Below are 144179 nucleotides of genomic sequence, written 5' to 3'. Positions count from 1 at the left end.
TTGGAATCAAATGCTTCAAGAGCTGATCCCTATAAATCAAGTACATAGATCACATTACGGTCAGAATTTAAAAGTAAAATGAAAAAAAGGACAAAAAAACCCATTTAGCATGTGGTTTAGCATCAAATGAGTTTAGCACAAACTCATTAATATATATATATATATATATATAACCTTGGTTCCATTCGCAGGTAGATCATAGATCAACCACCAATGGGGTAAAATTCTGAGGTCAAGACTTTCGCCGTCGCGCCTATGCTGGGCTTTGGCTTAAGTAATTCTTGTTTGATTAAATTTCACAATTTATCCCCTACTGTTTGGTGCACTGAAATCTATTGTCAAACAACCGAGGCATAGAAAGTAAGGTCGTAGCTCTAGATCATAGGGTTTTATTGTTGTTGTAACTTGCAATTAATGGGAAAAAATCACAATCACATTAGAAACGGTTGAAGGCATACATGTATACATTATGTTTACACTTTAAAGTGATAATTTCCTACTAAAATTCTAATATATGATACAAAAGGGCAGCCTTTAATTTTGCTCCCAATACATCACTAAGCCATGCCTGCGTATGTCAAATCGACCTCTTTCACTTTCTTACTAATATTATATTTCCATGCCTCTCTCTCTATTTGGTAGATTTTTTTTTCTATAAACTTGAGTAAGGCCCTGTTTGGAAGCTGTCAGTATGTGGCAGGAATGGAAATTTTTGTGTGTATATTGTTGGGGTTAAAACGGATGTACTGGGTCTCCCCACGAGTGTGAATTGATGGAAACAATATGACGATGACACTGGTAGAAAAATAAACCAAAACAAACCAGTAGCGAAAATAAAAACAGCACACAACGATTTACGTGGTTCTCTCTCAACTGAGGTACGTCCACAGCGACCAATAGGTCAACAACTTTTACTATCTTCAAACAAAGATTACAGAGTGGCCAAAAGGCATAAGCCTTACAAATACACAAGGTGTAACGAAATGAACAAGAGGATATACCTCACTGAGGAACAAAGAACGAATGATCTGAAGAATCAGCTTGACAAAGTTGTCCTGAAAGAAGTATCGTAGCACTTCTTGCTTTTTGTTCCCTCCGCACCTTTTGGGTGCCCTAAAAGTGTTTCTCACACTCTCTCCCTAATGTTCTGCCTTTTTTGCTCTCTTCCGCTGCTTTTGTTCTCTCATCCATCCCCTAAATAGAGGACGAGACTCGCATTAAATGTGGAAGACTAAACGTCCTGCATAACTTACGATGTGCCTGAAGCGCCTTATCACAAATCGCTATCCAGTGATAACCACAATTCGTCATCCAGCTGAAGCACATAACGTTAACCACAAATCGCTATGCAGCTGAAGGCACTCACCACAAATTGCCATCGACAACTCGCTGAACCTCAAACTCTGAACAACTAAAGCATCATTCAGCTGACAGAACTTCTACAAATCACTATCCAACGAATACTCCAAATCGTCCTCGAAAAGATCAAGCATCGTGCTTAGAATTCTGCAGCGATACTGAATGTGCATCGAACCAATGGATCCCACAAAGGAGGAAACCCCAACAATTCTCCCCCTTCCCGACTTATGTGGAAGCTTCTTCCATTCCTGCTAGGAATCGACACTTCTCATGCTTGTCCTTGGTCAGCATATCTGATGTATTGTCATCAGTATGCACTTTCTTTAGTTGCAGCAATTTTTTATTCAAGACATATCGAATCCAGTGGTATCAAACATTAATATGTTTCGATCTTGAATGAAACGAGAAATTCTTACTCAAATGAATAGCACTTTGACTATCACAATGAAGAACATACTCTTCTTGCTTCAAGCCCAACTCTTGCAAGAATTTCTTCACCCACAACAATTCTTTACTGGCTTCTATAATGGCAATGAACTCAACTTCTATAGTGGAGAGAGCTAGACATTTCTGTAATTTTGACTGCCATACAACTGCTCCCCTGCAAAAGTAATCAAATACCCAGAAGTAGACTTTCTACTATCTACATCACCAGCCATATCAGAATCTGTGAATCTATCAAGAATGGGTTCACCCTTTCCAAAACACAGACTCATCTTTAATGTGCCCTGAAGATACCTTAGAATCCATTTCACTGCTGCCCAATGTTCTTTCCCTGAATTTGACAGAAATCGACTAACAACTCCAACAGCATGAGCTATGTCTGGTCGAGTACAGACCATAGCATACATCAACGAACCTACTGCCGAAGCATAGGGAATTTTCTGCATCTTTGTTCCTTCTTCATCATTTGTAGGACATTGTCTTGAGCTAAGTTTGAAATGGCCTGCAAGTGGACAATTAACAGGCTTTGCTTTGTCCATGTTGAACCTCTCAAGAACCTTTCTGATATACTTTTCTTAAGATAACCATATCATCTCATGTGATCTGTCATGAACGATTCTCATCCCAAGAATCTGCTTTGCTGGACCTAAATCCTTCATGGCAAATGTCTCACTTAGCTCCAACTTTAACTTGCTAATCTTGCTGATGTCTTGGCTCACAATCAGTATATCATCCATATAAAGCAAGAGAATGATAAAATTACCATCTGGAAATTTCTTCACAAACACACAATGGTCTGTGGAGGTTCTTGAGTATCCATGCTCATTCATAAAGAAATCAAATTTCTTATACCACTGCCTTGGTCTTGCTTCAATCCATACAAGCTCTTCTTCAACTTGCAAACTAGGTGCTTTTTACCCTTGTCAATGAAACTCTCAGGTTGCTCCATATAAATTTCTTCTTCCAAGTCACCATATAGAAATGCAGTCTTCACATCAAGCTGTTCAACTTCCAAATTCATGCTTGCAGCTATATCGAGCACAGTTCAGATGGAGGGCATCTTCACAAGTGGTGAGAAGATCTCATCAAAGTCAACTCTTTTCTTCTGAGCAAAACCTTTCACAACAAGACGTGCCTTGTATCTAGGTTGAGAGTTGTTTTCATCAGTCTTCTACTTGAAGACCCATTTGTTCTTTAACACCTTCTTCCCTTTAGTTGTCTTTACCAGATCAAAGGTGTGATTCGCATGCAATGAATCCATTTCTTCTTTCATTGCCTTAAACCACTCAGACTTGTTTTCATCCTCCAAAACTTCTTCAAAAGTTTCTGGCTCACCTTGATCTGTAATCATCACATACTCATTTGATGAGTATTTTCTGGATGACTGTTTTTCTCTAGTGGATCTCCTTATCGGAGTCTGAGGAAGTGACTCTTGGGGTGTTGGCTCCCCCTCAATTTCTGACTCAACACTTCCTTCCTTTGCATCATTGCGAGGAGGTGGAATCTCCTCCACGAAATCATGAACAGTCGGCGCATCTAGGGGATCTAAATCAATAAGATCACCTGTACTGGACTCTGATGGCTCAGACCCACCAATGTCTTCAATGGTCTAATCTTCCAATAAGACAACATCTTGACTTCTGACCTCCTTTTTATCAATAGGGTCATACAGTCTGTAGCCAAATTCTTCATGTCCATAGCCAATGAATATGCATTGCTTGACTTTTGGATCAAGCTTGGACCTCTCTTCCTTCGGAATGTGAATAAATGTTCTACAGCCGAACACTCTTAAGTGTCCATAGAAAGGTTCTTTTCCTATCCAAACTTTCTCTGGAACATCTCCCTTCAAGGGAATAAAAGGAGACAAGTTGATAAGATCAATTGTTGTCCTCATTGTCTCACCCCAGAAAGATCTTGGCAATTTAGAGTATGACAGCAAACATCTGACTCTCTTAAGAATGATGTGCTTCATCCTCTCAGCAACCCCATTCTGTTGAGGTGTCATCCTTATAGTTCTTTCATGCTTGATGCCATGATTGATGTAATACTGATTAAATGGCCCAATGTATTTGCCACCATTATCCGAGCGAACACACTTCAACTGCCTGCCAGTTTCTTATTTAGCCATGGCCTGAAAGTGCTTGAATACATCTAGAACTTGGTCTTTAGTCCTCAGTGTATAAGCCCAGACTTTCCTAGAGTGATCATCAATGAAAGTCATAAAGTACAATGCACCACCAAGTGTCTTGACCTTTAAAGGTCCACACACATCAGAATGTACAAGATTTAGAACATGAGATTTTCTAGATGCAATGCATCTATGGAAAGAAACTCTATTTTGTTTACCATGGAAGCAATGAACACAAGGTTCCAAAGATGTACCTACTGCACCTGTCAGGAACTCTTTCTTAACTACGACTTGCAGCCCCTTCTTGCTTATATGCCCAAGCCTTCTATGCCATAATTTTGTGGACGAGCCAGTCTCCACAACATTCACAACACTCTTCCAGATCTTCGCTTACAAAGTGTAAAGGGAACGAGCCTTTGTTCCTCTGGCTATCACCAATGAGCCTTTGGTTAGCTTCCACCTTCCATCACTTTAGGTGTTGTTATAGCCCTCATCATCTAACTTTCCAACAGAGATCAGATTCAGTCGGATGTCTGGTACATGCCTCACATTTTTCAGCAACAACTTACAGCCAACACTTGTTTTCAAGCAAATGTTGTCCATGCCAACAATCTTTGACACATCTTAATTTCCCATTCAGACATTACCGAAATCACCTTGCGAGTAGGAAGTGAAGAAATCAACCCGTGAGGTAACATGAAATGAAGCTCCAGAGTCAATCACCCAATCGGTCTCCTGATCGATCAAATTTATGCTAGTGCCATCACAGACAACCATGAGCTCTCCATCTGTGACTGTGGCACCTTATTTTTCTTCTGAGCTCTTCTCTCTGTTCTACTCCTTAAGCTTGAGCTTCCTGCACTGTCGCTTCATATGCCCCTTCTTGTGGCAATAATAATACTCGACGTCTTTCTTTGAGGTCGAGTGTGAGTGGCCTCTGGATTTGCCATGGTAGTGCAAAGCCCTGCTCTTACTTCTGCTTCTCCCCCTGTTTTCAATCACAAGCGCCTTTGAGGTAGAAGGACCTAATGACTTTCTCCTGGACTCTTCATTCAACAGACTGCTGGTAACTTGGCTCATCGTTACCATTCCATCAGGTGCAAAGTTACTGACTGTGACCACCAAGGTTTCCCAACTCTCAGGAAGGGAAATAAGAGCAACAAAGTTTGTAACTCATCATCAAAAGTGATTTTCATTGTGGCCAACTGATTTACAATGCTTTTGATCTCATTCAAATGCTCTGCAATAGAGCCGCCCTCTTTATACTTGAGGTTCACAAGCTTTCGAAATAGAAAGGCCTTATTCACTGCTGCCTTTCTATCATAAAGGCTCTCTAGTTTGGTTCAAAGACCATGCGTCAAAGTTTCTATGGATACATGATGAAAGACACTATCATCTATCCATTGTCGAATGAAACTGATCGCCTTTCGGTCTAGTTTTTTTTATTCGACATCTTTTATCTCTTCTTGTTTGCCTCTCACACCGTCTATGGGTCCATCCAAATCTTTATAACCCAAGAGGTCTTCTATTTTAGTTTTCTATGCCATCCAGTTTGTGCCATTCAAACTGATCATACGCCCAATGTTATTCTCCATGACTTCACACACAAATATACTAACCAAATCTCTGATACCATATGTTGGGGTTAAAATGGACGTACCGGGTCTCCCCACAAGTGTGAATTGATGAAAACAATACGATGATGATAGTGGTAGAAAAATAAACCAAAACAAACTAGCTGCGAAAATAAAAATAGCACACAAGGATTTACGTGGTTCCCTCTCAACTGAGGTATGTCCACGACGACCAATAGGTCAACAACTTCCACTATCTTCAAACAAAGATTACAAAGTGGCCAAAAGGCATAAGCCTTACAAACACACAAGGTGTAACGAAATGAACAAGAGGATATGCCTCACTGAGGAACAAAGAACGAATGATTTGAAGAACTAGCTTGACGAAGCTGTCTTGAAAGAAGTGTCGCAACACTTCTTGTTTTTTTTTTCCTCCGCACCCTTTCGGTGCCCTAAAAGTGTTTCTCACACTCTCTCCCTAATATTCTGCCTTTTTTGCTCTCTCCCATTGCTTTTGCTCTCTCATCCATCCCTAAATAGAAGACAAGACTCACATTAAATGCGGAAGACTAAATATCTTGCATAACTTACGATGCACCTTATCACAAATCGCTATCCAGCGATACCACAAATCGCTATCCAACGATAACCACAAATCGTCATCCGACTGAAACACATAACGCTAACCACAAATCGCTATGCAACTGAAGGCACTCACCACAAATCGTCATCGACAACTCGCTGAACCTCAAACTCTGAACAGTTGAATAGTCATTTAGCTGAGAGGACTTCTACAAATCGCTATCCATCAAATACTCCAAATCATCTTCGAAAAGATCAAGCATCGTGCTTGAAATTCTGCAGTGATACTGAATGTGCATCGAACCAATGGATCCCACAAAGGAGGGAAACCCAACATATATCTCATCAAAGGGTGTTATTCTATAATATCTGCCCAACAGGTCTCCCGCTAACTCGAGTGAGCATTCAAATATTTGTCCCACATTCGTTCGTGAAGGTACTCTTAATGGATTGAATGCCATATCAACTGGTGTCCCATTTTGCAAATAAGACATATCCGGTCTAGGCAATTTTTTTGAAATGAAACCTTTTTTCCTATGACTTCTGACTACTTTATCGCCCACTTTGATTTTACGGGAGATTTACCACTTCCACATGTGCATCTGTTTGGAATGCAACTAAAAAGTTGGAAATAATACTGAAAGAACGTTAGGAAGGTTGTTGAAGCAGTCACCTGTGTGAGATCTGGTGTAGTATTTGGTAACTACCACCTCATGTAAGTGGGATGTAAAATGTGGAATTGGACGTGTCAAATACCATCTCACTTGCATCATTTCTTACAACTCCATCCATCACCAACAATTCTGGTGTTGGTATTCCCACTCTGGCTACTTCTGACAACTAGTTTCCAAACATCGCCTAAATCTATGAAACCCATCCATTTGGATGGGCAAAATTTCATGTTTATGCATCCGCACAAATATACGTGTGGTGTTGTAGTTTCAGTTTGGGTTACAAACTCTGTAGTGCATGTACAAGAGAGAGAGAAAGAGAGAGAACATTCACCATTCAACATTACCAAAATACATCCAACAGAATATTGGATGGGAGAGACAAAAGAGAAACATAACAGCAAAACAGCCACAATCTAGATGGCGATTGTACATAGTTCAGAGTACAAGCCGATCAGCCCCTCCCCCCTACTATGTAATTTAAGAGCCAGATACACATCAGACATGACCCATTGTCGAAGCCTTCCGAAATCGAATTTGATGCCCCTGAAGAAGATGTCGTTTCTTTCAGTCCATATGACCCACCATGCTGAAAGCAACCAAACCCGCCACAGTAATCTCCATTTTTTTTGTGTCGTACAATCCTGGGACCAAGCAAGAGGTCCCGAATAACGGAGCACGAACGAGTTTGAACAAGTGGCGCACCCCAAGTTTGAAAAAATAAGTCTAGAATGACCGGGCAGAGCCAAAATAGGTGAGTCGTGTCCTCTACAACCTTCTCGTAAAGAACACACATGCTTGGAAATTGAATCCCCCGTTTCCTGACATTAATTTGGGTTTGAACACGATCCAGAGCCACAAGTCACGCCAAAGCTTTTGCCCTTGGAGCTGGCCCCTTACCCCACATACAATCACTGGGAAACCAGTTCATCCCGGATGGCAACAAGGAATGGTAAACTTGCTTAATGGAGAACCTATCTCCGCTCGCCATGGCCCAGTGAAGCCATGTCATGCCATGGACAGGCCTAAAATCTCTGCCACTGAAGGATCGAAGTGTCTTCCGCCACTCTAGCCAGAGGGACGAATGACACACTGAACTGGGCGTGGAAAGAAGGGATTCATGTAGACTACCATATTTTTGCCTAACAATCATAGCCCAAGAAGATTGAGATGTGGAAGCTTCCCAAGCCCACTTCAAGACTAAAACGATGCTCCTCTTTCTCATAGTTGGAATCTCTAAGCCACCTTGGTGCCTCGGAAGCACGATCTGTTGACAAGAAACAAGCAGGTACTTTTTGTGCGACACATTCCCAGACCAAAGGAAGTGCGAAAGCAATCGGGTCTTCAGTTTATGGTTGGATTCTTTTGTCATTATATTCACCGATGGCATTCTTATCTACTCTGAGAGCGTGGAGGAGCACTGAGAGCATCTGTGGATTGTGTTGCAGACACTGAGAGAACATCAACTTTATGTTAAGTTCTTGAAGTGTGAGTTTTGGCTCCACAGGGTGATGTTTCTCAGCCACGTGATCTCTAAGAAGGGCATTGAGGTCGATCCAGCCAAGGTGGAGGCAATGTTGTCTTGGAAGCAACCAAAGACAATTTTAGAGATCAAGAGTTTCTTGGGATTGGTGAGCTACTACTGTCAATTCATTGAGAACTTCTCTCGTATAGCGGCTCCAATGACTCGACTTTTATAGAAGAAGATAAAGTTGGTTTGGTCACCTCGATGTGAGGAGAGCTTTCAGAAGCTGAAGAGGAGGTTGACCACGGCCCCAATATTAACTTTACCTTTTGGGACAGGTAGATTCATTGTGTACAATGATGCTTCAGGGACCGGACTGGACTGTGTCTTGATGCAGCACAGAAAGGTGATCGCGTATGCTTCTCGACAACTAAAGGTGCATGAGAAGAATTACCCCACGTATGACTTGGAGTTAGCGGCAATTGTCTTTGCACTGAAGATCTTGTGTCACTACATGTATGCGAAATAGTTTGAGGTCCTCTCTGATCATAAGAGCCTCAAGTACATATTCACACAATGTGATTTTAATTTGAGGCAACACAAGTGTTTGGAGTTCCTGAAGGACTACAAGTTCTCCATCACCTACCACCCTGGTAAGGCAAATGTAGTGGCAGACACGCTTGACAGAAGGCTTTAGTCATGATACTTAGCTTAATAGGGCATATTTGGGATATGATCAAAGAGTTTGTGAGATGACAACCATTTGCAGATGATTCTGGATGCATCCTTTATGCGGGGATGCAGGCGTAACCTAAGATTATAGACCACATTGAGGAGCTTCAGTCAATCGATCTAGAGTTTAAGAGGTTGTGCATGAGTGCCCAGAAGCATGATGCATAGTTTTGTCGTGAGGAGGATGAAACCATCATGTTCAAAGACAGATGGTGGGTTCCAAAGGCACTGCAGGAGGAGCTGATGAGTGAGGCATACCGGTCGAGGTATTTTGTTCACCCAAGTTCTACTAAGATGTTCAAGGACCTCCAACGGATGTATTGGTGGAACAAGATAAAGCAGGACATAGCAGAGTTTGTGTCTCGGTGTCTACCTACCAGTAGGTGAAGATCAAGCATTAGAGACCTGGTGGACTTCCTCAGTCATTAAACATTCCAGAGTGAAAGTGGGATGACAACTTAATGGACTTCATCATAGGGTTGCCGTGGACCCATTGTCAACACGATGCCATCTAGGTGATAGTGAACATGTTAACGAAGAGTGCCCACTTTCTACCGATCAGGATCAGTCAAAGCTTGGAGAGTCTAGCAGACCTCTATGTGGATGAGATAGTCTGGCTTCACGGGGTGCCACATTCGATCATGTCAGATCGATACCCTCATTTTATGTCTCGTTTTTGGCACCAGTTGTAGAAGACCCTTGGTGCCACATTGAAGTTCAACATGACTTTTCACCCACAAACTGATGGTCAGACAAAGCGCATGATACAAACACTAGAGGATATGCTTAGAGCATGCGCGTTAGATTGGGCAGGAGAGTGAGATAGGTTGTAAAGCTTGTAGAGTTTTCATACAACAATAGTTACCCTGCCAGCATTGGTATGGCCTCATACGAAGCTCTGTATGGCAGACCATGTAGATCCCCAGTGTGCTGAAATAAGGTTGGAGTGAGAGCAGTGGAGTCACCAGAGGCCATCAAGCACTACTCAGACCAGGTACGGTTGATCCGACAGAGGTTGGTCGCAGCACAAAGCAGGCAGAAGAGCTATGCCAATCAGCGGCGTAGGAAGCTCAACTTTGCCATGGGTGACCACGTGTTTGTACAGATCTCGCCCACGAAGAGTGTCTTCCGGTTCGGGAAGAAGGGGAAGTTGAGTCCTCAATATGTTGGACCCTTAGAGATCCTTGAGAGTGTTGGGTAGACCGCATACCGTGTGACACTTCTCCCTTAGTTTTCTTAGATTCATAATGTCTTTCACGTCTCGATCTTGAAGAAGTATGTGACTGACCCCTCACATGTGATCCACTATGAGGCGGTTGATGTACAACCTGACTTGATGACATAGGAGAAGCTGATGAAATCTGTGGATCGCCAGGAGAGGACACTGCACAGTAGGACGATTCTATTCGTGAAGGTGTGTTGGCAACATCACAGATTGGACGAGTGCACTTGAGAGCCCAAGGTCGATATGCGTGAGCACTACCCACACCTATTCAGTACGTTCTAATTTTGTGAATGAAATTCTTTTAAGAAGGTATGGATGTAATATCGTGTGTTTTTACACAGTCAAATTCAAAGATTTTGGTTATGTTGCAGAAAATTGATAAATCCTTAATTTTAGGTGGTGTCAATTGAGTTTGGGTTTGGCTCAAGTCTCATTGACAAGACCTGAACGAGCTAAACAAGATATGATAAAAACTTTTATTTTTTACCTTTAAAATCAAGTAAAATTTAAGCAAAATTTGAGTTAAATTCATGTGAAAATCGGAGGCAAAATTCAAGTTATACATCATTGGATGCACCTTGAAATATTGAATTCAATGATATTTTATTTTCCTGAATTCGAACTATAGTTCGCCCAAAAATTACATTTTTTTAAAAAGTGCCCATCTCGATAGGATCGGGTTCGGGTTGGATCGGACTAGATCCGATCCGCATGATCCAAGTTAATATAGATCTAGACTCAGTCGAAGACCTATATTAATTAGGATCTGATTCAATTCAAGATCCATATGAATATTGAATATGGATTTGGATCTTGGATCCAAATTCAGATCCAAAATCTAGGTCCAACGAAATCAAAGCTTTAAATTTAGTATAAAGGTTTAATTTAAGAAAATTTAAGGTTAAAAAGACTCCTAGAGGGATAAGACACCCTCTAGATTTTTTTAATAATTAATAATTAATAATTATTAATTAATTAATTAATTATGAAAAATTAATTAATTTGAAATTTCAGTTAGATATGGTAGTTACCAAATAGTGGGGTCTCTATAAGAGCCCCTTTGGTTGCTTTAAAAAAAAAGTAAGTAATTAGAAAGAGGAAGGAGTTGGAAAAGTCAACAAAAAAAATCTAGAAAGATTAGGAAAGGAGGTTGGAGATAGAATCCCATATGGAAAATTCTATCTCCTGTCCATGTGAGGAAGCCCTAGAGGGGCGTCACCCTCTAGAGGCCCCCTCTGATATAAAACTTGAAAAAGAAAGAAAGAAGAAACAAAGAGAGAGAGAGAGAGAGAAACCGTGGGAGAGAAAGAAAGAGAAGAAAAAATAAGAAGAAAAGAAGGAGAAGAAGGCACTTTTTCTCTCCGATCATTCGATCTTTCTCCTGGTCTCTTTTGAGCTTCAAAAAAAGGTACAGGCTTCCTTCTTGATTCAAATGCAGAGAAATAGCACAGATGAGGTTTATGTAATGTTTTTGGTGGAATGAAAAAAGAAGAAAAAAACGAGAATATGATTTTACTAGGTATATATATATAGAGAGAGATTGATAGATAACATTACATTAGTTTTATATATATATATATATATATATATATGGTTATAATATATATATATATATATATATATTATAACCATCCATAAATTTTATTCTTTTAGCCTATGCATGCTGTTTCGATTTTCGGTGCATATAGTTAGATTTGTTCCACTGTTCACAAGGATAAATCTGTCCTACCATGTGTATGGACAAATGTGGATAGATCTGCCTATTGTAATGGTGGACAGATCTGACAAGCCTCATAAACGTACAAATTTCGTCCGGATCTACGGATGTCAATGATTGTTTTTTTTTTTTTTGGCCTGTTTTGCGATAGATTTTCAGCATGTTACATAACTAGATTTTTGGTCTGTTACATGATTAAGATATTGGTCTATTATATGGCTGGTTCTTGGTCTGTACATGATCAGTTCTCGGCCTGTGGCATGATAAGTGTTCAGACTGGTCATATAACATACTAATATAATTGTTTAATGCATTATATAAGACTGTTCATGTTTTACATTATGTCACCAAAACCCAAATTTCGTAAATTATGGTTTTAGGATTGATTTTCAAATTTATTTCATTTTTTTTATGAACTGTGAACAACCTAGCTGACAAAAGTCGGCTGAGCAGTTTCTCTAGTACACAGGCCCATCCAAGTGTTGTTAGCTGAGCAGGGTTCAAAAAATAATACGAGACACTAATATGCCCAACCAACTGCAGTCGACTAAATATAATTCAAACACTTCTGTGCCCAACCAACTACAGTTGGCTGATCATATTTTATAATCTGTCATGCCCAGCCAACTGTAGTCGGCTGAGCAGTTTCTAAGTCTGTCAAGCCCAACTGACTGTAGTCAGCTGAGCAGATCTCATGTGTTACACTCCAGCTGACTGCAGTCAGCTGGGATAGACTCAAACAAAAAAAATGATGAAATGGAGCTGATGTCAGTGGGTTTTAGCCCAGTCGATTATCATCGTCTAGGACCCATATCCAACTTTGTTTGATGCTGCCATTTAGGCCAGCATCAAAACAACCTTTAAAGTTTCATCTTGAACTCTAAGTTAAGATCAGGTATGCTGCCACTGTTAGATTGAATATGGCTTGTTTTGTTGCTGCCACATGAACTGTAGTAAGTCTGATTTTTTTTGGCCTATTATATAGTTGATTTTTTGCATGTACATTACCAAATTCTTGGCCTGATATATGACATATTTTCAGCCTGTCATATAGCCAATTTATGGCCTGTTACATAATAAAAATTTCAACCTATTATATAGTCAGTTTATAGCCTGTTTCATAACAAAAATTTCAGCCTGTCATATAGTTGATTTTCAGCTGGTTACATGACAAATTATCGGACTGGTTAAATACATAATCATGTGACTGTTCATGTATGTCATGATAAGACTGTTCATGCTTTATAAAACGTTACATAATGTGTGCTTCTATATGACTGTTATGCACACTTTTACAGGATTGTCATGCCTTATGAATATTACTAAAAATATGTTATGTGACTGATTATGCATGCTTTTATGTGACTGTTCTTGTATCAAAAAATGTCACAAAATTTTTATATGGTTGTGTCGTAAAGAGACACCACATACGTGGAGAAATTAATATGAGACTGCATATCGTTATCGGTTGAGGCTGTGATGGTTTTGCCTAAGCCTAACCGATTGCCAATGAGGTCTTAGTGTTATGCCGTGTATGATTAACATACCTTCGGGCTCAGTATGTTTTGATTGGTAACCCGAGCATACTCGAATTTGGTAAAGATGTGGTTGTTTACATATGCTCATGAACTTGAGTTTTGTGTTGGCTTAAATATGCATATAGTGAACACGTGAATTCTGAAATTACATTGTTGTTGCATCAGCATGATCATGTGTACGGCTGTATATTATGCATGAGATGAATCATGAAAATAAAAATGTATATTGAAAGCATGTGTTCATATGCATATGTAAATTGTTTATTCATGCACATTCGTATTGTGTGTGAATGAATGTGCATTTGTGAACATGTTTGGATAATTATGTGATCACATGTTCACTTTGCATAAGATGCACCAGTGGTCAGATGTGATCCACTGTAGGCCATGTGGACCATGAGCAGGTGTTGCTCTAAGTTTATTCTATGCATTGCAAAAATCCATTTGAAACTATTGATTTCTGAATTAATTGCACTGTTAAATTTTGTAACGGGCCAAGGTCACATGTTGTATTTTGCATGTTGATTTGTAAAATAAATCTTTTGAAAAGAATGTCTTTTGATAAAAGATAAAAAAGATAAAATAGTGTAATTAATGTTTCTTCTTGAATGTTCCTTTTACATTATGGGAATCCTAGATGGCGGTTTTGGAGAACCGTAAGGATACTAAAACTCTGTGTGCGATTGTGCTCCTAAATATGATATGGTGGTTCACCTCTCAGCCACGATTTAGGGAGTTTCTGTCACTTTGCCTGAGGGTGGTGTGCAGACATAGTTATTATTGGTATACCAAGAAAGTGATATCAGTAGATGTTGATTTTCCTGGTGTTCCGACATTAAATGTTGATTTCTAATGTTCTGATGTATGACATTGATTTTTGATATCGGTCGAGGGCCAAATCTGAAACCCATTAATAAAACACAAATTATGTGTTAAGCTATAACTAGGATATCTTGAACTTCGGGAATTGTTGTGCCCATTTTTTCATATCCGCAGGTTTTAATGAAAAGTGAAACTAAAATTGTGTACATTTAATAGCGACATGCATACAAAAGAAAACTCTGACAAGAATTTAATAAGCTATTCATGCATGTGCATTGATATCATGCATATTTACTATTCTGAAATTAGTTTATGCACCTTTACCTATTTTCATTTCATGTGAGATATTGTTGTTGCATGCTAATTGTTATTAAATGCATGATTGGTTGTTTGGATTATGAGATAGTTGTAGTCATGTTCCTCTAAAAATGTTATATGAATTGATTTATACTTCTCTTGCCTATTTGTATCTTTAGAAAAATTCGTACAAAGGATCTTTAATTTTGACCCTGTGCTCTTTATGTTTTTCATAGGTCCTGAAGCCCAATGATGAGGACATCTACTATATGGGGCTTATGAGGCTTCATGACTACTTTCTGATATTTTGTTTGGGACAGTGTGGCTCTATAATTAAGGACATTTATTTGATTATGTTCTTAAACTTTAATTATTGATGAATAAAGTTAATTAGTCGATTGTTGGGTTAATGTAAGATCCCTTGTGGTTTGGATTGTGTTATATCTGTAAGGCTCTGGATCTCTGGGTAGAGTTTCCACAATTATAAAAAAAAAATCCACTTTTCAATAGGGATGAGTTTGGTTTGTTACAGATCTCTGGATTGAAGTCAAATTCGACAGATGCCAAATCCTTTTTTTTAGAAAGGCAAGATGGGGTTAGGCATAACCCCACCAGTTATTGTTTAATGTACCACTAAGGTTTTTAACCTGCAACATCCCACCACAAGGAGACGTACACTGATAGCTCTTACCAACCACACCGAGCCCCATTGGTAACTCATGCCAAATCCTCCAATTACTAAAATGAGAGATCTCAAATCCGTGGATCTAAAATCTTCAAAACTGCCAAAAATGCAAGGCTTTTTGGCAAGGGGGTCAAGCTAAAAATCCTTTGAGGATCCCAATTTCATAAGATGTTAGAGCAGTATTTCAAAGAATGGCTAAGTGCCATGGCTATTTGACACAGGCAAACACATGACAACATTTCACGTGGGGTCTAAACTTTGTAGTTGTGGGCCCCATGCAATGCTGTCGTGTGATTGGCTAGTGTCATATAGTCATGGTTGTTAGCTGCTCCTTTAATCTCAAACTCAAAGAGACTTGTGCACACTTACATATTTTTATTAGTTTTTTTACACCTAATGGTGGGTTTGACCGATTAGATTGTGCCTTGCTGGTGACTGATTAGATCTTGGTACTAGCCCTTGTGTGTGGATGTAGAATTATTATGGACCAGCAACTCGAAAAATGATTTTGTGGATGTGCAATCATGTTAAGGGGGTGTTTGATTCACCGAAGAATCTCTTGGAGGGACACCACACTCCCTGCTGAGGTGTTGTCCCGCATTTGATTCACCTATCATGTGTGTTATGTGCTCAATTTAATTGAGGGGATGCAAAAGTCCAAAACATTTGTCTCTCACTCAAGATTCTTATATCCAGAACATTTGTCGCTTTGCTTGTTCGACCGACAAATGTTCTACATGGGAAACACTTTTTAAGAGTGCATTGATGCCAATATGTTTTAAGAGGGGCAGAAAGGGAGATAATAAAAGTATGAAAATTATCATAAGTATTGTACGACAAAAATGATGCATTTCACGAAAAACCTTATAATTTTCAAAAATTTGTTTGATGTCCAAAATTGCAAATATCTGTCATTAAAAAGACCATTTTAACCTTTGCATGAGTGGTTTTCTTTCAGATATGCAAATTTTCCCCCAAATATGTTCCCAAGTATTGCATCAAAGATTTATGACAGACCTTATCACTGATTTTTTACCTAAAAAATAAATGATTTCAAAAACACACACAAAAGAACAAAGAAATTAGACATAAATACCATTTCAACGATACCTAATTCGCTGAAAAATTGTGAACAAATGTTGAGATACAACCCTTACAACATTTCTAAACAGGAGATGAAAAGGCACGACTGTGGTTATCCTTATTATTCTATGCTAATGACCACCTGCAGTAGAAATCTGAAAAAACAACAAAAGGGACAAAGACAAATCGAGGCATTAACTTTCCAATACCATAAAGATCACCTTAATCTAATGAGTGGTTGGGGAGAAATATCCTTTGAAAGATAGACTGTTTGGTTATTCTAGTCTGCAGAACATGTTTTTGTTTCAGTTTTAGAACTCAAAAACGAGAATCCTAAAGGGGTTTTTAGTTGTTACACAAAACAAGAAAGTTACATGCATGTATCTCATTTTCAACAACTATAAAAATGTAAATTTTCAACATCATATCAGAGAGATACATATCAGAGAACAAAGACTGTCATGCAAAAAATATGCAAATTTTCTTTAAAATATGTGAATTTTCTCCCAAATATATGAATTTCCTCCTAAATATGTGATTTTCTCCTACATATGTGAATTTTTTTCTAAATATGTGTCAAAGTATTGCATTTAAGATATGTGTTAGAATTTGCCATTAATTTTTTACTTAGAAAATGAAGGATTTTTGAAAAATACATAAAAAAACAAAGAAACTTGACAAAACACATTTTCAACGATTCCTAATTCGCTAAAAAACAATGAACAAGCATTGAGAAACAACCCTGACATGATTCCTAAAATAAGAGAAGAATAGGTGTGATTGTGTTTATCCATATTATTCTATATTATTTTCTGCCCACCTGCATCAAAAATCCAAAAAAATAATAAAAAGAAAAGAGACAGATTGAGGCCTTAGCTTTCCAACACCACCAAGATCACCTTAATCTGATGAAAGGTTGGAGAAAAATATCCACTAGAAGATAGATTGTTTGGTTGTTTCAGTCTGCAGAATATATTTCTGTTCTGATTTTGAAACTGAGAAAGGGGAACCCTAAAGGGCTTTTCGGTTCTGACTTAAAACAGAAAAGTTACAGTCTTGTGTTTCCGCTTTCCAACTATTATAAAAATATAGGTTTTCAACTTCGGATATGAGAAATAAAGATTTGAGAACAAAAATTATTCTGCAAAAAATATGTGAATATGCGAATTTCATCCTAAATATGTAAATTTCCTTCTAAACATATGAATTTCCTCTTATATATATGATATTTTTCTCTTAAATATACAAATTTCCTTCTAAATATATAAATTTTCTTCCAAATATATGCATTTTTTCTCAAATATACAAATTGTTTTCCAAATATGTGAATTTTCTCTTAAATATGTGATTTCTCCTAAATATTTGAGAAGAAAATCATATATTTAAGCAAAAAATCGCATATTTGAAAGAAACCCACATATTTATGAAGAAATTCACATATTTAGGAGGAAAATCATATATTTGAGAGGACATTCACATATTTGGTAGGAAATTTGCATATTTAGGAAGAAATTCATATATTTGAGAGAAAAAATAAATATTTAGGAGAAAATTTATATATTTGGAAAAAAAATTGCATATATAAGAGAAAATTCACATATTTAAGAGAAATTTCTCATATTTAAGAAGAAATTCACATATTTAGGAGAATATTTTCATATTTGAGAGAAAAAAATACATATATAGGAGAAAATTCACATGTTTAAGAGAAATTTGCATATTCACGTATTTTCTGCAAAACCATTTTTTTTTCATATCTGTATCTCTCTGATCTAATAATGAAAACCTATATTTTTATAGTCGTTAGAAGAAGATATAGGCCTGTAACTTTCCTGTTCTTATTAAGAACTGAAAACCCTTCTAAGGTTTATGTTTTTGAGTTTAAAAAATAGAACAGAAATATGCCCTACAAACTAGAATAATTGAACAATCTATCTTTCAAAGAATGTTTCTTCCCCACCACTAATCTGATCAAGCTGATCTTAGTGGCATTAAAAAGCGAACAGCATGATCTCTCTGCACTTTTTATTATTTTTTTAGATTTTTGGCACGTGGCTAGAAAATAGCATAGAATAATCAGGATAGGCACAATCACATTTGTTCATCTTTTATTTTAAAAATGTTATCAGGGTTGTATCCCTGCATCCGTTTATCATTTTCTAGCAAATCAAGTATCGTTGGTAATGTATTTATGCCTAGTTTGTTTGTTCTTCTTTATATTTTTTCATAATCTTTCATTTTTTGGGTAAAAAATAAGTGGTAAAGTCTGTAGCAAATCTTGGATGCAATACTTAGACACATATTTAAGAGAAAATTTAAATATTTGAGAGAAAAATCACATATTCAGGAGGAATTTTGCATATTTAAGAGGAAGATCGTGTATTTAGGAGAAAATTCGCATATTCGCATATTTACAAATTTTTGTTGAACATTCATTGTTCTCAGATATGTATCTCTCTGATTCAACGTTGAAAACATATATTTTTAAGTTGTTGGAAAGTTAAGATACATGTCAATAAGTTTTCTATTTTGAGTCAGAACTGAAAACCCCTCTAAGGTTCTCGTTGGAGTTACAAAATTGGAAACGAAACATGCTTTGTAGACTGGAACAACCAAATAGTCTAACTTTTAAAGGATGTTTCTCTCCAACCACTCATTAGATCATGGTAACCTTGGTGGCATTGGAAATATAACACCTCGATATGCCTCTATTCTTTTTATTATGTTTTTGGGTTTCTAGTATAAATGGCTAAAAAATAGTATAGAATAATTGGGATAGGAATAACCATGCTTGTTCAGCTCTTGTTTTAAGAATGTTGTCAGGGTTGTATCTCGTTCGTAGTTTTTCTGCAAATCAGGTATCGTTGAAAAGGTATTTTTGTGTAGTTTCTTTATCCTTTTATTTAGTTTTATGGAATATGGTGCACACCGACAATAAGTCAGTTCGTGATCAAGACATCAAAATAAAATTCTATTGTAAAAGCAGTCAAAGTGAAATTTTATGGAATATGACAATGACTGATACTACTAGAATTTGACTTAGTAGGTCACTAAATTTGAAAAAACTGATTAACAGAGAAAACACAGAAAACAAAAATATCTTTCCAACGAATCAATAATTGTAATTTTTTGATATCGGGGTGCCATGATATGGTATGAATAACCGGTCTGAATGATGCACCAGAAATACAGTCACTCGAATGACTGTACTCTTTGTTCAGATCTATTTTTGGTGACTGCAAATACAAAATCTGTCAGCGGACTGAACACTGGAAATATAGGAGAGTTCATTAGATTTTCAACAAATCTAAGTAAGCACAAAATAGACCTATATCTACGAAGATACACTCTGATTATCAGGACTGGGTCAGACAAACCAAAATGCATAAACACACATCAAGCACAAATGCACAAGTTTTGATTTTCGATTTTAATTTTTTGGTGGTTAAAATTTGACCTGCACAAAAAATATACTTCCAATGGTGATTTATCAAATTTTCAACTGCCCTTTCTCTGAAACCCAACTCCGGTTAGACAATGCTCAACTCAAACACGAAAGATAATCAACCACACAAGCTTTCAAGAAAATAACTTAACAAATCTGTATTCATTCAAAAGACATGCATGTTTCAAATATGGTGCAACACAATCCAACTCTAACAATGAGATGACAGATTTAAGAAGCAATAACAACATCCACAACACAAATTTAATAGAGCAATTGGGTTTTAGCCAAACTGATGGAGACAAAAATTGGCCAGTTCAAGCCACAAACATGCTTCTTCAATCCTAGTGGTCACAAGATAAGAAGTGTAATCTAAAATTGCCACCAAGGAACACATGCAACATTATGGGTCACGAACAGTAGCAGAGATGCACTTAAAACAACAATGGTGGATGCCCTTCATGTCCATCACGATACCATGAGGATGGAAGGCATCCTACTCGGTTCCTCCAAGCTCGAATACTCCAAGTTTGGCTCAAAACACAAAAATTGCCATTCTTTCTCCAAGTTTCTTCTCAAAACTTTTGCAAAATTCTTCAAATTGTTGTACATATATTGTATTTGAATCGTTATACCAGATAATGTCCTTAAGTGATTTACACAATGACATCTATGTCGGAGACAACGATTTACCTTTGCTACAAATAACAGTCCAACTTATTGACGTGTTTAGTAAATTAATTTTTATTTCAACCTAGAGAGATTTACATAATTTGTCTGTTATATGTTCAAACCACAAACTCATCATTTATAAAGGAAATGTCACTTCGTCTATTCTTTACTGACGAAGCAAAGCGAAGCGACACCCTCCTAAACTTGTGCGACCTGTCATTCATTTATAAAGGAAACATCGTTTCACATACCGCTCATTTTAAAAAAGCACACACAAATAAATTGCATTGCACATTAATTAAAAAACATCATTTCATTTGCCTTTTGCAAAAATGAATTATAATTGATTGCAAGTCAATCAATATCAAGCAACAATATGCCTTTGTTTGTCTTTCTCAATGAAATCGATTTGTATTTATGAAGTTACCTCGATTTGTATCGCTGAAGTTACCTCAATTTATACTTTACTAAGTCTAAACATTGTGTCGATTTGTTTGTTGTTTTTCTTTTCTGCCTTTTATGAATCAGTCATTTTGTAAATCGCGATAGGACATATCATTCATATAGACAAAGCTCGTAAAGGCAAATCGTAATAGGATATTCAAATGGATTTGGTGGGATGAGATGTATTTGATTGTCAGATGGGTTTAGGTAGGGGAGTGATTGGATTGGGTTGGATGTGAGACCTATTTAGCTCTCATCAAATTTAAACCCAATCTAAACTATTATATATAGAGAGAGATACAAATTTACATATATATATTTTAATTAAATTTATTTGGGTCTCAAATGAACCCAAAAGTTATTATATTTAAGTATGATCCATTTGGAATTTAGATAGATCAAAAACTTATTATATTTTAGTAAAATTCACAGTACACTAAAATGATTCATTTAGATCATAAGTGAATCCAATTCTTTTTTTCTTAAGTAGGAGTTATTTGGACCTCGAATTGAATTCAGATTTAAACAAATTCATTTTACCTTCATGAAAACCATTTAGGTCTCAGGTAGATCCAAAAGCCTTATTTACTTACTGGAATCCAATTGGATCTCCAAATGGGTCTAAATGTTAATATACATAATGAGATCAAATTGAGACTTTAAGTAGATTCGATATCTTATTTTCTTAGTAGGATCCAATTTGGTCTCTAAATGGATCTAAAATACTTTTACATTAGATTAGATTTATTTGGGTCTTAAACGGATCCAAATCTCTTATAGGTCCAGTCCAAACCCTGATCTGAGTCTAAACTATTTCCATATCCATGATGGTCATGTATTGTATCTAAGCCAAACCATTGATTATGATGTATTATAACTAAATACTCATATTTTTTGTAAATGAATGTGGTTGTAAATCACATCGATTTGTAGTTATGAAGTTACCGCGACAATGATATGTCTTTGTGAACGAAATCAATTTGTATTTATAAAGTTACATTGATTTGTATCATTGAAGTTAACTCGATTTGTTCTTTACTAAGTCTAAACATCGTCTCGATTTGTTTATTATTTTTCTTTTTTTACCTTTTATGAATCAGTCATTGTGTAAATCGCGATATGACGTGTCGTTCACTTAGACAAAGCTCGTAAAGGCAAACCCAATCTAAACTATATATATATATATATATATATATATATATATATATATATATATATATATATATACACATTTACATATATATTTTTTAATTAAATTTATTTGGGTATCAAAGAAACCCAAATTTTTTTTATTTAAGATGATCCATTTGAAATATAGATAGATCCAAAACTTAAACCCTAAACCCTAAACCCCAAACCCCAAACCCTAAATCCTAAACTACAAACCCTAAAACCTAAAACCCTAAACCATAAAACACTAAACACCAAACCCTAAACCCTAGACCCTAAACCCTAAACCTTAAATTCTAAAACCCTAAACCCTTAAAACACAAAAACCTAAACCCTAATCGTGATAGGGCATATCATTCTTATAGACAAAGCTCGTAAACACAAATCACGATAGGACAAATCATTTTTGCTTTATGTTCATGGGTGTACAGATCGTGATAGAACACTTCTTCTATAAAAAATAAATCGCGATCTCTTATAGAACTGATTGCAAGCCAATCGGTATCAAGCAAATCGCGATAACATGTAGCCTTTATACGTACAAATCCTTTCAGCCTTTTATCATTTTTTGTGTAAATCACGATAGGAAGAAAGGTCGTAAAAGTAAATCATAATTTCTGTAGTACACAACGCTAAATGCTTCTTCAATTTTTTTTTATGAAGGCCGAACATTACAACAATTTATTCAGTAGCACTTGTGTGTTGAACTTATTAAAAAAAGAATTATATATTTATAGAATGTCACATTACAAAAAAGAATTATAGAATTACAACAAAGAATTATAGAATTACAATAAATAATTATCGGGATACAAAAATCACATAATGTTTATTCAGTAGCACTTGACGACTCAGATGGACTATGATATACAAATCGCCTCTTTCTTTTCCTTGGTGGACTCTCTTTTCTGGGTGGCCTCTTGGTTTCCTCGAACTTATTCAAACCACTGGTAATCATCTCTACCAGTGTACCATATTGTGATCGCATTTATCTCTCCAAATTCTGCACCTACTTCCGTAACTCCTTATTCTCTCTCTCCAACATCTCTAACCTTGTGACAGAGACTACCTTCTTTTTTGTGAGTTGTGTTTGCTCCTCACCGTGTACTACAACTGAGGGAATCGTTGTTGTAGGCAGAGGGACACGATGAACATTTTTTCTATGCTGGGAGATGACATGTTGGGGGATGGGAGGGATGCATGGGTTCCCAATATTTTCACGTTGCTTCTTCTCAATCTCCAGATTTTGATGCATGGGTTCCTAATATTTTTTAAAAAGTTGAGGTCATATTGTCGTTCTTTATAATCATATGCTATGTTACAAACACCTCATTTGTTCCAGCTATCCAATTGTTTCCTAAAGCGTTCGTGCTAATTCTCGTTCCTGACCCCACCACTATTCATCTTCCTTCTCACTTCCACAAGCTGCTTTGGGGTAGACTGTCCCAAGCCAGCTTACAGGAGAACTTGACTACCATGCTGCAACTTGGCTTCAGATTTGCTAAATAGCCAAATATTGCAGCCAGACAGTCTCGCAGCCTCAGCAATAACCTCTTGGTCCTCGTCCTCCCCATCTTCATACAGTCTCCACACAACCAGTACATTGGAGATTATGGTTTAGGTATAGGCATAATTATTCATGCTAATGAATGCTAAATATTAAAATGATTTATAATAACGAGTGCTAAATATATTACAACGATTGTTGCTAATGAATGTTTTGTATTAAAATGATTTACACTAATGAATGCTACATATTACAACAATTTACAATAATGAATGTTAAAATGATACCGCTTTGTACTAACGAAGACAAAATCATTCAACGATCATTACTTAAGAATGCTAAAGATTATAACGATTTACACTAATAAAAGTTAAATGCTAAAGCGATAACGATTTATACTAAGGAATACAAAATCCTGCAACGATCATTACTTAATAATGTTAAACATTAGAACGATTTATACTAATGAATGCTAAATGCTAATACGATAATGATTTGTACTAACGAAGACAAAATCCTACAGCGATGATTACTTAAAAATGCTAAACATTTCAAAGATTTACACTAATAAAAGTTAAATGCTAAAGCAACAACGATTTGTACTAAGGAATACAAAATCTTATAAGCAATCATTACTTTAGAATGTTAAACATTAGAACGATTTATACTAATGAATGCTAAATGCTAATGCGATAATGATTTGTACTAACGAAGACAAATTCTTGCAGCGATGATTACTTAAGAATGCTAAACATTTCAACAATTTATACTAATGAATGATAAATGCTGAAACGATTATAAACGATTTTAAACCATTTACCTCATTTAATTGCAGACCATCTAAAATGAACTTAGCATTATCCTCCTTGACATGTATTGTAGCCTATCGGTCGATCTTGGAAAAACCATAAATCGCAGGGCCACACTGAGGACAAAAGGCGACAATATGCTCTCATGCTCAGGCCTACAAAAATAATATATTAGTAAGACTATAACCTTCAACGACATTAGTCTATAACTACCAAATATGTAATAAATAATTACCTTAACAAATGGCTAAAACCCTTCGACGGTTTTTGTACCCTTACTCACACGGTAAAGTTGACTGCATAAGAATGCAAGAATAGTAGCACCCCATGCATAGTTGTCTACTTCATCGAAGTCTTTCAAGAACTGCAGCCACATGTAACTTAACCTCGAACCAGACAAATCCGAAAATAGAGTAAGTCCAAAAAAATAAAGAAGGAAGCTGCGCAACTCTTGGTCAGCTCTTTCAGATGCACATGTAGCAGACCGGCCTTCCCATTTATTACGAAAAGAAGAAACTTTCATTAATGTGAAATTGCTTTCACCAAAAATACATTGACCCCAATCCTCCATCGACATTCCTAGAAGGGTCGTGCACTTGTCCCTTGCATTATAGTTTGAATCTCATGCTAGGACAACAATTCTATGGCACTTAAGACCCGTAATTTGTGGCACATCTTCTAGGGTCAAGGTGATCTCAAAAGAATCAAACTGAAATGTGTTCATCTTATGATTTCACTTATTGACCGGGTGGGTCATAGTGTTCCAACACGAGAAAGCCACTGAAGTGCATATTTCATAATTGATCATTCTGATATTCACTCAGATGTCCATATTACGACAGAACTGCAGGCCACTGACACCGCCCTTTGAGCTTTTCACCTGGCGCTCTACTTATCTTCTGACCTCTGTGTAGCACAAAATAACATATTATTTGTATCAAATCAAAATTACTCTCATTTGTACTTTTACATGTCGCTATACACAGTAATTCCTATATATAATAATCGTTGCACACTCGCTATCACTGTAATCATATACACAATAATCAATATCAAAGTAATCGCTATACGTACTAATTGCTATACATAGGTCACAATAATCACTATACATAGTAATCACTATCACAGTAATCACTGTACATAATAATACCTATCAAAATAAATCATTACGTAATCGCTATATGTTACATATAAACAGATTCAGATATCCTTCAAATTTGGATATTTATCAGATTTGATTGCAAAATCAGAATCGAATTATACTCGAATAGTTTTAGCTTATCAAATGCAACTGAACAATCAAATTTGGTCGGATATAGGATCAAAAATATGATTCACTGAGTGGCAGTTGTGCCAGAGAATGATGTTAAGGCACTTTATGCATTTGAGAAAGGAGGTGAGACGGCCATTGTATTTGCATTGAAAACTGGATTTAGCAACTACCACCTCATAAAATGGTAGATGCCAAATCCAGAAATGGACTGCTGCCACTTTGTCAAATGCATAAACTCCCTCCAACTACCAGTTCCCATATGGAGACTTATTTCACATTCTTAAGATCGAAATATCATCAAGAGGGCATTTATTGCATCCCCACCCAAGGGAAGCCACTTCTTGAAGGGACGCATGAGAAAAAGTCCTTTCCCATGGGGGGAAGGTGTGAACCAGTGTTGTCGATATTGGCCTGAATGTCGATGCACCAGAAAATACTGACCTGAATTGGCTATTTTTTAATAAAATGTAAAAAATAGATTAAAATTAATTTTTTATATTATTTTAATGGCTTTAACATGTGTCACGTTCTGATTGACACAATATTTTTTAATTATTTTTTGGCCAATTCAGAATAATTCACTTGAGAATGGATATTGGAGGATTCACCTGAATCATTGGGCCAAACGATACAAGTCCGATTCCGATACAGACAACAGTGGTGTGAACCCATTTTGACAGGAAAGATGCTTGTTTGCCTTTATTATGTAAACACCACCACATGTTTTCCATGGAGATGTTTGTTTCACCTCCCTTAGTAAAAGTTCTCTTTCCTACGAAAGAGTGTCTCTTTAATCCCCTCCCGAAAAGAAAGCAATATCCATGCTTGAACAAAGAAGAGAGTGCGAATAGGCCAAGGGATTAAGCATTCTATTATTTCATCACAATTCCAGCAATGAACATTGCATACACAAATATGATCATGGAAAATATTTAGGTGTATGCATGGCTGATCAGACCGACAAAAGGAGAAGGAAAAAAAAAAACACCCAATATAACCCAAAAAAGGCGAAAAACTCACATCAGCAAAATCATATCAAAACACGAGCCATTCTGCTATGTTCTTCTAGTCTTCAATCAAAGACAAACTGGAAAGGGTTTTCCTACAAACAAAACAGAGAATTCTTTTGACGAAGACTGCACAGAGCAAGAAATGTAAGGCCACACAACTTGCTTCCAAAACCAAATCAACCATCAATTGCAGTTACGATCCCGTTACTGCTGCACTAATCTCCACACACGAATGCATGCATCTTCACCAGAGCTTACAACAGTGCAATCATCATTGAAAACTAATCCATAAACACCTCCCAAGTGAGCACCCTTTATGGTTATATGACTTGAAGCTGGCTTATCAACTTCATATATAATTATGCTTGTGTCTAGAGATCCCGTAGCAACCATTGTGCTATCAGGAGACCAAGCCACACAATTTATACAGGCAAACCTAGCTTGGGTAATTGATTTGTAGTACCAGTTGGAGTCACACTATCTCAACCGGGCCATATTCAGGCAAACCTAGCTTGACTAATAAAAAAAAATTAACTCAATCCTAGTGAGGATTAATCTATTATGAGAGATCATCCCATGTGATTAATGAGTTGGGACATCAACCTGTTGTAGTTGGAATATTCATTTTCTCTTTTTTATTTCATTGAGTCAAATTGAAATGACAAAAATTGACACAGAATTAGAGCAGCCATGACGAAGTGATCTATTAATCTCATCTTCATGCTTTTTCCTCTAATCTTCTAACCTCTTTCTTCTCTATGGATTTAATATTTTTCAGAAGATTTCTTTGTTTTGAATGTTAAATTTTAAAACACTTACTGGAATCATAGGCATATCTGACTGTTAGCTTTGAACAAATCTGGAATCTAACTTGTTTTTTGGTCCCATAGGCTTGGGTGAAGGGGATAAATGGATTGGTACGTGGAAATGGTAGCTCTATCTCAGCTGGTGGTGTGGTTGGCTGGAACCAAATAATCAAATCTTCAAGGGAGTACGACCTTGCAAAGGGGGGTGATTGAATTGGTAATTAAGTTTATGGTTCAAATCAAGCTTGCAAAGGGGTCAAGCTGAGGTTCTAGACTGACTTATGGTCCAGGGATGTAACTCTTGCTGAAAGATATCCACCGTTTTTTCACATAAACAGAGATAACAGCATACTTGTAAGTGAATGTTGGAAAGGAAGAGCTAGTTAGTTCACTGAATTCAGAAGGAATTTCAAGGAGCAAGAGGTAGAAGATTGGTTTTGGTTATGGCTATTGGATTTTTAGGCCCATGGAAAATTTCCGACAGCGAGAATTCCTTATATGGAAATGTGACGGATGTGTTATGTTCTCTATAGCTTCATTTAGCCATGCTTTTGGCTGTAAAGATGTAGACCACTTTCCAAATGACACCGTCCAGGGTTTCCATCCCTCTCCTACAGCCAAGATATTTGTGTGGCTCTTAGCACTTGATAAGGTTAATAACCAGTGCAAATTGAAAGACAAAAGTTTCCAGCTTGCAAGTACTTGCTACTTCTGTTTCGATGAGAACGAAACAATTGAGCATTTGTTTTGGTTTTATCCAGCATTTCAGTGGTTGTTCAAACAAGCTTTGGATTGTGCCAATAAAATGGCCAGATGGGGATTTAGCTTGGATTGGTCGGAATAGGACTGGTGGTTAAGAATCTTAATTTGATCTATTCTGTAAGCTTGTTGAAAGATTTCTTATCCCCTGGCTTAAATTATTTCTCTTAGACAAAAAAAAAGGATTTACATGGTTTGCAAAGTGTTATAATGTGCATCTCCCTCGCATACTGTTTGTAGACTCTGTACATACACCAATTCTTGTTTTCTTTTTGTTATGTGTGTGTGCTTGTGTTCAAGGATTGATACACACACACACACACACACACACACACACACACACACACACACACATACACACACATATATATATATATATATATATATATATATATATATATAGAGAGAGAGAGAGAGAGAGAGAGAGAGATGGTACCTCTCGAGTGACATGGTCCCATACAACAGCTTCTCGATTGAGATCACCAGAAATAAACATAGAGGCATCTGGGGAGAAACGAATGGCGTTAATAGCACCACGATGCTTCTCAAGGACTGACTCTTCAGTGAGAGTGTCCCCATTGACAGAATAGACGTGGAGTTTCCCATCTTGGCCACCAACAATGGCCTCACTTCCATCAGGTGAAATTGCAGATGCCGTCACAGCAAACCCAAGATTCAGAGTTGACAACACTTTGGATCCACGAAGCATGATTACTTCAGAATCAGTTGAAAGCAATGCCAGCTCGGGCTTATCAAGTGCAATATTTAAGTCCTTTGGTTGTGCACCAATATCAATTTGTTCTTCATCACCACACTGATTAGCATGCAGCGGAATTCTCCTTACCTGTAAAATTTTGGGAAAAGGATCATCTCTTGTAGCAAAAGCAAGTTGAACATATTGTACATAGCTACAGTTGTTGTACAGTCAGCAAAATATAAGCCCCACAGCAGGATATCATCAATTGGAATTTGGCAGGTAGATTAAGAAATTGTTCCTTATTAAAGGAATATGCTATTCATCAGACTTGGTGAGCAATACTACCGTGTATTGAACTTTTATAATTGGCTGGAAAGCTTTCCAGACAAGAATATATGGACTATCTCTGATATTTACTATCCAAACATCAAAGAAGAGGACCAAATATTTGGAGAACACCTGATAAAATCATCAAATTGGACTAGGACAATATAACTTAAAAACGAGGAGAAAATCTCCAACCGAATAGCCTTTGGAAATCTTTCACATATTATTGCCATTAGACATACTAGCGAGCACAGACATGCTCCCAGTCTATGTCATAGGGACTCACCAAAGAGGCCTCTGCACCCACGTCGACGCGACGCGGGTGTGGCACCCAATTCGGTCAACCCGCACCCAAGGTTATCATTGTCCAAAATGGACTTGGTTAACTTTGTCCATTAAAAAAAGGGACAGGGCTCGATAATGGGTAACGGTACCTCGAGCACCCCCCTCCCCCCCCCCAATTAAAAAAAAAAGGGGTACCTCGAGAAGGGGTAAAGAGGGATGGGGCTTGAGAATGGGGTACCACGAGAAAGGGTAAAGGGGTGGTGTTAAAATATATATATATATATATATATATATATATATATATACCCTCCCGCACCCCCACACCCAAGTTCTTTTAAAGTGCAGCATCGCCGCCCCCGCATCTGCACCCGTACCTATGTGACATAGCTCCCAGTTTATCCAATACATATATGCACATGTATGAATACAAATTGTAGTTAGTTGCCTGTTTATAGAGAGCGTGAGAGAGGTTGACTATACCATGCACGTGCGAAAATCAAATTCCACTTGTACAACTTACATAATGAATAACAAATAGTGTCAACTGTCACATACAAATCAATTCCTTATGCTGTGAACATTGGATCAAGAGAATTTCTGCTCATGACATTTTATATGTCAAAATTACAACTGGCACGGTAACAATGTCAGAACCAAACAATATCCATAGTGCTATGATTAGGCCAATGAAGCACTGCTCGTCATATTATATCATTACATGGCAAGGTGTACCTTTCAAAAGGTATATGTGTAATTAGGTTAACCTAAAGTTAGACATAACATACAAGAGAGTTGACTGCGACATCACCCACCATATGAGGCACTTTACAGCCCTGTGGTACCTCCTGTTATCTCTTCTCTATTCTTCGTCTTCACCACATGAACATAAAGTTGAATTACTTGCTTAAAAGATGTAGTACTGCTCATTTCAAGCATGGGCGTGAACAAATCTCAATTCATTTTTTATTTCTTCTCAAGGAGTATTGAAAATGATATTACTTGCATATTTTGGTCAAACTATTTCAATGGAATATTATATAGAATTTCAAAGGCTATTTAAGTTTCTAATTCAAGAATTTGACATCAAGAAATTGGTCTCATTTACGTACCTCTTAGAGATTGAAGTTACAAGAACAACAAAGAGTATATTTATCTTTTAGAGAGAATATGTTGGAAGATACTGTTATTAGTCAGTTTGGAGCCTTGTGAATTAACTAACATATGTGTTATCCGATTAGCCTGATTAATCAATTCATGCACAATGAAATGATACTGAGATGGGCCATGAATATTCAAAAAATTGAAGGCTACTCATCAAAAAGGAATCTTCTATGCCAATTCCTTTGAAGTACAAAATAGATGACCTGCATGTATGTGCATAAAAGAACCGCCTCTGGTTTTATTTTCTTTGAGAGTGAATTCCGTACCATTGAATAGAAAAGAGACAAATGATCATAAGCTTAAATGTTGAAGCCACATTATAAAGCCATGTCTTTTGGGCCATTTGAAAAGAATTCATGTAAAAGCAATATTACAAAAGGCAGAGATTCAGGTGAAACTTCTAGGAAGCTTTATGGTGATAAATAATATCTATGAAAAGAAGCAACCATATATTGGTGACCTGCCACTTTAATAAGAAAGAGTTGCATTCAAGATGTTTAGCACTTCAAAATTTCTGAACAGAATTGCAAATTCTCCAAGAGAGTTCAAGGCTTGACTTCATAAATCAATTCGATAGATATCTTTGCAACACCTCAAGATGGAGCATTGTTGCCTATCTCAATTAGGGGTGGCAATCGGGTCGGGTTGGCAGGTCGACCCGGCGGGTTGGCTGGTCAGCATACCTCAACCCGACCCGTTTATTAAACGGGTCGGCTGTGGCAAACACGAACCCGACCCGTTTATTAAACGGGTAACCCGACACGACCCGCCAACCCGTTTATAAACGGGTTGGGTCGGGTAAACGGATTGGCAGGTTAGCAGGTTGACCCGCCCGCCTAACCCGTTTATTAAACGGGTCAGCTGGGTTGGCATACCCCTAACACGAACCCGACCCGTTTAATAAACGGGTTAGGCGTGAAAAGATACTGTCATTTAGTATAAAGTCTGGATCTCAGGATCCAGACCCAATTCCTTTCATTTTAAACACATGCTCATTAATGTTTCATTAATGACATGCTATAATTTTATCATAACATGTAATGGGTATTTTCGTACCCTAGCTATTGTATCTGTGTGTATTTAATCAGAGAAGCAAAAATGAATACCCTGATTAGGGATTTTTGCTGCAGCCTCGTTCTCTCTCCCCATGCTGTGTTGTTGCTTGTAGATGAAGAAAGGAACCCATGATTTCTATCATGGTATCAGAGCAGCAGGTTCAATATTGAAGATCGGTTCCTTCTATGACTGATTTGTCTCCTTCTAAGGTACCTGTTTTCTCATTTTTCCTATCGATTTCTCTTGTATTTAAATCTGCAGTCTGGACTGAAATCTCTTCTTCGTACTCTCCTCTTTCTTTTTGCTCTTTTGAAATACATCATTAATCTGCTTATTGTCTTCTTCAAGTACCTCCTTTTGATTCCCCTTTTTTATTTAAGCCAACGTGTTTCTCTTATTTCCAAAATCCAAAACTGAAATTTGGTCACGTTGGCATATTTCCTCCTTCTTTCATTCCCTGTTGTTCTTCTGTCATATCTACTACTTCTTTCACATTGCTGCACGTGATCTTACCCATCCATAAGCAAAATAATCAAGCAAGATCAATTTTTTTGATCTATGTGTGATTACAAGAGTTGAAAAGGATCACTCCAAACTCATTTGCATATTGACGTCAGATCAGATTGTGATCTGCACGCCCAGATCTATCTTGATTGAAATAATTTCATCTTCGAATTCATTTTCATCTCTGTTTTGCCTGTTTTCTGTTCCTGTTCCTCTAGAATTCATACCACAAGAAGAAAAGAATGGTGAGAAAGATCTTTCTATTACCTATGTTAGAAATCCTGAGTATGTATCCTGGATGAAGTGAGATCAGGCGTTGGTTGCCTATATCACTTCTACATTGTCACAAGAAGTGCTTGTGGCAATTCCAGATGACTGCTCTGTTAAAATGTAAAATTGTGCAAATGTTTCATATTTACTGACAAAAATGATAAACTTTCTCCTCGTGTGATTCCCTGTGCCTTTTTAGGATATGCTGAAAACCAGAAAGGTTATAGATGTTTTGACTTCAAAAATAATAAACTATATGTGTCTAGAAATGTTTCCTTTCTTGAAAAGGAGAGCTTCTTTGATTTTAGAAAATTAAAAGACGTCACTGAGTACTCCTTTTTGCTAGATCTAATATCAACATCTGATGAATATGACCTTGATTGTAACTTTGATGATGATCAAAGAATTATTGATCTTAATGTTGAAAATGAAGAAGTTCATAGAGATACTAGTATTCAACATTCCAGGCGACAAAAGTCTAATCCTCCATGTGCACTTGAAAAATATTCTAACATTCCAACTAGACAATCATCCCGAATCTCGAGGCCTCCAGGAAAGTTTATATCAGTGGCGGAGCCAGGGGTGGGCATGGGTGGGCGGCCGCCCACCCTAAAATTTGAAATCGAGTCGACTCATGACTCGGAAAACCGAGTCGAATCGGGACTCGTGAAACCGAGTCGACCGAGACCCGGGCTCTCGATGAGTCTAGAGCCTGCCAAAAGAGGCGAGGGGTAAAACCCTAGCCAGTTTTCTAAAGCTCTGCCCCTCCGTTCCAGCGTTCCCCTTCAGTCACAGGCAAGACGGCAACCCCATTCGCCGGCAACCCTTGTGCTCTGCAGTGCCGCCGGCCTCCCTTCGGTGAACCCGCGGTGGCGGTGCCCCCCTCCGAGCTTCTCCCTCTCGGCTGCAATCTCCGGCGACGCGAGGCACCGGTGTCGCAGTCAGTCGGACCTTTGCCAATCTATGGCAACCATCGCTAGCAGTTTGAAGAAGACCCTCTTATCTCCTAAATTTGAGGGTGGGTTTTGTTCATGTTCAGTGGCTCTAGTGATACAGTATCCAGTTATCCATTCTACAGGAGCAATACAGGCCAATCCTTCAATTTGGTTCTTGATCCTTTCTTTTTGGGGCACAACTGAACGTGGGTCTAGTTTCTTTCCTCCTTTTTGGGCGCAACCTCATTGGAAGAGTCAATCTTGCTATCCTTTCTTGGTCATCGTGCGTGCATAGGACTCTCCTTTTGTGCCTGCTGCTAAAACAAGGTATGGATGTCTATCAATGTAACGAAGGCAACGGATAACGTATCTTTATCTACCAGATAGTTGGTGAGTGAATTGCTTGTTCTCGATTGTCTAGGATTCTTGTAGTGAGTAACTGTGGCCATTGACAGATTTTAATAATTGGGCGTCTGTATTTTTTGTCTAACAGGCATTTTTATACTCTTTTTGCTTGAATTCTGCATATGGTGCATGTTGGTCATCATCGGTGTCATAAAAAATGTATTCATTTTTTAGCTTAAAGCTTTTTCGGGGTTCTACGGCCAATCTTGGTGGTCAGAGGCGGAGCTGGGGGGGGCGGGGGCAGGAATGGGCTGTAGCCCAGTCCTGCCTCTCGAAACAGTTAATTTTTTTTTTTTTTAAAAGCCCAGTCCTAGCCCAGCTCAGCCCTGACTGCAGCAAATAGTTTGATTTGTCCATATAAAATAGATTTTTATTAATAATTGTAGCCATTTTTTATTTTATCTCAATTTTTGTTTTCGGGGGCGCTGCCCCCGAGCCCCCGACTATCACGCCATTTTTTTTTTTGCTACACCCCTGTTTGCCCATCCCCCACGTCAATCCTAGCTACGCCACTGGTTTGTATCATACGAGTCTTTCTCACCCACATATAGGGCAGTTATTGCATTAATTCACTCATATGAAGAACCATCCACATATTTTCAAGCAAAAACTGATATCAAATGGATAGAAGCCATGAAAACTGAATTAGATGCACTTGAAAAGGCTTCTACATGGAATATTCAAGATCTTCTTTCAGGGAAGAAAACTATAGGATGTCGATGGGTTTATAAAATTAAAACCAAGAGTGATGGTACTCTTGAAAGATATAAAGCCCGTTTAGTAGCCAAAGGTTATGCCCAAGAATATGGGATTGATTATGAAGAAACCTTTGCTCCGATGGCTCGTATGACTACTGTCCGAACCTTAATTGCCTTAGCTTCTATCAAAAAATGGTCTATTTTTCAAATGGATGTCAAAAATGTTTTTTTAAATGGAAAGCTAGTTGAAGAAGTATACATGGAACCCCCTTCTGGTCTAAGTATTCCTAAGGGTAAACTCCTTCGCTTAGAAAAAACTCTTTACGGACTTAAACAAGCACCAAAAGCTTGGTATGATAGGTTTAGTCGTGTTATGATTGATATTGGTTTTCAATTCTGTTTAACTGACACTGCTTTGTTTATTAAGAATTCTGATGCAGGGATCATTGTGCTTCTTCTCTATGTGGATGATATGATCATCACCGGAAGCGATAAACAGGGAGTTGAAACAATCAAAACACTTCTTAAATCTCATTTTGAAATGACTGATTTGGGCTTGTTGAGATACTTTTTAGGCATTGAAGTTGCTTATTCTCCTAGAGGATATTTATTATCTCAGACTAAATTTGCTTTTGATATTGTTTTCAGGTCTGGTATTACTGATGATAAGAAAGTTGACACTCCAGAAGTTGTTAATGTTAAAATGAAGATTGATGAGGGAGAACTTCTTGCAGACCCTACTCCTTATAGACAGCTTGTCGGGGCACTTTCCTATCTATCCATTACCAGACCAGATATAGCACATGCTGTTCATACAGCAAGTCAATTTCAACATGCTCCTACTTCTGTTCATATGGGAGCAGTCATGCGTATTATCATATATATCAAGTCCTCTCTTTCACAAGGACTTTTCTTATCTTCCTCCTCTTCTCTTGATTTAATTGCATATACTGATGCTGATTGGGGAGGTGATCCCAATAACAGACACTCAACCACTGGCTTTTGTGTCTTTTTAGGGGAATCATTGATCTCGTGGAGGTGTAAAAAGCAGCAGAAGGTATCTCTCTCATCCACCGAAGCTGAATACAGAGCCATGGCAACCATGACCATGGAAGTAGTTTGGCTCCGACGACTGCTTGCTGACATGGGAGCTGAAGCAACAAAGGCTTCACAAATGTGTTGTGACAACAAAAGTGCGATCTACATTGCCAGTAACAGAACATTCCACGAACGCACCAAACACATCGAAATGGATTGTCACTACGTCAGAGAGGAATATCTACACGGGATAATTGATCTGCCATATGTCACTTCAGAATATCAGTTAGCAGACTTCTTTACAAAGCCTCCCGCTGATTGTAGAGAGTGCAACGATGGACCCAAGAAATTGACAGGAAGTCGGATATTGGGCAGTTGAAGATCCTTGCAGCAGCCGATTGGAGAAGAAGGTCAGCATTGAGTAAGACCAGAGCGCACTTACTCTCGTTCAGGCAAAGGTCTGAAATTGCAGCAAAGACTTTAATAATGAAGTACAACCTAGACATTTGATTAACATTCGCATGTCCAAATATTAAAGTATCGTCTGCATATTGAATTGTGTGACCAACAAAACCATGAATGCCCAAGGATTCCAAGAAGCCTGTTTCTTCTGCCCTTTTCATGAGAATAGGTAAACCATCTACCGCGATATTAAAAATGATAGGTGCTAGAGGACAACCCTGTCGTACACCTCTAGCCAACTTGAATTCTTCCCCTCTCATTCCATTGATGCAAACTGATGATACGGATTTTGTGACCAACTCCTTAACCCATGCTATAAATCGGCTGCCAAGCCCCATATTTGTTAGAGATTCAATCAAAAAATCCCATGCCATTCTGTCATAAGTCTTGTGAAAATCCAATTTTAGCATGAAGTGCGGTGATCCAGTCGACTGTAAAGAGTGAAGAAGCTCAGTTGCACAAATAAAGGATCCTTGCAAACTTCGATCTGGAATAAAAGCACCCTGGTTCGAACAAAACAAGTTGATCAATGACAGCGCGCAACCGATTAGCCAACACCTTAGATATAATGCGATACAGAGCACCCATCACCGAAATCGGCCTAAAGTTGGATATGTCTGATGCCCCTTGCCTCTTAGAAATCAAAGAGATGACTGCCACATGATATGGTTTAGACAGCCTCGCATTACGATAGAATTCATCGAACAAGTGGAGCAGGTCAGTTTTTACAGTTGACCAAAATGCTTTAAAGAAGTCAATGTGAAAACCATTAAGGCCTGGTGCCTTCCATCCCGATAGTTCGCTAATAGCATTCGAAATCTCCACTTCAGTGAATCTAACCTGCAAAGAAACAAATTGGTTTGCCGCCAACTGCTTAGAGCCCATATCGCCGATGACCCCCCTGACGCCTAAGTCGGCCGAATACAACCTGGAGAAATAAGAAGTAATAGCTGGCAGGCAATTATGCGGACCAAACTGGCATCCATCGATCTCGATCGAGAGTATACAGTTCTTACTGTATTTATTTGATGCGTTCATATGAAAAAATTGTGTATTATCATCGCTATTAGCCAACCATGCAACTCTAGCCCTCAACTTCCATCTAAGCTCATCTCGTGCTCTCCATTCTGCAACGAGAGTAGAGAGTACGACGATACGCTCCTGCAATTGAAGCACTTGACCCTTCGGTACACCAACAAGATCGACCTGACGTTGGGCCAAATCGGAGAGCTCAGCTTCCCACTGGCCGATGAACCTAAACTTGTTCAGGTTATTAAAACTTAGCCATTCCTTAATACGTTTCCGAAGACGAAGAAGCTTAACATGGATGCGGATGGCCACCCAAGATCCCGTAGCAGGTTGAGCCCACGATTGACCTACCAACTGCTGAAAGTCTGGCACCCGAAGCCACCATTCCTCAAAGAAGAACCTACGACATGCCTTGAAGCCTGCACCCCACGAAACAGTCATTTGTCCATGATCGGACATGGTCCGTGGCAACAGACAAGCAGTGACATCCGGAACTGCGTGAAATAGTTCTGGGGAGAGAAAAACGCGATCAAGTATCCGCAAGCAAGGGCGAGACCTCATATTTGACCACGAGAATTGCTCCCCTACAAGAGAGAGAGAGAGAGAGATCTAAAATGGTTTACAATTTAAGTACTTGATTGCCAAATTATTCGAGATCTAAAATGGTTTACAATTTAAGTATTTGATTGCCAAATTATTCTAATGGCTGGTTGACATGGTGAGTTGATTCACTTTCTGGGAAGCATATTGATTTTGTCAGTTATCAAGTTTGAACTGAAAAGTTTACTTCAACGATAGGGTCGCGAGATCGAAACTCAGAGGAATTGACAGGGGCCTGCACAAGATTTGAATTGCTTATCCGGTTCGGGCGTCAGGTGTACGGGGGACATAAAAACAATGAAAATATCAGATACAATATAATTGCACCAACATTAAGCACCTCATCACCCTCCATCTTGAGGACAGCCTGTCAGTTGTGGGGCCCAGGGCCTGATGGAGGGCAGTCAAGTGCATAATGCACAAATTTTGTGCCATGTGATTGCACCCGATCAGAATCCACAAAATAGGGTGGTTGTGTCTTAATCTTTGAGAGTCTTATATCGTAGTGGGCCGAGCCCATTAAGCGACCTGGTCTTCGATACGGGTTTTCTTGTCATTAAAAAATAAAGTTTAGATTAAAATATTGTTAAATTGTAAAATAGATGCCGTCATTATCCTAAAGAATTAAACATTAAAATTTTTTAAATATTTTCTAAATAGTCACTTTTTGAGCGCACAATGGTGAAATTTGTCCTTAGCGACCTGTTCCAGCACACAGAGACAAGGTCCTACCCCAGAACTACCCAACAATTAAGCGCACACTCTATCCTACTGAGAAAGTGGAAACTCACTATGACACTTTAGTGATTGGATGTCATCCAAGAAAGTTTGCTCACAAAAAAACTAGGACCGTTTTATGGCACAATATTTGCTACCCCTCGTGGGTAAGGAACCCCTCAGTGAAAAACTGTAATATTTTTATTATTTTTTGCACATTTGACACGATCTACATGTTTAGTTTAGTAGAAAAGGACCTTTGAAACATGTTATTATAACATGCATGTGAGATTTTTTTAGGGTTAAAAAATCAACGGCCTACAATGTACCTTCAAAAAATAATATTTTTACATAAAAAAATATGATCTAAGTGTTCATTCTTACGAATTCGACCATGTTGAATACATTTGCTCAAACCAACCTTCTCCTGTGAGTTCCAATTAGAGGGTCAAATGCTTTCCCCATCTTATATTGCCCTTCGTAATGATGCATCTACTCATTCAGGAATCATGTCAGCCTTTTACATTAATGTTAGATCGTGGTTGTTTTTACTTTAAGCTTACGACATTGTATGTAAGGGTGTCAATAGGTCGGCTTTGGTTCGACCTAGGTGGAACCAAACTTGGATCAGATTTTTGGGTAGGATACTGGGTCTAGACCCAGGTCTAATCGAGCCTACTATAAGATAAATCATACCTAGATCCAATAAGAACTACATGAACCAGACCCAGATCATACCTGATAAAATAATAATTTTTTATCATTTTTACATTAAAAATTTATGGTCTTAATCAAAGCTTGAGTCAAGCTTGGGTCTGGTATAAAATTTCACAAACTATACTCGGGTCCATATATTAATCGGTTCTTCAAGTCGGGACATGAGTCTTAATCGGGTATTCTTTTTTGTCACCAAACCCGAACCCTATAGGGTTTGGTCGAAGTAAACCCAACCCGTTGACACCCCTAATTATATAGAGTCAAACATATTACTTTTCCCTAACAATTATGAGGGTGTGCTTGAGTGCCGAGATCTTGTAATATCGTGTATTAAATTTAGAGATATTTGAGGTTTTGGCTAAGTGCCATAAAAAAATCGATAAATCCTCGATTTTAGGTAGCGTCAATTGAGTTTGGGTTTGACCCATGGGTCATTGATAAGACCTAAATGAGCCAAACAAGATATGATAAAAACTTTTATTTTTGACCTTTAAAATCAAGCAAAATTTGAGCAAAATTCAGGTTAAATTCAAGTTATACATCATTAGATATACCTCAAAATGTTGAATTCAACTATATTTTATTTTTCTGAACTCAGGCTATGGTCTGCTCGAAAATCATATTTTTTAAAAAAGGGTCTGTCTCGATGGGACCGGGTCCAGATTGGATCAAACTGAATCCAATCTGTATGATCCAAGTTAATATGGATCTGAACTCAATCCAAAACCCATATTAATTAGGATCTGATCCAGTTCAAGATCCATATAAATATTGGATATGAATTTGCATCTTGGATCTGGACCCAGATCTAAAATCTAGGTCCAACGAAATTAAAGCTTTCAATTCGGTATAAAGGTTTAATTTAAGGAAATTTAAGGTTAAAAAGACTCCAAGGTGGATAAGGCACTCTATGAAATTTTCTAGATATTTATTAATTATTAATTATTAATTAATTCCAAATTTTAGTTATATATGGTAGTTACCAAATAGTGAAGTCTCTAAAAGAGTCCCTTTGATTGCTTTAAAAAAAAATTATTTTTCAATAGGGATGAGTTGGGGTCGCTACAGGTTTGGTATCAGAGTCGACCATAAAATATTATATTTTAATCATTTTTGTGTACCAGAATTTTCTTTTGATAATCAAGCCATGTCCAAATTTTATCAGAAAGTCATGACTTGTATTCTAGAGCAGTCTCCATCACTAGTAAGGGCTACCTGGTATTTTTTTTTGCTAATATCAATTTATTTAAATTTCATATGATAGACTGTGAGAATGGCTTAATTTAATTCCTTTTTATGTGAATTAGGAATTTGATGTGAATATGCAATTATGATTGTTGAGGGGATCAATCCTAAGGGGGTAGGTTTGATAAGGGTGCAAATTTTTTAACTATTTTTCATGTTTTAGATGTATACCCGCTCCCGAGCTTTGACTTCTGGTGCTCCCGCTGATTGACAGGAGCAAAAGGACTTCATGTTGAATGCCCTGAACACCTTGACAACGATAGTGACCACATACGTCCAGGCACAGGTGGCGCAACAGATCATGTGTGTCTATCTTGCCGAGGTCACTCCAAACCCCACCGTGGTGATGTTCAAGAAGTTTCTTAGGTTGAATCTCCAACCTTCTCAGTGAAGGCCGACCCAGAGGCAGCTGAGAGTTGGGTTGAGGAGACTAAAAGGGCGTTTTGTATCCTGCCTGTGCCTGAGGATAGGCAGACTAATTTTGGCATGTTCCAATTGAAGGGTGATGCCAAGAAATTGTGGGACACCCTGTGATGAGTGAAATACGACAGAGTGGAGGTAATTCCTTGAGTGACTTTCAATGAGAATTTCTTAGATGCTTAGTTCCCTGCTTATGCACGAGAATGTATGTAGCAATATTTTTTTGGGTTTGTTCAGGGGAACATGAGTTTGGTGAACTATACCACCAAATTCAGGAGTTTGGAGCTCTACTACTTGAACCTTTTTACTAATGATAAGGCAAGGGCAACGAAGTATGTTCGTGGGCTGAAAGACGGACTCCAGGTTCGTGTGATGACGAGTTGTCCTACTATATTCAGTGATGTGATCAAGTCTGCATCCATCTTGAATGAGGAGTGGAAGAGGTTCAAGGATGAATCACAGAAGAGTGGGGGGTAACCAGGGCATCACCAGTGGCGAAGCGAGGAAGAACCCACCTGTGGGTGGCAGGGGGTAAGGTAAAGAGGCAGAGGACACAACAAGGGCATCAGAAGGGTCGACCCCAACAGAGGAAGCAATAGGGGAAGACTTTGTTCATGTGTCAAAGGTGCAACAAGAGTCATCATTAGGGCTCTTGTCCACTCTTTAAGGGAGTCTGCTACTAGTGCCAACAGCCCGAACATATCGTTATCTATTGTCCGAACAAGGCAACGACTCATGGAGGACAACAATAGTAGCAACATAGGCCTCAACAATAGGCGCAACAGAGGACCAACAGGAGAGTGTACGCTGCAACAACTGCCACACAGGGTAATCAAAATGACCTGCTCGAAGGTATTTTCGTAGTCTTTGAACACTATGCTCGTGTGATGTTTGATTTGGGTGCTACCCATTCTTTATATCCTCCTCCTTTGCGAGTTTGCTTGATCTTGTTACATCTAGCCTCGAGAAGGCTTTTTACGTGATGTCTCCGATGGGTATATCTTCTTCTTGCGAAAAATATTTTCCTACAGTCTGAGTGATCATCGAGGGGCATGAGTTGTTTGCTGACCTGATCATACTGAACATGACTTTCTATGATGTCATTTTGGGTATAGACTGGTTGTCTAAATACAATGCTACTCTTTAGTGTTGGAGAAATGAGGTTCCGTTAGAGCGCCCTGATTTGTCTGTATTGGTGTTTTAGGCGATTTGATCAACGAGCGAGGTGAAGATTGTCTCGACATTGAAGATCTCCAAGTACCATAAGCAAGGTTGTATGGTGTTCTTGGCCAGTGTGTCTGCGACAGACAGTTAGGTGACACATTTGGAGCAGTTGAACGCGGTTCATGAGTTTTTGAACGTCTTTCCCGAGGACTTGTCAGGTTTGCTACCTCACAGGAAGATCAAGTTCTCAATCGAGCTAATGCCTGGCATGACACCAGTTTCCTGAATACCGTATCACATGGCACTTGCAGAGCTGGTTGAGTTGAAGAAGGAGTTGGTTCTGTAAGATAGATCTTTGTTTCGGGTACCATCAGTTGTGAATCAGGGCAGAGGATGTTCTAAAGACCACATTCAGGTCCAGATACGGGGACTATAAGTTTTTGGTGATGTCTTTTAGACTTACCAATGCCCCTACAACATTCATGGACCTGATGAATCGGGTCTTCAGTTTATGGTTGGATTCTTTTGTCATTATATTCACCGATGGCATTCTTATCTACTCTGAGAGCGTGGAGGAGCACTGAGAGCATCTGTGGATTGTGTTGCAGACACTCAGAGAACATCAACTTTATGTTAAGTTCTTGAAGTGTGAGTTTTGGCTCCACAGGGTGATGTTTCTCAGCCACGTGATCTCTAAGAAGGGCATTGAGGTCGATCCAGCCAAGGTGGAGGCAATGTTGTCTTGGAAGCAACCGAAGACAATTTTAGAGATCAAGAGTTTCTTGGGATTGGTGAGCTACTACTGTCAATTCATTGAGAACTTCTCTCGTATAGTGGCTCCAATGACTCGACTTTTATAGAAGAAGATAAAGTTGGTTTGGTCACCTCGATGTGAGGAGAGCTTTCAGAAGCTGAAGAGGAGGTTGACCACGGCCCCAATATTAACTTTACCTTTTGGGACAGGTAGATTCATTGTGTACAATGATGCTTCAGGGACCGGACTGGACTGTGTCTTGATGCAGCACAGAAAGGTGATCACGTACGCTTCTTGACCACTAAAGGTGCATGAGAAGAATTACCCCATGTATGACTTGGAGTTAGCGGCAATTGTCTTTGCACTGAAGATCTTGTGTCACTACATGTATGCGAAATAGTTTGAGATCCTCTCTGATCATAAGAGCCTCAAGTACATATTCACACAATGTGATTTTAATTTGAGGCAACACAAGTGTTTGGAGTTCCTGAAGGACTACAAGTTCTCCATCACCTACCACCCTGGTAAGGCAAATGTAGTGGCAGACACGCTTAGCAGAAGGCTTTAGTCATGATACTTAGCTTAATAGGGCATATTTGGGATATGATCAAAGAGTTTGTGAGATGACAACCATTTGCAGATGATTCTGGATGCATCCTTTATGCGGGGATGCAGGCGTAACCTAAGATTATAGACCACATTGAGGAGCTTCAGTCAATCGATCTAGAGTTTGAGAGGTTGTGCATGAGTGCCCATAAGCATGATGCATAGTTTTGTCGTGAGGAGGATGAAACCATCATGTTCAAAGACAGATGGTGGGTTCCAAAGGCACTGCAGGAGGAGCTGATGAGTGAGGCATACCGGTCGAGGTATTTTGTTCACCCAAGTTCTACTAAGATGTTCAAGGACCTCCAACGGATGTATTGGTGGAACAAGATAAAGCAGGACGTAGCAGAGTTTGTGTCTCGGTGTCTACCTACCAGTAGGTGAAGATCAAGCATTAGAGACCTGGTGGACTTCCTCAGTCATTAAACATTCCAGAGTGAAAGTGGGATGACAACTTAATGGACTTCATCATAGGGTTGCCGTGGACCCATTGTCAACACGATGCCATCTAGGTGATAGTGAACATGTTAACGAAGAGTGCCCACTTTCTACCGATCAGGATCAGTCAAAGCTTGGAGAGTCTAGCAGACCTCTATGTGGATGAGATAGTCTGGCTTCACGGGGTGCCACATTCGATCATGTCAGATCGATACCCTCATTTTATGTCTCGTTTTTGGCACCAGTTGTAGAAGGCCCTTGGTGCCACATTGAAGTTCAACATGACTTTTCACCCACAAACTGATGGTCAGACAAAGCGCATGATACAAATACTAGAGGATATGCTTAGAGCATGCGCGTTAGATTGGGTAGGAGAGTGAGATAGGCTGTAAAGCTTGTAGAGTTTTCATACAACAATAGTTACCCTGCCAGCATTGGTATGGCCTCATACGAAGCTCTGTATGGCAGACCATGTAGATCCCCAGTGTGCTGAAATAAGGTTGGAGTGAGAGCAGTGGAGTCACCAGAGGCCATCAAGCACTACTCAGACCAGATACGGTTGATCCGACAGAGGTTGGTCGCAGCACAAAGCAGGCAAAAGAGCTATGCCAATCAGCGGCGTAGGAAGCTCAACTTTGCCATGGGTGACCACGTGTTTGTACAGATCTCGCCCACGAAGAGTGTCTTCCGGTTCGGGAAGAAGGGGAAGTTGAGTCCTCAATATGTTGGACCCTTAGAGATCCTTGAGAGTGTTGGGTAGACCGCATACCGTGTGACACTTCTCCCTTAGTTTTCTTAGATTCATAATGTCTTTCACGTCTCGATCTTGAAGAAGTATGTGACTGACCCCTCACATGTGATCCACTATGAGGCGGTTGATGTACAACCTGACTTGATGACATAGGAGAAGCTGATGAAAATTGTGGATCGCCAGGAGAGGACACTGCACAGTAGGATGATTCTATTTGTGAAGGTGTGTTGGCAACATCACAGATTGGACGAGTGCACTTGGGAGCCCAAGGTTGATATGCATGAGCACTACCCACACCTATTCAGTACGTTCTAATTTTGTGAATGAAATTCTTTTAAGAAGGTAGGGATGTAATATCGTGTGTTTTTACACAGTCAAATTCAAAGATTTTGGTTGTGTTGCAGAAAAATTGATAAATCCTCAATTTTAGGTGGTGTCAATTGAGTTTGGGTTTGGCTCAAGTCTCATTGACAAGACCTGAATGAGCTAAACAAGATATGATAAAAACTTTTATTTTTTACCTTTAAAATCAAGTAAAATTTAAGCAAAAATTGAGTTAAATTCATGTGAAAATTGGAGGCAAAATTCAAGTTATGCATCATTGGATGCACCTTGAAATATTGAATTCAATGATATTTTATTTTCCTGAATTCGAACTATAGTTCGCCCAAAAATTACATTTTTTAAAAAAGTGCCCATCTCGATAGGATCGGGTTCGGGTTGGATCAGACTAGATCCGATCCGCATGATCCAAGTTAATATAGATCTAGACTCAGTCGAAGACCTATATTAATTAGGATCTGATTCAATTCAAGATCCATATGAATATTGAATATGGATTTGGATCTTGGATCCAAATTCAGATCCAAAATCTAGGTCCAACGAAATCAAAGCTTTAAATTTAGTATAAAGGTTTAATTTAAGAAAATTTAAGGTTAAAAAGACTCCTAGAGGGATAAGACACCCTCTAGATTTTTTGAATAATTATTAATTATTAATTATTAATTATTAATTAATTAATTAATTATTAATTAATTATTAATTAATTAATTAACTATTAAAAATTAATTAATTTGAAATTTCAGTTAGATATGGTAGTTACCAAATAGTGGAGTCTCTATAAGAGCCCCTTTGGTTGCTTTAAAAAAAAAGTAAGTAATTAGAAAGAGGAAGGAGTTGGAAAAGTCAACAAAAAAAATCTAGAAAGATTAGGAAAGGAGGTTGGAGATAGAATCCCATATGGAAAATTCTATCCCCTGTCCATGTGAGGAAGCCCTAGAGGGGCGTCACCCTCTAGAGGCCCCCTCTGATATAAAACTTGAAAAAGAAAGAAAGAAGAAACAAAGAGAGAGAGAGAGAGAAACCGTGGGAGAGAAAGAAAGAGAAGAAAAAATAAGAAGAAAAGAAGAAGGAGAAGAAGGCTCTTTTTCTCTCCGATCATTCGATCTTTCTTCTGGTCTCTTTTGAGCTTCAAAAAAAGGTACAAGCTTCCTTCTTGATTCAAATGCAGAGAAATAGCACAGATGAGGTTTATGTAATGTTTTTGGTGGAATGAAAAAAGAAGAAAAAAATGAGAATATGATTTTACTAGGTATATATATATAGAGAGAGATTGATAGATAACATTACATTAGTTTTATATATATATATATATATGGTTATAATATATATATATATATATATATATATATATATATATATATATTATAACCATTCATAAATTTTATTCTTTTAGCCTATGCATGCTGTTTCGATTTTCGGTGCATATAGTTAGATTTGTTCCACTGTTCACAAGGATAAATCTGTCCTACCATGTGTATGGACAAATGTGGATAGATCTGCCTATTGTAATGGTGGACAGATCTGACAAGCCTCATAAACGTGCAAATTTGGTCCGGATCTACGGATGTCAATGATTGTTTTTTTTTTTTGGCTTGTTATGCGATAGATTTTCAGCATGTTACATAACTAGATTTTTGGTCTGTTACATGATTAAGATATTGGTCTATTATATGGCTGGTTCTTGGTCTGTACATGATCAGTTCTCGGCCTGTGGCATGATAAGTGTTCAGACTGGTTATATAACATACTAATATAATTGTTTAATGCATTATATAAGACTGTTCATGTTTTACATTATGTCACCAAAACCCAAATTTCGTAAATTATGGTTTTAGTATTGATTTTCAAATTTATTTCATTTTTTTTATGAACTGTGAACAACCTAGCTGACAAAAGTCGGCTGAGCAGTTTCTCTAGTACACAGGCCCATCCAAGTGTTGTTAGCTGAGCAGGGTTCAAAAAATAATACGAGACACTAATATGCCCAACCAACTGTTGTCGACTAAGTATAATTCAAAAACTTCTGTGCCCAACCAACTACAGTTGGCTGATCATATTTTATAATCTGTTATGCCCAGCCAACTGTAGTCGGCTGAGCAGTTTCTAAGCCTGTCAAGCCCAACGGACTGTAGTCAGCTGAGCAGATCTCATGTGTTGCACTCCAGCTGACTGCAGTCAGCTGGGATAGACTCAAACAAAAAAATGATGAAATGGAGCTGATGTCAGTGGGTTTTAGCCCAGTCGATTATCATCGTCTAGGACCCATATCCAACTTTGTTTGATGCTGCCATTTAGGCCAGCATCAAAACAACCTTTAAAGTTTCATCTTGAACTCTAAGTTAAGATCAGGTATGCTGCCACTGTTAGATTGAATATGGCTTGTTTTGTTGCTGCCACATGAACTGTAGTAAGTCTGATTTTTTTTGGCCTATTATATAGTTGATTTTTTGCATGTACATTACCGAATTCTTGGCCTGATATATGACATATTTTCAGCCTGTCATATAGCTCATTTATGGCCTGTTACATAATAAAAATTTCAACCTATTATATAGTCAGTTTATGGCTTGTTTCATAACAAAAATTTCAGCCTGTCATATAGTTGATTTTCAGCTGGTTACATGACAAATTATCGGACTGGTTAAATACATAATCATGTGACTGTTCATGTATGTCATGATAAGACTGTTCATGCTTTATAAAACGTTACATAATGTGTGCTTCTATATGACTGTTATGCACACTTTTACAGGATTGTCATGCCTTATGAATATTACTAAAAATATGTTATGTGACTGATTATGCATGCTTTTATGTGACTGTTCTTGTATCAAAAAATGTCACAAAATTTTTATATGGTTGTGTCGTAAAGAGACACCACATACGTGGAGAAATTAATATGAGACTGCATATGGTTATCGGTTGAGGCTGTGATGGTTTTGCCTAAGCCTAACCGATTGCCAATGAGGTCTTAGTGTTATGCCGTGTATGATTAACATACCTTCAGGCTCAATATGTTTTGATTGGTAACCCGAGCATACTCGAATTTGGTAAAGATGTGGTTGTTTACATATGCTCATGAACTTGAGTTTTGTGTTGGCTTAAATATGCATATAGTGAACACGTGAATTCTGAAATTACATTGTTGTTGCATCAGCATGATCATGTGTACGTCTGTATATTATGCATGAGATGAATCATGAAAATAAAAATGTATATTGAAAGCATGTGTTCATATGCATATGTAAATTGTTTATTCATGCACATTCGTATTGTGTGTGAATGAATGTGCATTTGTGAACATGTTTGGATAATTATGTGATCACATGTTCACTTTGCATAAGATGCACCAGTGGTCAGATGTGATCCACTATAGGCCATGTGGACCATGAGCAGGTGTTGCTCTAAGTTTATTCTATGCATTGCAAAAATCCATTTGAAACTATTGATTTCCGAATTAATTGCACTGTTAAATTTTGTAACGGGCCAAGGTCACATGTTGTATTTTGCATGTTGATTTGTAAAATAAATCTTTTGAAAAGAATGTCTTTTGATAAAAGATAAAAAAGATAAAATAGTGTAATTAATGTTTCTTCTTGAATGTTCCTTTTACATTATGGGAATCCTAGATGGCGGTTTTGGAGAACCGTAAGGATACTAAAACTCTGTGTGCGATTGTGCTCCTAAATATGATATGGTGGTTCACCTCTCAGCCACGATTTAGGGAGTTTCTGTCACTTTGCCTGAGGGTGGTGTGCAGACATAGTTATTATTGGTATACCAAGAAAGTGATATCTGTAGATGTTGATTTTCCTGGTGTTCCGACATTAAATGTTGATTTCTAATGTTCTGATGTATGACATTGATTTTTGATATCGGTCGAGGGCCAAATCTGAAACCCATTAATAAAACACAAATTATGTGTTAAGCTATAATTAGGATATCTTGAACTTCGGGAATTGTTGTGCCCATTTTTTCATATCCGCAGGTTTTAATGAAAAGTGAAACTAAAATTGTGTACATTTAATAGCGACATGCATACAAAAGAAAACTCTGACAAGAATTTAGTAAGCTATTCATGCATGTGCATTGATATCATGCATATTTACTATTCTGAAATTAGTTTATGCACCTTTACCTATTTTCATTTCATGTGAGATATTGTTGTTGCATGCTAATTGTTATTAAATGCATGATTGGTTGTTTGGATTATGAGATAGTTGTAGTCATGTTCCTCTAAAAATGTTATATGAATTGATTTATACTTCTCTTGCCTATTTGTATCTTTAGAAAAATTCGTACACAGGATCTTTAATTTTGACCCTGTGCTCTTTATGTTTTTCATAGGTCCTGAAGCCCAATGATGAGGACATGTACTATATGGGGCTTATGAGGCTTCATGACTACTTTCTGATATTTTGTTTGGGACAGTGTGGCTCTATAATTAAGGACATTTATTTGATTATGTTCTTAAACTTTAATTATTGATGAATAAAGTTAATTAGTCGATTGTTGGGTTAATGTAAGATCCCTTGTGGTTTGGATTGTGTTATATCTGTAAGGCTCCGGATCTCTGGGTAGAGTTTCCACAATTATAAAAAAAAAATCCACTTTTCAATAGGGATGAGTTTGGTTTGTTACAGATCTCTGGATTGAAGTCAAATTCGACAGATGCCAAATCCTTTTTTTTAGAAAGGCAAGATGGGGTTAGGCATAACCCCACCAGTTATTGTTCAATGTACCACTAAGGTTTTTTAACCTGCAACATCCCACCACAAGGAGACGTACACTGATAGCTCTTACCAACCACGCCGAGCCCCATTGGTAACTCATGCCAAATCCTCCAATTACTAAAATGAGAGATCTCAAATCCGTGGATCTAAAATCTTCAAAACTGCCAAAAATGCAAGGCTTTTTGGCAAGGGGGTCAAGCTAAAAATCCTTTGAGGATCCCAATTTCATAAGATGTTAGAGCAGTATTTCAAAGAATGGCTAAGTGCCATGGCTATTTGACACAGGCAAACACATGACAACATTTCACGTGGGGTCTAAACTTTGTAGTTGTGGGCGCCATGCAATGCTGTCGTGTGATTGGCTAGTGTCATATAGTCATGGTTGTTAGCTGCTCCTTTAATCTCAAACTCAAAGAGACTTGTGCACACTTACATATTTTTATTAGTTTTTTTACACCTAATGGTGGGTTTGACCGATTAGATTGTGCCTTGCTGGTGACTGATTAGATCTTGGTACTAGCCCTTGTGTGTGGATGTAGAATTATTATGGACCAGCAACTCGAAAAATGATTTTGTGGATGTGCAATCATGTTAAGGGGGTGTTTGATTCACCGAAGAATCTCTTGGAGGGACACCACACTCCCTGCTGAGGTGTTGTCCCGCATTTGATTCACCTATCATGTGTGTTATGTGCTCAATTTAATTGAGGGGATGCAAAAGTCCAAAACATTTGTCTCTCACTCAAGATTCTTATATCCAGAACATTTGTCGCTTTGCTTGTTCGACCGACAAATGTTCTACATGGCAAACACTTTTTAAGAGTGCATTGATGCCAATATGTTTTAAGAGGGGCAGAAAGGGAGATAATAAAAGTATGAAAAATTATCATAAGTATTGTACGACAAAAATGATGCATTTCACGAAAAACCTTATAATTTTCAAAAATTTGTTTGATGTCCAAAATTGCAAATATCTGTCATTAAAAAGACCATTTTAACCTTTGCATGAGTGGTTTTCTTTCAGATATGCAAATTTTCCCCCAAATATGTTCCCAAGTATTGCATCAAAGATTTATGACAGACCTTATCACTGATTTTTTACCTAAAAAATAAATGATTTCAAAAACACACACAAAAGAACAAAGAAATTAGACATAAATACCATTTCAACGATACCTAATTCGCTGAAAAATTGTGAACAAATGTTGAGATACAACCCTTACAACATTTCTAAACAGGAGATGAAAAGGCACGACTGTGGTTATCCTTATTATTCTATGCTAATGACCACCTGCAGTAGAAATCTGAAAAAACAACAAAAGGGACAAAGACAAATCGAGGCATTAACTTTCCAATACCATAAAGATCACCTTAATCTAATGAGTGGTTGGGGAGAAATATCCTTTGAAAGATAGACTGTTTGGTTATTCTAGTCTGCAGAGCATGTTTTTGTTTCAGTTTTAGAACTCAAAAACGAGAATCCTAAAGGGGTTTTAGTTGTTACACAAAACAAGAAAGTTACATGCATGTATCTCATTTTCAACAACTATAAAAATGTAAATTTTCAACATCATATCAGAGAGATACATATCAGAGAACAAAGACTGTCATGCAAAAAATATGCAAATTTTATTTAAAATATGTGAATTTTCTCTCAAATATATGAATTTCCTCCTAAATATGTGATTTTCTCCTACATATGTGATTTTTTTTCTAAATATGTGTCAAAGTATTGCATTTAAGATATGTGTTAGAATTTGCCATTAATTTTTTACTTAGAAAATGAAGGATTTTTGAAAAATACATAAAAAACCAAAGAAACTTGACAAAACACATTTTGAACGATTCCTAATTCGCTAAAAAACAATGAACAAGCATTGAGAAACAACCCTGACACGATTCCTAAAATAAGAGATGAATAGGTGTGATTGTGTTTATCCAGATTATTCTATATTATTTTCTGCCCACCTGCATCAAAAATCCAAAAAAATAATAAAAAGAAAAGAGACAGATTGAGGCCTTAGCTTTCCAACACCACCAAGATCACCTTAATCTGATGAAAGGTTGGAGAAAAATATCCACTAGAAGATAGATTGTTTGGTTGTTTCAGTCTGCAGAATATATTTCTGTTCTGATTTTGAAACTGAGAAAGGGGAACCCTAAAGGGCTTTTCGGTTCTGACTTAAAACATAAAAGTTACAGTCTTGTGTTTCCGCTTTCCAACTATTATAAAAATATAGGTTTTCAACTTCGGATATGAGAAATAAAGATTTGAGAACAAAAATTATTCTACAAAAAATATGTGAATATGCGAATTTCATCCTAAATATGTAAATTTCCTTCTAAACATATGAATTTCCTCTTATATATATGATATTTTTCTCTTAAATATACAAATTTCCTTCTAAATATATAAATTTTCTTCCAAATATATGAATGCTAAATGCTAATGCGATAATGATTTGTACTAACGAAGACAAATTCTTGCAGCGATGATTACTTAAGAATGCTAAACATTTCAACAATTTATACTAATGAATGATAAATGCTGAAACGATTATAAACGATTTTAAACCATTTACCTTAGCATTATCCTCCTTGACATTTATTGTAGCCTATCGGTCGATCTTGGAAAAACCATAAATCGCAGGGCCACACTTTGGACAAAAGGCGACAATATGCTCTCATGCTCAGGCCTACAAAAATAATATATTAGTAAGACTATAACCTTCAACAACATTAGTCTATAACTACCAAATATGTAATAAATAATTACCTTAACAAATGGCTAAAACCCTTCGACGGTTTTTGTACCCTTACTCACACGGTAAAGTTGACTGCATAAGAATGCAAGAATAGTAGCACCCCATGCATAGTTGTCTACTTCATCAAAGTCTTTCAAGAACTGCAGCCACAGGTAACTTAACCTCGAACCAGACAAATCCGAAAATAGAGTAAGTCCAAAAAAATAAAGAAGGAAGTTGCGCAACTCTTGGTCAGCTCTTTCAGATGCACATGTAGCAGACCGGCCTTCCCATTTATTACGAAAAGAAGAAACTTTCATTAATGTGAAATTGCTTTCACCAAAAATACATTGACCCCAATCCTCCATCGACATTCCTAGAAGGGTCGTGCACTTGTCCCTTGCATTATAGTTTGAATCTCATGCTAGGACAACAATTCTATGGCACTTAAGACCCGTAATTTGTGGCACATCTTCTAGGGTCATGGTGATCTCAAAAGAATCAAACTGGAATGTGTTCATCTTATGATTTCACTTATTGACCGGGTGGGTCATAGTGTTCCAACACGAGAAAGCCACTGAAGTGCATATTTCATAATTGATCATTCTGATATTCACTCAGATGTCCATATTACGACAGAACTGCAGGCCACTGACACCGCCCTTTGAGCTTTTCACCTGGCGCTCTACTTATCTTCTGACCTCTGTGTAGCACAAAATAACATATTATTTGTATCAAATCAAAATTACTCTCATTTGTACTTTTACATGTCGCTATACACAGTAATTCCTATATATAATAATCGTTGCACACTTGCTATCACTGTAATCATATACACAATAATCAATATCAAAGTAATCGCTATACGTACTAATCGTTATACATAGGTCACAATAATCACTATGCATAGTAATCGCTATCACAGTAATCACTGTACATAATAATACCTATCACAATAAATCATTACGTAATCGCTATATGTTACATATAAACAGATTCAGATATCCTTCAAATTTGGATATTTATCAGATTTGAAAGCAAAATCAGAATCGAATTATACTCGAATAGTTTTAGCTTATCAAATGCAACTGAACAATCAAATTTGGTCGGATATAGAATAAAAAATATGATTCACTGAGTGGCAGTTGTGCCAGAGAATGATGTTAAGGCACTTTATGCATTTGAGAAAGGAGGTGAGACGGCCTTTGTATTTGCATTGAAAACTGGATTTAGCAAGGGATTAAGCATTCTATTATTTCATCACAATTCCAGCAATGAACATTGCATACACAAATATGATCATGGAAAATATTTAGGTGTATGCATGGCTGATCAGACCGACAAAAGGAGAAGGAAAAAAAAAAACACCCAATATAACCCAAAAAGGCGAAAAACTCACATCAGCAAAATCATATCAAAACACGAGCCATTCTGCTATGTTCTTCTAGTCTTCAATCAAAGACAAACTGGAAAGGGTTTTCCTACAAACAAAACAGAGAATTCTTTTGACGAAGACTGCACAGAACAAGAAATGTAAGGCCACACAACTTGCTTCCAAAACCAAATCAACCATCAATTGCAGTTACGATCCCGTTACTGCTGCACTAATCTCCACACACGAATGCATGCATCTTCACCAGAGCTTACAACAGTGCAATCATCATTGAAAACTAATCCATAAACACCTCCCAAGTGAGCACCCTTTATGGTTATACGACTTGAAGCTGGCTTATCAACTTCATATATAATTATGCTTGTGTCTAGAGATCCCGTAGCAACCATTGTGCTATCAGGAGACCAAGCCACACAATTTATACGAGCAGTATGGTACAACATGTTCTTAAGCTTAACCTGCAGAAGATAGTCAACTGGTTAGTGAGACAAATGTTCAGGAAGTTAAAAATCAAACCTTGGTAATTAACAATACATTTCTAAAAAGGATTAATGCGGAAGGGAAAGGAAGAAAGAGAGATGGACTATGCAAATGGGAACCAAAAAGTTAGAAGTATGAACAACTTAAATATAGTGACAAAATCTATCAAAAATAAAGAAAAAAAAAACATGGATGAAGCATGACAGCCTTCCACTACTTTAATGTGTGTAAAAAGAATTTAGGAAACAAAAAGAAAATTAAAAAACCATATAGGATTTACATTGTGCCTGATAAATTGAACCATGGCATTTTGCTATGTCACATGGGTGCGGGTGCGGGTGCGACACGGGTGCGGCGCAATTTCAAAAATTTTGGACACGGGGACTCGGCTATATATATATATAATTCTAGTAAACAATTAAAATTAAGTAGCCAAAACTATGACCTTAATTTTTTCGAAAGTTTCAATTTGGCATTCCCATTTCTTTATGGTAGTTCTTAAGCTAGCTTTTCTAATACTTGTGAAACTAGTATTTTTTTAAACTGGAAAAGCATTTATTTAGCTATCTCAAATGGTTGGGTTACCTTTTATCGTGTTTTATACATATTTTTACATAAGTTGTGACTTGTGAAACAGTCACACAGACTGTGCACACAGTCTGTGCAATGCAGTCTGTGACTGTGCAGACTGTGCACAGTCACACAGACTGTGTGCAATGACTGTGCAGTTGCAGTTGCACAGTCTGTGACTGTGCAACTGCATGCATTGCACAGTCTGGTTATATATTAAAAAAAAAAGATATATAAAAATTGTTTTTTTTTGTTTTTTGTCTTAAAAATGGACATTTTTGGACTCGATCAAAGTTGACCGAGTCCAAAATGTGGACGGATGCGGCCTGGACTCGTTGACCGAGTCCGACTCGGCGTTGACCGAGTCCGGGCCGAGTCCGAAGCCGCACCCGTGTCGGGGCGTGTTGACTCGGGTGCGGCACCTCCCTAGTCGAGTCCGTGTGACATAGGCATTTTGTAGTCTAGGAAAACAAGGGTAATTATAATACCGCACACAAGGCCATAAATGCTTAAGAATTTTCAAGGTTTTTGGATCTAGAATGCCATTGACATACAATAGAATGAATGTCTACTACATTTTTCATAACAGGGATATTGCGCCGAATCAATTCATTCTAGGTCTTGATTGCTTTGTCACCTTCTCATGAAAATCCAGAACATGCAATTAATAGCAAAGTACACCATTATTATCAAAACTGGTATTTGTCTTATGCACCACAATTTGCTTTGTAATCCCATTGTTGCTTAATGCTAAACTTATGGTCCCCAATAGTAATATTCCTGCTTATTGCTGATCTCCAATCTTTACTGGGCTCCTCCTTTTCCCAGTTCCTTCAACTTGCTTCATGTCAAATTTTTTGTGTTCTGTAATTTCAGACAGCTTGTAACATGCCCATTCTATCCCTGACAATGCTCATCTTTCTGTTTAATTAACTCTTAAGGACAAGATGTAAGGATACGTGGCATTTCTTCAATATGTGTTTTTATTTTTGCTTTACGTAACATGCATTAGTATTGTATCATTGTCATCAATGGCTCGGGTAATTGATTTGTAGTACCAGTTGGAGTCACACTATCTCAACCGGGCCATATTCAGGCAAACCTAGCTTGACTAATAAAAAAAAATTAACTCAATCCTAGTGAGGATTAATCTATTATGAGAGATCATCCCATGTGATTAATGAGTTGGGACATCAACCTGTTGTAGTTGGAATATTCATTTTCTCTTTCCTATTTCATTGAGTCAAATTGAAATGACAAAAATTGACACAGAATTAGAGCAGCCATGACGAAGTGATCTATTAATCTCATCTTCATGCTTTTTCCTCTAATCTTCTAACCTCTTTCTTCTCTATGGATTTAATATTTTTCAGAAGATTTCTTTGTTTTGAATGTTAAATTTTAAAACACTTACTGGAATCATAGGCAGATCTGACTGTTAGCTTTGAACAAATCTGGAATCTAACTTGTTTTTTGGTCCCATAGGCTTGGGTGAAGGGGATAAATGGATTGGTACGTGCAAATGGTAGCTCTATCTCAGCTGGTGGTGTGGTTGGCTGGAACCAAATAATCAAATCTTCAAGGGAGTACGACCTTGCAAAGGGGGGTGATTGAATTGGTAATTAAGTTTATGGTTCAAATCAAGCTTGCAAAGGGGTCAAGCTGAGGTTCCAGACTGACTTATGGTCCAGGGATGTAACTCTTGCTGAAAGATATCCACCGTTTTTTCACATAAACAGAGATAACAACATACTTGTAAGTGAATGTTGGAAAGGAAGAGCTAGTTAGTTCACTGAATTCAGAAGGAATTTCAAGGAGCAAGAGGTAGAAGATTGGTTTTGGTTATGGCTATTGGATTTTTAGGCCCATGGAAAATTTCTGACAGCGAGAATTCCTTATATGGAAATGTGACGGATGTGTTATGTTCTCTATAGCTTCATTTAGCCATGCTTTTGGCTGTAAAGATGTAGACCACTTTCCAAATGACACCGTCCAGGGTTTCCATCCCTCTCCTACAGCCAAGATATTTGTGTGGCTCTTAGCACTTGATAAGGTTAATAACCAGTGCAAATTGAAAGACAAAAGTTTCCAGCTTGCAAGTACTTGCTACTTCTGTTTCGATGAGAACGAAACAATTGAGCATTTGTTTTGGTTTTATCCAGCATTTCAGTGGTTGTTCAAACAAGCTTTGGATTGTGCCAATAAAATGGCCAGATGGGGATTTAGCTTGGATTGGTCGGAATAGGACTGGTGGTTAAGAATCTTAATTTGATCTATTCTGTAAGCTTGTTGAAAGATTTCTTATCCCCTGGCTTAAATTATTTCTCTTAGACAAAAAAAAAAGGATTTACATGGTTTGCAAAGTGTTATAATGTGCATCTCCCTCGCATACTGTCTGTAGACTCTGTACATACACCAATTCTTGTTTTCTTTTTGTTATGTGTGTGTGCTTGTGTTCAAGGATTGATACACACACACACACACACACACACACACACACATATATATATATATATATATATAGAGAGAGAGAGAGAGAGAGAGATGGTACCTCTCGAGTGACATGGTCCCATACAACAGCTTCTCGATTGAGATCACCAGAAATAAACATAGAGGCATCTGGGGAGAAACGAATGACGTTAATAGCACCACGATGCTTCTCAAGGACTGACTCTTCAGTGAGAGTGTCCCCATTGACAGAATAGACGTGGAGTTTCCCATCTTGGCCACCAACAATGGCCTCACTTCCATCAGGTGAAATTGCAGATGCCGTCACAGCAAACCCAAGATTCAGAGTTGACAACACTTTGGATCCACGAAGCATGATTACTCCTGAATCAGTTGAAAGCAATGCCAGCTCGGGCTTATCAAGTGCAATATTTAAGTCCTTTGGTTGTGCACCAATATCAATTTGTTCTTCATCACCACACTGATCAACATGCAGCGGAATTCTCCTTACCTGTAAAATTTTGGGAAAAGGATCATCTCTTGTAGCAAAAGCAAGTTGAACATATTGTACATAGCTACAGTTGTTGTACAGTCAGCAAAATATAAGCCCCACAGCAGGATATCATCAATTGGAATTTGGCAGGTAGATTAAGAAATTGTTCCTTATTAAAGGAATATGCTATTCATCAGACTTGGTGAGCAATACTACCGTGTATTGAACTTTTATAATTGGCTGGAAAGCTTTCCAGACAAGAATATATGGACTATCCCTGATATTTACTATCCGAACATCAAAGAAGAGGACCAAATATTTGGAGAACACCTGATAAAATCATCAAATTGGACTAGGACAATATAACTTAAAAACGAGGAGAAAATCTCCAACCGAATAGCCTTTGGAAATCTTTCACATGTTATTGCCATTAGACATACTAGCGAGCACAGACATGCTCCCAGTCTATGTCACAGGGACTCACCAAAGAGGCCTCTGCACCCACGTTGACGCGACGCGGGTGTGGCACCCAATTCGGTCAACCCGCACCCAAGGTTATCATTGTCCAAAATGGACTTGGTTAACTTTGTCCATTAAAAAAAGGGACAGGGCTTGATAATGGGTAAGGGTACCTCGAGCACCCCCCTCCCCCCCCAATTAAAAAAATAAGGGGGTACCTCGAGAAGGGGTAAAGAGGGATGGGGCTTGAGAATGGGGTACCACGAGAAAGGGTAAAGGGGTGGTGTTAAAATATATATATATATACCCTCCCGCACCCCCACACCCAAGTTCTTTTAAAGTGCCGCATCGCCGCCCCCGCATCTGCACCCGTACCTATGTGACATAGCTCCCAGTTTATCCAATACATATATGCACATGTATGAATACAAATTGTAGTTAGTTGCCTGTTTATAGAGAGCGTGAGAGAGGTTGACTATACCATGCACGTGCGAAAATCAAATTCCACTTGTACAACTTACATAATGAATAAGAAATAGTGTCAACTGTCACATACAAATCAATTCCTTATGCTGTGAACATTGGATCAAGAGAATTTCTGCTCATGACATTTTATATGTCAAAATTACAACTGGCACGGTAACAATGTCAGAACAAAACAATATCCATAGTGCTATGATTAGGCCAATGAAGCACTGCTCGTCATATTATATCATTACATGGCAAGGTGTACCTTTCAAAAGGTATATGTGTAATTAGGTTAACCTAAAGTTAGACATAACATACAAGAGAGTTGACTGCGACATCACCCACCATATGAGGCACTTTACAGCCCTGTGGTACCTCCTGTTATCTCTTCTCTATTCTTCGTCTTCACCACATGAACATAAAGTTGAATTACTTGCTTAAAAGATGTAGTACTGCTCATTTCAAGCATGGGCGTGAACAAATCTCAATTCATTTTTTATTTCTTCTCAAGGAGTATTGAAAATGATATTACTTGCATATTTTGGTCAAACTATTTCAATGGAATATTATATAGAATTTCAAAGGCTATTTAAGTTTCTAATTCAAGAATTTGACATCAAGAAATTGGTCTCATTTACGTACCTCTTAGAGATTGAAGTTACAAGAACAACAAAGAGTATATTTATCTTTTAGAGAGAATATGTTGGAAGATACTGTTATTAGTCAGTTTGGAGCCTTGTGAATTAACTAACATATCTGTTATCCGATTAGCCTGATTAATCAATTCATGCACAATGAAATGATACTGAGATGGGCCATGAATATTCAAAAAATTAAAGGCTACTCATCAAAAAGGAATCTTATGCCAATTCCTTTGAAGTACAAAATAGATGACCTGCATGTATGTGCATAAAAGAACCGCCTCTGGTTTTATTTTCTTTGAGAGTGAATTCCGTACCATTGAATAGAAAAGAGACAAATGATCATAAGCTTAAATGTTGAAGCCAAATTATAAAGCCATGTCTTTTGGGCCATTTGAAAAGAATTCATGTAAAAGCAATATTACAAAAGGCAGAGATTCAGGTGAAACTTCTAGGAAGCTTTATGGTGATAAATAATATCTATGAAAAGAAGCAACCATATATTGGTGACTTGCCACTTTAATAAGAAAGAGTTGCATTCAAGATGTTTAGCACTTCAAATTTTCTGAACAGAATTGCAAATTCTCCAAGAGAGTTCAAGGCTTGACTTCATAAATCAATTCGATAGATATCTTTGCAACACCTCAAGATGGAGCATTGTTGCCTATCTCAATTAGGGGTGGCAATCGGGTCGGGTTGGCAGGTCGACCCGGCGGGTTGGCTGGTCAGCATACCTCAACCCGACCCGTTTATTAAACGGGTCGGCTGTGGCAAACACGAACCCGACTCGTTTATTAAACGGGTAACCCGACACGACCCGCCAACTCGTTTATAAACGGGTTGGGTCGGGTAAACGGATTGGCAGGTTGACCCGCCCGCCTAACCCGTTTATTAAACGGGTCAGCTGGGTTGGCATACCCCTAACACGAACCCGACCCGTTTAATAAACGGGTTAGGCGTGAAAAGATACTGTCATTTAGTATAAAGTCTGGATCTCAAGATCCAGACCCAATTCCTTTCATTTTAAACACATGCTCATTAATGTTTCATTAATGACATGCTATAATTTTATCATAACATGTAATGGGTATTTTCGTACCCTAGCTATTGTATCTGTGTGTATTTAATCAGAGAAGCAAAAATGAATACCCTGATTAGGGATTTTTGTTGCAGCCTCGTTCTCTCTCCCCATGCTATGTTGTTGCTTGTAGATGAAGAAAGGAAACCATGATTTCTATCATGGTATCAGAGCAGCAGGTTCAATATTAAAGATCGGTTCCTTCTATGACTGATTTGTCTCCTTCTAAGGTACCTGTTTTCTCATTTTTCCTATCGATTTCTCTTGTATTTAAATCTGCAGTCTAGACTGAAATCTCTTCTTCGTACTCTCCTCTTTCTTTTTGCTCTTTTGAAATACATCATTAATCTGCTTATTGTCTTCTTCAAGTACCTCCTTTTGATTCCCCTTTTTTATTTAAGCCAACGTGTTTCTCTTATTTCCAAAATCCAAAACTGAAATTTGGTCACGTTGGCATATTTCCTCCTTCTTTCATTCCCTGTTGTTCTTCTGTCATATCTACTACTTCTTTCACATTGCTGCACGTGATCTTACCCATCCATAAGCAAAATAATCAAGCAAGATCAATTTTTTTGATCTATGTGTGATTACAAGAGTTGAAAAGGATCACTCCAAACTCATTTGCATATTGACGTCAGATCAGATTGTGATCTGCACGCCCAGATCTATCTTGATTAAAATAATTTCATCTTCGAATTCATTTTCATCTCTGTTTTGCCTGTTTTCTCATTATTCTAAAAGGAAAACACATTATTTTCAAAATAACGTACCTATTACTGATTGAATTTTATTCAGAACAGATTCTTTACTATGCAGTCCTGTTTTTCTGCCTCGTGTTCATCAGTTAAAAAAAAAAAACTAGTCTGGTCTTTAGACTTCTCTGATATTAAAATTTATGTTCTGAATTATACTAGAATTCAATTGTGGTTGGGTCTTTGTCGTAAGGCCATTTCTTATTTTTTATTCCTTCTCTTGGTTGGATCTTATTCCTTCTTGTTTTTGGCTTCAAAAGAATATGGACTCATTCCCTCATTCTCAGTCTGGTCTTTCCTCAAACTTTCTCAGCCAACTCGTGTCTGAGAAACTGAACAATTCCAATTTCCTAACTTGGAAGCAACAAATCATACCATTCATAAGAAGTCAGGACCTTTCTGGACATCTGGATGGTTCTGTTCCTGTTCCTCCAGAATTCATACCACAAGAAGAAAAGAATGGTGAGAAAGATCTTTCTATTACCTATGTTAGAAATCCTGAGTATGTATCCTGGATGAAGTGAGATCAGGCGTTGGTTGCCTATATCACTTCTACATTGTCACAAGAAGTGCTTGTGGCAATTCCAGATGACTGCTCTGTTAAAATGTAAAACTGTGCAAATGTTTCATATTTACTGACAAAAATGATAAACTTTCTCCTCGTGTGATTCCCTGTGCCTTTTTAGGATATGCTGAAAACCAGAAAGGTTATAGATGTTTTGACTTCAAAAATAATAAACTATATGTGTCTAGAAATGTTTCCTTTCTTGAAAAGGAGAGCTTCTTTGATTTTAGAAAATTAAAAGACGTCACTGAGTACTCCTTTTTGCTAGATCTAATATCAACATCTGATGAATATGACCTTGATTGTAACTTTGATGATGATCAAAGAATGATTGATCTTAATGTTGAAAATGAAGAAGTTCATAGAGATACTAGTATTCAATATTCCAGGCGACAAGAGTCTAATCCTCCATGTGCACTTGAAAAATATTCTAACATTCCAACTAGACAATCATCCCGAATCTCGAGGCCTCCAGGAAAGTTTATATTCTAACCTTGATTGAAACCGAGTCGACTCATGACTCGGAAAACCGAGTCGAATCGGGACTCGTGAAACCGAGTCGACCGAGACCCGGGCTCTCGATGAGTCTAGAGCCTGCCAAAAGAGGCGAGGGGTAAAACCCTAGCCAGTTTTCTAAAGCTCTGCCCCTCCATTCCAGCGTTCCCCTTCAGTCACAGGCAAGACGACAACCCCATTCGCCGGCAACCCTTGTGCTCTGCAGTGCCGCCGGCCTCCCTTCGGTGAACCCGCGGTGGCGGTGCCCCCCTCTGTAAACACCCCAAATTTTCACTCACCTCCCCTACATCTCCACCAAACATCATCATTCAACCTCTGAAATCGTCGGAGGGCAAAATGGTCATTTTTTTTGAGCCCGGACCTTGCAAAAGTCCAAATTTCATCTGAAACTCTCAAATTTTCTCTATTTTTATCTCAGATGTTCAAGATTTTACTCCTGACAGGAGACAGACATCTCCAGAGTCTTGGTTCAAGGTTACATTGCATAAGACATGACATTGCATATCATTGCACGAGCATTTCAAATCACTGCATTGCAAAGCATGTCATTTCGAGGTCCAGAACTCTTGATTTCAAAATTTTCAATCCAGATTAGAATTTCAACTCTTTTCAAAATTGATTTCAAAACCCTGGGTCTTCAAAATTATCAATTCTTCCCATTTCACCCCCAGGACTCTGAATTTTAAAATATTTTCTCAGGAAAACGATCTGGATAGTTTTTAATGTGGATTTCAGTCACTTCACCTCAGATTTTGCCGTTTTTGACAAATTTCAAATATCTTTCTTTTACAAAATCGACCTACAAGGGCCAACTCTTTCCAAAATTCCTGTTTTGCCCATTAGTCCAGATTTTATGAAAATTCCAAAAAGAAGTTGTTATTTTATCCTTATTTCAAAGAAGCAATGTGGGACCCACACTGAGGTGGTGTCACACAAGCTTTTTTTTTTTTTGAAAAATTTGAATTTTGAAAAAAACCCAAAAATATAGGAGCCTTGTCCCCTGGATTGGTGCCACTTGTCCTTTCTCTCTCCTCTCATCCACATGCCAAGTGTCAGTGTGGGGCTACCTTCAGAAGTCGCCACATGTCATCCCATTTATCTGCCATGTGTCACCCTATCCATCCTGCGCCATGTGTCATTTCAAAGACTACCAGAAGATGCCAAGTGTCATAGGTTGTCCTGTCTAGAAAAAGTGGAGTTTGTCTCCTCTGAGGTGGCGCCACTTGAAGTGTGTCTCCTGCAGGGGACACGTGTCAACCTCTCCCTCCTTCTAGAAAAGTAGCCTGACACATGTCTCTCCCTACTTTTCTCAAAAAAAGTAGGGGACATGTGTCACTCCTAAATTCCTACAAAAAAGGTAGGCTTGTCTCCTCTGAGGTGGCGCCATCTGGAGTGTCTCCTGCAGAGGACACATGGCAAGCTCTCATTTCCTCAGAAAAAGCAAGTGCCATGTGTCATTTCCTGCTTTCTTCAGAAAAACTAGAATTCAAAAGTTCAAATCTCCTCATAGGTGGCGAAAATCAAGAACTCCTACCTTTTTCATCCCGTCTGAGATGGCGCCACATGGCTTGGCCCACCTTCTCTCCCCTCTGCCACGTGTCATTCTTTGCTTCTTTCAGAAAAAGTAGAGGACACATGTCTTCTCCCTACCTCTTTCAGAAAAGTAGGAGACACATGTCACTCCTGGCCTTCTTCAGAAAAAGCAAACCATTTAAAATTCAAACAAGGCATTAGGTGGCGAAAATCCGAAGCTCTGATTTTTCCAGATGGCCTGTGAGGGCGCCACATGTCCCTTACCTCCTTCTCATCCCTCTGCCACGTGTCATCTTCTGCTTCTTTAGAAAAAGTAGGTAACACATGTCTCCTTCTCATTCCTTCAGAAAAAGTAGAGGACACATGTCCTCTCCCTAATTTCTTCAGAAAAGTAGGAGACACATGTCACTGCCCTCTTTTTCCTCCCTCTTGCCACATGGCATTGTAGGAGCCACCCTGAGGTGGCGCCACATGTCCATCCTCCATTCCTCCAGGGCCAACCTCCATTTGAATTTCAAACTTCTCCCTGAGGTGGCGCCATTTGAGAAAGCCTCTCCAGCAGGCTGACACTTGGAACCATCCTGGACTGCCACATGTCCAGATCTTCTTTCACCAGAAAAAAACAAAATTCAAATTCCTCTGAGGTGGCGCCTTCTGAGCCCACTGCTCTGTCCTTCTGACATGTGTCAAACACCTTTTGAGGTGGCACCATTCCAGGACTCCACTTGGCTCCATTTTTATTTTTATTTTATTTTTAATAAAGGTAGCCCACCATGAGGTGGCGCCACCTGAAGACTCCCTACAAAAAGTGAATTTGAAATTCAAACTCCAAGAGAGCACCCTCTGAGGTGGCACCTTCTGGGAACTCCCTGCAGAGAGAATCAAGCAAACTTTTAAAAAAAATTCCAAATTCCCCCTGCTGAGGTGTCTGACCCACAAAATTTCCATTTTTATTTTTCTCAAAAAATCAAAATAGCCTTTTGAGGTGGCGCCACCTGAGGGCTCCCTGCAAAAGCCAAATTCAAATTTCAAACCCCCAGATGGCACCCCCTGAGATGGCGCCACATGGAGGGCTCAGATTGAACCTGTTTGAATTTCAAAAATTTTCAGAAAAATTATAAAAACAAGGGTTCACGCCCAGCCTAGGGGAGGATTTTTTTTAGCTCTTGTGAACCTGCAAAATCCGACCTAGCCTTCCTAAAATCCGATTTTGAACTTTGGAAATCGTGCCCCCTTTGGCTCATTGAAGAAAGGTGGAGTAGAGCTCGTGCTGTGGCGAATTCGATTCCAACAGAGGTCGATTTTTGTGAACCATCCGAAGCTTGGAGCGAAGGACGAAGGAAGCTCGTGATAGCTGCCCATTTCAAGAGCTCCTACACTGCGTAACGAAACAAGGTGCACTTCTTTTCCCCTTGATGTGACTCTATAATCCGAATCGGGAGTCGTTTGAAGAAAAAGCTCATCCGAGGGATGGATTGAGCTATTCTCGTAAAACGACGTATATAAAAATGTTTCATTATGCTTCCTTGATGATTTTAACATTCATATAGTTAGCTAGGTTTAATTTGCATTTTATTTCATTCATTTAGCATATTTCATGAATTAATTAGGATTAATTTAGCATTTATTTCAATTCTGCTTATTTTCAGTAGGTCTCTGTTTTTGTCAGTCAGTCCACACGTCATTTCATGCATTTGTTTTTTATTAAAAATCCCAAAAAAATCACGGAATGCGCCCTTATGTGTCCCTAAAATTTTGCCAAAAATTCGGAGGCATTTGAATTTGTTTACTGCGGTAAACATTCAAAATGGCAAGTCGGGTTTTTTTACCCGGGATACGTTTTGAAAATCATTTTCCGACTTGTAAAATCGAGATATCCCTCATGGGAGATCCGATTTCCGATCCGAAAGATGTTTGGAACTAGGGAAAATATCTAGTTTGTAATATGATTTTATCAGATTTTTCTGATTTTTTTTAATGTCTGACAAAAATCCGAGATGTCGGTACACGTGTCAGAGCCTAATTTGGGCCTCTGAGATCTTGGATCGACTTAGGGCTATGGTTTCTCTTTGTGTGTTGCTCCAAATCCAAAACTGTAAAAAGTGAAAGTGGTGTCCGAGATGTCCTATGTTTGAATCTGAAAGCCTGTAATTTTTAGAACAGTGTTGACCCATGCTTCGGATTTTTTTTGTTAGCCCCTTGTTTTGCTACATTTGTCTGTTCTGTTAGTTTAGGCAGAAATAGTTATATTTTTATTTGTGTTTCCGTTGATCAAATGCCGAAGTCATAAACATTAAAGTTGTTCATGTAGGTGTCGTGCATAACTCTGATTAATTTCATAAATTTTCATGGCCGTTTTGTATTTGTTTAGCATTTTACATCAGATTAGTGTGATTTTTACCTCTGTCAGAACTAAATCCCTGTTATTGAACTCACCATGGCTCAAATCCCGAGGCTGTAAAAACCAAAAATGTTCCATTTCGGGTATTTTAGCAGTCTGCAAAATATCAGAAGTTTTCATGGTATAAATCTTGCATTATCATATTAGGCATTGCATTTGGTTCGGATCCATAGGCAAAATCCATCATTTTAGGACTTTCTTTAAATTTTGGCATTTAAATCATATCATTTCATGATTTTTAGCATTCTAGGCTGTTTATCAGAGTGTTTAGATGCTTCATACCGAATTTGGTGCAATTTGGAATACATTTGAGGTTCGGATCATCCATAATACCAAAACAGGGTCCCGCAGGACCCAGATCCAAGCGAAAAACAAGCTAAAATCGCTATTTTTGATAAATTGCAAAATACCAAATTCTGATTTTACAGTCCTAATGTGTTTAGAAGCATGTCATATTGCATTTCATCATCATTGAATTCAATTTGAATTTCGAAATCCCAATTTTACTAAGTTTTCCTCCAAAAAACCCTGATTTTAAAGGTGTAACTTTAATTTTAGGGGTATTTTGGTCATTTTGACCCCAATTCCGAATTTCAAACTGTTTTCCACTGAATTTCTTGCATTTTCATCATTTTAAATATCAAGGAAGCATGAGAATAGGGTTTATATCCAATTAAGTCCAATAATTTCATAATATTATTGGAAAATCTTGGAAAAACCCACATATTTGAGCTAACTTTATTTCAAGCTTGGCAGGGACATTCCAAAGAAGGAGTTGAAGTCTGCAAATTTCTTTTATTTCCTTTATTTAGTGATGTAATAATGTAAATTTTGGAATAAGAGATTTAATTTCCTGCTTAGACTAGGATGCATGTCATATAGTTTGAATTTATGCAATATCTTGATTATATGATTCATGCATTTTATTTCAAAAGCACTATGGATGTTCACGAATGGCACGTGCACCAACTCTTAGGGAGTTGATGGACTCGGTGGGATCCATATTTACGGCCCTAGTCGGAATATGGACGAGACCCAGATCCGTCATCTTTCTACTAGTCACATTGAGCCTACACTCTTAGGCTATCTTAAAATGCACATCATATTTCCAAAGTTTTCAAAATCATGTGCATCAAATCAACTAAATTCTGAACATATTCATGGCCACAGTCAGGATATGTGAAGGATTTATCTTGACTTAATGCATATTTTTCCAACAAATCTCTTAGAAAATCTTTTCAAAGTGCGTTCATTCACTCATGACATTTACATCATGAAATCATTGATTTTCTCAAGATTTTCTCAAGAAAACTTCATTCTCAAGAAATCGATTTCTCAAGAAATTCTAAGGATTTTTCAAAATCGGTTTTCCAAAGACAAGTTTTTCCACAGTTTTCCCAGGAAAATGATATTTTCTTAAGATATTCAAAAGAGTTTTCCAATCTTTCTTCAAGATCCAAAATCGATTTCCAAGTATTTCAAAAGGTAAAATTCCCAGGATTTCGATTCCTCAAGTTTTGAATTTCCTTCTCCAATGAGCTTTCCTATGAATTTCCACCATTTTCCTAAGAAAACTCTCAAAGTCCAAGTTTTCCTAAGAAGTGCTTCCCTTTTCAAAAGGTTCATCTTTTCTCAAGAATCACTTCCATTTTCCCAGGATTACCAACCATTCATAATTTTCCCAAGTCTTTATGAACTTTCCTGAGATTTCAAATCTTTTCCATCTGAGTTTCCTGAGAAATTAACTTTCAGCTTTTTCCTGAGAGAATCTTTTTAACTCCAAATATTTTCTAAGCATACATCATGTTTTCCAACTTGCATTTTCCAAAATCTCATAGCACATGCCTGAATTCTTTGTGCATTTAGGATAGAACATAACTTCGATAATTTAACTAAGTCAAGCATAGTTTTGGTCCTTGGTTCGATTACCCCTGTTAAAGGCGGCAGGAACGGTCGAACCTCGTACCGACAGGTCGAGCCCCATCCCATGGATTTTCCCGCAATTTTCAAAAACGGAGGCGAGTATTTCAAAACAATTTCCAAAATCCGGTCAAAGTTTGAATCGCGAAAGCGTTTCTCTCTTTTTCTCTTCTGCAAGGAAGGGAAGGCGGGGGAAAAATTTCGCGACGATAACAGGTTTGGCGACCGTGATGGGACCTGTCCTTGTCTGACCTAAATTATGCTTGACTTAGTTCAATTATCAAAATTATGTTCATAAAATGTCAGCTCTTTTACTTTCAATATCATGTGAGCCTAGGAGCCTAGATTCTGACCTAGCTGACATTGATTGCATATAGCTTAGGCATGGTTTGGTAGGACCATATTGAGGAGATATTTTCATGCTCACATAGACTTAGGTCTAAATACAACCCTCCTCAATTTAGGATCTGAATGCAAACAATGTATGCTTCTTCAAAATTTTCAAAATCTATCTCTCTAGGACTTAGAGCCCTCTATTTCTTGCATGTGATCATTTTTTAAAACCCTCAATTACCTATCATTACCCGGTCTTCACGTTGCTGGGCTCTCTTCCAGAACCATAGTTCGGGACAGAGCCCCACAACTGGACCAACTATTTGGGTTAACACCCCCCTACCACGTACCGCGGGCCACAGTCCGAAGTATATCGGTAGGCGCTCAAGGATGTTGGAAAACCTTACCTTAGAACCGGAGTTGAAATTCTATGCCACGTACCTCGGATTTCGATTCGGGTATATCGGCATAACTGGATTGGACAAAGATGATCTGAACCTAGAGTTAGGATTAAGGTCCTACAGCTGTTTTCAAATCGATGCATTTAGAGTCAGCCTTTTAGGGAGTGCTGAATGTGCATAAATGTTTGTGCAGGATGTGATTGTATGTATGATTTTCTCAATTCTTTATTTCCCAATGTTTTAACTCATTAGGCCTTTTTCAAAACATCCTTATTTTCCACAAGATGTTTTTTTCAAACCCTGGATGATTTTCTCAAATATCCCATTTCTTTCAAAACTCCAGGTGATTTTTCATTCTACCTTTCTACTGGATCTCGAATTTCTAGCGGCATTTTTATCCTGCCTGCAAAATCTTTCAAAATTTCTCATATTTTCCTAAGTCTCATTCCGAGTCTTTCTCTGTTTTCAGTTCGATGGCATCCAGTCAAGTCGATCCTATCTTTCCTGAAGGTCACATCTCCTTTGAGGTGCGACAAGGTCGTCCTGAACATCGAGCCCTTAGCACCGGAACTTTCATTCCCCGGTGGTATTATTCCTGGCTAAAGAGCTTTTCTCGAATGTTCCCGGACCATTTGAGCGAGTGCGGATTAGAGCTGACATCAGCAGTCGGAAAGCAGACCATCAATGGCAACCTGATCCATGCAATGGCGGAGCGATGGAATCCTCGAACGTGTACCTTCTGGTTCCCGTGGGGAGAGATGACTGTTTTAATGGATGAATTTTCAGAAATCATGGGGTTGCCAGAATCAGCTGGTCGACCAAGCGACCCATTAGAGCATCAATTCCTTATCAATGTCAAGGGTTTGGACCCCCGAGACTCCTTAGCTCGTATGACAGGCCGCCGATCTTGGCCCCTGATCCAGTTAGAAGGAAATGAATATGTTGACCTACTTGAGTTGTACCGCCAGTACGGGACCTTCGTCGAAGTCAGCTCGCTTTCAAGAGCAGCCAAAGAAAAGATTCAGAATGCAATGGTTCTATGCACTGTAGGACTGTCCCTTTTCCCAGATGGACAGAACTACATGGACATCAGGATAATCCAACTTATGAGAAGATGGGGAAGTCGGCAAACCAATCGCCTCTCCATAGCCATGGCAGCGCTCGCCTTCCTATATCGAGGTCTAACTCGATTCTCACTTGGAGAGTCCATTTTAGTTGAAGGATGCATCTACGCACTTCAGTCCTGGTTTTTCCAGCCCGAGCAAGCTCTTTCAGATACAACGGTCAAGAACTCCTTCCAGTGGCGCAGTACCGGTCTATGATCAACAACATTCAAGAGGATGACGTTGTTTGGGACTATTTTGATCGGCAAATATCTCCCCCCAGATATACCTACGCTTATGGCAAGCGGTTCAAGTTGCTGGGACCATTCTTCTGCACTTATTATCAACCAGAGAGATGTGTTCGACAGTTCTCTCAAAGGCAGCAGTACGTTGAAGCCCGACTGTTATCAGGAGCTATGGCAGAGTTCGATCTCACCTCCGCGCAATGGTCCGGGGCATATCATTCTGCCCGCTACGGCTGGGATTCCTTTGTCTCTCTTAAAATCTTTTCAGGTCCTAGAGTGTCTGCCGACTATCGTGAATGGTGGCAAATTGTTTGTCCCCCACCCCTTTGTCAAGATCAATAAAATCTTATTCTTCTCATTTTAATAAAATTCTCTCTTTCCATTGTGGTTTGACGACCTCGCCTAGGTAACAAGGCACATTTTCATTGTTTATTTCTTTTGCAGAAGGAATGACAACACAATTGCCGTGATTCCCACGACGACTCAGTCCCTAGTAATGGGACATCTTTTCCAAATTGTCTACCATATTTTCAGCAAATATTTCCTCCAAAAGCTAATTCCCTCAAAATCTAATCAGGTCTTTTGCCCTGCAGAGAGCATCCATATCATTTGATGGTTGAGACAAGATCAGGCAAAAGAACCACAGCATCCCAGTACTCGTCAGCCTCGGAAGAAGAGATGAGTTCCCCTCGATCCGAGAAGAGTCAAGAGCAGCAGCAAGAAGACGATGGCATAGACCCTCAAATGTATGCCATGTTCAGAAAAATGATGAACAAAATGATGAGTGAGCAGCCCGGGACGAGCTCAGAAAGGAACCCATTCAGAGAAAAGTTCCATGGTCACAGGGGTAAGAAGGCTCCCAAGAAGCAGATCCAGCCAGAAGAGATTTCAGATGAATCAGATTCCACTGAAGATACAGATGAAGAATATGAGGTGCCTCCGGCATTTCAGAAGCGTGGCCAAAGTAAAAGCCGCAGATCCAAGAGCAGAGATAAAGAAGAGCCTTTGCAAGCGCAATTTAAAGAAATGGCCCGAATTGTCAAAGATCTGCAAGCCCGCGACAAGGGCAAGAAAGTCTTCACCAGTGAGGACTTCTATGACGGCTTAGAAGGGGATGACGATCTGGAGAATCTCCCTCGTAAATTCATCAAGTTCGATGGTTCTGGCGACCCAAAAGCTCATCTCGCCACCTTCTTCGCAGAATGCTCGAGGTTCAGAAGGGATAACCGAGCATTGTTTCTATGCTTCCCCCGCAGCTTGGAAGGAGTTGCCACCAAATGGTATGCTGAGCATATCAACCCCATCGAGCTCAAGGAGTTCGATAAAGTTGTAAATCTCTTTATTGAACGCTTCTTGTTCAACACAGAAGCACTGCCTACATTAAGTCATCTCTGCAATTTGAGGCAGAATGAGAATGAAAAAGCACGGGACTTCATTCACAGATGGAGATCAGCCTGTAACAAGATGAGAGATCCTATCTCGGAAAGGCATGCATTGTCCTTAATCCTCAACAATTTCTCGCAGCCATTAAGAGGATTAATTTCCACAGCGCCGTCCAGGACCTTCATTGAGCTGACTGAACGAGCCGAATGGCTTGAGCTGAGTGTGGAAAATGGAGTCTATGAAGGCTTCACTTTTTCCAAGAACAACTCCCATGGTGAGCAGAAGAAGAAAGCTCACTTCACTTATTCTACCAACAACAACAGCAAAGGCCGTAATCAGCACAAAGGGCAGCAGAAAGATTACTGCTACAGCTGAGGCAGTTCGAACAACAAGGATCAGAAAGCAAAGCCTGCTCCTCAATACAGCAAGCCTCCTCAGCAGGATCAAGGGCCGAAACTGCGTGAGAAGACCAAACATGAAGGATGGAGTTACGACAGAAAGTTTACTCCCCTTGACCAATCGCTCGAGGACGTGCTCGAGTACATGCTATCAAAAGAGATGGTCAAATTGCCCAGATTGGCCGATCCTCCTGTGCCCATGGGGAAATGGAAAGATCAGTTCTGCAAGTTCCACAGGACAGTGGGACACAATACCGAGAACTGCTTTGTTCTCAAAAACATCGTGCAAGATCTCATTGAAAAGAATCTATTGGTAGAAGGAGAAGAAGAAGAGAAAATGGACATTCTCAACCACCCCTTCCCTTCGCATACCACAGCAGTAGTGTCTGCACAACCATTTCTACCGCATGAACATATCAAGCCATGTTCTGCGCAAGACCTCCAAGTTCAACATCAGGTGACGGTGCTACGACAAGCAGCTCCAGATTCTAAGAAGATGGACTTAATTTCAGCATTCGGTAAAATGAAAGTTGCGGAAGCACCTGTGAAGTCAATTCCCAAATCAAAAGGAACTCCTGACTTCTTCAAGCAAATCGTTAGACCAAGGCCAGAGAAGTCAAGTCAGAAGCCTCTGACTGCCTTATCCAATGTCTCCATCCTTGACTTGGCCAAGAATTCTAGCAAGCACCAGCAAGTACTGGATGATTTACTCAGGAAAATCAAAGTTAAGCCCACTACCATTCCTGAAGACATGGCACAGATTGTGAACTCTGCCATGACCAATGCGCCAATCACCTTTTCAGATGAGGACCTTCCAAAGCCTCATTCCTTTCACAATAATGCTCTTTATATTGTCGTTCGAGTCAGAGGAATGACGGTTCCCCATGTGCTGGTCGATGGAGGTAGTAGCCTCAACATATGTCCCGAAATGACCGCAAAAGCATTAGGGATCAAGGATGAAGAATATATTCCGGATCCCATCACTATCTATGGGTTTGACAATCATGGTCAAACGGCCAAGGGCAAGATATTCTTGGAGGTGTTTATCAACTATTCGGTGCACTCTGTCCTTTTTCATGTGGATAACGTACCACCAACCTACAACTTGATACTCGGAAGGACATGGATTCACAATGCTAATGCAGTGCCTTCTACCCTCCATCAATGTGTGAAATGGTCAAAGGGTGGAATGATAACCACAATACTGGGAGAAGACCCAGAAGAAAGGCTCCCGCAGCCCATGATTCCTCGGCCATCATTCAATGCAGACATTGCCAGCATCAGGGAAAGTGAAGAGATCAATCTCGGGGAGAATCGAGAAATACTTCAGGCACCATCAGAGCCATCTCTGCACACAGTAGCCACGACACAGTGGAAAGGTCCTCAATTCTTCAAGGTTGGAGGTCGAATCGACTACAGCACCATTAAGGATCATCCCTTGTTTCCTTAATTCATGAAGTCAAGAAAGGGATTTGATTTACTCCTGAAGCATGGCTATCAACCCTTCAAGGGACTCGGCAAGAATGAAGATGGCCGCATCGAGCCAATGATTCAGAAACATCATCCCCACAGAGCAGGACTGGGGTTCTCCGGAGGAAGCTCATCAAGGAAGACTGTTTTTGTCAAAGGGGCACAATGAAGACCATTTGTTATTTCCTTTCTATTCTTTTCCAAATAAATGTCTCATTTTACCAAGGTCATTGATTCATTCAATCAATAAAATTCCAAGCTTCTTTGTCTATCCGGATGCCATCTACTCCCTTTTTGTCTGTCTCATCATTTTATAATTCAATGCCATTTTATGTATGGTTCTCTTCAAATGATTGCTTGTCTTACTATAGGCCAATTTGTCTGAACCAGATTTCTTCTCCAAAATTTCAGAATGACTTCTCGGACAATCAAGAAGCTCGTACTCAATCCCAAGGCCTTTCAGAAGCCGACAGCAATTCACAGAATCAAAGCAAGCACCGGAAATGACAAGAGTGCAAAGCAGTCTGATGATTGTGCAGAATATGATCAGTCTCTTCAGGAATTACCGGAGTTCGCCGCAGTTCAGAAGCAGGACGAACCATCTCCTCTAGTACAAGAGCCAACTGAAGGTGTCAATATCGGTTCAGAGGAAGATCCAAAAATTCTCCAGATCGGAACCAGTCTGAGTCCAGAAGAAAAGAAAAGGCTTATAGATTTTCTCAAGCGGCATAAAGAAGTGTTCGCATGGACGTATGAAGACATGCCGGGATTAGACCCCAAATTAGTCGAACACCGTCTTGTCCTAAAGCCGGATGCTAAGCCAGTCAAGCAGAAGCTGAGAAAAATGGATCCCAGAATAGAACAGCAAGTCAAGGAAGGACTTGAAGATCTGCTCAAAGCAGGATTCATCCGAGCTATTGACTACCCGGATTGGTTAGCCAATATCGTCGTTGTCCCAAAGAAAAGCGGAAAAGTAAGGATTTGCATAGACTTCAGAGACCTCAATAAGGCAACTCCGAAGGATGACTATCCACTTCCAAGCATCGATCTTCTAGTCGATAGCACGACAGGACATGCCATGTTCTCTTTCATGGACGGATATTCCGGCTACAATCAGATTAAGTTGGCCGCCCGCGACCAATCAAAAACTTCCTTTACTACGCCTTGGGGCACTTTCTGCTACACGGTTATGCCTTTTGGGCTCAAGAACGCTGGAGCAACATATCAACGGGCAATGGCTGTTATCTTTCACGATCAAATGCGCAAAATCATGGATGCGTATGTTGATGATATTCTCGTGAAATCTAAAGAGGGAGAAGATCACCTCGAAGCACTTGATCAAGTCTTTAAAAGACTTATTCTTTACAAGTTAAGGCTTAACCCGCAAAAGTGTGTCTTTGGAGTCGAATCAGGTAAACTGTTGGGTTTTCTGGTAAGCAAAAAGAGAATTGAAATTGACCCAGCCAAAGCAAAGGCTATCATTGATATGCCTCCCCCAAAGAATCTCAAAGAACTGCGTAGCCTTCAAGGACGTATGCAGTCAATCCGGCGATTCATTTCCAATTTGGCAATGAGATGCGAGCCTTTCAACCACTTGCTCAGAAAAGGAGTGAAGTTCGAATGGGGACCAGAGTGTCAGCAATCGTTCGATCGGATCAAGAAGTATCTTCTTAATCCTCCCATCCTGAAGCCGCCAGAATTGGGAAAGCCTCTTTTGTTATACATCTCAGTCAATCAAGTCGCATGCGGTGGATTCTTGGCGCAATACAAAGAAGGCAGCCTGATAGAGCATGCTATCCATTATGTGAGCAAGACTTTCATAGATTATGAAAAGAGATACTCTCAAATAGAGAAGACCTGCCTAGCTCTGGTATGGATGTGTCAGAAGCTAAGACACTACCTGCTAGCATCAGAAGTCAAAATCTTGTCTAAACTCAACCCTCTCAAGTATATCTTAGAGCAACCTTTCCTCAGCGGACGAGTCGCAAAATGGCAAGTCTTACTGATGCAGTATGACTTAGAATACGTCTCGCAACAATCAATCAAAGGCCAAGCAATTGCAGATCAATTGGCAGATTTTCCTCTGACCGAAGAAGTGAAAGCCGAAGATGACTTCCCTGATGAGCAAATTTGCAACATCCAGCAATCTCCAGTCTGGAATTTATTTTTCGATGGTTCTAAGAATATGGCGGGAATAGGCATCGGAATTTTATTAATCACTCCAGAAAAGGAGATGATTCCATTTTCTCTCAAGCTAGACTTTCAATGCACTCACAATATGGCTGAATATGAAGCCCTGATTCAAGGTCTAAAGATTCTACTAGACTTCAATGTTAAGAGAGTGCATGCCTATGGCGACTCATTACTCGTGGTTAATCAAGTTCAAGCCGAATGGCAGGTCAAAGATCAGAAGCTATTTCCCTATCAGAAAATTGTTTCAGCTCTTATCAGCGAGTTTGAAGAATTCCAGCTCTTCCATATCAAGAGAGATTTCAATCAAGTGGCTGATAGCCTAGCCAGCTTAGGCTCCATTATGGCATTCAAGAATGGAGAATCTTGTCGCTCTTTTGAAATTGGCAGACTTAACCAACCTGCCTTCATTCCAGCGGAACAGGTAAACCAGGCTGAGCAAAGGAAAAAGCCCTGGTATTATAACATCAAAACTTTCATAGAAACTGGCGAATTTTCTCCAGAACTCTCAAAGAAAGAGCAGCGAGCAATCCAGCGTATGTCTACTCGATACTTCATTTTGGCCAATGTCCTCTATCGTCGCGGATTCAGTTCAGAGTATTCCAGATGTTTAGATGAAGACGAAGCCAAAGAAGTCGTGCGAGAAGCACACGAAGGCATTTGTGGTGGTCACGTTGGCTACCAAACCCTTGTCAAGCAAATCATAAGAGCAGGGTACTACTGGAAGACTATGCAACAAGACTGTTATCATTATGTGAAGAAGTGTGTGCAATGCGAGATACACGCACCTTCTATTCATGCTCCGGCAACTTATTTACAGTCTGTTGTCTCTCCATGGCCATTTTCTATGTGGGCCTTCGATGTCGTAGGTCCCATCACTCCTTCAGCTTCAAATGGCCACAAATATTTCCTTGCCGCAACAGAATACTTCACCAAGTGGGTAGAAGCCATCAGTCTCCGCACAGTAGAAGGCCGACATGTGGTCTCTTTTATTCACAAGAACATCCTTTGCCGTTTCGGCGTCCCGCATGACATTGTGTCAGACAATGGCAGTCATTTCAAGAATGAAAAGATGAAGACATTCTGCTTAAAATTCAAGATCTATCACCATTTTTCCGCTCCATATTATCCTCAAGGGAATGGTCAGGCAGAGGCCACCAACAAGATTTTAATTCGTATTTTGGAGCGAACTGTGGAAACAGGCCGTGACTGGCATGAGAAGATCCACGATGCACTGTGGGCCTATCGGACCACCATTCGTACACCAACGAATGCTACCCCATCAGAACTGGTTTATAGAACAGAGGTAGTATTGCCGCTACATGTTCAGAAACCCGCTCTGAAATTTGCTTCACTTCTGCAATTACCTCTTGATCAATACCAGCAGCAGCGACTAGTGCAGCTAGACTTACTCGACGAGAGAAGACTAAAAGCAGCAGAGCATGCTCAATCCTATCGCCAGAGAGTAGCCAGGCAATATGCGAAGTCTATCATCAAAAGAAGATTCAAAGTCAATGATTTAGTACTTCGATCCACAGCTTATCTCAAGCATCGTCCTGGCGGCAAATGGTCGCCAAATTGGGAAGGTCCCTATGTTGTCAAAGAAGCATTACCCCGCAACTCATATCGGCTCATCAATGCCGATGGAGTAGAATTGCCAGATCCTATCAATGCTCGACACTTGAAAAAGTTTTATACTTGAAACATTTATTCTCCTCTTGTAATCCTTCCTGTTTCCTTCAAATAATGATCCAACTTTCTTTCCCAGTTACACTGGGGCATTTTAAAATTTTGTTCTATATGCAGGCAGGATAAACAAATTCCTCATTTCATGCACATGTGCATTCATATGCATCAACCCATATTCATTTGCATTCAATTGCATTAATAACAATCCGGTCAGTATTGGGATTTCAACAAACAGTCCCATCACAATTTCTAATGATTCAAAGATCATCGCCAATACTGAACCAAAACCCAGCGCTCGAACTGGTATTATTTCAAAATCCAGTATTCAAGCTGGTACATTTTTCTAAGATCCAACTTTTTGGAAAACCGAGTTCCGACTCGGGTTTTTATTCAAATCATTTTCCTTTGTTGATCCGGGTTCCGACTCGTGATCTCTCTACTTTATTCGAGCCTTGACTCGATTTCTTCATTTTCCTTTGTTGATCCGGGTTCCGACTCGTGATCTCTCTACTTTATTCGAGCCTTGACTCGATTTCTTCATTTTCCTTTGTTGATCCGGGTTCCGACTCGTGATCTCTCTACTTTATTCGAGCCTTGACTCGATTTCTTCATTTTCCTTTGTTGATCCGGGTTCCGACTCGTGATCTCTCTACTTTATTCGAGCCTTGACTCGAACCAATCATTTTCCTTTGTTGATCCGGGTTCTGACTTGTGATCTCTCTACTTTACTCGAGCCTTGACTCGAACTCTTCATTTTCCTTTATTGATCCGGGTTCCGACTCGTGATCTCTCTAATTTACTCGAGCCTTGATTCGAACAAATCATTTTCCTTTGTTGATCCGGGTTCCGACTCGAGATCTTTTCGAGCTTGTCATTCTCTTTTGTTGATCCGGGTTCCGACTCGTGATCTCATTACCTTACTCGAACTCTGAATCGAGTTCTTCATTTTCTTTTGTTGATCCGGGTTCCGACTCGAGATCTCTTTATCTTATCCAAGCTTTAATTCGAGTCCTTCATTTTCCTTTGTTGATCCGGGTTCCGACTCGTGATCTCATTATCTTATTTGAGCTCTGATTCGAGCCTTCCATTTTCCTCTATTGATTCGGGTTCCGACTCGTGATCTCTATATTTTATTCGAGCTCTGACTCGAACTCATCATTCTCTTTTATTGATCCAAGTCATTTCAATCATCAGGGTCTGTCAATTGCTCAAATTTGATATTTTGCTCTCCAAATTCCAATTTAAATCTTCAAATCAGGCAATTCTCCAATTTCGACCTCTGGGTCACCCAATTTTCAATTCTCAATTTCAGTTACCAATCTCAATTTCGACCTTCGGGTCAATCAATTTCCAAATTCTCGACCTTCGGGTCAATCAATTTCCAATTCTCGACCTGCGGGTCAACCAATTTCCAATTTTGACCTTTTTGGTCAAATCAATTTCCAAATTTCGACCTTCGGGTCACCCAATTTCGACCTTTTGGTCAATCAATTCTCAATTTTGACCTTTTTGGTCAAATCAATTCTCAATTTCGACCATCAGGTCATCCAATTTCGACCTTCGGGTCATTCAATTTTCAGCAACCAATTTTCCAATTTTCAATTACGACCTTTAGGTCAATCAATCTCAATATCCAATTTCAATCATTTTCTCTTGCGAGAGACCCTTTTTAGGGAGAGTTCGAGGGAGCTCGTTCTTTTCGCATGCTATCCAATTCGTTCACTTAGCCCTTTTTAGGGAGAGTTTGAAGGGACTCGCGTCTTTGTGAACCGTTTGCAAAACAATTTCCAATTTCACACGAGGAACCCTTTCAAAGGGAGAGGCTCGACGGAGACTCGTTTTCTTGTAACCCCCCAATTTCATACTAGGCCATTTTTCGTCATGAAAGACCCTCTTTGCAGGGAGAGTGTGATGGACTCGTTCCTTTCATGACCCAATTTTCAGACCTCACTATTATCGGCCCCCTTTCCATAAGAGAAGCCTAATATTAGGGAGCTTTGACGAAAGCTTAATTTCTCTTCGAAAGTTCGTTTTGCAAACACCTCCTCTTTAGGGAAGAGAGGAGTATTTCCCATTTCCCATTCAGGTAAGGGCTAAGCCTGAGTCTCTCTTTTTAGGGAAAAAGAGAGGAGAATTTTCGTCACGGATGTGTTGAGCCGGATTTCAAATACTCACTTTCACCAAGGATTTCAAGAAAATTTTGTCAAATTTGTCAATCAATTGTTGATTTCAGAATCTTTTATTGCACTAATCTCTATCTCAATTTACCTTCAGCATCACTTCCAAAAGAGTGAAGCTTTTGCGAAAAGGGATTCAAACTCAAATTCTTTCTATTGGCCAACCAAAAGGATGAAGGATAAATCCTCAATATGGCCAGAAAAGAAGATTCAATGTTATTGAAAAGCCATAGATGATCGATATTGATCGCAGTCGATGGCACATCTTTAAAGGCTATTCTTGCAAAGATGAGGCAGTGGAAATATCCTGAGCGCTAGAAAAGAGAGCATTTACCCAAACCCTGTCTCCTCAAAATCACCTAAGCTGCAATTGAGTATCCGCAAAAGGGATCTCTCACCTGTCGTCAAGATGAAGGCGAATTAGGCGAGTAGACCCCCGGGGCCAAAGAAGTTTCGAAACATCTCCAAGATGACGGAGTTTGTGACGAATCCTTCCAGGGAAAGTCCAAAGCACTGTCGAGATGAAGGCAGATGCGATGAACCTCTCGACAATCCCTAAAAGATATTTAATTTCAGCTATCGCCCAAAGATCTCCAAACCCATCATCCAAGAAGGATCGAAACATCTCCAAGTTGAAGGAGTTTGTGACGTACCCTTTTCCCAAAAGAGAGAAAGAGAAAAAAAAAAAAGAGAAAAAGTCAGAACATCTCCAAAATGAAGGAGAATGTAGCAAAAACCCAGAGAGCCAAAAGAGTGCAGAAAGATTGTCAAGAGAGAAGCTCTCAGGATATCAAACTGCCAAATCTATCAAGAATCCTCTTTAATCTTGTGAAATTCTATTATCAATATTCTTTCATCAATTGCTTTCATAATATCAAATTCTCTTTTCTGCTCATATCAAGGAAATTGATAACTTCCTTGAAGAAGGTCAATTGCGAGCAATTTGGATTTCAAATCTCGATTCTACGAAGTGAACCTTATTTGGAGGTAATGCTTTGGGTAGAGAAGAAAGAATATCTCTGCAACCATGTGCAACATTTTCAAATACTTTGGATTAACAACAAAATTCTCAATATTTTGATAATATTTTCTAGCTATCCTGACGTGAAGTGAGAGCTCGATATCCGTCTTCGATGCATCCTGACACCAATTTTAAATCCCTCCTAAGGACTTGATTCCTTCCCTTCTTTGAGAGCATGAACTCTCAGAATTGCACACTTCCCTGTGTCCCCACTGTCCCACCATAGACAGTCCCATTTCGGTTTGAGGTCGAACCACCAATCATTTTCTCGCAAAAGGCAATTTCAAAAGCTGATTTTAGTCTCAGCAATGAGACGCCCAAAACCAATCCCTTTTCAAGCTTTAGGGACCCCATTCTCCTTCCTTTTGCAAAAAAAACCCTATCGGATTTATTGTGCAAGATCCGAAGGTTCCATCATGGTCTCTTCCTTCGAGGATTCCATTTCATTTTTCGCCCGATCAGGATAAGGGTACAAACCTGAGCCTCAATCAAAGAGGTATTTCATTTTTCCGCCCGATCAGGATAAGGGTACAAACCTAAGCCTCAATCAAAGAGGTATTTCATTTTCCGCCCGATCAGGATAAGGGTACAAACCTGAGCCTCAATCAAAGAGGTATTTCATTTTCTGCCCGATCAGGATAAGGGTACAAACCTGAGCCTCATTCAAAGAGGTATTTCATTTTCCGCCCGATCAGGATAAGGGTACAAACCTGAGCCTCATCCAAAGAGGTATTTCATTTTCCGCCCGATCAGGTTAAGGGTACAAACCTGAGTCTCATTTCGATGAGATATTCCATTCCCCAATCAGGTCAAGGGTCAAAACCTGAGCTTCATTCCATGCGAGGTATTTCTGTCCCATCAGGTTAAGGGTCAAACCTGAGCTTCGTTCCATGCGAGGTATTTCTGTCCCATCCAGGTTAAGGGCATAAACCTGAACTTCACTCTCATAGAGTGAATCTTTTCTCTCCATTCTTCGTTTCATATCTACCATCTTCCTCGGGCCAATTTCTTCACACCCAGTCAGATCCTTCTAACTGGGGCATTTTTTTATGTATAGCCCAAATTTGGTGTGTTTTTCTTTGCCACTAAGCTCGGCCATGAGCCGGCTTAGTAGCAAAGAGGGGCATCTGTAAACACCCCAAATTTTCACTCACCTCCCCTACATCTCCACCAAACATCATCATTCAACCTCTGAAATCGTCGGAGGGCAAAATGGTCATTTTTTTGAGCCCGGACCTTGCAAAAGTCCAAATTTCATCTGAAACTCTCAAATTTTCTCTATTTTTATCTCAGATGTTCAAGATTTTACTCCTGACAGGAGACAGACATCTCCAGAGTCTTGGTTCAAGGTTACATTGCATAAGACATGACATTGCATATCATTGCATGAGCATTTCAAATCACTGCATTGCAAAGCATGTCATTTCGAGGTCCAGAACTCTTGATTTCAAAATTTTCAATCCAGATTAGAATTTCAACTCTTTTCAAAATTGATTTCAAAACCCTCGGTCTTCAAAATTATCAATTCTTCCCATTTCACCCCCAGGACTCTGAATTTCAAAATATTTTCTCAGGAAAACGATCTGGATAGTTTTTAATGTGGATTTCAGTCACTTCACCTCAGATTTTGCCGTTTTTGACAAATTTCAAATATCTTTCTTTTACAAAATCGCCCTACAAGGGCCAACTCTTTCCAAAATTCCTGTTTTGCCCATTAGTCTAGAGTTTATGAAAATTCCAAAAAGAAGTTGTTATTTTATCCTTATTTCAAAGAAGCAATGTGGGACCCACACTGAGGTGGTGTCACACAAGCTTTTTTTTTTTTGAAAAATTTGAATTTTGAAAAAAACCCAAAAATATATGAGCCTTGTCCCCTGGATTGGTGCCACTTGTCCTTTCTCTCTCCTCTCATCCACATGCCAAGTGTCAGTGTGGGGCTACCTTCAGAAGTCGCCACATGTCATCCCATTTATCTGCCATGTGTCATTTCAAAGACTACCAGAAGATGCCAAGTGTCATAGGTTGTCCTGTCTAGAAAAAGTGGAGTTTGTCTCCTCTGAGGTGGCGCCACTTGAAGTGTGTCTCCTGCAGGGGACACGTGTCAACCTCTCCCTCCTTCTAGAAAAGTAGCCTGACACATGTCTCTCCCTACTTTTCTCAAAAAAAGTAGGGGACATGTGTCACTCCTAAATTCCTACAAAAAAGGTAGGCTTGTCTCCTCTGAGGTGGCGCCATCTGGAGTGTCTCCTGCAGAGGACACATGGCAAGCTCTCATTTCCTCAGAAAAAGCAAGTGCCATGTGTCATTTCCTGCTTTCTTCAGAAAAACTAGAATTCAAAAGTTCAAATCTCCTCATAGGTGGCGAAAATCAAGAACTCCTACCTTTTTCATCCCGTCTGAGATGGCGCCACATGGCTTGGCCCACCTTCTCTCCCCTCTGCCACGTGTCATTCTCTGCTTCTTTCAGAAAAAGTAGAGGACACATGTCTTCTCCCTACCTCTTTCAGAAAAGTAGGAGACACATGTCACTCCTGGCCTTCTTCAGAAAAAGCAAACCATTTAAAATTCAAACAAGGCATTAGGTGGCGAAAATCCGAAGCTCTGATTTTTCCAGATGGCCTGTGAGGGCGCCACATGTCCCTTACCTCCTTCTCATCCCTCTGCCACGTGTCATCTTCTGCTTCTTTAGAAAAAGTAGGTAACACATGTCTCCTTCTCATTCCTTCAGAAAAAGTAGAGGACACATGTCCTCTCCCTAATTTCTTCAGAAAAGTAGGAGACACATGTCACTGCCCTCTTTTTCCTCCCTCTTGCCACATGGCATTGTAGGAGCCACCCTGAGGTGGCGCCACATGTCCATCCTCCATTCCTCCAGGGCCAACCTCCATTTGAATTTCAAACTTCTCCCTGAGGTGGCGCCATTTGAGAAAGCCTCTCCAGCAGGCTGACACTTGGAACCATCCTGGACTGCCACATGTCCAGATCTCCTTTCACCAGAAAAAAACAAAATTCAAATTCCTCTGAGGTGGCGCCTTCTGAGCCCACTGCTCTGTCCTTCTGACATGTGTCAAACACCTTTTGAGGTGGCACCATTCCAGGACTCCACTTGGCTCCATTTTTATTTTTATTTTATTTTTAATAAAGGTAGCCCACCATGAGGTGGCGCCACCTGAAGACTCCCTACAAAAAGTGAATTTGAAATTCAAACTCCAAGAGAGCACCCTCTGAGGTGGCACCTTCTGGGAACTCCCTGCAGAGAGAATCAAGCAAACTTTTAAAAAAAATTCCAAATTCCCCCTGCTGAGGTGTCTGACCCACAAAATTTCCATTTTTATTTTCTCAAAAAATCAAAATAGCCTTTTGAGGTGGCGCCACCTGAGGGCTCCCTGCAAAAGCCAAATTCGAATTTCAAACCCCCAGATGGCACCCCCTGAGATGGCGCCACATGGAGGGCTCAGATTGAACCTGTTTGAATTTCAAAAATTTTCAGAAAAATTATAAAAACAAGGGTTCACGCCCAGCCTAGGGGAGGATTTTTTTTAGCTCTTGTGAACCTGCAAAATCCGACCTAGCCTTCCTAAAATCCGATTTTGAACTTTGGAAATCGTGCCCCCTTTGGCTCATTGAAGAAAGGTGGAGTAGAGCTCGTGCTGTGGCGAATTCGATTCCAACAGAGGTCGATTTTTGTGAACCATCCGAAGCTTGGAGCGAAGGACGAAGGAAGCTCGTGATAGCTGCCCATTTCAAGAGCTCCTACACTGCGTAATGAAACAAGGTGCACTTCTTTTCCCCTTGATGTGACTCTATAATCCGAATCGGGAGTCGTTTGAAGAAAAAGCTCATCCGAGGGATGGATTGAGCTATTCTCGTAAAACGACGTATATAAAAATGTTTCATTATGCTTCCTTGATGATTTTAACATTCATATAGTTAGCTAGGTTTAATTTGCATTTTATTTCATTCATTTAGCATATTTCATGAATTAATTAGGATTAATTTAGCATTTATTTCAATTCTGCTTATTTTCAGTAGGTCTCTGTTTTTGTCAGTCAGTCCACACGTCATTTCATGCATTTGTTTTTTATTAAAAATCCCAAAAAAATCACGGAATGCGCCCTTATGTGTCCCTAAAATTTTGCCAAACATTCGGAGGCATTTGAATTTGTTTACTGCGGTAAACATTCAAAATGGAAAGTCGGGTTTTTTTACTCGGGATACGTTTTGAAAATCATTTTCCGACTTGTAAAATCGATATATCCCTCATGGGAGATCCGATTTCCGATCCGAAAGATGTTTGGAACTCGGGAAAATGTCTAGTTTGTAATATGATTTTATCCGATTTTTCTGATTTTTTTTAATGTCTGACAAAAATCCGAGATGTCGGTACACATGTCAGAGCCTAATTTGGGCCTCTGAGATCTTGGATCGACTTAGGGCTATGGTTTCTCTTTGTGTGTTGCTCCAAATCCGAAACTGTAAAAAGGGAAAGTGGTGTCCGAGATGTCCTATGTTTGAATCTGAAAGCCTGTAATTTTTAGAACAGTGTTGACCCCTGCTTCGGATTTTTCTTGTCAGCCTTCTGTTTTGCTACATTTGTCTGTTCTGTTAGTTTAGGCAGGAATAGTTATATTTTTCTCTGTGTTTCTGTTGATCAAATGCCGAAGTCATAAACATGAAAGTTGTTCATGTAGGTGTCGTTCATAGCTCTGATCAATTTCATAAATTTCCATGGCTGTTTTGTATTTGTTTGGTATTTTACATCAGATTAGGGTGATTTTACCTCTGTCAGAACTAAATCCCTGTTATTGAACTCACCATGGCTCAAATCCCGAGGCTGTAAAAACCAAAAATGTTCCATTTCGGGTCTTTTAGCAGTCTGCAAAATATCAGAAGGTTCCATGGTATAAATCTTGCATTATCATATTAGGCATTGCATTTGGTTCGGATCCATAGGCAAAATCCATCATTTTAGGACTTTCTTTGAATTTTGGCATTTAAATCATATCATTTCATGATTTTTAGCATTCTAGGCTGTTTATCAGAGTGTTTAGATGCTTCATACCGAATTTGGTGCAATTTGGAATCCATTTGAGGTTCGGATCATCCATAATACCAAAACAGGGTCCCGCAGGACCCAGATCCAAGCGAAAAACAAGCGAAAATTGCTATTTTTGATAAATTGCAAAATACCAAATTCTGATTTTACTGTCCTAATGTGTTTAGAAGCATGTCATATTGCATTTCATCATCATTGAATTCAATTTGAATTTCGAAATCCCAATTTTACTAAGTTTTCCTCCAAAAAACCCTGATTTTAAAGGTGTAACTTTAATTTTAGGGGTATTTTGGTCATTTTGACCCCAATTCCGAATTTCAAACTGTTTTCCACTGAATTTCTTGCATTTTCATCATTTCAAATATCAAGGAAGCATGAGAATAGGGTTTATATCCAATTAAGTCCAATAATTTCATAATATTATTGGAAAATCTTGGAAAAACCCACATATTTGAGCTAACTTTATTTCAAGCTTGGCAGGGACATTCCAAAGAAGGAGCTGAAGTCTGCAAATTTCTTTTATTTCCTTTATTTAGTGATGTAATAATGTAAATTTTGGAATAAGAGATTTAATTTCCTGCTTAGACTAGGATGCATGTCATATAGTTTGAATTTATGCAATATCCTGATTATATGATTCATGCATTTTATTTCAAAAGCACTATGGATGTTCACGAATGGCACGTGCACCAACTCTTAGGGAGTTGATGGACTCGGTGGGATCCATATTTACGGCCCTAGTCGGAATATGGACGAGACCCAGATCCGTCATCTTTCTACTAGTCACATTGAGCCTACACTCTTAGGCTATCTTAAAATGCACATCATATTTCCAAAGTTTTCAAAATCATGTGCATCAAATCAACTAAATTCTGAACATATTCATGGCCACAGTCAGGATATGTGAAGGATTTATCTTGACTTAATGCATATTTTTCCGACAAATCTCTTAGAAAATCTTTTCAAAGTGCGTTCATTCACTCATGACATTTACATCATGAAATCATTGATTTTCTCAAGATTTTCTCAAGAAATCGATTTCTCAAGAAATTCTAAGGATTTTTCAAAATCGGTTTTCCAAAGACAAGTTTTTCCACAGTTTTCCCAGGAAAATGATATTTTCTTAAGATATTCAAAAGAGTTTTCCAATCTTTCTTCAAGATCCAAAATCGATTTCCAAGTATTTCAAAAGGTAAAATTCCCAGGATTTCGATTCCTCAAGTTTTGAATTTCCTTCTCCAATGAGCTTTCCTATGAATTTCCACCATTTTCCTAAGAAAACTCTCAAAGTCCAAGTTTTCCTAAGAAGTGCTTCCCTTTTCAAAAGGTTCATCTTTTCTCAAGAATCACTTCCATTTTCCCAGGATTTCCAACCATTCATAATTTTCCCAAGTCTTTATGAACTTTCCTGAGATTTCGAATCTTTTCCATCTGAGTTTCCTGAGAAATTGACTTTCAGCTTTTTCCTGAGAGAATCTTTTTAACTCCAAATATTTTCTAAGCATACATCATGTTTTCCAACTTGCATTTTCCAAAATCTCATAGCACATGCCTGAATTCTTTGTGCATTTAGGATAGAACATAACTTCGATAATTTAACTAAGTCAAGCATAGTTTTGGTCCTTGGTTCGATTACCCCTGTTAAAGGCGGCAGGAACGGTCGAACCTCGTACCGACAGGTCGAGCCCCATCCCATGGATTTTCCCGCAATTTTCAAAAACGGAGGCGAGTATTTCAAAACAATTTCCAAAATCCGGTCAAAGTTTGAATCGCGAAAGCGTTTCTCTCTTTTTCTCTTCCGCAAGGAAGGGAAGGTGGGGGAAAAATTTCGCGACGATAACACCCTCCGAGCTTCTCCCTCTCGGCTGCAATCTCCGGCGACGCGAGGCACCGGTGTCGCAGTCAGTCGGACCTTTGCCAATCTCCGGCAACCATCGCTAGCAGTTTGAAGAAGACCCTCTTATCTCCTAAATTTGAGGGTGGGTTTTGTTCATGTTCAGTGGCTCTGGTGATACAGTATCCAGTTATCCATTCTACAGGAGCAATACAGGCCAATCCTTCAATTTGGTTCTTGATCCTTTCTTTTTGGGGCACAACTGAACGTGGGTCTAGTTTCTTTCCTCCTTTTTGGGCGCAACCTCATTGGAAGAGTCAATCTTGCTATCCTTTCTTGGTCATCGTGCGTGCATAGGACTCTCCTTTTGTGCCTGCTGCTAAAAAAAGGTATGGATGTCTGTCAATGTAACGAAGGCAATGGATAGCGTATCTTTATCTACCAGATAGTTGGTGAGTGAATTGCTTGTTCTCGATTGTCTAGGATTCTTGTAGTGAGTAACTGTGGCCATTGACAGATTTTAATATTTGGGCGTCTGTATTTTTTGTCTAACAGGCATTTTTATACTCTTTTTGCTTGAATTCTGCATATGGTGCATGTTGGTCATCATCGGTGTCATAAAAAATGTATTCATTTTTTAGCTTAAAGCTTTTTCGGGGTTCTACGGCCAATCTTGGTGGTCAGAGGCGGAGTTGGGGGGGGCGGGGGCAGGAATGGGCTGTAGCCCAGTCCTGCCTCTCGAAACAGTTAAATTTTTTTTTTTTAAAAAGCCCAGTCCTAGCCCAGCTCAGCCCTGACTGCAGCAGATAGTTTGATTTGTCCATATAAAATAGATTTTTATTAATAATTGTAGCCATTTTTTATTTTATCTCAATTTTTTTTTTTCGGAAGCGCTGCCCCCGAGCCCCCGACTATCACGCCATTTTTTTTTTTGCTACACCCCTGTTTGCCCATCCCCCACGTCAATCCTAGCTACGCCACTGGTTTGTATCATACGAGTCTTTCTCACCCACATATAGGGCAGTTATTGCATTAATTCGCTCATATGAAGAACCATCCACATATTTTCAAGCAAAAAATGATATCAAATGGATAGAAGCCATGAAAGCTGAATTAGATGCACTTGAAAAGGCTTCTACATGGAATATTCAAGATCTTCCTTCAGGGAAGAAAACTATAGGATGTCGATGGGTTTATAAAATTAAAACCAAGAGTGATGGTACTCTTGAAAGATATAAAGCCCGTTTAGTAGCCAAAGGTTATGCCCAAGAATATGGGATTGATTATGAAGAAACCTTTGCTCCGATGGCTCGTATGACTACTGTCCGAACCTTAATTGCCTTAGCTTCTATCAAAAAATGGTCTATTTTTCAAATGGATGTCAAAAATGTTTTTTTAAATGGAAAGCTAGTTGAAGAAGTATACATGGAACCCCCTCCTGGTCTAAGTATTCCTAAGGGTAAAGTCCTTCGCTTAGAAAAAACTCTTTACGGACTTAAACAAGCACCAAAAGCTTGGTATGATAGGTTTAGTCGTGTTATGATTGATATTGGTTTTCAATTCTGTTTAACTGACACTGCTTTGTTTATTAAGAATTCTGATGCAGGGATCATTGTGCTTCTTCTCTATGTGGATGATATGATCATCACCGGAAGCGATAAACAGGGAGTTGAAACAATCAAAACACTTCTTAAATCTCATTTTGAAATGACTGATTTGGGCTTGTTGAGATACTTTTTAGGCATTGAAGTTGCTTATTCTCCTAGAGGATATTTATTATCTCAGACTAAATTTGCTTTTGATATTGTTTTCAGGTCTGGTATTACTGATGATAAGAAAGTTGACACTCCAGAAGTTGTTAATGTTAAAATGAAGATTGATGATGGAGAACTTCTTGCAGACCCTACTCCTTATAGACAGCTTGTCGGGGCACTTTCCTATCTATCCATTACCAGACCAGATATAGCACATGCTGTTCATACAGCAAGTCAATTTCAACATGCTCCTACTTCTGTTCATATGGGAGCAGTCATGCGTATTATCATATACATCAAGTCCTCTCTTTCACAAGGACTTTTCTTATCTTCCTCCTCTTCTCTTGATTTAATTGCATATACTGATGCTGATTGGGGAGGTGATCCCAATAACAGACACTCAACCACTGGCTTTTGTGTCTTTTTAGGGGAATCATTGATCTCGTGGAGGTGTAAAAAGCAGCAGAAGGTATCTCTCTCATCCACCGAAGCTGAATACAGAGCCATGGCAACCACGACCATGAAAGTAGTTTGGCTCCGACGACTGCTTGCTGACATGGGAGCTGAAGCAACAAAGGCTTCACAAATGTGTTGTGACAACAAAAGTGCGATCTACATTGCCAGTAACAGAACATTCCACGAACGCACCAAACACATCGAAATGGATTGTCACTACGTCAGAGAGGAATATCTACACGGGATAATTGATCTGCCATATGTCACTTTCTCTTAGACAAACTTTCGCTCATTGTACCGTAAGTTTGAGGGGGAGTGTTAAAATGTAAAACTGTACACATATGTATATATAATAATATTATATTATTATTATATATATATATATAAATACATTTTTCATTTCTTTCTTTTCTGTATTTTTTTTCCTTTATTTTTATTTTTTGTCTTTATGTCATCTAGTTCAGTTTGAACTAGAATGACTGTTGCTAGTCAAGTCCTGTCCAGACTTGACTAGCAATAGAGCTGTTGGACTGACACATTCCAACAGCTCTTAATAGAGCTGTTGGACTGACACATTCCAACAGCTCTAAATAGAGCTGTTGGACTGTGTCCAACAGCTCTATTGAGTCCTCTTTCAGCTGTGTATATAAAGGGGTGCAGCCCCTCTTGTATTTCATTCCAATGCTTCTTAAGCAATTGGTTTTTCATATCAATAAATAATACATTTTTGTTTTTATTTTGTTTCCGGTTATACCCTTTTTAAGGGTTATGCTTTAGTGTCATTCTTGACACTTGCCCTTGTTAATCTAAGCTCGTGTTTCGAAGATCCCCATTTCATTTCATGCTCAACAATGCAATTATGGCATCGACTGGTTCAAACATATTCTCAAGTTTCTCAGGCCAGAGTATTATTTTTAAAGAAAGAGTTTCAAATGCTAAGAAAGGACTCCATGACTATTATGGAGTATTTGAACAAAATGAAGACTATTACAGATCAATTGGCCATTGTGGGATGCCCTGTTAGTGACAAAGATATGGTGCGACAAACTTTGAGTAGGTTGGGGTTGGACTATCATATGATGGTTACTTCCTTATTGTGTTTGCCAGATTTACCTACATTTGAAGATCTTCGTGTCAAGCTTTTACAGTATGAGATGACGTTGAAAGGATTTTCTGAAGATACTCATGCTCATGTTGGAGCACACAATGTTCTTGCCACAGGAGTTGCCTATGGGCGAGGACGTGGTAGGTATGATTTTCGAGACAAATGGGGTCAAGAAAGAAATGGACAAGGAAGTTGTGGAATACTACCTACACCCAATGTTCCTCCCAATGGGCAAAGGCAAAGGACAATACCTACCTGCTTTCTCTGCAACAAAAAGGGACACATAAAGGCAAATTGTTGATTTAACCCGCAAAATAGAGGAAAGCAATTGGAGACAAGAAAGGGAATAGATACATTGAAAAATAGTGGAGAAGTCAAAGAGTTACTATTATTCGCCTTGGCTGAATTGAATATCAAACAGAATAATCAAGGTACTTGGTATGTTGATTCGGGTGCAGCCACTCATGTCACTGGTGATGCTGGTAAGCTCCTAAATCTTGTTTCTTATGTTGGTAGAAATAGTATAGTCACTGGAGATGGGTCTCACCACCATATTTCGCACATTGAAAATTTTGTAATCCCATTGTCCAACTATTCTCTTGCACTTTCAAATGTCATTCATGCTCCTAATATCAAGAAAAATATTGTTTCTATCTCTAAACTTGTAGATGGCATTAATGCTTCAGTTGAGTTTACTCCTTTTTCTGTTTGTGTTAAGGACCTTCAAACGAGAGAAACATTCACTGAAGGAAAACGTCAAGGAAATATGTACGTGTTCCAAGAGAATCCTTCCTCTCGTGTTCAACCTGTTGATTCCATCTTGAAGCTCACATCATCATCTTCAGTTTCTACTGAGAGTGTTTTTAATCTTTCTGAATGTATTGAGTCGAATCTTTGGCATGGTCATCTGGGTCATTGTAGTAGTCGCTTTATTGATAAGCTTGTTTCAAGTAGTCTTATTCCCAAGTCAAGTCTAGACTTAAGTGTCGATAATAAAAAGTGTTCTAGTTGTCTTCAGTGTAAGAGTCATGTTCTTCCTTTTCATTCCATTAATAAAAGAGCTTCAAGACCATTTGAAATTATATGTTCTGATGTTTGGGGCCCGGCTCCAGTTCCTTCCATGTATGGCACTAGATATTATCTCATATTTGTTGACAGTTATTCTCGATATACATGGATCTTCTTTATGAAAAGTAAATCTAAAACCTTCAAGTTATTTCAGAATTTTCATTCTTTTGTTCAAAACCAATTCTCTCAGAATATTATTTGTTTCCAATGTGATGGAGGGGGTGAATTCTCTTCAAATGACTTCATAAATTTCCTCCAAACAAATGGAATAAGTAGATATGTGTCTTGCCCTCACACACCTCAACAGAATGGGATTACTCAACGGAAGCATTGTCATATTGTCAAGAGTGCAATGAGCATGATGCATGATAGTAACCTTCCAGTTACCTTCTGGGCAGAGGCTTTTCACACAACTGTCTATGTCATAAATTGATTGCCTATGAACATCTTAGAGAACAAATCACCCTATTTCTCTTTGCATGGTGTGCATCCAAATTATCACGATTTGCGTGTATTCGGGTGTATGTTATGTTCATGTTGACAGTTCAATGCGCCACAAGTTTCAGGATAAGGCCTTAAAGTGTAGATTTGTGGGGTATGCTGATGATTACAAAGGCTACAAATGCTATGATCCCGTGAGCAAGCGCATAAAAATATCCAGAAATGTTGTGTTTGACGAATCAAATTTTGGTCATAATGCTAGCACTCCTCCTGAAATTGAAGTTTATCACCCTTGGTTGAACTCAGATCTCTTTTCTAGTATTGATAATGTATGTTCTTCTTAATGTAATCAAAGAGACTAGGGAAACGTATCTACTGTTGCGCAAAGAACTCAAGAAAGTGTAACGTCTGAATCACTATTGGCCCCCGAAAGGTATAAAGGCATTGGTTACTCTCGACGTGAGAAGGAGATACCTCCCAGCTTTAATCAGGAGCATAATTCTCCTTATGTTTCCACTCAATCACTTGCTCACAGAAGGTCTACCCGACCTCGGCATCCTATTGATAGGTGGGTCAGTTATGATAACTTCACGATGGATTTTCAACTTTTCTTAACCTCTTTGGGCAAGGAAGATCAACCGACAACATTTTATCAAGCAATAAATTCTAAGAGATGAATTGAAGCTATGAACAACGAAATGGCGGCTCTTCATGAGTCTGGCACTTGGGATATTGTTCCCAGACCACATAATCGGAATGTGGTTGGGTCAAAATGGGTCTATAAGATAAAGTATAAGCTAGATGGTGCTATTGAGCGATATAAGGCAAGGCTGGTTGCCAAAGGATTCACACAGGAGCAAGGACAAGACTATGATGAGACCTTTATTCTAGTTGTGAAAATGGGAACTATCCACATCATAGTATCATTGGCTGTTGAGCACCAGTGGACTCTCAACCAATTGGATGTGAAGAATGTGTTTCTACATGGAACTCCGAAGGAAGAAGTATACATAGAGCAGCCCACTGGGTATGCAAAAGGGAACTCTAAAGAATACGTGTGCAGGTTAAAGATAGCTATATATGGTCTAAAGCAGGCATCTCGATCTTGGTTTGACAGTTTCGCTCTTGAAGTAGAAAAATATGGGTTTAGTCGGTCTCTTCTTGACCATTCTCTTTTCATATTTAAATGCAAAGATATAATTACCCTGTTATTGATATATGTTGATGACATTATCATTACAGGTAACTCTAATGAACATATTGAACAGGTTAAAGAACTTTTGAATCATAAATTCAAGATGAAGGATCTTGGTAAACTGCGATACTTTCTTGGAGTAGAAGTTGACAGGACTCCTTAAGGCATGACGCTTACTCAGCATAAGTATACCATTGATGTTCTTAGCAAGGCAGGTATGACAGATTGTAAGCCCCTCAGCACACCCAATGTACTTCATCAGAAACTCAGTTGCTAAGATGGAGATTTGTACGAGGATCCTACAGGATATCGCAGGATAGTAGGAATGCTTCAATATCTTACCTTCACTCGGCCTGACATTGTCTATTCTGTCAATCAGGTATCTCAGTTCATGCATGAACCACATATTGGGCATATGAAAACCGTTAAATGCATTCTTCAATATTTGAAGGGTACTATTGGAGATGGTCTTCTGTACAGAAAGAGTATGCCTGGTCATCACATGCATGAACTCCTTACTTACACAGATGTAGATTGGGCAGGAGATCCAGATGAACGTAGGTCTGTCTTAGGATACTGCATTTCATTGGGCTAAATCTTGTCTCCTAGAGCAGTAGAAAACAAAAAGCCATAGCCAGGTCGAGCACAGAAGATGAATATAGATCAATGTCAGCTACTACAGCCGAAGTAACATGGATCAGACACCTGTTGACAGAAGAGAATCGATTTCTAAAAGTATTCTCTTGTGTGACAATCAAAGTGCTATCAACATGTCATTCAATACTATCTACCACAGTCGTGCCAAACATATTGAAATTGATCAACATTTTGTAAGACAAAAGGTTGAAGAGAAGGAAATTGAACCAGAATACGTGCGGACTGCTGATCAAGTTGTTGACTTGTTTACAAAAGGACTTATCAAGGACAGATTTTGGATGTTCATGGTCCAAAACCATGTACAACTGGAGGGGGGGTGAAAAGATACTGTCATTTAGTATAAGGTCTGGAACTCAGAATCCAGACCCAATTCCTTTCATTTTAAACACATGCTCATTAATGTTTCATTAATGGCATGCTATAATTTTATCATAACATGTAATGGGTATTTTCATACCCTAGCTATTGTATTTGTGTGTATTTAATCAGAGAAGCAAAAATGAATACCCTGATTAGGGATTTTTGCTACAGCCACGTTCTCTCTCCCCATGTTGTGTTGTTGCTTGTAGATGAAGAAAGGAACCCATGATTTCTATCAAGGCGGGTCGACCCGTTTATTAAACGGGTTAGTTTAAGCCCAACCTGAACCCGCCTAAAAGGCGGGTTGGCGGGTCGGGTTGGGAGGTCGTGTCAGGTTTTGCCACCCCTAATCTCAATATTTGTCATATTTTATGACAAAATCTTTGCAGTTTGTAGTTCTACTTTTAAAGGCAGTGACATTTTTTATTGATAAAAATATAATTTACAATCAAGCTCCTTTACCACCGGAGAAAATTATTAACACTATCACAGTTCACTATACATGGAGTTCACAAAACTATACTAGTCATCAATAACTTCACTTTTCATATTCTTTATATATTTTATATTTTTCACTCCATTGTTCTCTAAAATGCCAAAATTACTTCTGTAATATCACATAAGGGCATTTTTGTGAAGCACATTCTTGTACCATTTCTATATTGAGGGATCTAACATTTCTCCATCAACGCAAGATTTCATTTTCTTGTTATTCAATTGCAATGAACATCTAGTCAGTCTTTTCCCTCAAGACATGTTTTATTTAGAACACAAGATCTTGTTGGCTTACTATGCCTGACTCAACATTGAGTAGTAATTTTAGCTAGTGTGTAAATTTCCTACCCCATCAAGGTGCAAGATTGAATTGAAATATATTCATTTCAGTGATCATATTGGATAATAGGAAGACACATCATCATGTTCTCCAGCCTAGTTGCAATCATAAGTCATCAAGAAAATCAGCTTCAAAAAGATGGTGCAAGCACACAAACCACAAGATATAAAAATAAAGGCAACTACTACATGTACATGAAGAAATGGTGCTACCTTGTTATCAAAGGCAAATGTGGTGAGCTCTCCTTCCACCACTGCAAAACATTTAATTTGAGAGTTCTCCCTTCTCTGTAACCTTCCTGCACATCCAACTCCTTGCATCCATCGGACAATCACCCCATCATAACTGCTAGATAGAATAATATTCTGGCTGCCTTCAGAGGTGACTGCCAAACCAGTGACGCTCTTCATGTGCCCAGAAAATGATACTGGCATCTTTTCTAGGTCATTGGCTGAATATATACTAATAGTGCCACCAAGGGAAACAGTGACAAGATGATTATTCTGCCACAGGCAACCAACTAGCATTCCATCCAGTCCAGAATCAGATGAAGTAAGTGTCTTCTTCACCTTACCATTTCCATTTTCATCAATCTCCCACACTTTTGCAGTTTTATCTGCAGACACTGTTAGCACCTGAAACAGCAAGATAAGCTTTCGCAGTAAGATATGAGAGTTGGCTACTAGAGAAATAAATATATAAAACAAAGAATGAATAGGTATCTTTCTGTTGAGTCACACCAAAAGAAAAAATCATAATCAGCAAGTGCATTCTCTTTGAAGACCTAAAAATAAGAAAAAACAATGTATCAAATATTGCATTAACACTTTAATCCACCTGTAAAATTGCAACAGGCAATTCAGTCAAAACCAGAAATCCAGCAGTAGCCGATGTGATTCGAAGCTAACAAGGAAAATGAAGGGCTTTTCACCATCTCTATTTCTCATAGTGACATAATCACTTCAACAGATTAAGTTTGCAAACTAAAGGCTATTAAGATACAGCATACAATGCAAACTACTTGTCTTAGATGTTCAAATGATATAACCCAAATATTGTTAAGATATATATATATACATATATATATATACTTGTATATATATTATATACTTTAAAGTTAAGTCAACTGTGGTTGACTTAGACTAGTTGTTGGACTGCTGGTCCAACGGCTAGAAATCTAGCCATTGGACTAGGTCCAACAGCTAGTCAAACTAATGTGGACTCCCTTTTTCTCTCCATTAATCTCTTTTCTTCCTCCGTTTCTCTATAAATATGGGTGCCTTTGTAAGGTAAGAGAGTGATGGGTAGTTTTAAGCTTCTTGTGTGTTTTTGAGTGTATTGTAATGATGATTAAAATGTATTTTTCTTTGTATTTTTAATGTTCTTTATTAATGAAGTTATTCATTCACATTCTATTGTGTTTTATTTTAGTTATTATGTTTTTATCCAAATGCATTGTGTTTTTATTCTTGGAGTTCATTATAGAGTGCATTGAGGTCCATGCCATTTTGTGACATGGTATCAGAGCAAGGCATCATGGTCTTGAAAAAGATTCGTATTAATGAATAGCATGGATTCAAGGATTTTGCATTCCGGTATGTATCTTTAGCTTTTCTATCTTTATATGTATGGTAGGTGTTTTAAAAGGGTTATATTAAAAATGAATGTCTTCTTTTGAAATTAGAATATGTAGAAATTGTTAGAAGTCAAGCACCTTCGACCAGATCTTCATCCACAGCAGAAGAGAAAGGGATTTGCAAGAAGGAGAGGCGGCAATGACTGACACGATTCTCAATGAGAGGTTGTGCCCTATATTCAATGTTATATATATGATACAAGTTGGATTGGGTCTGTCAACCCAGACCCGATAATACCAACCATGTAAATACAATACAAAAGAATCATTTTGGGTCTAGAACTAGACCTGTACACTACATTCTCAATACCCTCCTTCAAGTTGTGCATGGTTTTGCAACATGGACAACTTGTTCTTCAAGAACCAAAAACGCATATTGGTACGACCCTTAGTGAACAAATCTGCCACTTGGTCAGCCGTAGGAACATAAGCAGGTGCAACTTCTCTATCTTCAATCTTTTGCCGAATGAAGTATTGATCAATCTCTATATGCTTTGTGCGACTATGGTGAATAGGATTAAAAGCAATTTGTATGACACCTTGATTATCGCGCAAGAGAGTGGTGGGTAGCATAGATTCTCCAACTTCAGTCAAAAGATGTCTCAGCCATGTGGCCTTTATTGTAGCAGCCACCATAGATCGATACTCAGCTTCAATACTAGATCGTGCAAATGCACGTTGTTTCTTGTTACTCTACGCCATCAAGTTCCCATCAAGAAAAGCACAATATCCAGAAACCGACTGCCTGTCATCTGGAACTCCAGCCCAATCTGCATTTGTGTATACATCCAGTCGATGTTGCTCCCCTTTAGTCTTGGATTGATGATAAACTAGACCATCTCCAAGAGTTCCTTTTAAATATCGAAGGATTCTCTTGACAACATTCATATGCTTTGTTCGTGGGTCATGCATGAATTGTGAAACTTGATTCACTGCATACACAATGTCTAGTCTAGTGAAGGTGAGATATTGGAACATACCCACAAGACTCCGATATTTCTTGGAATCTTCATATGCTTCCCCATCCCGGGATCCGAGTTTATGATTAAGGACACTAGGGGTGGATAGAGGTTTATAATCCTTCATGCCTGCCTTATCCAACAAATCCAAAGTATATTTGTGTTGGGTTAGTGAAGTGTTTCATCCTGTCGATCCACCTCAACCCCTAAGAAATAACGCAAAACCCCCAAATCTTTCATCTTAAACTGTCGACTCAATAAGATCTTGGTAGCTTCTATGTGTTCATCGGAGTTCCCAGTAATAATAATATCATCCACATATATAAGAATTAAGGTGCGTACCTGACAATCTCGAAAAATAAAAAGCGAATGATCAAGATGAGATCGAACCCATGTCTCTGAACTTCAATAGAGAAACTATCAAACCATGAGCGGGAGGCCTGCTTTAGCCCATAGATGGCTCTTCGTAGCTTGCAAACATGTGTGTTGGGGCTATGTTTGGTATAACTAGAGGGTTGCTCCATATACACCTCTTCCTTGAGAGTGCCATGCAAAAAATACATTTTTGACATCAAGTTGACTTAGAGTCCATCCATACTGAACTGACAAGGACAGAACTAATCGAATAGTTTCCATCTTGATCACAGAACTAAATGTTTCGGCATAATCTTGCCCGTATTCTTGAGTGAACCCTTTCGCTACTAGCCTCACCTTATAGCGTTCAATGGATTCATCGAGTTTATACTTGATTTTATAGACCTATTTAGATCCTACAACATTCTTGTTCGATGGTCTAGGAACAATCTCCCAAGTCCCACACTCATGTAAAGCTTTCATTTCCTCATTCATGACCTCAACCCATTTGATTGACATAGATGCTTGTGAGAAACTGATAGGTTCATCATGCTTTTCAATCTGGGAGATGAACAGTTGTAAGTCTGTAGAGAAGTTGTCATAACTTACCCATCTTTCAATAGGATGGTGAATCCTCTCAAGCCTCCTGGGTTGCACAATAGGTCGTTGAACTTTGTCTTTGTTTCACTGCACATAGGTAATCCCTTAAAACTTTGTAACATCTGAAATGACAGGCATAGTAATATCTTGTGTGTTTGTCGACATTTCCTTTTCTGGGTGTACAACTGTACTATTTTGTTCTGCAGATAGTGTATGACATGAGGGTACGTCATGCATCACCATTTGATCAAGCACCTCAGCAACAAGCCATGGCTGATAACTTTTAGCATCCTTACAGTGTCCCTCTGTACTTCCTGAATCATCAGTATGAGTCTCGTGAAACACGACATTCCATGAAACTCTGATGCGACTGGTAGTGGAGTCATAGCAGTGATATCCTCTATATTGATCAACATATCCAACAAACCTACACCTGCATGCCTTTTTCTGAAACTTATCACGTTAAGAACTGTCAATATGAACATAGCATATGCAGCCAAACACTCGCAACTTATTATAGTCAGGATGAACCCCCAATAGTGTAAATAGCGTAAAATAAGGGGATTGATCTGCTAACAATTTCATTGGCAGTCGATTTATGACATAGACAGCTGAATGAAAAACTTTCATCCACAAGTTTAAAGGAATGTGAGTGTTATGCAACATACTCAGCGCACTCTCTACAATGTGCCAGTATTTTCTTTCAGCCGCACCATTTTGTTGTGGTGTGTGTGGACAAGATATTCGACGACCTATTCCATTATCTTAGAGAAATTCAGTAAATTCCTTTGATAAGTACTCTCATCCACCGTCACAATGAAAATATTGAATTTTAGTTGAAAATTGATTACAAACTAAAGCACAGAATGAGCAGAAAAGCTTGAAAACTTCAGATTTATATTTGATAAAATAAATACAGGTGTATCTAGAGTAACTATCAATGAAAGTAATGTAATAATGATTGCCCAATAAAGAAGACTGTGGGGCATGTCTCCAGACATCAGAATAGACAATTTCAAAAAGCATAAAATCTCTTTGATTTATTGAATGAAATGGAAGAACATGACTTTTACATAATTGACAACGGAAACAAAGAAGAAAATCAGCCTCGACATTCAAACTAGACTGCGGAACAAGTCCACTAGACACAAGCTTCTCAATAAATGAATGATTACAATGACTAAGACGACGATGCCAAATCTCTGGCTTATTACATTGAGATAGACTAAAACAAACTTTGAATGACACTGGACGAACTGGTTGTGAATTTATTGATGCATCATGAACTAGAAGAGACTCCTTGAAGACATACATGTTTCCTTGTCGTTCTCCTTCAACGAGTGTCTTCTTCGTGAGAAGATCCTTGACACATACAGAAAGAGTAAATTCGACAAAAGAATTAGTATCATCGACAAGTTTAGAAACAGAAACAATGTTTTTAACAATACTAGGAGAATGGTAAACATCAGATAAAGGTAATGAGGAATTGGGGAGTAGAAGGAAAATATTTCCAACATGAGAGATAGGATGAAGAACACCATCTCCGGTTTTAATAAATCTTACCAATATCACATGTCACATGTGCAGCAGCCCGGAGTTAATGTACCAAGTCTCCTACTCAGTTTGCTTGAAGCTCAATTCTGAAAGAGCGAAAATCAAAAGATTCTTCACATTTTTCTTTTCATCTCCTTTACGGTCGTCTCCTGCTTGTCCCCTAGTAGAAGGCCCAGCACTATTAAACTTGCCTTTGTTTTGCGGATTATGCCAGCAATTTGCTTTAATGTGCTCCATTTTATTACACTGAAAACATGTCGGGATGTTTATAGGGTTCCCTGGATACAAGTTAGGTGACATGTAGGGTATGGGAAAAAGCCCACGGCCTCCTTGATTACCTCTTCTATGTCCACGCCCGCCTCAAAAGCCCCCATGTCCTCGCCCTAATACTACTCATGTGACAAGTACCTCATGGTTGTTGGAATTCAGGGTCATCTTCTCGCCCCTAATGGTAACTTCATATTGTAGTAGCTTAGTCCGTAGATCTTCAAAACTGGGCAATGAAGGGAGGCATAGAAGAGAGGTGACTAACATGTGGTAGTCAGAACCCAGACCATTCAGTGCCTGTTGAACCTTTTCTTTGTTAAGAATTACGCAACCCACCATGGCTAGTTGATATGTAATACTCTTGATTTTGTTCATGTATTATGTCACTGATAAACTCTATTTCTTTAAAAGCTGAAATTCTCTCTTTAAATGCAAAATCCTAGCTTATGAAATCTGTGAATAAGTCTGCGCCAATATTTGCCACAACTCTCTGGCTGAACATTCATCTAGGATGGCCACTAATATCTCATGGGAAAGCATAGAGGTAATGTAAGCCACAACTGCCTGATCTTTTCTTCTTCATGTTACAAATTTTGAATTATGAATCAATTTGTTGGAAACCTCCCCTTTATCATCTCGCTCTTCTTGCAGAATGAATTCTAGTGGTGCATGGATCGTTCCATCAAGATATCCAGAGAGATCCAGACTCTTAATAAAAGGAAAACTTTGTCGCTTCCAGGTTAAGTAGTTATATGAGTTGTCCAAGGAAACTGGAAGGGAGAATCCATGTGAAAGGACAACAAAAGAACACTCTGACCAGCAGTTTGATTTACCAGCAATGTAAATCTGTTTTTTTTTCTTTTTGCTACGAAAATAATATTGCAGGGAAACAAATAATCAGTAGAACACGACAAATTAATGATCTGAATTTTTTTTTTTGTATGGACCGAAACTTTGATTTGGTTTTGGAGAATAAGATTTGACTTGAAAGACAAAAGAGAGATCTAGGTTTAAATGGAAACACAAATCTGATCTGATACGATCAGATTTGATTTAACGCTGCTGAAGGGAAGAATCAATATGCCATGGCCAGATCTAATTTAGTCTGGCTTGGAACGAAAACACTAGATCTGGAACGATCCGATCCAGCATCAAAGAGGAAAAAAAATAATCAAGATTTAAGAAAACAGATCTGGTTTGACGTGACCAGACTGTTTGACGTGAACAGATTCAGTTTTAAGAGATCGAAAACTTAGAGAGGAAGAAAGATGTTTAAAATTTTTAAGAAAGAGATTTTTAACCCAATATGATAAGATCAATTTTCAGGACAGAAGGAGAATAGAATCTGATCTGATAAGATCAGATCTTGGATCAAAGAAAGGAAGAAGAGAACTCGACCTAGTATTTACTTCTCAGCTGTGAACACCCCAAATTTTCCAAAAAAATCCAAAAATGACCTTTTTTGCCCCTGACTCCATCTTCTGAGAAAATCAAAGCTAAAATTCAATCATTCTTCAGATTTTCTGGATTGAATTCCATATTGATATATTCAAAATCAACTTCGGATCCGAATCCAGTACTTTAAATCCATATTTCCTCAAAATCCGGATCAAAAACCCATTTCTGAGGAAATTTTCTCAAAATAGCTTTTAATTTCTCAGAAAAACTCCCTTTTGTAAATATTTTTGCAAAAACACAAAAAATTAGTTTTAATCTTTTATTTTCTCAAATCTTAGGACTTTTACTTAAAAATACAAAAAAAATGGAAAAATAACACCAAAAACCAAAAATTGGGAAAATTTCAAGAAAAACGAATGAGTTTGAGACTTTTAAAAATCGATATTTTGCTAAAAGCCTCAGGAGCCCCCTCTTTGTAAATTTTCGAAATAACAAGGGGCCCCTTCTGCAAAACAGGTTTTTTTTTAGGGTTTTTTTTTTACCCTTCGTAAGGAAGGAGATGGGAGAAGAGCGCAACCGCCTCTCCCGAAACCCTCTTCGTCGCCCAAGCCCTCCATGGCCGACCTCCCTCCACCCTCCATCACGAAACCGTTGGGTCTCTCTCCACCCTCCATCACGGAACCGCTGGGTCTCTCTCCACCCTCCATCACGAAACCGCCATCTTCACCCTTCATCTCTAACCTCCTCTTCCTGAATCTTCCCTGCTCCTCCTTAAAAGGGGATTCAAGGAAACCCTAAGATCCACCGCTTCTTCACCTCCCCATTCGCATCTTCTTCCTCTTTCGTTTTGAAGGGAGTCTGACAGCAGACCCATCTCCTATCCCTTCAGTCGTCTTCTTTGCTTCTTCTCCTTCCCTTGGTTTATTTTCCCCGTCAACTGGAGGAAGTCGACTCTGCTTCAGAAATCTCAAGCGATCTGATGAGGGCTTCTCCAACATTCATTCCTTCGACCTTATCCAAAAGAAATTCGGTAGCTCCCCTTTCATCGAGAGCCTCTGCATCTAAGAGGAGTTGACCAATCCTGAAAGTTACAGCCTACAGAGGGACGCCACTCCCGCTTCAGTTGAAATCTCGCAATCGGGAGTCTTAATCCTGAATCATAAGCCACAAATTTCTTCCCTGTCAACTGAAGTTTGATCTCATAAGCCGAGAATCACAAGCAAGACAAAGCTCATGCTTCGATCAGCGAACCAGGTAAACATCGGTTGTTTCCTCTATTTTAATTTCGTCTGATAGTAATATTCTCTTTTCATCGTTTTTTTTTTCCTTTTCTTCCTTCCCCTTTTTCTTTCTCTTTTTATGTTGTCTCTGATTTCATTAATCTTCTCATGCGTCGCCCCTTTTGAAAGCACCATAGGTAAGATCGTGTTGTCTATAGCAACAGTGATCTACCTATGTGCTATATCAATGGAATCCTAAATTCCAACATCTTTTTCCTGCATTGCAAATTTTGTTTTCTTCAGTTCGTTTAGCATCCAACATTTTTTTTTTATAACTCGTTACTATATCTCTGCTGCTAGAGATAATCCACCTAAGCCTTGATTTATCAACATTCTCATCTATCTGTTTAAGATTCCATGATCCATGTTTGCTGCATTTTCCTTGATCCCTACCTCCATCTTATAACATTCCAATTTGAGTCTGTTTTGTTTCATATTTTTTTTTTTTTTTTGTGGATTATTGACTTGCTGGTTTATATCCTGGGTTTTTCTTCTAAATTCCGATTTCCAATTTGCATCATAGTCATTCCTCTTGGATATTTGATTTCCTATTTTCATCCACCATCATTTTGATTTCGTTTGCATTTTTTTTTTTCCTTTCATATCCGTCTTGACCTCTGATTGATACTTGATTTGTTGTTTTCACGTTGGCCATTGTATGGTACCTATCTAACCAGCATCTGCATGTATTTTTCTGTAACATTTGAACATCATCAGTGCATCCCTCTGGTAGCTACTCCCCATCTCTGCATATGTAAGAGTTTAAAGAGACCCCCCCCTTTGAACTGCCTACATAAGGCCGTAGAAGGTTACATATAGTAAGGACACCTGATCTGCTTTAGTATCAGATTAGAGCCATTGTGTAACAATCCTTCATCAATCTTAGATTTCATCCTCCAATTTTGTGTCATTATTAAATCCTATTAAAATTTCCCTTTTACGGTATATTAGCTTTGCTAAAATATCTGCATTTCTTAGATCCTCTTGTTTTATTCAATTCTCATACTAGTTATGTTGGATTCTCCTTGCTTCCTATGATTCCATCTTCTTTCCTTTTCCCTTTTAGCTTATGGGTATGCGTGATTTTGCGTTCTAATGGCGAGCTTATTGATTTGTTCTCTGTGGCATTGATGGGTTTTTGTTGTTTTAGCAAATTTACTTCCAGCACCCTGGTTCTATAGCATGATGGTTTTTGCCTATTGGAGGCATTCTAAGATTTAGATTGTATGCCCAAAAGTTGGGCATAGCTCCACATGAGTTATGGTAAGTAATCTGCCTAATCCAACAAAGGACTTTTGCAGCCAGATTTCACAATTATTGTTACTTGCTTCAGAATTTGCCTGGTAGTTGCAGTCAGGTGCCACCTGCGTCATCTATTCTGTTCAATCCTCTGTTGCTCCAGGTGAGTGGTGACCTCTTCCCCTGTAATCTGCCAAACAACATTTTGGAGGTAGGTGTTTATATTTTCCTTGCAAAAACTCTTGAGATATCTACTATGATGGACTGTTATGATAGTTTTAATGCATTAAATTCTGAATGTATGATTTTGTTAATGATAGTAAAAAAAAAAATTGGAAGCCATCAGCTTCTCTTGTTGCATTTCCACGTTGCCTTGCGGTTGTTGCATATTTCCTCTCATATCTCACAACTTTTGCACTATAATATCATCGTCCCTATATATTTTCATAACATCCATGATTTCCTTGTTGTTGCACCATATATTGTTTTCTTTATGCTACTTTCTGTTTCGTTATATCTTATACCTTGTCATAAGAATTCATAACAGGTCATTGCACCCTTTGCCCACGTCTATTGAAGCCTCCTTATAGCATCTACGTCAGCATTCTTACAATGTTGCAGAAGTTACACCTGCAGAAGTCAAGAAAAGTGTAGCCAGAGTTGACGAATTCGATACAATCTGATGTTACCTGTGGCTATAAAGAAACGATGCTAAAGTCCTATAAAATTTCATCATTAGACTGTAGCTAAGGAATTTTATTGTTGTGAAAATATTATGCGCTAATGTCCCTTATGCCATAGTTTTGTGGTCATGTGCTAGTAACTGTCTAGTCAATACCTACCTTTACTAAGAATGAAGGGTCTGAATGCCAAAGACTCTCATCAGAAAAACCATGCTGTCTTCGAGAAAAATACACCGAAGATGAAGCTTTTTGAGTTGTGTGAGGCTGCACCTACATTACCATCGGTACATAACTTTCAACATCCATATGCTGTCACCCTCCACTAAGAATCCACTCATCTGCTGTAGCACCCCGACAACACCTATATTCTCCTGTATATAAAAACCTTCACCCTATCCTATCCATTTTCCAGCATTTCCATTTTACAAATGTGTACTCCATCCCATTCATCTACAGTAACATTTCTGGGCTTTAAACACAGCCCACCTTCAGCCCACCACACTCCAGCAACACCTAGGCACCAACTGCTGTTTACACTACTGATTGTAGTTTTTACTTTAACCATTCATTTCATTTTGCTTCTATCATCTGTGCATTTTGTTCATATCTGGTGGCATCATTTGATATTACTTGTTTCCTTATGTTTCACCATTTTACACATAACAGATCATATGTGCATCAATCATTGGCATAAATGTATATTTGTTGTTCATTGTCATCATATATGTGTTATAACATGCATTATCTCATTAGCTCAATATGTCATTTTAGCATTCATTTCTTTTTCAGTTCAATGCATCATACATACATTCCAATATGCATTTTCTCATAAACATTTAGCACATGCACTTTTTTTTATTTATCAGTGTATACATTCCAGTTTCAATATAGCATCTTAAATCCTCTCTATGTTTCACCTTTGTTTCATGCTAACATCATTTTACAGGAGACATGTGAAAAGGTCTATTGTATGAAGTTGTAAACTTGATTCAATGAGTTGTAATATCTAGATTTAAATAAAAATTTACATTTCCTGCTTTAGGTAGAATGAATGAGCATTGTTATCATGAATTGCTTGTTTTCATGCATTTTTTTTATTTCTCAAATTCTCACCAATGGTGAAACACGAATGGCACGTGCACAATTTCGTAAGAGGTAATCGATACTAAGTTGATGATCCACATAAATGGCCATAGTCAGGGTGTGGACAAAACTTAGCATTTTTATCTTTTACAAAATAACACTGGATCCACTTTCAAAATTCATCATAGTTTCTCAAAATATTTTCTTTCTTTTATCAGAATTTAACTTAGGATTAATTCGAAATATATACCAATGGCCATAGTCAGGGTATATTTAGAGTTAATCCCATTTTAACTTCTATAAAAGCACCAAAAGTGTTTCATTTTTCTCTTGAATTTAAATATAGATTAGTATATAATACATTCAATGACCATAGTCAAGGATGTATTATATTTTCAATCTTATTTTAATTTATTTAAAGAATGAAATAGCTTTTCAAATTCCAAATTTCAAAACTTAGTCAAATTCATTCATCATATAGGGCAGAATTGCATCGTATTTTCAAAAACTCCTTTTCAAAATCCCAAGTGTTTCTTCTTCTTCATCAGATCTCTATTCAAATTCTACCTAATTTTAAGATTCAAAAATTTGATTTCAAGGTCCTACTTGGACTTCTCAAAACCCAAAATCCAAATCCTAGTCTCAACTTGGATCCAGATTTCCAAGTATAAACCCCATTTCGCCTCGGATCTCCAATCACAGATCCAAGTTCTATTTTAAATCCAGGATCCTCATTCCACTTTGGGTCTCAGATTCAGATCCAAATTCCAATTCTTAGGATCCAGAGCCTAATTCTACATTGGATCTCGGACTTCAGATCCAAATCCATTCTAGGATCCAAATCCTCATTCTACCATTGGATCTCAGATTCAGATCCAAATTCCAATTCTTAGGATTCAGAATCAAACCCTACTTTGGGTCTCAGATTCAGATCCAAATTCCAATTCTTAGGATCCAGAGCCCAATTCTACATTGGATCTCGGACTTCAGATCCAAATCCATTCTAGGATCCAGATCCTCATTCTACCATTGGATCTCAGATTCAGATCCAAATTCCAATTCTTAGGATTCAGAATCAAACCCTACTTTGGGTCTCAGACTCAGAACCAAATTCCAATTCTTAGGATCCAGAACCCAATTCTACATTGGATCTCAGACTTCAGATCCAAATCCATTCTAGGATCCAGAATCCAATTCTACTTTGGACCTCAGGTCCAGTTCCATCTTGGGATCCAGAATCCAATCCTATCTTGGATCTCAGATTTCGAATCCAAATATCATCTTGGATTCCAAATCTTGAATCCGATTCCACTCAAAATTCCAAATCCAAATTTCACTTTAAATTCCAATTCTTAAAACCAATTCCATTTCATTCCAGATTTCAGATCAAGTTCCCATTTCAGATCCTAAATCCAAAAATCAACTCAAAACTCTATTCAGAATCCAGAACTTGGATTCGGATTTCATCTTGAAGTTCCAACTGTTACAAATCCCATTCCTCGATTCCTTTAGATTTCCCACATTTCCTTCTAAAATCAAAACTTCAAAAGTGGAATTCAATTCCATTCCAAACATTCATCCAAGTTCAAAACTTCTAAATTCAAAGTCCATTTATGACTTGGAAAATTTCCTTCATTCTCTTTTTATTTCAAGACTTCAAGATCAATTTCCAAATTCCAAATTTATTTTCCCAAGCTCTTGATTATTCTAAAAACTTAGAACTTTAATCTTAAGTTCTAAGTTAGAAAACATTTCTTCACTTTATTGGATTCACTTGGGAATTCTTCAAAACATTTTCTAAAAAAAGCATACATCTTTGCATTTGCACAAGCATGATTCATTGTGCATTTTAGACTTAGGATAAATACTTAGATAATTTTTTAGCAAAGCAAAAGGCATTGATTCGACCCTTGGTTCGATTACCCCTGGTAAAGGCGCCAGGAACGGTCGAACCTCGTACCGATGAGCGGATCCCGTCTCCCAATTTTCCCGCAAATATTTCAAAAACGGAGGCGAGTTATTTCAAAATATTTTTCAAAATTAAGGTCAAGTGAGACCCGCAAAAGAGTTCCTCTTCTCTTCTCTTCTCTTCTTTCTTTTCTCTTCTCTCTTTCTTTCCGTTTTTTTTATCTTTCTCCCTTCAAAAAGGAGGAAAATAAGGGATTAGAAAGGAAAAGAGAAGGAAGAGAGAGAATATTACGAGAGGAAAAATTTTGCGATGATCACATCAGCCTGCTCTGATACCATGTTAGAAGTCACGCACCTTCGACCAGATCTTCATCCACAGCAGAAGAGAAAGGGATTTGCAAGAAGGAGAGGCAGCAATGACTGGCACGATTCTCAATGAGAGGTTGTGCCCTATATTCAATGTAATATATATGATACAAGTTGGATCGGGTCTGTCAACCCAGACCAGATAACACCAACCATGTAAATACAATACAAAAGAATCATTTTGGGTCTAGAACCAGACCCGTACCCTACATTCTCAATAGAAATTATTGTCTTTTAATATATTTTTTAGATTATGGATATGTATATTGAAAAAATTATATTTTGCAAAAATATGTGGTTTCTTAAAATCTTATGTGTTTCATGTTTTGCAAAATATTAATTTTTTACATTTTTTTTTGTGTCTCTTAATGTATGTATTTACATAGATTATCTTTGGGATTTTTAATATATAGTGATGTTTCTTTGGTGATTCTAACTATGTGACCATGCATGATTTTAATTATGTAGCCTTTGTGATTATTATTGGATGGCATAAGCATGATTTGTCATCATGAACTCGAATGCATATTTTAATTTCTCTATTATGCATTATATTTTTTAGTGGGTTCTTGTGTATGCTTCTTGAGCATTTTATGAATAAAACTTATATTTTTTAAAAGACTCTTGTATGATTGTTGCTTAGCCCTTAGTAGTTTTATGTGCTTTTTGGTAGCTTAGTGACTTGAGTGTTTGTGCACTTTTGTAACCCTTAGTGGTTTCTTTCTTGTGCATTGATACTTCATTGCATGTTTCTTAAAGATTTTATATTTGTTACATTGTGATAAAATTCTTTGTATGATATATATGAGTTCATGGTTGTTGATAGTTATATAGCTCTTTGTGAATCTCTATATGTTTGTCATCAATTGTCTAATAGTAGACTAATGATTTAGATCTAGCTTCTTAGAAGCTTTTCTTTAATAAAATCATATACTTTTGTCTTTTTATTGAGATTCATTGGATCTTTTGTATATGATGTGCCTTAGTGCACTTGTTTCTTGATTGGTGGATTCATGATTCCATTATCTTTTGAAAGATACTCTAACATCATAATTTCATCACATCTATGTAGATTATTTATATTGGGCATGATTCTTGTCCATTATTTGCTTGTCAAAGTTTGTAAAATTTGTCATGAGACATCTTGTGTTGGAAGTGATTGCATCAATTGACATATTGTTGTGCATATGATTGAACTATATTCATTCTAAGTCTTCATCTACCTTTATTGGATTTGATTTAAAACTTTGTTTTTTCAAATCGGTACTTTTATATATGAACTCACTTATTTGAAAATCAATTTCCGTGAGTATTTTTTGCCTTCTTTTGGCATTGTTTTTTGTCCATCATAGATTTTTCTAGGATGCGCCATTTATTTTTGGCCTTGTTGTTGGGTCAGAGTTAGCCGTTGAGGTGAGTTATGTGTGCACCTCATGTCATCTTACTAGTCTAGATTCCCAAAGGTTATGAGTGATGTGTTGTCACTTGTCTTGGGTTTGATTGGTATCTACATCCATGTTGCTTTTGTTGAACAAGAGATGCTTGTTGGGGTGAGTTGTGTGCACCTTGGTTTTCTTATCAGTATAGATTGTCGCCTTATAGTTTGGCTCTAATTGACGGTTGTTTGATCTCTAGTTCTATGAGTGTGTTATATCACTCATTTGTTTATTTGGACAATGTTATTATGAATACTTATAATTATGTTTATCTGTGATGGTTATCTATTTTGAAAATATGGTGTTTGAAAGATTGTTAAAATTGATACATTTATCCTTCTTGATGACATTAGTTTGTTTTTATTACAAGCTCTCTTACTTCGTGTCTTCTCCTATTATGTCTCTTATTTAAAAGATATTTTTGTGGTGAGTTATATGCACCCATTGGTTATTCACATTTTGTGTGTTTGTATTATACTCTTATTCTAGTAGCTGATGCACTTGAATATTGAGGTTTGTCTCTTATTTAAGTGTCATTTTACGTAGACAAGAAAGATTTGTTTGCAATGAGTTAGGTGCACCCATTGGTTATTCATACTTTTTGTGTGTTTGTATTATGCTCTTTTTCTAGTAGCTGAAACATTGAGGTTTGTCTCTTATTTAAGTGTTATTTTATATAGATGAGATGTTCACACTTTTTGTGTGTTTGTTAAGCTCATAAGTGGCATTGTCATTGATCTCTTGTTCTAGCAGCTATTACACTTGAATTTTGAGGTTTGAAGGTCAAGCGAGGTAAATTGCTTATGGTGGTCGAACTATTGTGAAGGTTTGCAAAATATCATTTCTTGATATTTGTGGGATTTTCAAATCTCTCCACAAAATTTCTAAAAAAAAATCACTCATTTACCCTTGTCTGGGAAATGGTTATTGAAAATTCTTCATGCATTTTGCATTGAATATGTTTTAATTGCATGCTTAAAGATATTTTAAATGTGTTCCATGATTAGTTATCTTGGGTGATTTACATCATGATATGCCTTGGTTGCATAGGATGCAATATTTTGAGTGTATTTATAGATATTGTTTCTATTGTTGAGATTTAAATTGTTATTAATATTTGTCATTATTACAAAATATCTCTTGTTATGATTTGTACGTGGGATTTTGAACTTCCCCATTATTTCTGTTGTACATTTAATATGGCTACTTGTTTTGAAAAACCCTGCTTTATGAATATTTTTTGTGTGGGTTAAACTCTTTTGTGAGTTATTTATTCATGGTATTGATGTTGTTTGAAAATTCATATTTCATGCATTAATGTGCTTTTCGAGATAGATGTGTGTATTGACTTTCAATAATGCATGTTTTCATGAATGTTTAAAGTGATGAATGATTTATACGTTTATCTTTGAGATATTTTATGCATGCATCTCTTCTTTTGATAATATGCAATTGTGTTCTCTTATAAATCAAGAACTATGATTTCGTAAAATTATCTATTGAGGTGAGACTCTCAATGAATATTGTGTATAAAAATTTAATGACTTTCAAAATTGATGTTGAAAAATTTTCTTACTATTAAAAGATTTTGAAAATTATTAAAATGTCTTATTAAATATGTATTGTATTTTTGGCGTGTTTGGTCATTTATATATATATATATATATATATATATATATATATATAGAGAGAGAGAGAGAGAGAGAGACAGAGAGATGGGTGTGTACGAAATGAAATATGCGAATGAAATGTGCTAAATGGGTTTTTCTGCTCTTTTGGTGTGGGTTTTTTTTTTGCAGTTCTGACCCATAAATGTGTTGGGCATGGTCAATTTACGAGGAATCCACACTTGGATCATGTGTTTTCGATGAAAAAAATGATATTTGGAGCCTAAAAATTAACAAAGATTTTGGAATGGTGATTTTTTAAACGTTATAAAAACCCGCTCATGTGTCAGAATCGAACACTTAAAGAGTTGAACCCTATAAAATCAAGTACATAGATCACATTTGTACGATTAGAATTTAAAAATAAAACAAAAAATCCCTGAAAAACTCATTTAGCATGTTTCATCTAGCATATTTTATTTAGCACGTACCCATTACTCTCTCTCTCTCTCTCTCTCTCTCTCTCTCTCTATATATATATATATATATATATATATATATATATATATATATATATATATATATATATATATATATATATATATATATAGTTATTTTTAGTTGGATTGCTCCTTTTGCACTCTTTAAAATATTGGCATTATTGATGATTCTAGAGACCTTTCGAGCATATCAAGGAAGATCTAGAAGCTCCTTCAAGAATTTGTATTATAGAAGAACATGTCGATATCTTGTGTAATGGGATTCCTTTTGTAATTGCAAACTTATAGTGAGTCAATGTAAGTTTGAGCGGGGGCGTTAACATATATCATGGTTGCCAGTCGAGGAAGCAGGAGCAGGAAGCGTGGCACTTTCAAAATTTTAGGAAGCGAGAAACGTGAGACTACTTAAAAGCGAATCAAGAATCATCTTGGAAGCGACCTAGGAAGCGAACCGGAAGCGACCTACGAAGCGAGGGGGAAGCGAAAAAATAAAAATAAAAAAAAATGAAAAAAGGGAGGAAGCGCAGGAGAAGCGCGGGGTAAGCAACGGGAAAGCACGCTTCTCAAAAAAAATGGCGCTTCCCAACGCGTTTCGGAAGCACAACATTTCGTGCTTCCACTAGGCTAGGTGCTTTCGGTAACTCTGATATATATACTTTAAAGTTAAGTCAACTTTGGTTGACTTGGACTAGTTGTTTGACTTATGGTCCAATGGTTAGTGTGGTCTCCCTTTTTCTCTCCTTTAATCTCTCTCTTCTTCCTTCTTTTCTCTATAAATATGGGTGGGTGGGTGCCTTTGTAAGGTGAGGGAGTGATGAGTAGTTTTAGGCAGAGTTACTCGAAGCACCTAGCCTAGTGGGGAAGCATGTTTCGGAAGCGTAAAACGTCGCGCTTCCAAAACGCACTGAGAAGCGCCAATTTTTTTGAAAAGCGCATTTCCCATTTATGGGAAGCACGTTTCTCTTTTATGGGAAACATGCTTCCCATTTATGGGAAGCACGCTTCTCCTTCGCTTTCCCTGCATTTCCTCCCTTTTTTTGTATTTTTATTTTTATTTTATTTTTCGCTTCCCCCTCGCTTCCTAGGTCGCTTCCAGATTCGCTTCTGGTTCGCTTTCGAGACGATTCTTGATTCGCTTTTAAGTCGTCCCATGCTTCCCGCTTCCTAAAATTTTGAAAGTGCCACGCTTCCCGCTTCCACTTCACATATCGCTTCCCGCTTCCTCGACTGGCAACCATGGTTTTAGGCTTCTTGTGTGTTTTTTAGTGTATTGTAATGAGGATTAAAATGTATTTTTTTTGTATTTTTACTGTTCTTTATTAATGAAGTTATTTACTCACATTCTATTGTGTTTCATTTTAGTTCTTATGTTTTTGTTCAAATGCATTATGTTTTGACCCTCGGAGTCCATTATGGAGGGTATTGGGATCCGTGCCATTTTGTGACAAATATAACCTCAACCAGGTTTATCCAACTGCACAGAAAATATGAAAGAATTTCTATCAATACCAAAGTAAAGCAGACTAAAGCACACAATGAAACTTTGGATTAACACTTCCACTCACACCTGTAATACAGACAAGTACAGCCCCATCAGAACCAGTATGGTGCTGGAGACCATTAGAATATAGGTAAACCAGATTGTATAAAACTTTCATTCAACAGATAAATGAATGTGCTTCTTCGATCAACCAAAAAACAAAAAAGTAGAAGAAAAACTCTCCATTAGTCAGGCATTTGATTATATAAGTAACATTTAAATTTAATTGTGTTCCAATTAAAATGTTCATATTATCAATCTAAGAATCTGAAAAAGGAAAAAGTAGATATCATTCAATGTAGATATTTGCATCCTAAGTCCACCACTGGAAGTATAATTATTAATCAATAATGAAAATAGCATAGGAATATCATAAATACCGCTTTACTGTCAGGACTCCAACTAACAGCATAGATGCTACCATTGTGACCTTCAGCAGATAGCTCCCCAATCTTTTCTCCTGTCCTCCCATCATATAGTATACCTTTCTTATCTGAACTTACATTGATAAACTTGCTTCCATCAGGAGAAAACCTTACACAATTGACAAAGTTGGAATGTTCCCTGCACTTCAAACAATAATGTTTCCTTTACATACAACCTCTGTTCGGTAAGACACAATCAAGAACATCTTCCTCAGCACATTATATTTTATTATGGCCACAAGCCTACATTGCTACAATGTCATGAATGAGTTTTTTATCATTGACATAAAATTAAAATAATGACTACATTTCTCTTACAAGAAATTTTGAAAAAAAAAAAGAAAAAATACCAAGCACTCGATGTTAATTAATATGAACCCTAGAACATTTTTCCAGAAGTTTTGCATTGGACTCTGCAAATCAAGGACACGACTGTTGCTCCAAAATAAAGAGTATGCTTCAACAATTAATGGGGAAAGGCATCTTGTAAACAATGTAGCCAAATCACACCAATGCACAATATTTGATGGGCCAAACAAGCAATGCAAGGAAACTTGAATAAATGTTATGTTTCTGCGTTCTATCTTGAACCAAGAGGCTACCATGAATTAAAATCTTAGAAGGATGAAGACATCTAACACTCAATCCAATTGCATCGATCAGAAGATGGCAGGTTTAGTGGATACTTAAGGGAAGTTTTCCACTTTTTCACTTTTTCTGTTTTGGTTAGCCTAACTGGAGTGCAGACCAGTGAATTAATGAGGTAACAAAAATAAAGGGTTCATATACATCATGATGACCAGTTTAGAGGTTTATCCCAGGGTTACCGGAAGTACCATAGGACATGGGGAAGCATGCTTCTCCGAAGCGTATTTCGGAGGCGCGAAACGTGGCGCTTCCAAAATGTATCTTTTTTTCCTTTTTTTGTTTTTTCCTTTTTTTGTTTTTTCCTTTTTTTGTTTTTTCCTTTTTTCGCTTCCGCTACCCGAATCGCTTCCCCAACTGGCAACTCTGGTTTATCCTTTGAAGTACAATATGTTATAAGGAAGCATTACATGAGAGTCAAAATTGATTGGCTAGTGAAGTCCTTTTTTGTATTCAAGACCCAATAGGTCAAAAGATATAGTTATGAAGGGCATTTTTGTAAACTGACTTAAATTACCTTTATAAGGGTCAATATGAGAGGGATAGGGCACGATTCCAGCCCCTATTCTCTTTCTCCCTTGTCTTTTCTCACTTCCTCTCTTTTCCTATATCTTCTTCTTCCTCCTCACTCACTCATTTCTCTCACCTTGTTTCACAGTTCGCACACACCACATATTCTTTCACACATCAAAGGAACATAATCATGTTACCATCAATCTGAAGATGGTATCAGATCAGATGAAGATATGAAGGGAAATTTTGAAGCATACATCAACCACAAAATGACAAGGGGATTCATGACCTGCCACATGGGAGCTCCAATCAATTTTGGTTGCATTCATGCAAATAATATTTCAGAAGATTTTGGTTAGGGAGCTCCAAAATCCAAAATTCAGTTTTTAAACATTATAACAAAAAGTATTCTTAGGTATTTCCAAAAAATCTATGTAGTATAAACCTCCTTCTTTACAGCCTTCTCCAATCAGCTTCCCTGAGAGACGATCCCGCACTCATAAACCAATAGAAGAGAAAGAAACATTATACCAAAGGTCACATAATTAAGAGACAAATAAAAGATTTAGGCTTAACTTGGGAATATATCTAATTTTTTGAATAAAAAATCTCTTTAAAATATTTTCAAAATTTCTTATTCCCTTTATCTCAAGAGATATTCTATCAACAATAAAAAACATTTGACTCGCTTGAGTTATGACATCCAGATAAAATATCACAATTTAGTGTCATATGAAATGAGGCACATAAGCCAAGAAGCCAAAGAGACTTACTGGGATCAAAGATGCCAACAGAAGAGACCGTAGCTTCGGTTGGTGAAGCTCCTTTGAATAGAGGTTGAAGAGCTTCTACAATTTGAGTCAAGGACATGCTCTCAATAGTTGATTCTTGTGTAGCTTTGAATTCACTTGACTGTTGAGCAACGGAGGCTACCTTCTTCTCATAGGGTATCTTTAGTTTAGGACAATATATCTTGACATACCCCGGTTCACGACAATAATAGCAAATAATTTATTTTTTTTTCAAACTCATTGTCTTGCTTTCCATAGCTATCATTGTTTGGTCTCTTATAATGTGATAGTTATAATGTAGTAGTTGGTAAGCATGGACATGGTTTCTCAGCCTAGACACGGCTATGACCGAATTATCATCATCTTTAAATGTCTTTTTTTTAGTCTATTTTCTTTTATACTTAGCTCTTCAATAGAGAGAACTTCTCCTTTATGAAGAAAAGCCGATTTAGTAGACTCAAACTCCGGTCTTAGACCATTGATGAATTGAAAGAAATGTTTCACATCAATTTGTCTTTGACGGAGTTCTATGTCTTTGGGATAATGTCCTTGTGACTCAAGAAGAGCAAACTCATTCCAAAGGTCGAACAACTTACTAAAATATTCTCTAATACATTTTTCTCCTTGAATCATAGTGTGTACCTTGTCTTACAAGTTGCAAATGTGGGTAATATCTTTAAGACTATGTCACAGGGACTCTTCAACTAGGTGCCGCACTCACATCGCACCCGCACCCGATGCGATCAACCTGACCCTGGGTGCAGTCAATGCACCCAGGGTCATTTATGTCCAACTTTTTGCCGCATCCCCGCACCCAAGTTTTTTTAAAGTGTCGCACCCCTGCCCCTGCACCTGCACCCATGTGACATAGATTTAAGAGAATACATTTTCTTAAGATAGTCTCATGCAAATATTTATTTGCATGTTCAAATTTAGCTAGACTCAAGCACTTCTTGATATCAAGACTACTAATGACCCAAGACATAATCTTGGCATGCCCCATTCTCCATTCTTTCCATTTTTTCTCATATGTGGCCATAGCCATAAAGATTCAAATAGAGATACATGTTTAAATTACTTTGAATAGAAAGCTAATCTAGTTTGATCTAATTTCAAATCTAACAAATATGTTAATCAAATCCTCAAACTGTATGAATCCATATGTATATATGAAACTTAAACCTTTATGAATGTGCAATTAGATTTTCTAGAGAAGCGTCATTTGTTAGTAGCCTTTTCCCTTATCGGTTAACTTACTCTTTTATCATTTATATATCCATAACCTATGTTAACTGTTAAGAAAAGGAAAGTTTGCCAAGCCCCTCATGTTCTTGTCATATTTTCTGCTTTTTGCCATTTTTATAACCTTCCAGCCTTAAACACAGAGGGAGAGAGACCTAAATTAGTAAGTGTTCCTGATGTGCTCAGACTAGATTCATAACTATATCGCTCTCATGAAGGGGGCTTGGCAGTTATAATGTATTTTGAAGCAATATTATCAAGATATGAACTGTGATCTGGAAACCAGCAGGGCCCATCCTCTAGGACAGAAAAGCTCTCTAGTTATGGCTTGAAAAATCTGTTTAGATTTTTGGTAGAAAAAGTGGTAGTCCTGTCCCTACAAGAACAAAGATCAATTATATTAAAACATTTACCTAGACGGTGCAGTTAATTTAAACCTGTGTTGGCCATTTTAGGAATAATAGTTTAAATGTTATCTTCAATACCCTGATATATTCCCCTTGGATGTTATTAGTTAATTCTCTTACTAGTTCTAAACAGACTACACATCAGATAAAGGGCAGGTATACATCTCCCTCACTAGAGCACATAATTCCTTACAATTTGGAGAAAATATTATTTACATCATGTGCATTGCTTTTGGAAAATGTCATTCAAGCATGAAGATACTAGGAACACTTATTTATACCATGATTTTATATTCCATTGCAAGTTAAACGTTATAGTAATGTTTCAAGCTAGAGTGCACTCCTAAAGTTTGAGAATGGTCATTATTTACTTAAAAGCTAACAAATCATATACTGAATAGCTATTAGAATTTCATTTGCTTCGACAGGCTAACATGTCACGCTTCAGTTCCTGCATTGGATCCTCATACCTTTACCAAAAAAGAAAGACAATGTACCAAAGGATTCTTCATACAAAACAATTATGTTAAAACAGCTGAACCTTTAGCAAATTTGCACTATCATTGACCTAATATAGTATAAATCAATCTCTTAATACCATAAACAAGACTAACCTTTGTGACAGTTTGAACCTAAATGGTGGTCCCTCATAGAAATTCACCAAGTAATCTTCTCCACATGTAACAATACGAAAAGGTCTTGTAGGCTTGAATGCACAACTTAAGACATGTCTTGAATGACCGTCAAACTCACCAACAGTTGATCCTGAATCCCACCTACAAACAAAAACAAAAAATACAACAAAGAGAAGGAGATCACCATGACAAAGATGGATTAAACTATAAATTGTGCAAAGCACAAAATACAACCGAAACAAATTTAAATGTAAAATATCAAGGCAATCTCAATCAAACTTCACATATGGTAAATAATGCTAGAAAAAAAAAAGATATTATCTCTATCATAAACAGAATGTCAATGATAGAAAGACAAAAAAATCACCCTTTCCTTACTCTTTGAGGTATCAAAAGAAAATGGAATTAGCAACATTATGCATGCTTGCTTTGTCATTTTTTAATTGTGTGCAAATGATTCAATTATAAATAATAAAAAAACTACATGTGACGTGCACTAAATGGAATTAGCAACATTAAACTGTTTAAGAGAAAAAAGTTTGTTCGGTTCTGAGTGCCAAACGTGTAAGCCTGTTAGGTTATTAGTGGACAGGGTCACACGCATTTACTTTTTTTTTCCCTTTTTTTCGACAGTACCATTGGGATTCGAACTTACAACCAACACAAGTGACGTGCACTAACTGCTCTTGCCAGATAAGCGGATCTCCCATTGGTATCTATTTTTTTTCTATTATATTTTTTTATAATCCAAAGAAGAATAAAAAATCATCACCGACGGCAGATTGTCGGTCCCTCATATTTTGCTTGCACTCTGAGACTAGGCCATGGGTTAGATTTAGATGGTGCATTCATTTATGTGAATCCATTGGCATTCATAAACGATAGGACGAACTCGGTCTGGATTCAAGTGGGTCCGGCGTCCTACTCTGTCCTTGAGGGACCTTTTACCAGACTGGCTTTTAAGAAAGCTACGATTCCGAGTCGACCAGACGTTTGCTGCATGGATTGTCAAAGTTGGGCCGCATTTAAAAAATGTGACGCCTCTTTTTCTAGTCTTTTGGCTACGATGAAACAAACATTTAGCGGCGTTTTCTTGTCAAGGAATAGGGTTCTGCGGCACTTCTTTAGTGGATTCTTCTGCGGCGGAAACTAAATGGGACCCACATGAGAACAGTTTTTCGAGAAAAATGAGAGTTAAGTGTGTAAAATGACACACCCGTCGAGGCATTTTTCCATACGCCATGTTTGTTTTGGCATTGTAAGTTCTGCAGAAACGCACGCCCATCGATGCATTTTTTGCGAAAAAACTTGAATTTTCCATGACACACAAACACCCCCTTAAACATCACAGTTAAAATTGTCATGTTGGCATCGGTGAGTCTCAGTTTTTTTTTTGTTACCTTTTCTTTCTTATTTTTAATAAGCAAGATGGGGTTAGGCCGACTCCACCCGTTACACTACATACCATTGGGTTTTGAACTTGCAACGTTCCATCACATGGTGACTTGCACTAACAGCTCCTACCAAACAAGCAGAGCCCCCGTTGGTTACCTTTTATTAATCCTTTCATACTTCTCTCAATTAAATTGAACTGGCAAGAGCTTTTAAAAATCGATGCCTATTTTTGTATGATAGATCATTCCCATCCATGAAAATGGAACAAACAGGTCTTTGAAATATAAAAAACATTATTTTTTGACAAAATATTATTATGTAATATATACAAATTGGGGTCTCAGGTTCATGGCGTTATCCCTCAACTTGCTCATCAAACAGCAAAAAAAAATAAAAAGAAAAAGACAATTCTCCCTCAATCAACACAGCTTATTTGTCTCTTCTGGTTCATTTTTTATGTTTGTAAATGTAGCTATGAGAAACTCAAAGTTAACCAAGCAATGGGTCAAGTCAAGCTAGATGATGGGTTCAGGGCTAGTCAAACTCTTCCTATTTATTTCTTGTCCTAAGTAAGATTATGTTAAGACGTTGCCAAAATACATATTTGCTCCTAATTAAGTGAGTCATTAGTAGCCAAAGCTGTGTTGTTGGTAGGAGCTGTCAGTGCATGTCTCCTTGTAGTGGGAAGTTGCAGGTTCAAAACCCAATGGTAGGTTGAATAACTGATGGGGTCTGCCAAACCCCACCTTGCCTTTCAAAAAAAAGAAGTGAGAGCCATTAGTCTCTTAGCCTAGTTGATCATGTCTCATTAATTTATATCCTTAGGGAGACTGGTCATGCCCTTCAACGGACAAGATGGCGTGGATGCCAATTCCTTGGGTGGTAAGTCATGGATACAAATATAGTAAGTAGCAAGTCATGGAGACGTGGATTGGTAGCCCCAAAGGGTTTTGTGTAATGGAAGGGCCCTTGGCTGCTAGGCGGGTGGTTAGAGTTTCTCACAAATGTCAGCCCCTTGCATTATGAAGGGTAAGGGTATCATGCCTTTAGCTCGTGCCGAAGCAAGACGACTCCCTAAAGACAAGGTGTGTCTCAGGGGGTTTACACCGTGGTATCAACGGCTGAATGTGCGATATGCATAGCCAGCGCAGGGTCTGATTTCGCAGGTGGTTTCAACATTCCTCATAAAAAAAAGACTTCTTGATGTTTAATAGAGTCTTCCTTTTATATATATATAGTTAGTTAGTTAGTTAGTTAGTTAGTGGAGATGTGCATACAATATATACATAGTTAGTTAGTTAGTTAGTGGGGATGTGCATACAATATTAATGAGTTGAAATGAGCAATATCTCATAGCTCGTGTTATTTTATGTGAATCTTTATAGATATGATCTACATGGTCTATTTGGTTGGGATCAAATTTTTTGTTTCATGGGAATCCAGTTTATGCAAGTGTTTTTTTTTTGGTGATTCAAAAATCAATGGTCACAAATGCTTAATTTTTTCATAGCTTAAAAAAAGTTTCTTTTGTTGAAAAAATGTGATCGATATAAAACTCGGTTGTTAGAAAAAGAACACCGTGGATTATCATTGGTTGTAGATTTTGGACCTTCTTTTAGTTGGACTGTCCCTCTTCCTATATATAGAGCACCTACTCCCATCTAGTAAAAGGTTTGGGTTTTCCAAATCTTGTAGTTTTTTTTTTAGTTGATAAGACCTTATAAATGTGATCTATATGCATTTTTAAACAGAAAACAAGTTTTAGATCATGCTATTGTAATCATTGTATAGGTTTTTTAAGACCTTAAAAAAGTCAACGGCCTAAAATGTAGCAAAGTTTCATGATTTAAAAAATCTTATTTTATGTCCAAAAACATGATCTGAACATGATTCTTATCAAATAACTATGTTGAACACGGAGTCCGATTGAGAAGATACTACATCTATGATTTTACTATGTGTGTAGGTAATCCCGAAGCAGCTTAGCATTACTTTATATATATATAGCATACATCAACGAACCTACTGCCGAAGCATAGGGAATTTTCTGCATCTTTGTTCCTTCTTCATCATTTGTAGGACATTGTCTTGAGCTAAGTTTGAAATGGCTTGCAAGTGGACAATTAACAGGCTTTGCTTTGTCCATGTTGAACCTCTCAAGAACCTTTCTGATATACTTTTCTTAAGATAACCATATCATCTCATGTGATCTGTCATGAACGATTCTCATCCCAAGAATCTGCTTTGCTGGACCTAAATCCTTCATGGCAAATGTCTCACTTAGCTCCAACTTTAACTTGCTAATCTTGCTGATGTCTTGGCTCACAATCAGTATATCATCCATATAAAGCAAGAGAATGATAAAATTACCATCTGGAAATTTCTTCACAAACACACAATGGTCTGTGGAGGTTCTTGAGTATCCATGCTCATTCATAAAGAAATCAAATTTCTTATACCACTGTCTTGGTCTTGCTTCAATCCATACAAGCTCTTCTTCAACTTGCAAGCTAGGTGCTTTTTACCCTTGTCAATGAAACTCTCAGGTTGCTCCATATAAATTTCTTCTTCCAAGTCACCATATAGAAATGCAGTCTTCACATCAAGCTGCTCAACTTCCAAATTCATGCTTGCAGCTATATCGAGCACAGTTCAGATGGAGGGCATCTTCACAAGTGGTGAGAAGATCTCATCAAAGTCAACTCTTTTCTTCTGAGCAAAACCTTTCACAACAAGACGTGCCTTGTATCTAGGTTGAGAGTTGTTTTCATCAGTCTTCTACTTGAAGACCCATTTGTTCTTTAACACCTTCTTCCCTTTAGTTGTCTTTACCAGATCAAAGGTGTGATTCGCATGCAATGAATCCATTTCTTCTTTCATTGCCTTAAACCACTCAGACTTGTTTTCATCCTCCAAAACTTCTTCAAAAGTTTCTGGCTCACCTTGATCTGTAATCATCACATACTCATTTGATGAGTATTTTCTGGATGACTGTTTTTCTCTAGTGGATCTCCTTATCGGAGTCTGAGGAAGTGACTCTTGGGGTGTTGGCTCCCCCTCAATTTCTGACTCAACACTTCCTTCCTTTGCATCATTGCGAGGAGGTGGAATCTCCTCCACGAAATCATGAACAGTCGGCGCATCTAGGGGATCTAAATCAATAAGATCACCTGTACTGGACTCTGATGGCTCAGACTCACCAATGTCTTCAATGGTCTAATCTTCCAATAAGACAACATCTTGACTTCTGACCACCTTTTTATCAATAGGGTCATACAGTCTGTAGCCAAATTCTTCATGTCCATAGCCAATGAATATGCATTGCTTGACTTTTGGATCAAGCTTGGACCTCTCTTCCTTCGGAATGTGAATAAATGCTCTACAGCCGAACACTCTTAAGTGTCCATAGAAAGGTTCTTTTCCTATCCAAACTTTCTCTGGAACATCTCCCTTCAAGGGAATAAAAGGAGACAAGTTGATAAGATCAATTGTTGTCCTCATTGTCTCACCCCAGAAAGATCTTGGCAATTTAGAGTGTGACAGCAAACATCTGACTCTCTTAAGAATGATGTGCTTCATCCTCTCAGCAACCCCATTCTATTGAGGTGTCATCCTTATAGTTCTTTCATGCTTGATGCCATGATTGGTGCAATAATGATTAAATGGCCCAATGTATTTGCCACCATTATCCGAGCGAACACACTTCAACTGCCTGCCAGTTTCTTATTTAGCCATGGCCTGAAAGTGCTTGAATACATCTAGAACTTGGTCTTTAGTCCTCAGTGTATAAGCCCAGACTTTCCTAGAGTGATCATCAATGAAAGTCATAAAGTACAATGCACCACCAAGTGTCTTGACCTTTACAGGTCCACACACATCAGAATGTACAAGATTTAGAACATGAGATTTTCTAGATGCAATGCATCTATGGAAAGAAACTCTATTTTGTTTACCATGGAAGCAATGAACACAAGGTTCCAAAGATGTACCTGCTGCACCTGTCAGGAACTCTTTCTTAACTACGACTTGCAGCCCCTTCTTGCTCATATGCCCAAGCCTTCTATGCCATAATTTTGTGGACGAGCCAGTCTCCACAACATTCACAACACTCTTCCAGATCTTCGCTTACAAAGTGTAAAGGGAACGAGCCTTTGTTCCTCTGGCTATCACCAATGAGCCTTTGGTTAGCTTCCACCTTCCATCACTTTAGGTGTTGTTATAGCCCTCATCATCTAACTTTCTAGCAGAGATCAGATTCAATCGGATGTCTGGTACATGCCTCACATTTTTCAGCAACAACTTACAGCCTACACTTGTTTCCAAGCAAATGTCGTCCATGCCAACAATCTTTGACACATCTTCATTTCCCATTCAGACATTACCGAAATCACCTTGCGAGTAGGAAGTGAAGAAATCAACCCGTGAGGTAACATGAAATGAAGCTCCAGAGTCAATCACCCAATCGGTCTCCTGATCGATCAAATTTATGCTAGTGCCATCACAGACAACCATGAGCTCTCCATCTGTGACTGTGGCACCTTATTCTTCTTCTGAGCTCTTCTCTCTGTTCTACTCCTTAAGCTTGAGCTTCCTGCACTGTCGCTTCATATGCCCCTTCTTGTGGCAATAATAATACTCGACGTCTTTCTTTGAGCTCGAGTGTGAGTGGCCTCTGGATTTGCCATGGTAGTGCAGAGCCCCGCTCTTACTTCTGCTTCTCCCCCTGTTTTCAATCACAAGTGCCTTTGAGGTAGAAGGACCTAATGACTTTCTCCTGGACTCTTCATTCAACAGACTGCTGGTAACTTGGCTCATCGTTACCATTCCATCAGGTGCAGAGTTACTGACTGTGACCACCAAGGTTTCCCAACTCTCAGGAAGGGAAATAAGAGCAACAAAGTTTGTAACTCATCATCAAAAGTGATTTTCATTGTGGCCAACTGATTTACAATGCTTTTGATCTCATTCAAATGCTCTGCAATAGAGCCGCCCTCTTTATACTTGAGGTTCACAAGCTTTCGAAATAGAAAGGCCTTATTCACTGCTGCCTTTCTATCATAAAGGCTCTCTAGTTTGGTTCAAAGACCATGCGTCAAAGTTTCTATGGATACATGATGAAAGACACTATCATCTATCCATTGTCGAATGAAACTGATCGCCTTTCGGTCTAGTTTTTTTCATTCGACATCTTTCATCTCTTCTTGTTTGCCTCTCACACCGTCTATGGGTCCATCCAAATCTTTATAACCCAAGAGGTCTTCTATTTTAGTTTTCTATGCCATCCAGTTTGTGCCATTCAAACTGATCATACGCCCAATGTTATTCTCCATGACTTCACACACAAATATACTAACCAAATTTCTGATACCATATGTTGGAGTTAAAATGGACGTACCGGGTCTCCCCACAAGTGTGAATTGATGAAAACAATACGATGATGATAGTGGTAGAAAAATAAACCAAAACAAACTAGCTGCGAAAATAAAAATAGTGCACAACGATCTACGTGGTTCCCTCTCAACTGAGGTATGTCCACGACGACCAATAGGTCAACAACTTCCACTATCTTCAAACAAAGATTACAAAGTGGCCAAAAGGCATAAGCCTTACAAACACACAAGGTGTAACGAAATGAACAAGAGGATATGCCTCACTGAGGAACAAAGAACGAATGATTTGAAGAACTAGCTTGACGAAGTTGTCTTGAAAGAAGTGTCGCAAAACTTCTTGTTTTTTTTTTCCTTCGCACCCTTTCGGTGCCCTAAAAGTGTTTCTCACACTCTCTTCCTAATATTCTGCCTTTTTTGCTCTCTCCCATTGCTTTTGCTCTCTCATTCATCCCTTAAATAGAAGACAAGACTCACATTAAATGCGGAAGACTAAATATCTTGCATAACTTACGATGCGCCTTATCACAAATCGCTATCCAGCGATACCACAAATCGCTATCCAACGATAACCACAAATCGTCATCCGACTGAAACACATAACGCTAACCACAAATCGCTATGCAACTGAAGGCACTCACCACAAATCGTCATCGACAACTCGCTGAACCTCAAACTCTGAACAGTTGAATAGTCATTTAGCTGAGAGGACTTCTACAAATCGCTATCCAGCAAATACTCCAAATCATCTTCGAAAAGATCAAGCATCGTGCTTGAAATTCTGCAGTGATACTGAATGTGCATCGAACCAATGGATCCCACAAAGGAGGGAAACCCAACATACATCTCATCAAAGGGTGTTATTCTATAATATCTGCCCAACAGGTCTCCTGCTAACTCGAGTGAGCATTCAAATATTTGTCCCACATTCGTTCGTGAAGGTACTCTTAATGGATTGAATGCCATATCAACTGGTGTCCCATTTTGCAAATAAGACATATCCGGTCTAGGCAATTTTTTTGAAATGAAACCTTTTTTCCTATGACTTCCGACTACTTTATCGCCCACTTTGATTTTACGGGAGATTTACCACTTCCACATGTGCATCTGTTTGGAATGCAACTAAAAAGTTGGAAATAATACTGAAAGAACATTAGGAAGGTTGTTGAAGCAGTTACCTGTGTGATATCTGGTGTAGTATTTGGTAACTACCACCTCATGTAAGTGGGATGTAAAATGTGGAATTGGACGTGTCAAATACCATCTCACTTGCATCATTTCTTACAACTCCATCCATCACCAACAATTCTGGTGTTGGTATTCCCACTCTGGCTACTTCTGACAACTAGTTTCCAAACATCGCCTAAATCTATGAAACCCATCCATTTGGATGGGCAAAATTTCATGTTTATGCATCCGCACAAATATACGTGTGGTGTTGTAGTTTCAGTTTGGGTTACAAACTCTGTAGCGCATGTACAAGAGAGAGAGAGAGAGAGAACATTCACCATTCAACATTACCAAAATACATCCAACAGAATATTGGATGGGAGAGACAAAAGAGAAACATAAGAGCAAAACAGCCACAATCTAGATGGCGATTGTACATAGTTCAGAGTACAAGCCGATCAGCCCCTCCCCCCTACTATGTAATTTAAGAGCCAGATACACATCAGACATGACCCGTTGTCGAAGCCTTCCGAAATCGAATTTGATGCCCCTGAAGAAGATGTCGTTTCTTTCAGTCCATATGACCCACCATGCTGAAAGCAACCAAACCCGCCACAGTAATCTCCATTTTTTTTGTGTCGTACAATCCTGGGACCAAGCAAGAGGTCCCAAATAACGGAGCACGGACGAGTTTGAACAAGTGGCGCACCCCAAGTTTAAAAAAATAAGTCTAGAATGACCGGGCAGAGCCAAAATAGGTGAGTCGTGTCCTCTACAACCTTCTTGTAAAGAACACACATGCTTGGAAATTGAATCCCCCGTTTCCTGACATTAATTTGGGTTTGAACACGATCCAGAGCCACAAGTCACGCCAAAGCTTTTGCCCTTGGAGCTGGCCCCTTACCCCATATACAATCACTGGGAAACCAGTTCATCCCGGATGGCAACAAGGAATGGTAAACTTGCTTAATGGAGAACCTATCTCCGCTCGCCATGGCCCAGTGAAGCCATGTCATGCCATGGACAGGCCTAAAATCTCTGCCACTGAAGGATCGAAGTGTCTTCCGCCACTCTAGCCAGAGGGACGAATGACACACTGAACTGGGCGTGGAAAGAAGGGATTCATGTAGACTACCATATTTTTGCCTAACAATCATAGCCCAAGAAGATTGAGATATGGAAGCTTCCCAAGCCCACTTCAAGACTAAAACGATGCTCCTCTTTCTCATAGTTGGAATCTCTAAGCCACCTTGGTGCCTCGGAAGCACGATCTGTTGACAAGAAACAAGCAGGTACTTTTTGTGCGACACATTCCCAGACCAAAGGAAGTGCGAAAGCAAACGATTGATCGTCTGCTCTACTGTCGTCGGTATAATAGACATGCTCATTCGAAACTCTGGTAATCGGGCTAAAACATGGCGAATGAGCATCACTCGTCCCGCAAAAGATAAATATTGAGCCTTCCAAGCCTGCAATCTTTCTTGCACCCGCTCTATGGTAGACATCCAAGTAGAAGTTCCCGCTGATTGTAGAGAGTGCAACGATGGACCCAAGAAATTGACAGGAAGTCGGATATTGGGCAGTTAAAGATCCTTGCAGCAGCCGATTGGAGAAGAGGGTCAGCATTGAGTAAGACCAGAGCGCACTTACTCTCGTTCAGGCGAAGGTCTGAAATTGCAGCAAAGACTTTAATAATGAAGTACAACCTAGACATTTGATTAACATTCGCATGTCCAAATATTAAAGTATCGTCTGCATATTGAATTGTGTGACAAACAAAACCAAGAATGCCCAAGGATTCCAAGAAGCCTGTTTCTTCTGCCCTTTTCATGAGAATAGGTAAACCATCTACCGCGATATTAAAAATGATAGGTGCTAGAGGACAACCCTGTCGTACACCTCTAGCCAACTTGAATTCTTCCCCTCTCATTCCATTGATGCAAACTGATGATACGGATTTTGTGACCAACTCCTTAACCCATGCTATAAATCGGCTGCCAAGCCCCATATTTGTTAGAGATTCAATCAGAAAATCCGATGCCATTCTGTCATAAGTCTTGTGAAAATCCAATTTTAGCATGAAGTGCGGTGATCCAGTCGACTGTAAAGAGTGAAGAAGCTCAGTTGCACAAATAAAGGATCCTTGCAAACTTCGACCTGGATCAAAAGCACCCTGGTTCGGACAAAACAAGTTGATCAATGACAGCGCGCAACCGATTAGCCAACACCTTAGATATAATGCGATACAGAGCACCCATCACCGAAATCGGCCTAAAGTTGGATATGTCTGATGCCCCTTGCCTCATAGAAATCAAAGAGATGACTGCCACATGATATGGTTTAGGCAGCCTCGCATTACGATAGAATTCATCGAACAAGTGGAGCAGGTCAGTTTTTACAATTGACCAAAATGCTTTAAAGAAGTCAATGTGAAAACCATTAAGGCCTGGTGCCTTCCATCCCGATAGTTCGCTAATAGCATTCGAAATCTCCACTTCAGTGAATCTAACCTGCAAAGAAACAAATTGGTTTGCCGCCAACTGCTTATAGCCCATATCGCCGATGACCCCCCTGACGCCTAAGTCGGCCGAATACAACCTGGAGAAATAAGAAGTAATAGCTGGCAGGCAATTGTGCGGACCAAACTGGCATCCATCGATCTCGATCGAGAGTATACAGTTCTTACTGTATTTATTTGATGCGTTCATATGAAAAAAATGTGTATTATCATCGCTATTAGCCAACCATGCAACTCTAGCCCTCAACTTCCATCTAAGCTCATCTCGTGCTCTCCATTCTGCAACGAGAGTAGAGAGTACGACGATACGCTCCTGCAATTGAAGCACTTGACCCTTCGGTACACCAACAAGATCGACCTGACGTTGGGCCAAATCGGAGAGCTCAGCTTCCCACTGGCCGATGAACCTAAACTTGTTCAGGTTATTAAAACTTAGCCATTCCTTAATACGTTTCCGAAGACGAAGAAGCTTAACATGGATGCGGATGGCCACCCAAGATCCCGTAGCAGGTTGCGCCCACGATTGACCTACCAACTGCTGAAAGTCTGGCACCCGAAGCCACCATTCCTCAAAGAAGAACCTACGACATGCCTTGAAGCCTGCGCCCCACGAAACAGTCATTTGTCCATGATCGGACATGGTCCGTGGACACAGACAAGCAGTGACATCCGGAACTGCGTGAAATAGTTCTGGGGAGAGAAAAACGCGATCAAGTATCCGCAAGCAAGGGCGAGACCTCATATTTGACCACGAGAATTGCTCCCCTACAAGAGAGAGAGAGAGAGAGATCTAAAATGGTTTACAATTTAAGTACTTGATTGCCAAATTATTCGAGATCTAAAATGGTTTACAATTTAAGTATTTGATTGCTAAATTATTCTAATGGCTGGATGACATGGTGAGTTGATTCACTTTCTGGGAAGCATATTGATTTTGTCAGTTATCAAGTTTGAACTGAAAAGTTTACTTCAACGATAGGGTCGCGAGATCGAAACTCAGAGGAATTGACAGGGGCCTGCACAAGATTTGAATTGCTTATCCGGTTCGGGCGTCAGGTGTACGGGGGACATAAAAACAATGAAAATATCAGATACAATATAATTGCACCAACATTAAGCACCTGATCACCCTCCATCTTGAGGACAGCCTGTCAGTTGTGGGGCCCAGGGCCTGATGGAGGGCAGTCAAGTGCATAATGCACAAATTTTGTGCCATGTGATTGCACCCGATCAGAATCCACAAAATAGGGTGGTTGTGTCTTAATCTTTGAGGGTCTTATATCGCAGTGGGCCGAGCCCATTAAGCGACCTGGTCTTCGATACGGGTTTTCTTGTCATTAAAAAAAAAAGTTTAGATTAAAATATTGTTAAATTGTAAAATAGATGCCGTCATTATCCTAAAGAATTAAACATTAAAATTTTTTAAATATTTTCTAAATAGTCACTTTTTGAGCGCACAATGGTGAAATTTGTCCTTAGCGACCTGTTCCAGCACACAGAGACAAGGTCCTACCCCAGAACTACCCAACAATTAAGCACACACTCTATCCTACTGAGAAAGTGGAAACTCACTATGACACTTTAGTGATTGGATGTCATCCAAGAAAGTTTGCTCACAAAAAAACCAGGACCATTTTATGGGACAATATTTGCTACCCCTCGTGGGTAAGGAACCCCTCAGTGAAAAACTGTAATATTTTTATTATTTTTTGCACATTTGACACGATCTACATGTTTAGTTTAGTAGAAAAGGACCTTTGAAACATGTTATTATAACATGCATGTGAGATTTTTTCAGGGTTAAAAAATCAACGGCCTACAATGTACCAAACTTTCAACCTTCAAAAAATAATATTTTTACATAAAAAAATATGATCTAAGTGTTCATTCTTACGAATTTGACCATGTTGAATACATTTGCTCAAACCAACCTTCTCCTGTGAGTTCCAATTAGAGGGTCAAATGCTTTCCCCATCTTATATTGCCCTTTGTAATGATGCATCTACTCATTCAGGAATCATGTCAGCCTTTTACATTAATGTTAGATCATGGTTGTTTTTACTTTAAGCTTACGACATTGTATGTAAGGGTGTCAATAGGTCGGCTTTGGTTCGACCTAGGTGGAACCAAACTTGGATCATATTTTTGGGTAGGATACCGGGTCTAGACCCAGGTCTAATCGAGCCTACTATAAGATAAATCATACCTAGATCCAATAAGAACTACATGAACCAGACCCAGATCATACCTGATAAAATAATAATTTTTTATCATTTTTACATTGAAAATTTATGGTCTTAATCAAAGCTTGAGTCAAGCTTGGGTCTGGTATAAAATTTCACAAACTATACTCGGGTCCATATATTAATCGGTTCTTCAAGTCGGGACATGAGTCTTAATCGGGTATTCTTTTTTGTCACCAAACCCGAACCCTATAGGGTTTGGTCGAAGTAAACCCAACCCGTTGACGCCCCTAATTATATAGAGTCAAACATATTACTTTTCCCTAACAATTATGAGGGTGTGCTTGAGTGCCGAGATCTTGTAATATCGTGTATTAAATTTAGAGATATTTGAGGTTTTGGCTAAGTGCCATAAAAAAATCGATAAATCCTCGATTTTAGGTAGCGTCAATTGAGTTTGGGTTTGACCCATGGGTCATTGATAAGACCTAAATGAGCCAAACAAGATATGATAAAAACTTTTATTTTTGACCTTTAAAATCAAGCAAAATTTGAGCAAAATTCAGGTTAAATTCAAGTTATACATCATTAGATGTACCTCAAAATGTTGAATTCAACTATATTTTATTTTTCTGAACTCAGGCTATGGTCTGCTCGAAAATCATATTTTTTAAAAAAGGGTCTGTCTCGATGGGACCGGGTCCAGATTGGATCAAACTGAATCCAATCTGTATGATCCAAGTTAATATGGATCTGAACTCAATCCAAAACCCATATTAATTAGGATCTGATCCAGTTCAAGATCCATATAAATATTGGATATGAATTTGCATCTTGGATCTGGACCCAGATCTAAAATCTAGGTCCAACGAAATTAAAGCTTTCAATTCGGTATAAAGGTTTAATTTAAGGAAATTTAAGGTTAAAAAGACTCCAAGATGGATAAGGCACTCTATGAAATTTTCTAGATATTTATTAATTATTAATTAATTAATTAATTCCAAATTTTAGTTATATATGGTAGTTACCAAATAGTGAGGTCTCTAAAAGAGTCCCTTTGATTGCTTTAAAAAAAAATTACTTTTCAATAGGGATGAGTTGAGGTCGCTACAGGTTTGGTATCAGAGTCGACCATAAAATATTATATTTTAATCATTTTTGTGTACCATAATTTTCTTTTGATAATCAAGCCATGTCCAAATTTTATCAGAAAGTCATGACTTGTATTCTAGAGCAGTCTCCATCACTAGTAAGGGCTACCTAGTATTTTTTTTTACTAATATCAATTTATTTAAATTTCATATGATAGACTGTGAGAATGGCTTAATTTAATTCCTTTTTATGTGAATTAGGAATTTGATGTGAATATGCAATTATGATTGTTGAGGGGATCAATCCTAAGGGGGTAGGTTTGATAAGGGTGCAAATTTTTTAACTATTTTTCATGTTTTAGATGTATACCCGCTCCCGAGCTTTGACTTCTGGTGCTCCCGCTGATTGACAGGAGCAAAGGGACTTCATGTTGAATGCCCTGAACACCTTGACAACGATAGTGACCACATACGTCCAGGCACAGGTGGCGCAACAGATCATGTGTGTCTATCTTGCCGAGGTCACTCCAAACCCCACCGTGGTGATGTTCAAGAAGTTTCTTAGGTTGAATCTCCAACCTTCTCAGTGAAGGCCGACCCAGAGGCAGCTGAGAGTTGGGTTGAGGAGACTAAAAGGGCGTTTTGTATCCTGCCTGTGCCTGAGGATAGGCAGACTAATTTTGGCATGTTCCAATTGAAGGGTGATGCCAAGAAATTGTCGGACACCCTGTGATGAGTGAAATACGACAGAGTGGAGGTAATTCCTTGAGTGACTTTCAATGAGAATTTCTTAGATGCTTAGTTCCCTGCTTATGCACGAGAACGTATGTAGCAATATTTTTTTGGGTTTGTTCAGGGGAACATGAGTTTGGTGAACTATACCACCAAATTCAGGAGTTTGGAGCGCTACTACTTGAACCTTTTTACTAATGATAAGGCAAGGGCAACGAAGTATGTTCGTGGGCTGAAAGACGGACTCCAGGTTCGTGTGATGACGAGTTGTCCTACTATATTCAGTGATGTGATCAAGTCTGCATCCATCTTGAATGAGGAGTGGAAGAGGATCAAGGATGAATCACAGAAGAGTGGGGGGTAACCAGGGCATCACCAGTGGCGAAGCGAGGAAGAACCCACCTGTGGGTGGCAGGGGGTAAGGTAAAGAGGCAGAGGACACAACAAGGGCATCAGAAGGGTCGACCCCAACAGAGGAAGCAATAGGGGAAGACTTTGTTCATGTGTCAAAGGTGCAACAAGAGTCATCATTAGGGCTCTTGTCCACTCTTTAAGGGAGTCTGCTACTAGTGCCAACAGCCCGAACATATCGTTATCTATTGTCCGAACAAGCCAACGACTCATGGAGGACAACAATAGTAGCAACATAGGCCTCAACAATAGGCGCAACAGAGGACCAACAGGAGAGTGTACGCTGCAACAACTGCCACACAGGGTAATCAAAATGACCTGCTCGAAGGTATTTTCGTAGTCTTTGAACACTATGCTCGTGTGATGTTTGATTTGGGTGCTACCCATTCTTTATATCCTCCTCCTTTGCGAGTTTGCTTGATCTTGTTACATCTAGCCTCGAGAAGGCTTTTTACGTGATGTCTCCGATGGGTACATCTTCTTCTTGCGAGAAATATTTTCCTACAGTCTGAGTGATCATCGAGGGGCATGAGTTGTTTGCTGACCTGATCATACTGAACATGACTTTCTATGATGTCATTTTGGGTATAGACTGGTTGTCTAAATACAATGCTACTCTTTAGTGTTGGAGAAATGAGGTTCCGTTAGAGCGCCCTGATTTGTCTGTATTGGTGTTTTAGGCGATTTGATGAATGAGCGAGGTGAAGATTGTCTCGACATTGAAGATCTCCAAGTACCATAAGCAAGGTTGTATGGTGTTCTTGGCCAGTGTGTCTGCGACAGACAGTTAGGTGACACATTTGGAGCAGTTGGACGCGGTTCATGAGTTTTTGAACGTCTTTCCCGAGGACTTTCCAGGTTTGCTACCTCACAGGAAGATCAAGTTCTCAATCGAGCTAATGCCTGGCATGACACCAGTTTCCTGAATACCGTATCACATGGCACTTGCAGAGCTGGTTGAGTTGAAGAAGGAGCTGGTTCTGTAAGATAGATCTTTGTTTCGGGTACCATCAGTTGTGAATCAGGGCAGAGGATGTTCTAAAGACCACATTCAGGTCCAGATACGGGGACTATAAGTTTTTGGTGATGTCTTTTAGACTTACCAATGCCCCTGCAACATTCATGGACCTGATGAATCGGGTCTTCAGTTTATGGTTGGATTCTTTTGTCATTATATTCACCGATGGCATTCTTATCTACTCTGAGAGCGTGGAGGAGCACTGAGAGCATCTGTGGATTGTGTTGCAGACACTGAGAGAACATCAACTTTATGTTAAGTTCTTGAAGTGTGAGTTTTGGCTCCACAGGGTGATGTTTCTCAGCCACGTGATCTCTAAGAAGGGCATTGAGGTCGATCCAGCCAAGGTGGAGGCAATGTTGTCTTGGAAGCAACCGAAGACAATTTTAGAGATCAAGAGTTTCTTGGGATTGGTGAGCTACTACTATCAATTCATTGAGAACTTCTCTCGTATAGCAGCTCCAATGACTCGACTTTTATAGAAGAAGATAAAGTTGGTTTGGTCACCTCGATGTGAGGAGAGCTTTCAGAAGCTGAAGAGGAGGTTGACCACGGCCCCAATATTAACTTTACCTTTTGGGACAGGTAGATTCATTGTGTACAATGATGCTTCAGGGACCGGACTGGACTGTGTCTTGATGCAGCACAGAAAGGTGATCGCGTACGCTTCTCGACAACTAAAGGTGCATGAGAAGAATTACCCCACGTATGACTTGGAGTTAGCGGCAATTGTCTTTGCACTGAAGATCTTGTGTCACTACATGTATGCGAAATAGTTTGAGGTCCTCTCTGATCATAAGAGCCTCAAGTACATATTCACACAATGTGATTTTAATTTGAGGCAACACAAGTGTTTGGAGTTCCTGAAGGACTACAAGTTCTCCATCACCTACCACCATGGTAAGGCAAATGTAGTGGCAGACACGCTTAGCAGAAGGCTTTAGTCATGATACTTAGCTTAATAGGGCATATTTGGGATATGATCAAAGAGTTTGTGAGATGACAACCATTTGCAGATGATTCTGGATGCATCCTTTATGCGGGGATGCAGGCGTAACCTAAGATTATAGACCACATTGAGGAGCTTCAGTCAATCGATCTAGAGTTTGAGAGGTTGTGCATGAGTGCCCAGAAGCATGATGCATAGTTTTGTCGTGAGGAGGATGAAACCATCATGTTCAAAGACAAATGGTGGGTTCCAAAGGCACTGCAGAAGGAGCTGATGAGTGAGGCATACCGGTCGAGGTATTTTGTTCACCCAAGTTCTACTAAGATGTTCAAGGACCTCCAACGGATGTATTGGTGGAACAAGATAAAGCAGGACGTAGCAGAGTTTGTGTCTCGGTGTCTACCTACCAGTAGGTGAAGATCAAGCATTAGAGACCTGGTGGACTTCCTCAGTCATTAAACATTCCAGAGTGAAAGTGGGATGACAACTTAATGGACTTCATCATAGGGTTGCCGTGGACCCATTGTCAACACGATGCCATCTAGGTGATAGTGAACATGTTAACGAAGAGTGCCCACTTTCTACCGATCAGGATCAGTCAAAGCTTGGAGAGTCTAGCAGACCTCTATGTGGATGAGATAGTCTGGCTTCACGGGGTGCCACATTCGATCATGTCAGATCGATACCCTCATTTTATGTCTCGTTTTTGGCACCAGTTGTAGAAGGCCCTTGGTGCCACATTGAAGTTCAACACGACTTTTCACCCACAAACTGATGGTCAGACAAAGCGCATGATACAAACACTAGAGGATATGCTTAGAGCATGCGCGTTAGATTGGGCAGGAGAGTGAGATAGGCTGTAAAGCTTGTAGAGTTTTCATATAACAATAGTTACCCTGCCAGCATTGGTATGGCCTCATACGAAGCTCTGTATGGCAGACCATGTAGATCCCCAGTGTGCTGAAATAAGGTTAGAGTGAGAGCAGTGGAGTCACCGGAGGCCATCAAGCACTACTCAGACCAGGTACGGTTGATCCGACAGAGGTTGGTCGCAGCACAAAGCAGGCAGAAGAGCTATGCCAATCAGCGGCGTAGGAAGCTCAACTTTGCCATGGGTGACCACGTGTTTGTACAGATCTCGCCCACGAAGAGTGTCTTCCGGTTCGGGAAGAAGGGGAAGTTGAGTCCTCAATATGTTGGACCCTTAGAGATCCTTGAGAGTGTTGGGTAGACCGCATACCGTGTGACACTTCTCCCTTAGTTTTCTTAGATTCATAATGTCTTTCACGTCTCGATCTTGAAGAAGTATGTGACTGACCCCTCACATGTGATCCACTATGAGGCGGTTGATGTACAACCTGACTTGATGACATAGGAGAAGCTGATGAAAATTGTCGATCGCCAGGAGAGGACACTGCACAGTAGGACGATTCTATTCGTGAAGGTGTGTTGGCAACATCACAGATTGGATGAGTGCACTTGGGAGCCCAAGGTCGATATGCGTGAGCACTACCCACACCTATTCAGTACGTTCTAATTTTGTGAATGAAATTCTTTTAAGAAGGTAGGGATGTAATATCGTGTGTTTTTACACAGTCAAATTCAAAGATTTTGGTTGTGTTGCAGAAAAATTGATAAATCCTCAATTTTAGGTGGTGTCAATTGAGTTTGGGTTTGGCTCAAGTCTCATTGACAAGACCTGAACGAGCTAAACAAGATATGATAAAAACTTTTATTTTTTACCTTTAAAATCAAGTAAAATTTAAGCAAAATTTGAGTTAAATTCATGTGAAAATCGGAGGCAAAATTCAAGTTATACATCATTGGATGCACCTTGAAATATTGAATTCAATGATATTTTATTTTCCTGAATTCGAACTATAGTTCGCCCAAAAATTACATTTTTTTAAAAGGTGCCCATCTCGATAGGATCGGGTTCAGGTTGGATCAAACTAGATCCGATCTGCATGATCCAAGTTAATATAGATCTAGACTCAGTCGAAGACCTATATTAATTAGGATCTGATTCAATTCAAGATCCATATGAATATTGAATATGGATTTGGATCTTGGATCCAAATTCAGATCCAAAATCTAGGTCCAACGAAATCAAAGCTTTAAATTTAGTATAAAGGTTTAATTTAAGAAAATTTAAGGTTAAAAAGACTCCTAGAGGGATAAGACACCCTCTAGATTTTTTGAATAATTATTAATTATTAATTATTAATTATTAATTAATTAATTAATTATTAAAAATTAATTAATTTGAAATTTCAGTTAGATATAGTAGTTACCAAATAGTGGGGTCTCTATAAGAGCCCCTTTGGTTGCTTTAAAAAAAAAGTAAGTAATTAGAAAGAGGAAGGAGTTGGAAAAGTCAACAAAAAAAATCTAGAAAGATTAGGAAAGGAGGTTGGAGATAGAATCCCATATGGAAAATACACACACACACACACACACACACACACACACACACACATATATATATATATATATATATATATATATATATATATATAGAGAGAGAGAGAGAGAGAGAGAGAGAGATGGTACCTCTCGAGTGACATGGTCCCATACAACAGCTTCTCGATTGAGATCACCAGAAATAAACATAGAGGCATCTGGGGAGAAACGAATGACGTTAATAGCACCACGATGCTTCTCAAGGACTGACTCTTCAGTGAGAGTGTCCCCATTGACAGAATAGACGTGGAGTTTCCCATCTTGGCCACCAACAATGGCCTCACTTCCATCAGGTGAAATTGCAGATGCCGTCACAGCAAACCCAAGATTCAGAGTTGACAACACTTTGGATCCACGAAGCATGATTACTCCTGAATCAGTTGAAAGCAATGCCAGCTCGGGCTTATCAAGTGCAATATTTAAGTCCTTTGGTTGTGCACCAATATCAATTTGTTCTTCATCACCACACTGATCAGCATGCAGCGAAATTCTCCTTACCTGTAAAATTTTGGGAAAAGGATCATCTCTTGTAGCAAAAGCAAGTTGAACATATTGTACATAGCTACAATTGTTGTACAGTCAGCAAAATATAAGCCCCACAGCAGGATATCATCAATTGGAATTTGGCAGGTAGATTAAGAAATTGTTCCTTATTAAAGGAATATGCTATTCATCAGACTTGGTGAGCAATACTACCGTGTATTGAACTTTTATAATTGGCTGGAAAGCTTTCCAGACAAGAATATATGGACTATCCCTGATATTTACTATCCGAACATCAAAGAAGAGGACCAAATATTTGGAGAACACCTGATAAAATCATCAAATTGGACTAGGACAATATAACTTAAAAACGAGGAGAAAATCTCCAACCGAATAGCCTTTGGAAATCTTTCACATGTTATTGCCATTAGACATACTAGCGAGCACAGACATGCTCCCAGTCTATGTCACAGGGACTCACCAAAGAGGCCTCTGCACCCACGTCGATGCGACGCGGGTGTGGCACCCAATTCGGTCAACCCGCACCCAAGGTTATCATTGTCCAAAATGGACTTGGTTAACTTTGTCCATTAAAAAAAGGGACAGGGCTCGATAATGGGTAAGGTTACCTCGAGCACCCCCCTCCCCCCCCCCCCCCAATTAAAAAAATAAGGGGGTACCTCGAGAAGGGGTAAAGAGGGATGGGGCTTGAGAATGGGGTACCGCGAGAAAGGGTAAAGGGGTGGTGTTAAAATATATATATATATATATACCCTCCCGCACCCCCACACCCAAGTTCTTTTAAAGTGCCGCATCGCCGCCCCCGCATCTGCACCCGTACCTATGTGACATAGCTCCCAGTTTATCCAATACATATATGCACATGTATGAATACAAATTGTAGTTAGTTGCCTGTTTATAGAGAGCGTGAGAGAGGTTGACTATACCATGCACGTGCGAAAATCAAATTCCACTTGTACAACTTACATAATGAATAACAAATAGTGTCAACTGTCACATACAAATCAATTCCTTATGCTGTGAACATTGGATCAAGAGAATTTCCGCTCATGACATTTTATATGTCAAAATTACAACTGGCACGGTAACAATGTCAGAACAAAACAATATCCATAGTGCTATGATTAGGCCAATGAAGCACTGCTCGTCATATTATATCATTACATGGCAAGGTGTACCTTTCAAAAGGTATATGTGTAATTAGGTTAACCTAAAGTTAGACATAACATACAAGAGAGTTGACTGCGACATCACCCACCATATGAGGCACTTTACAGCCCTGTGGTACCTCCTGTTATCTCTTCTCTATTCTTCGTCTTCACCACATGAACATAAAGTTGAATTACTTGCTTAAAAGATGTAGTACTGCTCATTTCAAGCATGGGCGTGAACAAATCTCAATTCATTTTTTATTTCTTCTCAAGGAGTATTGAAAATGATATTACTTGCATATTTTGGTCAAACTATTTCAATGGAATATTATATAGAATTTCAAAGGCTATTTAAGTTTCTAATTCAAGAATTTGACATCAAGAAATTGGTCTCATTTACGTACCTCTTAGAGATTGAAGTTACAAGAACAACAAAGAGTATATTTATCTTTTAGAGAGAATATGTTGGAAGATACTGTTATTAGTCAGTTTGGAGCCTTGTGAATTAACTAACATATCTGTTATCCGATTAGCCTGATTAATCAATTCATGCACAATGAAATGATACTGAGATGGGCCATGAATATTCAAAAAATTGAAGGCTACTCATCAAAAAGGAATCTTCTATGCCAATTCCTTTGAAGTACAAAATAGATGACCTGCATGTATGTGCATAAAAGAACCGCCTCTGGTTTTATTTTCTTTGAGAGTGAATTCCGTACCATTGAATAGAAAAGAGACAAATGATCATAAGCTTAAATGTTGAAGCCAAATTACAAAGCCATGTCTTTTGGGCCATTTGAAAAGAATTCATATAAAAGCAATATTACAAAAGGCAGAGATTCAGGTGAAACTTCTAGGAAGCTTTATGGTGATAAATAATATCTATGAAAAGAAGCAACCATATATTGGTGACTTGCCACTTTAATAAGAAAGAGTTGCATTCAAGATGTTTAGCACTTCAAATTTTCTGAACAGAATTGCAAATTCTCCAAGAGAGTTCAAGGCTTGACTTCATAAATCAATTCGATAGATATCTTTGCAACACCTCAAGATGGAGCATTGTTGCCTATCTCAATTAGGGGTGGCAATCGGGTCGGGTTGGCAGGTCGACCCGGCGGGTTGGCTGGTCAGCATACCTCAACCCGACCCGTTTATTAAACGGGTCGGCTGTGGCAAACACGAACCCGACCCGTTTATTAAACGGGTAACCCAACACGACCCGCCAACCCGTTTATAAACGGGTTGGGTCGGGTAAACGGATTGGCAGGTTAGCAGGTTGACCCGCCCGCCTAACCCGTTTATTAAACGGGTCAGCTGGGTTGGCATACCCCTAACACGAACCCGACCCGTTTAATAAACGGGTTAAGCGTGAAAAGATACTGTCATTTAGTATAAAGTCTGGATCTCAGGATCCAGACCCAATTCATTTTAAACACATGCTCATTAATGTTTCCTTAATGACATGCTATAATTTTATCATAACATGTAATGGGTATTTTCGTACCCTAGCTATTGTATCTGTGTGTATTTAATCAGAGAAGCAAAAATGAATACCCTGATTAGGGATTTTTGTTGCAGCCTCGTTCTCTCTCCCCATGCTGTGTTGTTGCTTGTAGATGAAGAAAGGAACCCATGATTTCTATCATGGTATCAGAGCAGCAGGTTCAATATTGAAGATCGGTTCCTTCTATGACTGATTTGTCTCCTTCTAAGGTACCTGTTTTCTCATTTTTCCTATCGATTTCTCTTGTATTTAAATCTGCAGTCCGGACTGAAATCTCTTCTTCGTACTCTCCTCTTTCTTTTTGCTCTTTTGAAATACATCATTAATCTGCTTATTGTCTTCTTCAAGTACCTCTTTTGATTCCCCTTTTTTATTTAAGCCAACGTGTTTCTCTTATTTCCAAAATCCAAAACTGAAATTTGGTCACGTTGGCATATTTCCTCCTTCTTTCATTCCCTGTTGTTCTTCTGTCATATCTACTACTTCTTTCACATTGCTGCACGTGATCTTACCCATCCATAAGCAAAATAATCAAGCAAGATCAATTTTTTTGATCTATGTGTGATTACAAGAGTTGAAAAGGATCACTCCCAACTCATTTGCATATTGACGTCAGATCAGATTGTGATCTGCACGCCCAGATCTATCTTGATTAAAATAATTTCATCTTCGAATTCATTTTCATCTCTGTTTTGCCTGTTTTCTCATTATTCTAAAAGGAAAACACATTATTTTCAAAATAACGTACCTATTACTGATTGAATTTTATTCAGAACAGATTCTTTACTGTGCAGTCCTGTTTTTCTGCCTCGTGTTCATCAGTTAAAAAAAAAAAACTAGTCTGGTCTTTAGACTTCTCTGATACTAAAATTTATGTTCTGAATTATACTAGAATTCAATTGTGGTTGGGTCTTTGTCGTAAGGCCATTTCTTATTTTTTATTCCTTCTCTTGGTTGGATCTTATTCCTTCTTGTTTTTGGCTTCAAAAGAATATGGACTCATTCCCTCATTCTCAGTCTGGTCTTTCCTCAAACTTTCTCAGCCAACTCGTGTCTGAGAAACTGAACAATTCCAATTTCCTAACTTGGAAGCAACAAATCATACCATTCATAAGAAGTCAGGACCTTTCTGGACATCTGGATGGTTCTGTTCCTGTTCCTCCAGAATTCATACCACAAGAAGAAAAGAATGGTGAGAAAGATCTTTCTATTACCTATGTAAGAAATCTTGAGTATGTATCCTGGATGAAGTGAGATCAGGCGTTGGTTGCCTATATCACTTCTACATTGTCACAAGAAGTGCTTGTGGCAATTCCAGATGACTGCTCTGTTAAAATGTAAAACTGTGCAAATGTTTCATATTTACTGACAAAAATGATAAACTTTCTCCTCGTGTGATTCCCTGTGCCTTTTTAGGATATGCTGAAAACCAGAAAGGTTATAGATGTTTTGACTTCAAAAATAATAAACTATATGTGTCTAGAAATGTTTCCTTTCTTAAAAAGGAGAGCTTCTTTGATTTTAGAAAATTAAAAGACGTCACTGAGTACTCCTTTTTGCTAGATCTAATATCAACATCTGATGAATATGACCTTGATTGTAACTTTGATGATGATCAAAGAATTATTGATCTTAATGTTGAAAATGAAGAAGTTCATAGAGATACTAGTATTCAATATTCCAGGCGACAAGAGTCTAATCCTCCATGTGCACTTGAAAAATATTCTAACATTCCAACTAGACAATCATCCCGAATCTCGAGGCCTCCAGGAAAGTTTATATCAGTGGCGGAGCCAGGGGTGGGCATGGGTGGGCGGCCGCCCACCCTAAAATTTGAAACCGAGTCGACTCATGACTCGGAAAACCGAGTCGAATCGGGACTCGTGAAACCGAGTCGACCGAGACCCGGGCTCTCGATGAGTCTAGAGCCTGCCAAAAGAGGCGAGGGGTAAAACCCTAGCCAGTTTTCTAAAGCTCTGCCCCTCCGTTCCAGCATTCCCCTTCAGTCACAGGCAAGACGGCAACCCCATTCGCCGGCAACCCTTGTGCTCTGCAGTGCCGCCGGCCTCCCTTCGGTGAACCCGCGGTGGCGGTGCCCCCCTCCGAGCTTCTCCCTCTCGGCTGCAATCTCCGGCGACGCGAGGCACCGGTGTCGCAGTCAGTCGGACCTTTGCCAATCTCCGGCAACCATCGCTAGCAGTTTGAAGAAGACCCTCTTATCTCCTAAATTTGAGGGTGGGTTTTGTTCATGTTCAATGGCTCTGGTGATACAGTATCCAATTATCCATTCTACAGGAGCAATACAGGCCAATCCTTCAATTTGGTTCTTGATCCTTTCTTTTTGGGGCACAACTGAACGTGGGTCTAGTTTCTTTCCTCCTTTTTGGGCGCAACCTCATTGGAAGAGTCAATCTTGCTATCCTTTCTTGGTCATCGTGCGTGCATAGGACTCTCCTTTTGTGCCTGCTGCTAAAACAAGGTATGGATGTCTATCAATGTAACGAAGGCAACGGATAGCGTATCTTTATCTACCAGATAGTTGGTGAGTGAATTGCTTGTTCTCGATTGTCTAGGATTCTTGTAGTGAGTAACTGTGGCCATTGACAGATTTTAATAATTGGGCGTCTGTATTTTTTGTCTAACAGGCATTTTTATACTCTTTTTGCTTGAATTCTGCATATGGTGCATGTTGGTCATCATCGGTGTCATAAAAAATGTATTCATTTTTTAGCTTAAAGCTTTTTCGGGGTTCTACGGCCAATCTTGGTGGTCAGAGGCGGAGCTGGGGGGGGGGAGGGGGCAGGAATGGGCTGTAGCCCAGTCCTGCCTCTCGAAACAGTTAAATATTTTTTTTTTAAAAGCCCAGTCCTAGCCCAGCTCAGCCCTGACTGCAGCAAATAGTTTCATTTGTCCATATAAAATAGATTTTTATTAATAATTGTAGCCATTTTTTATTTTATCTCAAATTTTTTTTTTCGAGGGCGCTGCCCCCGAGCCCCCGACTATCACGCCATTTTTTTTTTTGCTACACCCCTGTTTGCCCATCCCCCACGTCAATCCTAGCTACGCCACTGGTTTGTATCATACGAGTCTTTCTCACCCACATATAGGGCAGTTATTGCATTAATTCACTCATATGAAGAACCATCCACATATTTTCAAGCAAAAAATGATATCAAATGGATAGAAGCCATGAAAGCTGAATTAGATGCACTTGAAAAGGCATCTACATGGAATATTCAAGATCTTCCTTCAGGGAAGAAAACTATAGGATGTCGATGGGTTTATAAAATTAAAACCAAGAGTGATGGTACTCTTGAAAGATATAAAGCCCGTTTAGTAGCCAAAGGTTATGCCCAAGAATATGGGATTGATTATGAAGAAACCTTTGCTCCGATGGCTCGTATGACTACTGTCCGAACCTTAATTG

The 144179-nt window shown here is 38.6% G+C and overlaps 1 protein-coding gene and 1 pseudogene across 1 annotated transcript; both read right to left on the bottom strand.

Moving 5' to 3' along the window:
- Window positions 1–26856: 26856 nt before the first annotated feature.
- Window positions 26857–37543, bottom strand: LOC149829667 (actin-interacting protein 1-2 pseudogene; annotated as a pseudogene).
- A 16364-nt stretch (window positions 37544–53907) lies between these two features.
- Window positions 53908–130715, bottom strand: LOC149829666 (actin-interacting protein 1-2-like). Its single transcript, XM_090015230.1, has 6 exons — window positions 130672–130715; window positions 118250–118411; window positions 113993–114176; window positions 95415–95837; window positions 57309–57716; window positions 53908–54165 (listed from the first exon to the last, which is right to left on the bottom strand). Exons 1-6 carry the CDS (start codon window positions 130713–130715, stop codon window positions 53908–53910), a joined length of 1479 nt encoding a protein of 492 aa, XP_089871356.1.
- Between the last annotated feature and the right edge of the window lie 13464 nt (window positions 130716–144179).

Source organism: Nuphar pumila, chromosome 8 (genome assembly GCF_984573655.1).
Source record: "Nuphar pumila chromosome 8, dmNupPumi1.hap1.1, whole genome shotgun sequence".
Taxonomy (NCBI): Eukaryota; Viridiplantae; Streptophyta; class Magnoliopsida; order Nymphaeales; family Nymphaeaceae; genus Nuphar; species Nuphar pumila.
Note: the sequence above shows the minus strand (reverse complement) of the source record. Positions and strands in the feature narration are given on the sequence as shown.

Bases quoted from the DNA above. Each gene is read 5' to 3' on its own strand.
- LOC149829666 (XM_090015230.1), bottom strand. From the start codon at position 130,715: ATGGGGAAAGCATTTGACCCTCTAATTGGAACTCACAGGAGAAG. The intron at 114,177-118,249 runs GTTAGTCTTGTT...TTTGAAGTGCAG, and splicing joins AGGTTCAAACTGTCACAAAG to GGAACATTCCAACTTTGTCA. The intron at 57,717-95,414 runs GTAGCACCATTT...AAAATTTTACAG, and splicing joins CATTTGCCTTTGATAACAAG to GTAAGGAGAATTCCGCTGCA.